This window comes from Culex pipiens, chromosome 2 (genome assembly GCF_016801865.2).
Source record: "Culex pipiens pallens isolate TS chromosome 2, TS_CPP_V2, whole genome shotgun sequence".
NCBI classification, from domain to species: Eukaryota; Metazoa; Arthropoda; class Insecta; order Diptera; family Culicidae; genus Culex; species Culex pipiens.
In genome coordinates, this window is record NC_068938.1 from 131097567 (window position 1) to 131241745 (window position 144179).

The window sequence follows — 144179 nt, forward strand, 5'->3', positions numbered from 1 at the left end:
CGCGAGAAGGAGATCGACGTAGCTGCCATCACGGAAACTCATCTGAAGCCCGGTGAAAAAGTTTATCTGCAAAACTACAAGATCGCGACGCAGCTCGATAGGACCACCTCTGGAGGAGGAGGTGTGCTTGTCGCTGTTCATCGTGATCTCAAGCCACGCCGGCTGCCACACTTCAAGCTGGACATCATTGAGGCCGTTGGGGTGGAAATTCCCACTTCGGTTGGCCCAGTACTCTTCATTGCTGCATACTGCCCACGTCAGGTGAATTCCAGAGATGGTTCAGCAGCAAAACTGAAGAGCGATATCCAGAAGCTGACACGGCGGAGCGCAAAGTACATCATCGCTAGTGACCTCAACGCGAAGCATGAAGTTTGGGGCAACAGCAGGAGGAATCGGAACGGAGTGATTCTGCACAACGATCTGCAAAACGGATACTACAACGTTGTGAGTCCGGATCGTCCAACGAGGGTGGCTCGGTCTGGGAATCACTCAATCATCGACTTCTTCATTACAAATATGGCTGAGAACGTGGCTCATCCTGAGGTGTTTGAAGAGTTGAGTTCTGATCACTATCCGGTGGTTGTGGAGGTTGGAGCTTCCGTTACTCCGCAGCGGCAACCAACCCGGAAAGATTACCACAACGTTGACTGGCAGCAGTTTCAGCAAGTGGTAGACAGCAACATCGACTATGATCAACATCCGGAAACTTCTGCTGATATTGATCGTTCGCTGGAGGTGATCCAGCAGGCTATCAACCAAGCAGAGGCTGCCAACGTTCGGGAGGTTCCTGTTAATTTTAAGGTAACTGATATTGACGTAGATACTAAACACTTGATTAGACTTAGGAATGTTTATAGGAGACAATATCAACGGACTGGGGACTATGACAAAAAGATTTCAGTGAACAATTTGAACAAAATCATACAAGACCGACTTGACAATATCAGAAATCAAGAATTTTCAAAACATGTAAGCCAACTTGGGAATTATTCAAAACCATTTTGGAAACTTTCAAAAGTTCTTAAAAACAAACCAAAGCCTATTCCTCCTCTTATTGTTGAGGATTGTCCTTTGATTACATCTGAGGAAAAGGCAAATGCACTTGGGCTTCATTTTGTTAGTTCTCATAATCTTGGCGCTTCCATGACCAGCCGTAAAGAAACATCAGTTGCCAATAGTATTTCAACAATTAATAACTCTACCTTTGAATTTCCAGCAGATTCCCATGTTTCTGGTGAGGAAGTCAAAGTTGCAGTAAAACAAATGAAAAATATGAAAGCTCCAGGCTTTGATAACATTTTTAATCTAGTGTTGAAAAAACAGAGTGATCAGTTCTTTCAACATCTAGCCAATATTTTCAATAAATGTTTGCAACTTGGTTACTTCCCCACCAATTGGAAACTGGGCAAAGTCATACCAATTTTGAAGCCTCAAAAAGATCCAACATCGCCAACAAGTTATCGTCCCATTAGTCTTTTGAGTAGTCTGTCCAAACTCTTTGAGAAGGTCATCTATTCAAGGCTTTTGGATTTTACCAACGATAATAATATAATTTTGAATGAACAGTTTGGCTTCCGAAAGGGACATAATACTGCTCATCAGCTTACGAGAGTAACTAAAATCATCAAGCAGAACAAGCTTGAGTCTAAATCAACTGCTATGGCTTTGTTGGATGTTGAGAAGGCTTTTGACAATGTTTGGCATGATGGTTTGATACATAAACTGTATTTATACGGTTTTCCAATGTATCTTATCAAAATTATCCAGCACTATCTTTCGGAGAGATCGTTCAAGGTTTTTCTGAATGGGATTGCTTCTGGATTATTCAACATTGATGCTGGGGTTCCCCAAGGAAGTATTCTTGGCCCACTTCTGTACAATATTTTTACATCTGATTTGCCTACTCTTCCTGGTAATGGTGTGTTGTCACTTTTTGCTGATGACACTGCCGTTATTTATAAGGGTAAAATAACCAGATATTTAGTTGGCCGTCTTCAGAAGGGTCTTGACGTTCTTTCCGAATACTTTGGCGACTGGAAAATTCGCATAAATGCAGCCAAAACTCAAACCATCATTTTTCCACTTTCCAAATCAGCCCGATTTGTCCCAAAGGATGATGTTTTGATTAAAATGAATGATGTTTCAATACCCTGGTCAAAGGAAGTTGTATATTTAGGTCTCATACTTGACTCGAAACTATTGTTTCGGCAGCATGTAGACAAAATATTGAACAAGTGTAGCATTCTCATCAGGTGTTTGTATCCTTTAATTAACAGAAAATCAAAGCTATCTTTGAAAAATAAGCTAGCAGTTTACAAACAAATAATTTACCCCGTTATTGAGTATGCAGTACCTGTTTGGGAGTGTTGCGCTAGAACTCATAAATTGAAGCTTCAGCGTGTCCAAAACAAAGTACTCAAAATGGTTTTGAATGTTCCTGGCTGGACAAGATCAAGTGAGGTTCATGAATTAGCAGAAGTAAAAATGTTGGATCAGAAGATTCAAGAAAAATGTTTGAAATTCAGGGAAAAATGTGCTATATCTGAATACCCCTTGATTCAAGGATTGGTTTAGTTTATGGTAAGTTTAAGTTAGTTTTAGGTTAGGTTATGTTTTCTTAACATTTTTTTTTCCTCCTCATTGTACCTAGTGTTACAAAAATGATAAATCATATACTTTCCAAGTTATAAAAATGAACAGTGTTTAAATCACGAAAAGCAAACTAAAGCTGAAGAGCCACAGCTGACCACTTATTATGTAAACCAAATGTAATTATTATAAGATTGATTCAATAAAGTATATTTAATTCAAAAAAAAAAAAAAAAAAACAGGAAATTTCAAACATGATTTTTAACATTTTTGATATACCCCCTAAAGAAATGACTTGAAATTGTGGAAAATTTTCTAAGTCATGATGGCACATTTTGGTATTAGTTTGGTATTAAAGTGTTTTATCAAATTCCTCTGAAACCATGGGAAATTTTTTAAAAAATTTGACGAGATAATTAATTTTGCGCTAAAATTACTTGAAACCCAAAAATGTTAAAGATGATTTAAAAAATTTGTGTGGTATACCCACAAATATTTTTTCAAAAACGTTGAAATTTTCCTAAGTCGGGATAACCAAATACTTTGAAAAACGAGTCAATCTGAAGATGATTGAATTTTGGTGAATTTCAATTCAGTTTCATTTTAATTACACTTATTTTTCAATCTTGTTATTTTTCAGAATCTTCAAGAACTTCAAGCACAGGCCGTTCATCAATGACAAATGCATTCGGTGTGGTGAAGAATATCACTAAGAACAACATGGAATCATCAGGTGAGTAGATTTGGCTGTTGCATATGAATAATTTCCGTTTTTTCACTAACTGCAACTGCAGCACTAAAAATGGTATGAAAATACCAAATTTTGGTATTACTTGTTCAAATACCAGCGACCATAATGTGCTCTTGGTTGCCCAGTAATAGATGGTAAAATACCATGAAATCATACCAAAATCATGTATGTGAAAGACCACAGAAATACCAAAATATGATTTTCCAAGGGCGCGGGAATACCTAAAAATAAAATCATGGCAATACCAAGTTTTGGTATTCAAGCAAATTTCAAAAATCCAGAAGACCTCAACTTAGTATTGAAATGGTTCTATTTTGTGGTATTATTTTACCTTTGGAATAACGTGGTTTGGTATTGTTGTGCCCTTCCACATACAAGACTTTGGTATGATTTCATGGTATTTTACCATCTATTACTGGGCAACCAAGGGCACATTTTGGTCGCTGTTATTTGCCCAAGTAATACCAAAATTTGGTATTCCCGTGTTATTTACCCCTGCTCGGGAAGAACTGATTTTCTAGCTTTTTGTAATGTGTTATTTTTCAAATTTTATTTCTGAGCAATGCTGTCCTCAACAAAGTTGTAGTTGGTTAAGAGGACAATTTAGAAATCTAGTCTTTAAATTAATCAAATAAGATGTTTTTACAAACAAAATATTCCCAAAATATAGATATTTTATTATTTTTTGACAAAATTCAGAGGCCCAAAAAAGAGAAACTTATGAGTCAAAGAGAAGTATGGAAAAACCAAATCATTTTCCATACTTCTCATTGGCACATAAGTTGCTCTTTGTTGAGTCCCTAGATTTCGTCAAAAATTTAAAAGGAATAAACTAGAGCGTCCAATTTCCCGGGGTTACAAAATTCCCGGGAAACGGGAAATTTTTAACAAATTCCCCGGGAAATCCCGGGAATTCCCGGGAAATTTGAAATTTATCGAAAATGGATCTGATCCTGGTTCTGATTATTATTTTGCAACAAAATTGTATAGAATTTTAATAGCAATGGTTAATAATGCAGAAAATATGCCTAGACCAAATCTTACCTGTTTGAGCTCATGAATAAATAGATAATCATTGAATTAGCATAAAAATCATCTTTTGCACTTGAAATATCATTTTTATGCAATCACAACTCAGAATTTTCAAATATTTGAAGCGAGTTTTTGAGGTTTGGTTTTTCATTGATTTTTTATGATGCAGCCTAATAAATGACTTCGGTTAAAAAAAAATAATAGCAAATAAATAGTTTAGAAGTTTCATATTTAAACCTCTTACGCTCTTGGTAGTTGTAGTGTTCTATAAATTTTCAACTTTAAACTATAATTTCTCGTACACTTTAAATCAAATTAATCTAATTCTTCTAGAACAAACCTGTTTGAGACATTTAATGATACCAATTCAATGTTCATCCAATTTGGTAATATTTAACAAAAACATAGAACTAAATTTTGATCTTTCAAGAAGAGGTACTTCTTTTACTTGGTATAAGGGAGCGTTCTTTTATTACGTAACGCAGTAGGGAGGGAGGGGGGGTCGGAGGCCGTGTTACGCTCCATACAAATTTTTTAAAATTTGTATGGACATTTTGTTACGAGGGGGGGGGAGGGGGTCTAAAAGTCTGATTTTTGGCGTTTCGTAATAAAAGAACGCTCCCTAACAACAATTTTCCTTCGAAAAACTTACCAAAATCAGAATATTTTTGAAAATTCCATAATATCGTAATTTTTGTTGCCCAAGATCAAGATCTTTTTACAGTTGTGATTGCTTAAGAAATTAATGTCATCTGAAACAAACCTTGAAATGATTTTTTTAGACGAACTTATAAGTTCAATAAGAAAAGTGAATTGTTCAATTCAATTTACTGTAATTAACTTATTGAACTAATCAGTGAGTTGAGTTCTTTTACTTTTTCTCTTTATTTCAAAATGTTTGGCAAAAAGTGGTGAACATGTATACTTCCGCTTAAATTTCGGGAATTCCCGGGAAATTTACAAATTTCCCGGGAAACGGGAAATATTTTTTCTCGGGAAATCCCGGGAATTCCCGGGATTTTTTTCCCGGGACGGGAAATTGGACGCTCTAGAATAAACATAATATATTTTTGGGAATTCATTTTCTGTTAAAAAAAATCTTATTTGGTTTTTTGTTAAGACTAAATTTCTGAATTGTTCTCTTAACTACCTACAACTTCGTTGACGACACCATATTGATCATGAAACCCATCTTTAAATAACTCTATTTACCTACAAATATCTATTTACATATCTGGAGTTTTTTTTTGAAAAGGTCCAATAAACCAAATTTCCAGTTTTTGCTTTTTGGGTGTTTTTGAAACCGCCTTGAGTCAGGGGTATTAAAAAACACCCAAAAAGCAAAAACTGAAAATTTGGTTTATTGGACCTTTTCAAAAAAAAACTCCAGATATACAGCCATTCCCCACGAAAACAGCATGGTCCGAAAAAAACGTTCTCCGATCGGGCTCAAAATTTTTCTGGGGGTTCCTTGGCCGAACTAATTAGACCCGTATTTTTTCGTTTGGCCATTAGGGTTGCGTATTTCAATTACGAAAATTTTGGTACCCTAACATGTGGCGTCTGCCTGTGTGGATCAATCGGACCGCGCACTGGACTCACAATCCAGAGGTCGCCGGTTCGAATCCCGGGGCGGACGCAAAAAAAATTCTAAGTGTAAATATAGGTATTCGGTGCCCTCTCCCCGTGCCCATACCTTCACACTTAGTAGACCCGGGAGGCGGAGTCTTGTCGCAAAAAGAACGATACACGCCTGTGGATCCGTTGACGAAACCGCAAGGTTTAAGAGGGCCACATTATAAGGTGTTGAAGTCGACTGCCGAAGTTTCCAATAATTGTTGTGGGGGCAGCGCTGGTTGCTGCTGTTTGGGATTGAAGGTGGTGTGGGTTTTTTCGGTGTTGGTGGGAACGGAGTTTTAGTGAAGGTAATGTTTGTTGTTTCAGTGTTTGTCATTTCCATTTTGGGAGCGTCGGCGACGCGTACGTTTTATTATAGTGCTCAGTTGGGTTTTGATTTTTTTCGGTTATCAGCAGATGGTTAGATATAAGTTCTTATATGAACATGGGTGGGTGTTGATTTTGGTTTGTTGTTGATCAGTGTCGTGGAAGTACGATATAAATATTTGATGACATAGGCTCTTTTGGGCACGAGTTGCGTCAAAACAGATTGTTTTAGTTTTCAAGTCTGGTCCGTTGTATCAAGTAATGTTATATGGTTAGGAAGATGTTTGAGACTTCTAAACTATTTGTTCTCAAGTTGGCGGGCTGATATTCTCCCATTTAGCTTATGCCTCTAGGCAGGGTTTCTGTGCGATTATATGGATGGTGTCGTCGACGGTTTTAGTAGTATTTGAATGTGTTATCGGTACCACCCTAACTTTATCGGCAGTAGGGTCACCTATTGGCCAAACATATAAATTTTGTACGGGTACTAGTGTTTAGTATCGGTCCCAAGGAAACCCCAGGGAATATTGTTTGTACGCCCGTTCGGTGTAACTTTGTGTGTCGAGTTCATGTTGGTTTTCGTGGGTTGGGATTGGCTGGTTTACTCACAATATTTTGATTTTCTAGAAAATTCACGAGTTCATAAAAATAATTAGAATTCAGCCTTAAAATAATTTAAAATAAAGAAATATTTGCAATCAAAGTAAATGTTTCGCTAGAATGCATCGTTTGTAAGTTATAGCCAACTGAGGAGTTATTTTAGATTCAACAAAAAATCTAAAGCATTGCACAGATTTTAAAGCCTTTCTGAATACAACCTGGCGCTGCATAGTTGGCCTGCGCTGCTTTTTCAAGACAATTTAAGTTTGGAAATTGTATATTTTTTATCTTAGAATTACTTTTGACTCTCAAGTCCACAATTGATTTTTCAAATTGGAAATGAAAGTGCTCAGAACATCACTTTTCTCAAAAACTAAATCCTGAATTGATACGGCCAAACAATTGCTGTTGACAAAATTGTTCATAGAAGACGTAGAATGCGAGATAAAACTGATGGTGTCTTGAACAAAGTTGCTTGATTGTTGGCTCGACTGGTCCTGCTGGCTCTCGCTGCCATGAGCGAACGTGGAAACCAGCGCGACGGTCGCTGTCCTCGGTTTGATCCAGAACCGTACAGACAGTTCTACGTCGAATAGTTCGTGAAAAACGTTAATTTTGAGCGCCTCTCCGAGGGACCTCCGGTGGACGAACAATACGTTTCGGGATACGCCATCCAGTTGCAATACACCAATGGAACCGGCAAGGATTGCTTTCTGCCGTTCGAGCTGGTCCGCAAATCGGCCAACATGTCCCGTGAGTCGAGCCGCTGGCAAAACATGACCGTGATCAACGCCCAGATCATCACGGTGGTCAACCAGGAGCACATGCTGGCGTTTTCTTGCGCCGAAGTTGGCCACAAAAAGTTGGAATACATCTGGATCTTGCGGAACCGGCGAGGTGATCGAATCGATTTGAAGCGTACCAAGCAACTGTTTGGACGCTGGTTGGACAACACAACGACAACAGCCGCGGGACTCATCAATTACCACGATCAGCTCCACTTTTGCCCAGATCGGTTCTAGGAGTTCATGACGTATATCTTCACCGGAGTTACGCTGTTCATCGCACTGATTGCGGCGATCGTACACTGCATGTACAAATGTAACTTTCGACAAGGTCAGGTGGATGCTAAAACTGATCGAAAACGGGGAAGTGAAAAGTGTCCGCTTAACATTGTTAGGAACACCATTGAGTCCGGAAGTTATCCGTAAACATGTGGATTATTCCCAAAAACCGTCAAACTTTTAGCGAAAATAACTTGGAGAATTTCCTTTATCCCCTGGAAAGCGAAGCATCGACACATTCCTTGCCACGTGATATGCGATGGAGATGGGAGTGATGAAGAATTATAAACTTTACAAACTAAAATCCTAAATAAATAAAAATCATTACATTCATACACATTATTTATTTCGAAATAGCCTTTTCATTTTCAAAAAGGAAAAGTATCTAGAAATGTAATGCATGGTATTTTTCATACCTTTTGGTTGATGCAAATACGAAAAGTCGTCTGACTTTTTGCCGACATTTTATCGAACTCACAACTTTCCCGATTGTGTGCCTTATGATAATTGAAAAAGAAAGTCTTAAGATGCACACAACAGTGCAACAGCTCCATTATTCTATTACAAATCCTAATCCTCATCGTAAACCTTCCAAACATAGTTCCCAACGTGCATCAGCCAGAAAAACAGCACAATAATCCACATGACCATGATCAGATGCGAAACGAGACTTTGTTCTTTGCTTGGCTTCAACACCTCTTCATACGATATCAAAACCGCTCCTCCACTCACAAGACTGTCCATTAGCACTGGCCTCCGGCAGTTTCCTTCCGGAACGGTTCGTCCAACCGTATTCCAAAGGTTAAACTGCAATTCGGTTCCGTTTTTGGCCGCCAGCACCACCGTTTGATTGACGACGGAAAGCAACTCCACGCTGAGGAACAGCAGCTTCGGAGCACAAGCTTGGGGAAGATTTTGGAGAGCAATCCGCGTTTGGGCCATTACGAGCATGTCCCCGGTAGTTGTTTTTAGCAGGGCGTACTCCTGGCAACATTCCGGTTGGGTGTAGTTGAGCAAGATCCAGCGACTCTCGAGCAGATAATTTGGCGGTACACTGTTTTCGGTGGTGTAATTGGCTGGCGCAAGATTTGGCTCGTAAAGCAAATGATTGATGCGAGACAGGTCCGGATATCCGGGAGAGAGGTTAATCATTGATGAATCAAAGTTCAACACAGTTGCTGAAGATAGATTGCAGTAAAGCAAGAATGTTAAGAGTACGAACATGGTTGCTTCTGTTCTAGTCAGGAACTGGTGCCATATAGAGGTGAAATTAGAATCACTTTTCGATAGTTTTGTCTTTCGAAATTCATGAGAGAATATCAAGTTAATGGATTTTCGAACCAATCAGTAACTGATTTTGTGTAACACATTAAATACAAGGCTATTCTAAATTTCGATCGAACCATACATTCCCAATGGAGCATCGGATTCGAGAGGTAGAAATGTCAGTTTTCCCATATGGAATACATTGTAGAAAAAAGCAAAAACTGCTCGAATGGAAGTGCTCCATTGATTTACATGAAATCAATCGAACGTAGCCTTGAGAGTATTTCTTGTAAGGTCTTATATTCCAGCTTGAACTAAAGGTGACCTCACCTAAATCAAACTTCAATGGAGCACTTCCATTCGAGCAGTTTTTGCTTTTTTCTACAATGTAAGAAAGAACTGTACTTTCTACCACACAGAAAAAAATAATGTAAATTTGGAAGCTTTAATTTTGGAAGGTTGAATATTACCTCTTTTATGATGTAATTTTACCTCAATTTAGACTGAAAAAGTGACATTACACCAGAAAAGTGGTAAAATTACATATTTTCAGAGGTAAAATTACACATTTTTTCTGACATAAAAGATGTACCCCTTCCCAGATGTAATATTACCATGATTTTTTTTTCTGTGCACTCGAATCCGGTACACCATTCCAACACATTTTTAATTTGGTCTTCGGACCCGTTTAGAATGTTGTGATTGTGGTACGATCGTCTGACATTCTACCGAAATTCCGATCACTTTCACCATGACAGCGTTCAAATGATAACTGTTAGTACATAGCACTGCACAAGAGAGAAAGAGAGAAAAAAGATGGAAAGAACATGCGGCTTTGTATGAGTTCTGACCTCGCTTTGCGTTCGTTTCAACATCACTGAAAGAATCCAACATAGTAATCTCAAGTGTTATTTCACGTGAGTGTCTCAAAAAATCAACACGATAAATTTACATGCTTTTCATTTGACCCACACATATTTTCAATACCAATTTGATGTGAAAATCATTGGAAATCAGCTGATCGTTAGCGGAAAACCATTCATCCTTTTTTCCAATGATGTTCACTTCAGATTCAAATAGAGCGAGTTGTGGCGCCACGGCAAATAATGTCCAGGGCATTCGTGGAAATACAATGTCCTATCCCAGAGGGTCCCGGAGTACCTAAAACCTTCTTAGCATGGTGCTCCCAACGAATACAACCAAATCTCGGAGCGTATGGTGGTGTGTCCCCACGCTTCTTCCTTCCCTGTCGATTCAGAATTGTGTTGTTGTTCGAACACTCAGTGCTCAAACTCAACCCAATTACGAGTCATCTCAGCGATACGGCTTTACGCAGTAGGCCTGGCCGCTTTAACGATTGTGGTGTCTCAATGCATTTGAATTAGAGATCCTTAATAGGGAGACTGGCCGAAGTGAATTTGACATACCCAAACAAACACGAGTTTGTTTGTTTTTTCTTTCATTTGAATAAGCATAAAAACACTCATTTTCGACCTCATAATGGATATTAAATTAATTTGTTAGGTACTCTTCGATTGTAAATTTAATTTTACATCTAAAAATAAATTATTTTTTTTCGAAAATAATGAATTTTTTGTTGAAAAATTGGCATCACTGACAGATGAATTTGGACCAACTTATGGCATAGCTCAAAAGATTCATGTTTTTGTTATCTTGAACTTCAAAAAATATTTTATTTCATTTAATTTATTTCGTTGTTTAAACATTACTTGTGTGGAGTTACTATCCTAAGCTGAGATGTGGACTACCTTTCAACAGCTGATTAATTCAAAGTTGGGAACAGAGTTTGCGGGTGGCTAATGAATCGAGTAAATCAGGCCTGCCCAACGTCCGGCCCGCGGGCCGGATCCGGCCCGTGAAGCCATTTCATCCGGCCCGCGACGGCTTTTCAAAATAGTTCTATGACCGGCCCTTAAGGCTGTTCATGAAATATTAAATAAATTAATTGATTGTCTGAAATTAACAAAATAAGCTTGAGATCAAATTTTATCATATTTATAAAACATTCTTCAAGTTTGAATTAAATTCTTATAATTTCTTTATTGATATTTATAAACTGAAAACTTGTCAATTTCGAAATTTTTTGAAATTTATGAAAAAACTTGGATTGTTGTCTAAGAATGTATAAAAAGACACTAAATTTAAACATTTTTCAGTTTTAACTGTGTTTTTTTTCAAATTGAAGTTGTTTTATATTTTCTATTTTTTAAATAAATATGTAAGCAAAAACTAATGTATTTTCCAGAACAACTTTTCAGTTTGAGAAAAGCTTTAAAATGCAAATTATTCATACTGAATATTAAAAAATGTCTCAAAATGAGTCAAGCAATTAGGGAGCAAAAAATATATTTTTAATAAGCTTTGAATTTCGAAGAATAGCGAAAAAAAAGATATTTAAAATGATTAAAAAAACACAAATTTAAAAAATGTTAAAAAAATATTAAATCATTAATTTTTTTACTTTTTTTAAATTTCTGTTTTTTTTTAATCATTAAAAAAATTATTTGAATAAAGGTGCACAACAACGCGAAAGTTTTTTTTTTGTAAAGGATATTCGAATCCAAGTTTCGTTTGAATAAATTTTACCATGTCTTATTTTTTTTTATAATGTAGTGTTTAGGAAATTAAACTAACAAAAATTGCACCGACTATAAAAATAAGAATGTATTTTTTAAATATTATATCAAGGTAATTGTACTATACAATTTTAAACAAACAAAAATTGAAATAAGTCAAATAAACACATTTTTGAAAGTTATCTTTGTTTTTCATTCTTTAAATCAAGATATATGAATCCTATTTGCAACACTAGTTCTTCTATTTATTTACTTTAAAAGAACCCAATCATAAAAAAACTTATTTTTTCAACTTTTATCAAATATTTGTTCCGGCCCGCCACTGTTTTAGAAAAACCAGATCTGGCCCGCAAGGCTAAAAGGTTGGGCACCCCTGTGAGTAAATCTACTGAAGGAAAAAAGTTACAAAATAACCTTTGAAATAGCTAATAGGTGGGGGATAGTTAGAGGAAAGGATGCGTTTCTTATTCTAGTGGCCGCAGAGGGTTGAACTTCAAAAAATAAGAATTTCGTTATTTCACGCAATAAATGTTTTCGTGTAGAAAGTCTAATTAAAAAAATAAATAAATGATGTAACTTTTTTTCTGAGAATTCCTAAGCATTACCTCCAACATTGCCGAAGCCACCAAATCGATCAACAAATCATGATACACAAATTCGAATACAAAATTATAACACTTTTGAGTAGACAACTGCCAAAATTCACATTCACACAAAATTTCATCTGAATCATAAAGTTAAACAAAAAATTGGCTCAATCTTTCGGAAATTGCTCTCGCAATCAAAAACTACTTATCAGAAATTTCGATAACGTGCCCTATTTTCCAGTTATAGCTACTGTAAAAAATGTTTTTACATGCGTGACTACATCACCAAAATAGTGTCGTATTTTTAAGTAACGAAAACACAGCAACTATGCGTCCAATTTTGAATGTCAAAATATCAATGTATCGTAATAAAATATAACAAAATTATTTTAATACTGTTTAAACAGCCCTAACATTTTGAAATGCCCAAAAATTGGCAACACTGCCAAATTAACTTTTACTAAAAATAGTGATAATGTTGCTAAATTATTTTTTTGGGTAAAAAAACGAGTAAAATTATCAAGAGTTTATTTTTTTCTGAGAAGTCCAAAGCAATACCTGCAAGATTGCCGAATATATTCCAAATTGATCAGAATTAACCAATCTCAAGACACAGATTTTTGAATATTTTAAAAGTCTTTTGTATCGACAGCTGCCAAAATTGTATGGAGAATTGAATGGCCTAATCAATGATGTAAAATGGCTTCTTTGATCAAAATGTGAGGATTAAATCAAAAAATTGCACTACTGTTTAGGTCGGAATGTATCAGAATTAATAACATAACGCTATTATTGATTGATGCACTACATATTGAAAAAATCATTCAGAAAGACATCAAAGTCAATGTTCAAAATCTGTTTACTGTAACTACTTTCCGCTGAATTCTTTCGTAAAGTGAACTCACGCTGATTGCCCTGATTACTCCCTCGAGGGACCACTTTTTTCACGCAACATAATTCCAGAGGAGAAGTTGTTCTCGATTGCCTAGAAGGCACCATGCCGTTGTCACGAGCAGTTGTCCTAGCAGTGCTCTTTACTAGTTTCACCGATGTTCAAAACCTGCCTCATGTGGAAAGATCCTACAATATCCGCTCGGAACTGGTTGGCGTTCCCCTTCGAATTGATGACCAATCCGACGCTCCCAGACTGGATTTGGGCACACAGCTTTGGCAGAGCTTCCAATTTAGCTGGGTTCTGATAAGAGTACACTTTACTACGGAGTGACACCAACTATTTGGTTCAATTCAAGTACGAAAATATTGATGTCATCAAATGTGAACCTCAGTTGGACACGTTTCAACTATTTTTTCTCGATGAAGATTCTTCTGGGAACGTCAAAGCGAAAAGTTACCTGCAATCCAACAACGGAACAATTTTCCTCCAAGAATGGAACCTGATTCGTGCAAATAGCAGCGTCGAGTCAACTTCACGAACCTCAACGAGCTGCCTGAACGATCACTTCCACCTGATGATCAGCCAGGAAGCGGTCGAAGAGTCGACTCCGATGGCAGGGGAGGAAACAAACCTGCCGGTAGTGTTGGTCGCGTCCAAGGACGGGAAGCACGGGCTGGAGAGTGCCGTTTCGGAGAACGAAAGTGATGGGCTGATTATGATCGTCATTCCGGTGACCTGCTGCTACTGGATTTATTTGGGCGTGTGCACGGTTTTCAGGAAAATGTGTGGAAAGTGTGCGAGATAAAATTTTGATTGCAAATTATTTCGAAAAAAATCCTACAGTTTAAAAAAAAAATGCTGGTCAATATGGAGTGTTGGTTCAATAAAATAATTCCGGAATCTATAACATATAACTCACTCTACATAAAATATGCTCTTGACTCAGGTTCGCCTAAACTTATATTCAGCAAATTGAGAACCATTTTCATTCCAATATACACTGAAGAAACAAAACCAAAGATTAGCTTAGCTTAGTTGACCGTACTCTAGCCGAGCATATAACTCGCAATAGCTAGGTTGGCGCTGATAAGGAAAATAAATGCGTCAGGAATGTGCCGAATGACACATTACCACTCATTTTTCCTTTTGGTCGACTCCTCACGATCAACGGGGGAAGTGGGGGAGGGATGTGATGATTGGATACCCTACACTGAAAGAAAGACACATAGCAATATCACATGTTTTACACATGAATCTGCCCCATACGACTTTGCATGTGAATGTAACGTGTAAATCACTTGAAAGAATCCATCGAGCGACCCTGCAAATCCAAATGCAAAACACGTGAATCTTAAGTGAAAGCTCACATGACATTGAAATGGTGTGCATTTGCATTCAAAATGATTTTGTAGTGTTAATTGAATGGTTTTCCAGCGATATCCATGTGTATTGAATATTGCATACGATTTTCTGTTAATTTCAAAAGATTTTTTATTACGATTAGAAATCAATTTTATTGAAAAAAAAAAAACTTTTTATTATATGCCCCCTTTGATATAAATACAAAATGTCGCACAAAATACAATCAGACTACAATATTTTTTACATTTTTCACTTCTACGTGTTCCTATCCAATAGTTGAACTAACAAAAAAAAAATCGGAGGCAACGGCATATTTGACTGCTAGCAGATGTCTGGGTGACGGAACAAGAATAGCTTCCGGTAACAGGAACCGGTTCTTGAAGTCGGCAAACTGCTTGACCTTGGAGGCCTCCATCGACTCAACCTTGATGATCTGGATCTGGAGTAGCCACGGACACGGGTATGGGAAGCAATGTCACCAAGCACCGCGTCACGGAACTGTCGACAGTTGCACATTTTTTCGTTCCGGAACGCAAATCATACTGCAACCAGATGCCGAAGTTGCCGGATCAATCGGCCAATACAGCGTCGGTCCGGGAAAACGATCAAATCCTTCACCGGGGTTGGATTTCCTGGAAATTCATTAACATTGTTAGTCTAAACGTACATATTTCAATATTCACTCTTCTTCTATTAAATACTTACCAAAAAAGTAAAAAAAACGCAATTTGGACTGTCTTCGTCCGTCGCCATCTTACGAATGAGTATTTTTTCATCAAACACCTTGAAATCCAATACATTTCAATCTCACGTGATTTCCATTTGGAAATCAAGGGAAAAGTCAAATGGGGCAAATCTGAGTGAAATTCTATTGAATCCAAAGTGAACAACACGCGATAAAAGAATGAAAAACATTTGGCTTGCAATCAGCTGATTTCTGATGATTATCATTTGAATGTCATATGAAAAACACATCTATGTCAAGGGAAAAGCATGGCAAATCATCGTGATGATTTTTCAGCCAGCTCACGTGAAAAAGCATATGAATTTGCTATGTCAGATTTTTTCAGTGTATAGAGATGCCTAAGGCTACCAACTTTTGCTGAGCAAAAATCCGTATCCGAGTTTTTTTTTATTGAAAAGGTCCTCTAACATGTGAAACACAACAGTTGATATCTCAAGATTTGTTAATTCAAATGTTCAAATGTTTTCACAAGTTTTAAAAGCCTTTGGAAATGGATAAATATATTTAGTAAGGAGTTTATAAAAGAACAATTCCAGATTTTTTTTAAAAGGTCCTATCAACATATAAAAGACAATAGTTCAAAAACTCTAGAATTATTGATAATCAAGTTTGAATTGAGGAAACCCCGGAAAGCTATCCCTATTTAAATCAAACTCTCAGAAAAAAAATCAGGAAAAATCAAAAAAGCAAAAAACCAAAGCAATCCACTTTTACGATCCCGGGTCTTTTGTGGTCTCTGTTGCAAGTTTCTGCTTATTTCTAGGCGCCCGAAGGTTTTGTGTGGTAAGTCACCCAAAACCTCTTTTACGCAAATCAAAAAAGCAATTCAATGATTAAAAAGTTGTTAAAATTCCGTACAAATCCGTATTATGCGTAAAATTCCCTACAAAAATTCCGGCCTGTTAAAAATCCGCAAAGAGGTTCGAAAATCCGTATGGTAAGGAAAAAATCCGTACAGTTGGTAGCCTTAGCAGATGCCTAAGATCTTAAACGACCTCCAACATATCCGGATTTGGAAGGGGAAAAGGATTGATGGGACACTTCACCGACGAATGAAGTAGTGGCATTGGTTGTAAATTTTACAATTTAATATAATTAAAATTGAAATGCAGTATAATAATAAGGACAAAACTAGAACGCTTTCACCAAATTCTGGGATCATCCAACCCGCTTCGTAAACTACGATGTAAACCCTCGCTTTCTTGGCATCACATGCGCTGCTTGATTTGGTCACCCCAGTCACGACTGCCGCCGTTTGGCCGCCGTCACCGTTGAACTGGTTTCCAGCTTCAGCAGCCACCTGGCCCTGATTTCCTACTGGGCTCCATCTTGAATTGCTTCTTCTTCGTTTGAGATACTTACACTTTTGACAATTTCTTCTTATGCAAAATCAATAAGCCAGAAATTTTCAAAAATACTTGACGGATCGAAAAATAAACGAAAGAAACAAAACCAAAGATTCAATAGAAAATGTAAATGTTAAACAAAATTAAATCATTTCGAAACTTTTACATAAGAATATGCCATGAGTTTTATTCAAAACTTTTATGACCTGTTTTCAACACATCTCTATAAGATTCTCTGTAGAGCAGCGATTCTAAACCTGTTAAAATTTATTACAAAGAGAAGGATATATATTGAATGCATCGTGTTACTCAAGAGATTTCAATTCGTCCAACATTCAAAAATTTGATTCCTTCGAAAATCTGATGACGCCATTCGATTCAGCATCCAATTTCCTTTAAAAATAACTGTAAAGTTTTGCTCTATATTTTTTTGTTTCTGAGATATGGACATTTGAAAAAAGAGGTCTTTGGAATTTTTTTATCAAAATCGCACAACTTTGAGGCGATGCCAAAAAAGAAAAAAAAGGAGACCAATCCACTTTAACGACCCCCGGGTCTTTTGTGGTCTCTGTTACAAGTTGCTGGTCATTTCTAAGCGTCAAAAGATTATGTGTGGTGAGTCACCCAAAACCTCTTTTACGCAAATTGTCCGACGTTTTACTTCCCCATCCGATAGAAGAAGGGGTAGTCCAATTTAGTTCAAAATCGGTATTCTTACATGTTTTGATAGTATCAATAGTTTCACAAAATTTAAGGATGATCAGGGAAAGTGCATTTCGAGTGATATGCCAGTTGGCGCGAAATTACCCTTATGAAAATCATGCCGTCATAATCATCCAAAATTGATTAAACAGGGTGGCTACTTAAATCGCATTTTCGAGTTCCTGACTTCTTTGGCTCCTCAAATAAAATAACAGAAATAATTTCTGTTAAAAAAAGTTCATCGAACGAAAAAAAAAACTGTTTAACAATATTGTGTTTGATCACCGGAAGTCAATTATAATTATTTGCTTACATTGGCAATTATCGACGAGAAATATCAAACTTACCTAGGACAGAATTCTTTAAAGAAGAGAGACAGAATTAAAGATTGCGACAACTGTTTTTTTTTTCAAACCTTTTGTCCAGTGCTGTTAAACGTTAATTAACGTTAACGCGTCCGTTAATCGTTAAAATTAACGTGAACGCGAACGGAGCCTACGTTGATTTTAACTTTAACGTCATCGGAGCACGTTAATTAACGTCGTTAATTAACGCGTTGATTAACGCGTTAATCCCCAACTTTGAGGGCCTGTATCTTCCAAACGGTAACATCTAGCGGGTTACTTCCAGTTGCATTTTACGGACATTAACTGTGACTATGAGTTCCCGGTGAGGTAATTTGCCCAAAGTGGCCAGCAGTTCCGGCAACCCGGAACATCCGTCACTTCTCCCGGTGCAACCGGTAACTGGTTCCGGAGTGGTCCGATCGGGTCAAAGAACACCGACATGATAATAGATGATTAATGCAGCTTCTTCACCTCCTTCCCCCTTATAACTGCCAGCGCACTGTCTGGATCTATCCACCATGTGGTTTGAAAAAAAACTGTTGTCGCGATCTTCAATTCTGTCTCTCCTCTTTCTGTCCAAGGTTAGTTTTATATTTCTCGCCGATAATTGCCAATATAAGCAAATAATTATTAATAAATTGTAAAAAAGAAACAATTTTCGACAATTTCAGTTAAAATAGAAAGTAAAAAAATATATTTAAAAAACTGAATAAAATATTTATAAAAATACTTGGAAAAGGGACCTACAATTTCGATTCAGAAAGAAAACTTAATCAATCGGTAGTTAAAAACAATACATAAATTTTCAAGGCATCGTCCTGTTTAACCCTCTAACGCCCAGAGCTGTTTGCTTATCGTAAAAATAGTAAATGGCTTAATTTTGGTACAATAATGCAGGAAATACTTTACTTTGACCCACAAACATCGAATTGGGGCAAAAAAGTAGAATTTGAAGTGGTGCACCAGAGTACCATCAGGAAGATGAGCAACTTTTTTTTAAACCACAAATCTCGTTTTCTTCAAATCTATTGGTTCATTTGTTTGAAAACGCGTCGAAATGTGTTAAAAACTACTTATTCTTTGTTGTAAAACCATATTTCTGAAGTATTAACTATAAATTCTAAAATCGCTGCATTTTCAGGTTTCTTTGATTGGCTCATTAAAAACCCACAAACAACCATTTTCATGAAAAATGAGGAAAATAATAAAACTATCGGTCTAATATCAATGTTTTGTCTTGTTTATGAATAGTCGAAACGTTTTTGTTTTGATAAAAATAAGCTTTTTCTGTAATTTAGAAAAAAAGTGCTCCTGAATAATTAGTTGCACGCAGTAAAATATTTTTTAGAATCAGCCTGTACGAGGTTTGATTCAACAAAATTTTTGCTGAATATAATCAACGCCGATTTAGCGTTGAAACAAACCTTGATTTTCTCAATACCACAAAAATCTTTTGTTGTTTTGAAAAAGTTGCTTTGACGTTTAGCGTTGATTCAACAAAAATCATGATTTTCAAATCAACAAAACAAATTTCATAAAATTTTGTGTTTGGTATTTTTTGCGGGCTTACAAAAACAGGTCTTATTTATTTCCCCAAAATTGGCCCATTTTTGTTTACATTTCATACTGTAACTTTGCTTGTGCTTAACAAAATTTGATGATATTTGGGGAGACGTTAGTATACATTCTACATGAACACCTGCAACTTAAAGCACCATGGAAAATTGTGTCAGTTCCGAGATATTTAAAGTTTTGATGCTCTAGAGTAACCATGGGCGGGAGAGGATTAATTGCCAAACATAAAGTTTTTGTCCTCGGTTTTATTTGAAAATACAAGGATGGCAAATAGTTGAAAGTAATCTAATTTTTCATTTCACTTCAATTGTTCATCAACAAACGTTTAAACATGATGAACGTTGTGTTCCTTAAAAAAATCAATAATGTAGAAATTCACGTAAAAAAATCTATCAACAGTCGACTCTCCGGTTGTCAATATTCCATCGACCATCGAAGAAAAGAATCATCATTTCACAGAACGATGCAAAATGAAGTCTCGATTGAATATTTGTTTTTCGTTATACTATGGGTGAGAACCATAGAAAAGTCCAGCAAACAAAAACAAATAAATGTCAAACATCCTTCAAAGCTTCGTTTTGCAAAGAAAAATGCCTGTGCATGCGATAAGAAAGTGAAATTATTGACAACCGGAATAGATTTTTAAAGCAAACAGAACCCAAGGGACCATCTTGGAAAAGATCCTTCAAGTTAGAGAAAATATTGACGAATGAAGAGAATCGAAGTATGCAGTTTGAAGACACTGAAGAATTCATCAGTAGATGAAAAATGTTGGGATTGAGAAGATTGAGAACCAGAGAGTTAATTTATTTTTTAAATTTTGTGGATTTCTTTATTTAATTCGCAAAATCAATATTGATTTATCATGTTATCAGTATTTTGAAATAATCATTTTTATCAATGATTTCAATAGAATTAAAGCTTTGCCTCCTCGATTATCCGAAGTTCGATTATCCGGGACTTCGGATAATCAAATCACCAACAAAACTTTTTTTTCATTTTTTTCTTTTTCTTGTTTTAAACATCAAATTCGAGTTCTGCGATTCCATTTTAGTCAAATTTCAATAGTTGATTGCCTATTAAATATTAAAAAGCATTTTTTCAATATTTCGTCACCGCCATATAGACCACCATCTTGGATTAAAAATTTCTAAATCACTTAAGGGGTTACATACATGTAAATTGGCAAAAATTACAGAGGTTGGTCTGAGCACACACTGAAACTTTTTTCAAAATCTGTTTTCAGGACATTAAAATATATATTTTTATCTATTAACAAAACAAATTTGAAGACATTTGGTTGTATCATTGCCGAGATATAGCTATTTGTAGTTAGCAGTTTCAAAAAACGGGTGCCACGATATCTCAACATTGCTTCGACCAAATCAGCTCAAAATTTTGGTGGAGACTCGTTAAACCGGTCCCGTGGGCATGACGAAGGCCGATTTTCAAAAAGTTTATTTAAAAAAAGATCTTAAAAAAGATAAAAATATTTTTCTGTTTTTCATATAATAATACGACCGTTTTTGATTTTGTATTTTTTGAAAATTCAAAATTTCTAAATCGGGCTTCGTCATGCACACGGGATATTTCTTGGGAGTCTTCACAAAAAAAAATCAGCCAATTTGGTCCATCCCATCTCGAGATATCGTGGCTTCATGAAACTTTCAGGAGTGATTGAAAATTATCTGTTAAGTGGATTCAATAAATTTTCTGTAATATGAAATTTTGTGTATTTCTACATGTATGTAACCCCTTAAGGGTTTTTAGGGGTCATACTAGTGCTCAACTCAACTCAAAATTTAGACAACGTTTTTATTTCTTGATTCGTTCAGGCTGGTACAAATATTTTTAAAAGTTTTTGTCATGGTTTCAAAATGGACCTCGTAGGTACACATAGTTTTGATACCAAACGGAATCATAATCAGCTTATGAGTTTAATTTGAGCTGAGATGGTTATACTTACCTTATTTTAACCTGATGCTCTGCCCCGGATCGCATAAATGTCCCATATGCATTTTCGTCGTTTTTGAGTTAATGATGCAGTATTGTTCAAAATCGTGTGGGACAAACTTGCCTTGCATTTATCTCAGCTTGCTGTGAGACATTTATGCGACCATGGGCAGCTGCTGGTCTTGGACATTAAGAATGCTACGTTCTATTTATTTTTCGGATCAATAACACCAACCAGTCAAGCTTAAATACGATATAATTTATTCATTCATTTAAAAAAGAAAAACTATAAGAAATGTACAAAAACTTTTACTTCTCCAATAGGTACAAACTCGTTTTGGACTTCACTTAACCGGCAGTGGTCTTTGCTCGCTCGAGAAGGTAAAACAAGGGTTTTTTTTTCGCTGGTGCAATTTCGAAACAAAGAAATTCTGTGTTTGCTTTCTTCTAACCGTTTGCAGAGGGCAATTCTCTCTCTAAGAAAGTGGGTCGATACACGCAAAAGGGATTACCGACGTGTGCGGGTTGGACTCGAGCGCATGACACACAGCACATTTCAAACTTAAAGCTCTGCTTAGTGTTTAATTAGCGGGGAGGGGTTTGCTTCCGCTTATCTACACGACACTTACGGCACCTTCTTCTTACATCATTAGAAAGTCCTCCAGGTCGGAGGTCGTGGTCCACGAAGAGGCGTCATCCTCGTCGTCGTTATTGTTGGCCCCGCCGTCGCTCTCCTCGGCATCATTTTCGTCGTTCTCCTGATCGTCCCCGTCCTGGTCCTGGTCATCATCGTCGTCGTCGTCATCGTCGTCGCTGGACGAGCCGCTCGAACCTGGTTGGAAAATATCATCTTCATCATCATCGAGTACATTGATACGCATGCCCCGTCTCCGCCGGCGTCGCTGGCCGCCGTTCTCTCCGCGAGCGCCGTGAAACACTGGAATGGGCAGAATGGAATGGAATGGATGCGGAAAGATTCTGTGTGCAAACGAAACCACCCATCGAGGAGGTGATCCAGAGGGGTCCTAGTTTGTTGTAATGGCAACAAAAAGAGAGAGAGAGCGAGAGAAAAAAGCCTAACACGCTCACAAAGCACACACGCACGTACGATCAAACGATAACTTAAAAAAAACCTTACTTAACCCACCTCAGTTATTCTTCAGATTTTGAGGTCCTAAACTGCCGTTGTACGCATTATTGTCCCGTGTCAGTTTTGGACGATTTTGACTTTATGACATTTTTAAAATACTTACTTTATGGCTGGACATCATTTTCATCTTCGTAAATATTACGATTCAGCATGGATTTTAATCGGAAAAATCGCTAAAAAATCACACTGCATCGATTTTCGACGCTCTATCGATTCATCTTGACAGAACTCGTCTATCTTTAACCCTTGAATTTTGAGAAAATAAATTCCGTGGAGATCGAGTGATGTTCGTGTGTGGTAAAATTTTGCCAAATTTTGTGTCGTTTCGTTCTCAGCTCCCCTGAATCCGATTTTGATTCTTCTGAATGCAAATGAAAGCTAGTGTACTGAACCTGGGCGAGTTGCTGCTCAAATTTTGAAATATCCATCTGTTTCCAAATGAAAATATGGTAAAAAAATCATTTTCATATCTCTGAGTGAAATTTTATGTCAAATTTTCAAAATATGTCAATAAATCGTTTAAATCAATAAAATGTTTAAAAGTGTTACTTTTCGAAAAAAGTGCTGAAAAGTTCAACTTTTCAGCACCCATTTGAATGCTGAAAAGTAGAACTTTTCAGCATTTATTTTGAAAAGTGTTGCTATTCGATTCTGTTAGTTTTGGTACAGAAAAGTAGGCTATTTCGTCGTTCAATAATGACAGGAAAAGTAAGTAGTTTAACGACGGAATTGCAAAAATTGCATTTTTCACCTCCCAAATTTTCATCGAGATTCATAATTTGGTTCTGGAGTTAGAGTCGTTTAATTAACCTACCATAAGAAAAAAAAATCCAGAAAAGGGTAAAAGCCCACCTGTTGACCTTCGCCAACATTTTTCGTTTCTAATTTTATCCGAAATTTCTTCCTACATTCATAGTACAGACCATGAGTGAGCATCTGAAACAAATTTGACATCATTCGGCAATCCCGAAAAAAATTTAGAACGATTTACTTTTTGCCTTTCTTACTAAAGACTACTTTATGGCTGGACATCATTTTCATCTTCGTAAATAAGACGATTCAGCATGAATTTTAATCGGAAAAATCGCTAAAAAAATCACACTGCATCGATTCTCGACGCCTTGTCGCCAAGTCGCCAAGTTGTCAAGTTGAGCTTCGAATACTGGCGCGAGAATGCTGGCGCATATATTTTGTGGCTCGAGATATACTCGTTTGTAGTAGCTTGTCTACCGATGTTTCCTACAACATGTCAGATATAGTAGCTTTTCGGTTTTTTTTTGCTCTGTCCGTTTTTGCATAACTGTACAATGTTTAAGCAAAAACTTTTGTGACATAGGACATTCATCCGTGTACAAACAATTTGTTTCCCGTGTGCTCCTAAAATCGCCTTTAAGTAGGCTTCATTTTGTCGTGATTTCCTTTATTTAACAGAGTTCATTGGTTCATTGGTGGCAGTGCGTGGCCGAATGGTTACGCTGCCCGCTTTGTAAGCGGATGATTCTGGGTTCGATTCCCATCTGCTGCAACCTTTCATCGGATGAGGAAGTAAAATGTCGGTCCCTGCCTTGGTTGTTAGGCCGTTAAGTCATTCCAGGTGTAGGAGTTGTCTCCATGCCATAAGTACAAATAACACACCAAACCAAGCCTACTACGGTGGAATCGCTGGCGGCGGTTGGACTCGCAATACAAAGGTCGTCAGTTAAAACACTGGGGTGGAAGGTTCCTTGGAGTAAAAGAGGTTTGGGTGCTCTCCCCATTCAAGCCTTCGGACTCCTAGGTTCGAGCAGAAACTTGCAATAGAGACCACAAAAGACCCGGGGGTCGTTAATGTGGATGGTTTTTTTTTTTTGGTTTTCAATAAGAGCTTTCGAAGCTTCTAAGCTTTATATCGTTTTCAATGTTTTCAATGTTCGCGACGCCAATGGTTATCTACCTAAGGTATTGCGATTGAGTGTGTAGTGGTGCGGTTATAAAAATAGCTATCTCTGACTCTCTCACTTTCGTAGATGCTGAATGGCATGCTTCCCACTGTGCGGTTAACTTGTTCCTCGGTTTTGCTTTGCGCCTGCTTTGTTCGGTTTTTGGGCTCGTACCAAAACTAGAAAACCAAAACCGCGGTGTGCGTCGTCACTGGCGCATGGGAAGCTTGCCATGCTTGTGTTTGTCATAAACGCTTGTTTCAATTTCAATTTCTTTTGGAAAACACATCATTAATAATACCTTGCTTTCATCATCAGATTTTTTTGTATCAAGTCGATGTTATGAATTGAAAGAAGTTAAATTCTTTAGTAAGAAAGGCTCCATCTCACCCCTGGTGGGATTAAATCGGGTTTTTAACATGATTTTTGCATCCATTAACCCCTCGATTTTTGTCGGTTTGTTTTGGTTTTTTGACGTTTGTCTGCTTTTTAACTGGGCTACAGCCCAATTAAAAAGCAGCCCTGTTAAACAACGCCCAGTTACCGAACAACTACTGTACTCTCGTACTTCGAAATCATGTAACTGACGAGGGTTACTTGGTCCAAGCGGGTCTTACAGGTCTTGAACCTGCCGATGTACTCGGAGAAAATGCGCCACCAGCTCAGCCTAACTGTAGAGCACCTCCCCGGCTTCCTCCTTCGAGGCACCACCATCGCGGGAGCCACTGCTTCCTTTGCTGCTTCTTGCGGATCAAGGGCGATCCTTCGGAACTGTGCCCGGCAGCAGAGGAAACTCCGTACCGGCGATTTCGGTTTCGACGCTTCGATTGATGGATTGATTGATAGTGCTTGCTATGATTTTCATTGGAGAAAGCTTTTTCAGCGTAGTGTATCCCTTGGGAAGACGATGATGTACGGAATTTCTTCCACGGTGGTTTGCTAGTTCTGCTTGATGCCATGCACTTCCAAAGCGTCCAGTCTCTTTTCCGCAGCTTTTTGACTTGCTCCGGATCCACATCCGGGAGACCGCGGAGAACGACCCGCTGCGATCGTCCACTTCGTCGTTGGTAGGTGTAGAATTACACTTTGTACTGCTTGAAGTGCACTTGCAACTTGCAAAAGTCTTCGACAGAGAAGCTGGTTACCTTGGTTCCAAACCGTGTAATCAACGATGTTATCTTCACAAGCCTGCTTTTGTTTACTTGCCGACTGGCCCGGTGGTGGAACCACCGGGGCGTCTCCTCCTCCTACTGAACTGGCATTGTTGTTGGTTTTGTTTTCCACTAGCGGGCTGAACTTGTTGTTGTTGAGCTGATTCTGCACCACTTTTCCTTGTACGACGACAGCTCCGGTGACCTCAGGGGACTTCTTCTCGCTTCCGATTTCCGGGGATGAGATGAAAATCATCCGTCTCGAAGGTCTCTTCCACCTTCGTCCGTCAAACAACTCGAGGCACGCAACGATGACCGTGACCCACTGAGAAATGTAACGACCCGATTACTCTGATGGTTGAGTAAAATCGGTCTTACAAAGGCCTATCGGGGCGCTAAATTTCTCAGCGGGGAGTGTCTTTCTCCAACTATACGATCTGAAACACACTTCAATAATTCTTCATTGATGACTCCTTTCGCACTTTTTCTAGAAGACAACATTTCTTTTACAGTTCATTTAGCTCTTCAATTATTTCGCAATTCATATTTTCATTATAGTTAATCTATAATTTTGCATTCAAAAAAAAACAACAAATAAACCACCACCGAGTTAGAGCACTGGTTTTGAAATATATTACACTCTAAAGCATCGTAACAAGACGTTATCAGTTAGACCCGCTCGAACAATGATTGAAAAAATAAAAATTCATCAGTCTTCGAATAGTCTTAACATTTGTCGGAACATTCGCACGGCGGTTCGACCTACAAGCAAAAGAAAGAGAGAAGAAACTGTCGTCCGTCCAAAAGCAAAAACAAACAGTCAATTACACACACATACAAACAGACACAATCACACGCAAGATGAATCATGAAAAGAAGCAGCTCTAGCCACACTCACCGACAGACTCCGTCTCCGACATCGAGTTGTCCTCGGAGTTTTCCATCTCTTCCTCCTCCTCCTCGGCGTCGTCCTCGGTGTTCTTCTTCCTGCCGACGCTGTAGATCCGCACCACCGACTCCTGCACCGAGTTGAACCCGCCCTGGTTCTCGACGATCGCAATCTGCGACCCGTACCCGTTGATGGCCAGATCGTAAATGTTCCGCTTCACGTCCACCGTCGAAATGCTCGAGTAGTCGTACCCGTCCAGCACCTTGAAGCTCGACTCGAAGAACACATTGTCCGAGTGGGGTTCGGTTTCCACCTCCGGACAGATCCCATAGATGACGTTCTGCTGGGAGAACTTGACCTGGCACTGGTCGAGCGCGGAAACCGTCCGCAGCAGGTGGAATGTCCGCAGGTCCCACACCTCCGTGTTGGACACGATCTCCAGCCCGTTCGGGTGGAACACGCCGGAAATGGTTTGGTTGAGTTTGTCAAACTTGTGAATCTCCTTGCCGGAGGACACGTCCCACAGGACGCCGTCCGACAGGATCAGCTCGTCCGACGGGCAGAACGTGGCCCGGTTCTTGGTGTACTGGTTGTAGATGTTCGGCACCAGCGACAGAATCTTCTGACCCGTGTTGATGTCGTAGATTGAGGCGACCTGCGAAATACACACGAAAAAAACTTCTTAGCATCCCAGCTCGGCAGGCACGTCGTCGCCAAGCACACTCACCTCCCCGGTCGTCGCCAGCACCTTGTCCTGCCGCACGTTTGGAAACTCCATGTACTCCTCCTCGTCCCACTGCAGCTTCTGCGTGAAACGTGCATTCTCAATGTTCCACAGCGCAGACATGGGGGATCGCCACGCGCACGACGTCAGCAGCAGCCGCCCGTCCTTGCTGCACTTGATCGAGTTGACGTACGACTCGTGGCAGGAGTAGCTGAACTCTTCGTTGCTGTCGCTCAGGTTGAAGATCTTGACCTCGCCGCTGTGCGAGCCGGTGATCAGCTTGGTGGCGCAGGGCTGCGAACGTGTAGATGAGAAATGGTGTTTAATTAGGGGTTTGCTTAGAGATTTGATTTTAGCGGCCTGGATTTCGACATGTTCAGGGTTGCGAGAAAACTTGTTTTAATGATTGATGAGTAAAAATCGACGTATTTCCGTGAAAGAGACTTTTCTCTCCGAAAAGGAACGGCTGTTGGTCTATAGTGTTACACAGAGAGAACAGTCCTCAAAGAGGATTGAGGTTTTGCAGCGCGACTGTGTTTCAAATGTAGGTGGCGCCAAAATGAGGTTACTTGCCAAAAATCGTATTCCTTTCTGCTGGATTGAAGAACAAAATCGCTTATTTCTCATGATTCCCTGCATCAATCTTAATGAAACTAGTTACAAAAGACAAGAAAAAAAATTTGCTTTAAAATGATGAACATCAGTTTTTGGACGCGCAAAAATTTATGAACTTTTTCTTCAAAAAACATGTTTTGGAACACAAAAAATTAGTTTAAACAGTTATATAGTTGATAACAGATGTGTTAACGTATATTCAACAATTTTCATTGATTTTTGACAGACTTTCTTGTCAAATAGTCCAAATTACTATCTTTTTCTAAATTTCCAGTTTTCTCATAGAAAAATCAAACAAATATTTGAAAGTTGTACACCAAATTGTTGCAAATAATTTTTGTTATCCGAATCCGGCATAAGTTTTATAAAAATGTTGATTTTGAAGCTGAAAACACATTTTTTTCAATAAAACATAGGTTTACGCTATTTGTTCATAGGTGACGACATGTGCATTTTAGCTTTGCTGCAAATTCTCTATGTCGATCTGAGGAAGTTGAAATATTGAATCTGGAGAATTGGAAAAATAAAAAAAGGTTTTTAAGGTTAATATGTTCAAAAAAAACAAATAAACTAGAAAGTTTATAGAGGATTTGCAGCAAAGCTCAAAGACACATGTCGCCACCTATGAACAAATAGCGTAAACCTATGATTTTTTGAAAAAAAATTGTTTTTTCCTTCATAATCAACATTTTTATAAAACTTATGCAGGATTCGGTTGAGAAAAAATATTTCCAACAATTTGGTGTATAACTTTCCAACATTTGTTTGATTTTTCTATGAGAAAACTGTATATTTAGAAAAAGATAGTAATTTGGACTGTTTGGCAAGAAAGTCTGTCAAAAATCAATGAAAATTGTTGGATATATGTCACCACATCTGTTATCAACTATATAACTGTTTATTTCATTTATATATACGGGGAAACTAATTTTTTCGTGTTCCAAAACATGTTTTTAATAGAAAAAGTTCACAAATTTTTGCGCGCCAAAAAATTGATGTTCATTATTTTAAAGCAAAAAATTTTTCTCGTCTTTTGCAACCAGTTTCATTAAGATTGATGCAGGGAATCATGAGAAAAAAGCGATTTTGTTCTTCAATTCGGCAGAAAGAAATACGATTTTTGGCAAGTAACCTCATTTTGGCGCCACCTACATTTGAACACAGTCGCGCTGCAAAACCTCAATAAATAATATAAAAAATCTAAAATTTAGATATTTTGGAAATTTTATAATTTCGAGATCCAAAAATTAGACAGTTCAAAAATTTATAACTGGTTGTTTTTATAAATTGAAAATTTGAGAGCTCAAAAATCATAGAATATTTTTGAATATTAAAAAAAACTCAAAAAATACACAAATTAAAATATGAAAATTTCTAATAATTGGAGCTTTAAAATTTTAAAGTAAATTAAAATATTCAAAAAAATCCAACAATTAGAAAACATTAACATTGATTTAAATAATATTGGAAAATACAAAAAATAGAAGCAAAAAAACTAAAAAATATTTTTTTTAATATTTTTCTAAGTTTAAATTTAAAATGAACAAAATCATCAAAATGAAAAAAAAAACAGAAAAATAATAGAATTTTAAATATTTTGATGATTTATTTTTTAGGTTTTGATTTTTTGAATCCTCATTTTTTTCTAATTTTATATATTTTGGAAATGTTTTTACTCATAAACTTACCAATCATGATTTTTTTTAAACTTTTGAACTATTTAGAATTAACCTTGACTTAAATTTTGTAAATTTATATTTTTTGAGGTTTCCAGAGTTAAAAAATTTAAAGACCAAAAAAAAGTCAAAATTTAAAAAATGGAGATTTTTAAGTTTCAAATATCCAAAAATTAATTTTTTTTAAGTGTTGGATTTATTAAATAATATATAAGACTAAAAACAATAAAAAATCAGAAATTGAGAATGTTTTTTTGAGAAACGTAAATTTAAAATTTAAATCTCCAAAATTCAAAAAAGGAAAAAATTAAAAAGGTTAAGAATAAGTTCATTTTTTGTAAATCAAAGTAATTTCAGCCTGAAAAATTTAATTGTTTTTAATTTTTTGAAATACATATCAGAATTAGAATTTCAAATTCATAAACGCCAAGATACGAAAAATGTAATTTCTTAAATTGCAAAAATTATATTCAAACATCTAAAAATACCTTGAAAAAAAATGTTTACTGTAGAATGGAGAAGTTTCCAAAATAAATGAATAAACTTCGAAATATAAATTGAAAATATAAGACACAAAAATTTCAAAATATTCTAAAAATGCAAAAAAAAATAAAATCGAAAACACTAAAATCAAAAAAAAAACTTGTAGATTTAAAAATTAAAAAGTTTTTTGATATGATAATTTTAAAATTCTGAAGTTTTAACTAAACTACAAACTTTTCACTTTTTGCTTTTTGAGAAACTCCGTAATTTAAGAATTTTAAAATTCAATCATTAGAAAAATATGATTTAGTAATTGAATACCGAATTCTAAAATTCCTAATCAACTATTCAAAAACACAGAATCACAAAAATATATTTTATTTATTTTTCTAATCTAATGGTAAATGGTAGTGTTAATAAATTTCAAAATGTTAAATTTTAAAATTGCATTAATTAAAAAAACAGAGATTTTCTAATTTCTAGTAGGGGAGTGTGGGGTAATTTGGACACCCTAAGGAAATTGCTCTGTCACGGGCTGTATGGATATTTTAAAGGAATGTGGATGACACCAGAGGATAAAAGAGACCATATTTGATGGAAAAATGTCATTTATATCGATAAATTTTGATGAAAACCCCATTTTTATCGCAAAAATTAAAAGGTGTCCAAATTACCCCCACATTTTTGTGTGGGGGTAATATGAACACCCCTATGGGGTAATTTGGACATGCCTTGTGGGGTAATTTGGACATGCCTTGTGGGGTAATATGGACATACCTTGTGGGGTAATATGAACACCTTTTGAGGGGTAATTTGGACACATGTTGAAGAATAAGTTTAACATTAGATTTTTTGAGCATGTTTTTTATCCTTCAACCTGGTTTTGTAATTGCTTTATATTTTGAAGTGTTGTTTTGCTCACAATATTTCATCAAAGGTTTAAATAATGATTTTGTGATAGAACTATAATTCAATAGGAAGATAACAAATAATTCAGTGTAGTATACATAATTTAATCATTAATACTGAAATGATTTAAACATTTATTTTGGATTAGGCACAAGTATAGTTTTTAGTGATTAAGGTATCGTTTATGTTTATATAAATCAATCTTTATACAGAATTTATTAGCCCGAAAAAACATTTTTTTTTTTTAATTTTACATTCTGTAGCCCTTCAAATTTAAATATTATTGTAAACCAGCATAGAAATTAGAAATGTCAAAGAAATTAATTAAAAGCAATTAACATTAGAGTCTTGTTGAACGCCAAATGTACAGTAATCAGATTTTCATCAATTCGAATATTGGAATAAATTTATCTAAATTAAAAAATATGGGTTTTGTGAAAGTTCTCATTGCTTACATTCCGTTTTGATTGTTTTGACATATTAAATCCCTCTAAATTTATCTAAATCGCTTTAAAAACTCATCCAACCATGAAAGTTACTTTTTTGTTGCCTGACAGGTAGACTTTCAGGTATGTCCAAATTACCCCACAAGCCATGTCCAAATTACCCCCATAGCATGTTCTATCATAAATTGCAATTTTTGATGATAAAAATGGATAAAATGCACAATTTTTATACGTACATATCTCAGGCATCGTCCAAGCAACCCCCTTAAACATAAAATGTCCATGTCCATGTGTTTTTTTGCCATATAACCCCTGCAAAACCTTATTTCCTAGCCTTCAAATATTAGAATTTAAGGCAGTGCCAACCGACCTTTGGAAACTTTTACATATTACACCAAAACTACTTAACCTATTCCAACTTTTTTGGTTTGTCCATACTAGTAGGCCATTACTAGTACTAGCCTTATCACTTAAATTGCCGTTTTCACTTTATATCCGAAGAAAACGTGATTTTTAAAGGGGTGTCCAAATTACCCCCCCTGTCCATATTACCCCAAACTCCCCTATACTTTTTAATCTTTTTGTTGAGATAAAAAATCCATGGCTCCCATTTTTGGAATGTAGCGAATTTAGATTTTTTTTTTTTGAATGATTTTTTTTTGTCGAAATTTACACATTTTGAAATTTTGAGAGCCAGTGATTACAGACTGATTGTAAACTGAATTTCAAAATTGAAAATAATAATAATTTCGTTGGTCCAAAAATCAAAAAGTTTGTCAAATTCTAATTATTCTAATTCCAATACTAATGTAAGGCTACCAACTCTTGCTGAGCAAAAATCCGTACGATATGACAGCATGGTGTAACAAAAACTGTCAAAGAATTATTTATATAAATGAAATTAAATACATTTGAGAAATTTGAGAAACTGTGTCGTTTTGACAGCTAACAAATTTCACAAAATACTATCAGAGTGCACTTGCACTTGCAAGTTTAAAAGTATTCATAAAATAAACCGTGATTTGAATCAAAACATTATGTTCTTTATTTTTTTTTAGTTTAAAAGTTTACGAAATGTAAAGTTTGCTTTAACGAATAATACCGTTCTCAGTGTTTTCACGAACACATCTAAAAAAAAATATTGAAAAGGTCCTATAACATGTGAAACAAAACAGTTTATAGGACCTTTTTTTTTTGTTGCCCAATGGGCATTGGGTTAAGTTCACTGCGACCACCTGAGAAGGCTATCTTTTGTGATGTACCCTGGTTACTGTCCATACTACAAATTACTCGTATCCATTGGATCGGAAGACGAGGGGTTATTTTGCAGACATGGTTTATCCCAATTCGGCGCAATACAGTCGATGAACTGTATGACTGATAGGACCTTTAAAAAACTCTAGATTTGTTAATTCAAATGTTCAAAGGTTTTCACAAGTTTTAGATGGCCTTTGGATCTTTTAATTGATAAATATATTTAGTAAAGAATTTCTAAAAGAACAATTCGAGATTTTTTTTAAAAGGTCCTATCAACATATGAAAGACAACACCTTTAAAAAAAACCTTAGATTTATTGATAATCAAGTTTGAATTGAGGAAACCCAGAAAACTCTCCCTTTTTAAATCAAACTTACAGTAAAATAAAAATAAAAATGTCTAGTTAGCAAAAGCTTTGATCAAATAAAAAAAAGCAATTCAATGTTTAAAAAGTTGTTAAAATTCCGTACAAATCCATATTATGCGAAAAATTCCCTACAAAAATTCCGTCCTGTTAAAAATCCGCGAAGAGGGTCGGAAATCCGTATGGTAAGGAAACAATCCGTAAAGTTGGTAACCTTACTAATAAGCATTATGAAAACATGTAAAAAATTTAAAATTTTAGAATAAGAAAATCTGATAGGTAATTTTAAGATTTGGGAATTTTCTGTAATTCTGTATAATATACGGAATACACGGGATACAAGATTCATGCTGTCCCATGTTGCATGTTTGAGTGTAGACCTACGGAAAACTTTGCCAATTTTAAGATTTTGAAATTTTATTACAAAATAAGAAAAAAATAAAAACGCGCAGTTTTGAAATTATTTTTTATGAAGCATAAAAAAAAGCAAAAACACACACAACTCACCGTAAAATCGCAACACGTAAAGAAAAACTCCGAATCCTGTGGCCTCAGCACCCTCGACGCCGAAAAGTTCGAATGCACCAGTCTCCGGTCGAACCTCCTCGAACTATACCCGGCGTGCCGCTTGAAGAACCGCGCCGCAAAGTTCTGACTCATCCCCGAAGCCCGGTTCGGCCTCGGATCCGGACACTTGTGCGGCACAAACAGGTCAAACTGCGGACACGTCGACATCGGATGCTTGCAGAGGGCGTGCTGGTTGGTGAGGTACTCGGTAATGATCGTGTCCAGGGTGACGGCGAGGGGTTCCGGACCGGGGGGTTTGGACGAGGTTGAGGCGGGGACGAGGAAGGAGGCCGTGTCGACGGTGGCGGAAATTTGCTTCTGGAGGGACCGACTTGCTGAGGCGGAGCAGGACGAGGCGAAGGGGGTTGTGTTGGTGGCGGATGAGGAACTTGGACCGCCGGCGCTGACGCTTCCGGCGTTGGTCTTCTTGATCAGGCGGATCGGAGTGAAGGGTTCGGTTGGGGTTGGTTCTTGGGGTGGTTCCGTTGAGGGCGTTTCCGTAGATGGTGTTGTTCCTGAGGCGGATTCTATACTGGCCGCGGCCAGGGCCGCTTGTAGGTTTGCTTGGGCCGTGGAGTGATTGAAGGTAGCTTCGGTTGTTTTGCTTCGAATTCGGGATCGCTGGATGATGGAGGCATTTGGCGATCGGAACGTAAACGGAGAGTGGTGAAGATTTCTGGCCAGGCTGGCGACCTGCTGGTGTTGCTGCTGAATCGGCGTAGGTATCGTAATCCCCGTTTCCTTCACCAACGTCGAAGCCGTCTCGCTCAACCCCCGGGCCACCAAGTGCTGGTGGATCAGCTGGTACAGCTGCTGCTCGTTGAACTGAATCTTAGTTTGGGCGACCACATTTGCCTTGTGAATGTCCGCCAGCGAGGTGTCCATCTGGTTGCTAAAGTTTTTCGTCTTCCCCGACACCCGCTCCATCAACTCCAGCGCGTACTTCTGGAACTGAACGTGCTCGGCTCGCTTCTCCTGCAGAATCGGATCCCGCATCAAACTCTGCAGCTGCCCATTAACAAACAGTGGCAACTTCCCGATGATCTGCTGCACCGTCTCCGACCTCGCCAACCCCGCCAACGCCCTACACGCCATCCCCCGGATACAATCCGCGTCCGTAATCGGCGTCTTGACGCACATCAGCGACAGCAGCACAATAATCCCGTTGTTCGAACGCACACTCTCCCAAACCTTCTGCAGCAGTTCCTCCGAGTTCTTGTTCGGCATCCGCTTCTTCGCCGAGCCAAACCGCGCCAACGACCCGCTTGGCCTGTGCAGCGGCGCACAAACCGTGTGCACCAGCACTGCCAGCGCAGACTTCTGCACCTCGGCGTCCGCCACAATTTCACCCTCGGCCGCTCCCAGTACGATGTTGATGCCCGCAGCGGAACCCTCCTCCGGGAACTCGATCCGCTCGCAGAACACGGCGTGCACCCGGGGGATTACGCACGCAATGTTGAGCACGTCCAGCGCCGCCCGCACCGTCTCGCCGCTGCAAGAACTAAGTTGCGATTAGTGGAAAGGGCTAAATAAAATTGCGGGGTGGCTACTTTTTTCAATTTATGAACAAAGGATTTTTGTATTATATTGTAAGAAATAATGCTGGCACGTCGTCGGAAACAAATCATAAATCTTCTTAAAAATCGTGAGATCGATTCAGAGGACTAATGAACATCTCAAAGATTCTCCCCATTCAAAATTAATAAATTTGATAAGTCGCACGAATAGTTTGGCAAATACGGTTCCGGAATTTTGAAATTTGATTTTTTTAATTTCAGTATTTAAAAAAATGCATTCTAGGATTTAAAATTTTCTTCGATTTCTTCAATAATTTAAAAAAAATCTCGATATTCTATAATTTATTAAATTTTCTCAAAATCAGATTTTTTTTTAATTTTGATTTTTCAATCTTCTGAATTTAACCCCTTCCCGCCCAGAGCGAAATCAAGATATTTTACGTTTTCCTTGCCAGACTTGACCAAATTGGATAAAATTTGAATAGAAGAAAAAATCAACTCGCGACAAAATTTTGAGGCTAGGAATTTTGACAGGTATGATTTTCATAAAGTATTCGCCTCCTTTTCTCTCCCACAGAAAACCTTGGAACGAGGTAGCTGTCAAACTTGGCCAAAATGTTAAAGTCACTCACAAAATGAACTTTGAGTGATTTGAGTTCATCTCTGACGTCACGATTTTCTCTTCTATAGAGGAGAAAAATAACTCGCGACAAAAAATTTTTATAAGAGGAGAAAATCGTGACGTCAGAAATGAACTCAAATCACTCAAAGTTCATTTTGTGAGTGACTTTAACATTTTGGCCTAGTTTGACAGCTACCTCGTTCCCAGGTTTTCTGTGGGAGAGAAAAGGAGGCGAATACTTTATGAAAATCATACCTGTCAAAATTCCTAGCCTCAAAATTTTGTCGCGAGTTGCTTTCCTCCTCTATTGCTTTTAATTTTTTGAATTTCTGTGATTTCTTTATTTCCTTGAGTTTTTTTTTTAATTTTCAGAAATTTCATAATTTTTTTTAATTTCTTGAATTTTTTGAATTAAGCAATTATTTAGAATTTCTGTAATTTCTAAAAAAAATATATATATTATGGAATTTCTTAAATTTCTAGTTTTTTTCTAATCTTGCATTTGTTGGATTTCATAGATTTCTTGATTATTTTTAATTACTCAAAATTCCCTAACCCAATTCCTGATTAAATATTAAATAAAATATATGTCTCTGGCATTTTATGAATTTATTGATTTTATTCTAATTTGCTGCTTTTATTTTTAAATTTCTTAAATATCTTGAATTCTTGAAAATTCTTATTCTTTTTTTATTATTTCAGAATTTTTTAGTTTCATAATCTTTTTGTGATTTCCTAAATTTCTTAAATTTATTTTCTTAATTTTTTTAATTTCTTGATTTTTTGAAATACTTTTAACATTCCAACGCCCAAGGCTCTAAAAAAGTTGGAACGGTAACTTCAACTCAATGGTTCTCGGGCATAACTCAACCAATCAAGATGATTCTTCTTTTCAGTGATTTGTTAGGATGTCTAAATTTCGGGTGAGTTTTCAAAAAGCCGTAAGAGCCACCGTGACCTCTGACACTATTTTAAGTTTTTGTCGAAAATGAGACAACATTTCATTTTTTTTTTTTTAAGTTTGGGGCACTTGAAGAGCGTGTAGATGAACAATCTCGAGCATTTCTGATATTGGTTTTTCGTAAGTAGGTCGAATAACGATGCAAAAAGGACTTTGTATACCAATGGCTCTTACGGCTTTTTGAAAACTAATTCGAGAGATGATTCTAGAACTTTGCAGAACCTAATTTGATCAAATCTGTATTTTTTGCGATCAAAAACATCGTTCCAACTTTTTTTTCGAGTGTAAAAAAAAATTCGCCAAAAATTCCGCGCAGGCAGTTGTTTTAAAAAAGGTGGAACGATGTTTTCGCTCGCAGAAATTAAAGATTTGTTTAAATCTAGTTCTGCAAAATTTCAGGATCATCTAGACATTCTTACAAATCACTGGAAACAAGAATCGCTCCGATTGGTTGAGTAAGGGTGGATTTTCATAACTCCAGAATTCATGTTCTTGAATTCTTGTTACCGGTTCAACTTTAACATAAATTATTTTTCAGTCATTTTCCGTTTATTTTTGATGAAGCAACTCGGAAAAATGCTTGCTTACTTGAAACAAAGTGATTCACATACTTTTTTCATAAATTCGTAATGAAATCTTTGAAAAATTTGATGTTGAAAATTCGAAGTGAGTCAATTCTTGTCGTACAAGAATTCAATTCTTGTCGAGCAAGAATCAGTTTATAGCAAACAAAAATTCGTGCTATAAATCGATTTGACAGATGTTTGTGTACATTTTGTCATTCGATTCGTTTTGTTTCAAAATATTGTGGAAGCCTAATTACGGCGTCCCTTCCTGGCCAGTTCTGGTCCACAGACAAAGTAAGTTCCTTTCACTGCGCGTCGGATGGTCGGATCGAATCGCGTAGGACATCACTTCCATACGGCGATTCACCCGGCTGTTTTCCATCTTTTGTTCGACGGTCAGTTTTTGGCGATCTTTCCTTTTTTGGACGCCGTTTCAGTACTCGTGAAGAGCGTCCGGATAGTCGACGAAGGCCGCGGTAGATGCGGAGTGCTTGGGCTGGTCGACCAAGAATTGGGTCGTTTGTCGATTCCGAGGGGTCAAGCGAGTTCGAAGCTTCCATCGGGTTTGAAATTTTTTCGTCTTTTTGGTCCAGATCAGTGGTTTGACTCCGCCGGTTATTTGGGAAACAAACTGGGTGGAAGTGACGATTTGGGGTTCGACTCGGAAGGTGAGCAGTGCCCGGTGGAAAGATTGTCGCTCGGAAGGACGGTTACACGAGGATGGTCTCCCCGATTATTTCGACATCGGATGGCAGAGTTTCATCTGTCTTGACCACCGGAATAAAGTTTTTTGTTTTTGCTGCCGCCATCCAGGACATAGTCCGCTGTCCGCAGGTTCTTAGTCGGAGTCGGTCGATAAAAGGTAGAGTGGCCAAGATTATCCAACTCCGACCACAAGCTGGTCCAAACAAAGCAAAATCATGACAAAGTCAGTGGATTTTTGTTTTGAGACCTGCCCCTTGAGACCCTATTTCGGAACTTTTGTAAAATTTAGTAACATTATTTATTTTCAAGAATATTTCATCAAAGTGAGGCCTATTTTCCAACATTTTCTGAGTTTGTGTTTGTTTTTTCACCAGCTGGTCTTGACAGGAGCATGACATTGCTCAGCAGTTTTCACAAAAGACGCAACGCGTTTTGGCTGCGTTGCTATAAAATTGCATACAATGTTGCACCGGTTCGGAACCGGTTTGACAAGAATTCAGCAGCAAGAAACAAGAATTCTGGAGTTATGAAAATGGACCCTAATGCCCGAGAATCAGTGAGTTGAAGTTACCGTTCCACCTTTTTTGAGAGGCTTGGGCGTCCGTGTAAGTTGGACATGCGTTGGGCGTTCCAGTGTTAATTGTTTGATTTTCTTAAAACTATTGATTCTTCAAATTCTTAAAATTATTTAATCCCATAAAATTATTTTATTAATTATTAATTTGATTCTTTAATTTCCTAAAATTCTTGATTTCCTTGAATTTTTTTTATTCTTTGGTTTTTTTAGCTACTTGAATTTCTTGAATTTCTGTAAATTCTTATTTTGTTAAATCTTCCGAATTTCTTGAATTTCTGTAAATTCTTATTTTGTTAAATCTTCCGAATTTCTAGAACTTTATAAATTTCATTATTCATTGTTTTAAGTTTTTACATAAATTTCTAGATTTTATAGTATCCCATAATCTTTAAATTCTAGATATTCTTAAAATTCGCAAAAAATAATATTTTAATTTTTTAATGTTTATTAATTTCTTAAAATTACTTGACTTCTTAAAATATGTAAAATTCATTCATTTCTTCTTAAAACACGTAAAATTCATTAATTGCTTTAAATTCTTAATTTTCTTGAATTTCTTGATTTTTTTTAAATTTCTGTGATTTTTGTAGCTTTATAAATTTCTTTCATTTGTCATTATTTTTATCTTTAACATGATTTTTGTGGATTTTTAGAGTATCCTAAATTTCTGTAATTTCTTAAATATCTTGAATTTCTTATATTTTTATTTCTTGGAATATTCAAACATATTGAACTTATTAAATTTCTTAAATTTGTTTAATTTCTTGAATTTCCTGATTTCCTGAATTTCTGATCTGAACTTAAATTTTTCTGAATTTTTTTATTTTCTGTAATGTTATTAATTTATTAATTCACCAATTGTTAAAATTTCTAGCTTTTTTATTGTTTTGATTAAAATGCCAAAAATGTTAAAATTATTGAATTTGAATTTATTAAATTTCTGTAATGCCTTCATTGCTTGAACATTTTTTTTTTTTTTGGGGTGATCCAGCCGCACATCGTTGATGTCGAAACCTCTAAACTGGGCCCTCGTCCTGTCACGTCCGTCAGTAGTCTTGTCGTACATTACAACTAGAACCAGATCTGCCAATGAATTAGTACACTTCGACCAAATAAACACTGACGCTGTATGGATCTGACTCTAGAATAAATGCACAGTTGTGTGTTATTCATAAGTCCAAAATGTTCAATTATTCATATAAGTCCAAATATTCATTTGCGGATAACTACCTAACTTGAATTGAATACAAGATTTAAAGCAACCTATCCGAAAGCTACTCTTATCTCAAATCCTCGACATTTTAATTACTAACCAAAAAAAACGTTTCTTTTAAAACCTGTCTGGCTTCTTTTAAAAAACAAAAAAAAAATAACAGTTGATATTTTACAAGTCGTGAATTGAAAAAGAGACGACCATTTGTTCGTCAGAATTCCAGTAGATCCTCGATTCGCAACAATGGTCGATACAATCATAATCCGACAACCGTTAGTTCAACAGATCAACGAATTTAGTCCGATATCATTTCACTATTGATTGATCGAGACTCTATGGAAATTTTGACAAATCAGAATGGTGTTTATGCTACTTGAATGAAAATCACCGATTCTGATAGAATTTCTAAATTAACTGTTACTAATTTTGTCCCTAAATAACTAAAGGCAAAGTATAAAAAGTTGATATTTATAGTTAAAATCCTAAATTCTACAAACACTATTTTTTTAAACCCGCATCCTAACCTGACACCCACATTAAGATAGGGAAAAATCACATATGTAGCGGTTCATTGTACAAATGTGATATTTCCACTATCAGAGAACCTCCTTGTCTCGATGACAGCTTACCGGCCATCGATTAAGCCCTGAGACTACGCCAAAGTGGGTTCTCGCAGCATGAAGTGGTGTCCATGTGTAAAAATGGAAGCTTCAGCAATATACTGAACACTTCGATTTTAATTCCACATCGAATCAAATCATGCTCTTTGCCAAACAAGCATCAAACCTATGACACTCATTATGACAAAGCCCAGGGCCTTCATTGCTTGAACATTTTGAATTTCTTTTATTTAATCAAATTCGAAATGGTAAAAATTCTTTAATTCCCTAAATTTTTAGGAGTTTTTGAATTTCTTTTATTTTTTTTTTGATTTCCTAAGTTTTTTAATTTATTTATTTTTAAATCTAAAAATTATTTCATTTATTGAATTTAAATGTTTTTTTTTATTTATTTCTTGATCTTTAATATTTTTTAATTTATTCATTCCTTTTCTATTTCTTAAGTTTAAAAAATAAGGTCCCATTATCATATGAAACACAATAGCTTAAAGGCCCTTTAAAATAATCTAGATTTCTGTTATTTTTAAGAGTATTTTAATTTTTTTTATTGTTGTGCTGATTTTTTTAACTTTATGATTTTTTATAAATTTGTTATATTTGCCTGAAAAATTATTTTTCCGCACCTTTTTAGAATTTTAATTGTTTTTTTTTTATTTTTACTTTATAAAACTCTTGATTTTTTTGTGTTTCAGTTTTTTTAAATTTCTTATTATTTATAAAATTTCTTGTTATTTTTTGTTTTTTAGAATTATTGATTTTTTTTAATTGTTTGCCATCCATAAACCACGTGCACAAATTTTTTTTAGAGTAGTACAAAAAGTCACCTGGGAACCTTTGTAATACATGTATCCATTTTTATGAAATTCTGGGCCATCCCAAATGTCCTGGAATGCAGACATTAGAAAATACCGCTGTAATGGTACAAATTTAGGGACACTCAAGTGCCAGTACATTCCATGTTCCGAGTTTTCATGCTAAGCGTCGTTCCTAAAAATTGCAAACCGCAAAACCGAGTAGCCACCCCGCACCCCACCATCAACTCACCGTCCACTGTAGTTCCACTCGTACGCCAGCGCGATGATCCTCAACAGCAAATTCACCCCGCCCAAGTCCAAAAACTCATCCACCGGTGACCAGCGCGCCTTCATCGGCAACAGCTCCTGCAGCGTCTTGATCTGATCGCTAATCACCTCGGGCGAGTTCTTCACCGACTTGAACACCGGTCCCGCCAACGTCCCCGTGGGGCACTGCTGGCGCGTAACCTGACTGTACTTGTAGTAGAGATGGTTCTCAAAGTACTTTTTGAGCGCGACGCAGACGTGCCGGACGACCTGCCGGGCAGCGCACTCTTCATCGTCGTTCAGGTTGTAATCGTCGTTTGGGAGCAGGATCGGGAGCACGGAGATGACGTTGTAGAGCTTGCGGAGGCCGTCCTGCTTGTCGAACTCGTCCATCATGGTTTTGAACTGGCAGCTGAGCCCGAAGAACATGGTGGCGTGGCAGCGACCGGAGTCGTGGGCACAACCGAGCAGCCAGAGGGCGTACGTTACGAGTTCGGTGATGATTTTCTGGGGCATCAGGCAGATTCGCTCCATGGCGTCTTCGCAGTACGCGAGGTAGTAGAACGCGATGGAGACTCCGGTTGCGGCGAGGCTGGGGCGTGGGACTTTGAGGAGGCGTTCGAGGCCGCCGTTGGCGATGAACTCGAGGGAGAACTTTTTGTGGCAGAGCAGGGAGGCCAGGTATTTCAGGGCTTCGAACGCTAGGCAGGTGTCTCGGGCTTCGAGGTTTTCAATGTAGCGGAAGATGAGGGCCATCGCGTTGTGCTCGAAGACGTGCGGGAGGAACTCCTGGTACTCGCCCATTGGGGTGAGGTATCGCAGGATCAACATCTGACTTGTGGCGATCGTGGCCGGGAAGATCGGGATCATGTTCCTGTGGGTGGCGCGGTTATCCTGCGTAGTTTGACTGTTTTCGTTCTGGAACAGCGTGTTCAAGTTTGCCGTGGGAGATGCGCCGTTGGACGGCGCTGCCGCCGCCGTTGTCTCGCTCGAGCTGGACGGTCCCAAATGCGCGAAAGGTCGCTTCTCTTCCCCCTCCTCGTCCTCCATCGGCGGCGCTTCCTCCTTAATCTCCCCGGAAGACTTTTGCGAAATGAGCGTGGCCTCTCCCTGGAACATCCGATGAAAAGCCGTACTACTCACGCCCTCCCCAGCTTCCGCCAACCTGTCTCGATTCCTGTGCGCCAGCTGGAGCACGTGCAACCGCCGCAGCATGATCGGCAACAGCCGGATGTTCTGCTCCCGGAAGCTAACGGCAATCTCCTGCACCTCCATCGCCGCGCCCAGCAGTCCCGTCGCGTAACTCTGCAACGGTTCCGGACTCGACTCGGCCCACCCGTACAACCGGCTGATCAGGTGGTCAAACTCCGCCTGGAACACCGCCGACGTCTCCAGCCCCGGCATGATGACCAGGATCAACCGACAGGCGGCGATGTTCAGCGGTTGCGAGCACTGCTGGATGTTTTGGCGGGTGAAGAAGTTGTCGCGCAGGTAGTCGTTCACCAGCCGGGTCATAAAGTGGTCCTTCCGGAAGAGGGTTTTCAGCATGCGACCCAGCTCGCTGTTGGGGTCCGTCCGGGAGGGGTGCCGCTCGTCGAACGGGTCCGGATCCTTGCGCATGTACACCTCGGTTTCCTCCTCGAAGATTTCCGCTAACCTGGAAGTTGGGAGAAGAGCGTTTTATTAGCTTTGAGTGATTTCAGTGAACTCATCCGTGATGTATTTTGCAGCTCTGAAAAGGACAGTTTGGTTCAAAGTTGTGTTCCGCAGTGCGCTAAAGACGTAAGGCGATTTTCTTTTCATTTTTTTGGTGGGGCTGTTGTACTTGAATTTTCACGAATTAATAAGGTATTACATTCTAAGGCTTCCGGTGGCCGCTTCAAGAATATGCAAAAACTCTAACATTTTCCAAGAAATTTAAAGATATGAGGATCTTATCGTGACTCATTTTTCCAGGTCCAAACACCGAAAAGGACCTAATAAAAAGAATCTTTGGAATTTTATAATTTCTGTATTTAAAAAAAAATAATTTTGAAATTTTGAATGTCAAATTTAAAATTTTACCATTTATTTATTTTTTTATTTTTGAAAAATCGTTAAACCATCTGTCAAAATGAACAAAAATTTACCGAATTTGCGGTTGTACGATGAACAAAAATGAACTTCATTACCGAATTTCGGTATGTCTTTAACGCATTCAGTAATTTTCGGTTTACCGAACAAGTGTGTAGAAGTTAAAAACCAAATTAAAATTGATGGTACGTTCGTTTGAGCGCTAGTTCCAAACCAAGTGCCGCACTCAGAGCTGTCAAAGTTTGAAGAAACTCGCGCTAGTTCCGCACGAGTTTTGCTGCCATCTTGGAACTGAAACTCTAGTGCCGCACTCGATATTTTTTTCAGTTTCATGCGAGTTCCATGCACACTAACAAATGACGTTCGTTTGAACCAAAACTGGCACCGACGAGTGCGGCACTCAGTGCCGCACCGGATTTTCAAACGAACGTACCATTTTACCATTTTAGAATGTCAGAAATTAATAACCTAAAAATTGATTTTTTCTTTTTGAACTCTGGAATTATAATTTATAAACAAAAAATTTAAATATTAAGAATTGTAGAATTTTCAAATTTTTAAATTAGAATTGCTGAATTTAAAAATTTAAAAATTTCTAAATTTAATATTTGAAATTCTAGAATTTCAGCATTTTAAAATTAAACAAATTCAGAATTTTAAAATTTAAAAACTAGGGGAAATTCTCGTATGTTTGGCAGGTTAAGCACTCGCTCCTAACTCCATCAAATTTGCTGATTTTCAGAATTTAAACAACTAATTTTGCAAAACTTTTGATAGAAACTTGCTTGCTCACTTCTTATTGAGCTATTTATCGCTCGATTTCAGTTGAAAACGCTTTTAATTAGCTTTAATTGAATGTCAAAGTTTTGACCTGCCAACATTGGAGGCACGCTGAAATCAGATGCTGTTCCTCTATTTTTAAGTTTTGAAATTTTAGAAAAAAATAATTTATGTTTTTCATATTTCAAATTTTAAAATTTCAGAATTGCTAGATCTTAGAATTTTAAAGATTTATAATTTTGTATGCTTTAGATATTAAGAAGTTTTAGAATTTTAAAACCTTTTAAAACTAGGGGAACAGCATCTAATTCCATCGTGCCTCTAATGTTGGCATAACAGCTCTTTGACGTTCAATTACAGCTCATAAAAAGCGTTTTCAACAGAAATCGAGTGATAAAAATAGGAAGTGAGCAAGCATGTTTCTAAAACAGTGAAAATCAGCAAATTGGATGGAATTAGGAGCTTAACCTGCCAAACATACAAGAGTTTCTCCTACAGATTAAAAATAAAATATTTTAAAAAAAATCTGAAGATTTTAAAATTCTGAAATTTTAAAATTCAGGATTATTTTTTAGTAAATTCTGAAGTTTTAAAGTTATTTTTTTATACTTATGTTTTTAAATTCTGTATTGTAAAATTCTTACATTCTAAAATTCTTATATCATAAATTCTTAAATTTAGAATTTAAGAAATTTAAAAGTTTGTAATGATATAGTTCTAATATTTAACACTTTTTAGATTTTAAGAAGCATGAAAGCAATGAGAAAATTCAAATAAATTTTCTGAATTGTAAAAATTCATAAGTTTGGAACCATAAAATTTAAGAGTTAAGGAATTTTTAAATTTAAAAATCTTAAAATTTCTGAATCTTAAAATTTTAGAATTGAATTTCATAGTTTGAGATTTTAGATATTTTATAAATTAGGAATTTGAATATCTAAACTTTTTGAAAAATTATATATTTTTTTTGTAATCTTGGAATTTCAGAATTTAAAATTTTTGCTTCCCAGAAATTTTTATTTTTTTTTGGAATATTGAAATTTTAAAGATTTTTAGAAGCTAATCTTAATTTTTTTAAAATTCTTGAATTTTATTTAAAAAAAATAAATCTAGAGTTCAAAAATTTTACTTAGAAGACCTCAAAATTCTTCTTAATTCCTTAGTTTCTAAGAATCAAAAATTTTAAAATTCATAAATTTTATTTGATTTTTTTTAAATTAAAAAAAATTAAAAGCTTCTGAAAATCTTAAGTTCTAAAACTCTAACATTCCAAACGTTTAAGTTTATATATAAATCCTTATTAAGTTTTTTTAGAGTGGATTTTTTAAAAGTAAAATTCAAGAATTTTTAAATACATTTTTTTTAATTTTTGAATTTTAAAATATATATTTAAAATTTTGTAGTTTTAAAATTTTAAAATTCTAGGCTTCTAAAAATCTTAAAAATTTCAATATTCTAGAACCTCAATTTTTTTTAAAGCTAAAATTTTTAAATTTTGAAATTCTAAGATCACAAAAAATTTAATACAATTTTTCAATTCTTCAAATTGAAGAATTTTATAAATTCAATTAGAAAATTAAATAAATAGGAGATAATTTTAAGAAAATACATTCAATTTTTCTATTTCCGAATTTTAAAATTTAAAACTTTCAAAATGATGGAATTCCAGATTTTTTAAATTTTACAGTTTAATTGTTTTAGAATTTTAAAATGTTAAAGTTTAAATTATAAAATAATGTTTTTTTTTTTTTTTTTTAGAATATTTATAAGAATTTTGGAATCATTTTTTTTTATTTGAAGAAAACCGGAATTTAAAAATGATTGAATTTTATAATTCTAAATTATTAGAATAGATGATTTTTTAAATTTCAAAATAAATTTATTATATATCCAAAGATAGTGATAGTAGTAATCGTAATAGTTATTTTATTTGGCAATAATATCTTGTTAGTTTGACTTTTTATCAGGGCAAGGATGTATCGGAATTTTAAAAAAATAAGTGTAATTTTTTGCGTTACAACAGATTGCTCCTTATTGTTATTTCCTTCGTAGAAGTGGAGAAGCCCTAATCTAGAGTCGTTCCAAGAGGTAATCTTTACCTTGAAATTCTTCTCCACCAAATCTAATCAAAACGAGGAAACCAAAAATTTCGAGCAACGTGTGACGTTCGCGTGCGCGTTTGTTCTTGTTTTATCATGTCTGTGCAAGCAAACGCAAATGGAAACGAAAAGTTTTCCCAAAATAGACTAATAACATGATGCTCAATTTCACCACTTCACTTACCGCGTCACAACCGGTTCCGGATCATAGCCGGGTACGCTGTGCCGCTCTTCCCACACCTGGAAGATTTTGGCCAAGTCGCGTCCTCGGAGCACTTCCGCCTGGTCCAGCGGGGAAGCCATCCTGAGTGTGGTGTATGTCCTACAATCAAAACAAACCACGTTAAATGACTTTTCGGCAATCCGGACAACTTTCACGAACCTTTCACTTCTTGCACTGACAGCTGCTACCAGTAGATCAACAAAATCTACGCACTTTTACGCATAACAAAACGTCCAAAACCTCCGGACGAAAGTGACACCTCTTCTCCCGCGAGAGAGCGAGTCCTTAACCTCAACTTCTAGCAACTCTTCGTGTTCTTCTTCGGAACACCCCGCCGAAAAAGAAGAAAAGTTGCTACGAACTTTGCTCGCACTTTTCCCCCACAACCGACCAACACCCGATTCCGTAAATGCCTGCAATCGAGGCCCGACCCGCGGAAGTGGCGCCGGAACGATGGACCGGATCGCGAACGGATTGTTTTCGGGGACTTTTTTGCGTTTTAAAACTGCGAAACGCGAGCAACACGCACACGCGATGGAAAATGATTAGGAGCCTGCTTTCACCTCGCGCGACCAGTTTTGACAGGAGCTGTCATCCGCGAAGCGAGAGAACGTTTTCCAGAATGAACCCCTTCGTCGATTTGCTTGCAGGCGCGTGTGGATGAACCACTTTTGCGGTGTAGCGGAAGTGTTGCCAGTTTGATCGGTTCTGAAGTTTTGAAAAACCAAGTTCTGCATGATTTAGCACTTTCCCAGTCACGACGTTCTAGCAGGATTCTAACAGAGTTCTTACAGAGCTGGATATTCTTACAGCATTCTAGCAGAAATGTTCCACCGTTCTAGCAGGATTCTGACAGAACCAGCTCTGCTAGAATATTTCGTGACTGGGTTAAGCCTGATCTACATCGGGAAAAACTGCTGCGATCCTACCTAGGATCCTACGCTGCGCCGCGATGACAGATGTGATAGTGTGGTTTCGGAAATAAATCGAATTTTCGCGGCTACTTATCTGACACTACGCTCCGCAGACTGATCAACTCTCATGCTGTGTGCAACGAGAAGTTGTGTTGAACGCATCAAGGTTAAACTCACTGATAAAACATTCTGAGCTTAACATTTCAAAAGGGGCACATAACTTTTGTAAACAATAGTGTATCCCTTTCACTCGAATGACAGTTTGCATAAGGTGTGAGAGGGATACACTCTTGTTTACAAAAGTTTTGTGCCCTAATGAAATCGAAAGCACGATTTTGTCGCTCTGGCACCAAACCGAAACGAGCGATTTCCACTCTCGACGCACTTTTTCTCTCCGCATTTTTTGTCTAACTAAATAGTATCATTGCTTGCGTTTTGCCGTCGTAGGTTTAAGTACGGTACGCTGATCGGAAGGAACGCGGTCAAGAAATGTTGAGTGTTCTTTTCGTGATCCCCCCCCCCTCCCCCCCCCCAAGAAATGTTGACAGTTCGGTATGAGTGCGATAGACGGTGTGCGCGCTTGAGGTTCTTTCGAGGAAAAAAATAAAAAAATTTAAAATATTCAAAAGTTAAAATTAAATAGATTAAAAATGTTTATTCAAAAACTTTTAACAACAATTATAAACAAAATTAAGAAATCAATAATTGAACATTTCTTTAAAACAAACAGAAAATTAGAAACTCTTAAATTTTAAAACTAGAAAAACTATAATAAAAAAAAATGTAATTATGCAATAAGGAAATTAAAAAATTAGGAAATTAGGAAATCAGGGAATTAGGAAATTTGGAAATTATGATATTAGCAAATTTTGAAATTAGGAGACTAGGAAATTAGGAAGTAAGGAAGTTAGGAAATTAAATTAGGAAATTAGGATATTAGGAAGTGAGGAAGTTTGGAAGTTAAACAAATGGGAAATTAGAATATCAGGAAACTAGGAAATTAGGAAATAAAGAAATTAGGAAATTAGGAAACTAAGAAATTAGGAAATTAGGAAATTAGGAAATTAGGAAAACAGGAAATCAGGAAATTAGGAAGTTAGGAAATTAGGAAGTTAGGAAATTAGGAAGTTAGGAAATTAGGAAATTAGGAAACTAGGAAATCAGGAAATTAGGAAGTAAAGAAATTAGGAAATTAGGAAATTAGGAAATAAGGAAATAAGAAAATAAAGATGTTCGGAAATTAGGAAATTCGGAAATTAGTAAGTCAGGAAATTTGGAAATTATTGAATAAGGCTGGTACAAATTGAGTACAAATGTTTAATTTATTTTCTTGAATTCTTAAATTCTTAAATTATTAAATTCTTAAATTCTTAAATTTTTGAATTCTTAAATTTTTAAATTCTTAAATTCTCAAATTCTTAAATTCTTAAATTCTTAAATTCTTAAATTCTTAAATTCTTAAATTCTTAAATTCTTAAATTCTTAAATTCTTAAATTCTTAAATTCTTAAATTCTTAAATTCTTAAATTCTTAAATTCTTAAATTCTTAAATTCTTAAATTCTTAAATTCTTAAATTCTTAAATTCTTAAATTCTTAAATTCTTAAATTCTTAAATTCTTAAATTCTTAAATTCTTAAATTCTTAAATTCTTAAATTCTTAAATTCTTAAATTCTTAAATTCTTAAATTCTTAAATTCTTAAATTCTTAAATTCTTAAATTCTTAAATTCTTAAATTCTTAAATTCTTAAATTCTTAAATTCTTAAATTCTTAAATTCTTAAATTCTTAAATTCTTAAATTCTTAAATTCTTAAATTCTTAAATTCTTAAATTCTTAAATTCTTAAATTCTTAAATTCTTAAATTCTTAAATTCTTCAATTCTTAAATTCTTAAATTCTTAAATTCTTAAATTCTTAAATTCTTAAATTCTTAAATTCTTAAATTCTTAAATTCTTAAATTCTTAAATTCTTAAATTCTTAAATTCTTAAATTCTTCAATTCTTCAATTCTTCAATTCTTCAATTCTTCAATTCTTCAATTCTTCAATTCTTCAATTCTTCAATTCTTCAATTCTTCAATTCTTCAATTCTTCAATTCTTCAATTCTTCAATTCTTCAATTCTTCAATTCTTCAATTCTTCAATACTTCAATTCTTCAATTCTTCAATTCTTAAATTCTTAAATTCTTAAATTCTTAAATTCTTAAATTCTTAAATTCTTCAATTCTTCAATTCTTCAATTCTTCAATTCTTCAATTCTTCAATTCTTCAATTCTTCAATTCTTCAATTCTTCAATTCTTCAATTCTTCAATTCTTCAATTCTTCAATTCTTCAATTCTTCAATTCTTCAATTCTTCAATTCTTCAATTCTTCAATTCTTCAATTCTTAAATTCTTCAATTCTTCAATTCTTCAATTCTTCAATTCTTCAATTCTTCAATTCTTTAATTCTTCAATTCTTCAATTCTTCAATTCTTCAATTCTTCAATTCTTCAATTCTTCAATTCTTAAATAGCATAGCATAGCATTGGTGTCTACCCGTAGCTGCTACTTCGTTATTGACCAGGACCCCCAAACATTGCTCCGTGGACCACAGATGAAAAGTAGGAACCAATCATCACCCCTTCGCAATTTTCAAAGGTCCCTATCGTGCTGATCAATACCGACGCCGGCCACGACCAGTGGTAAGACACGGGGAAGTGGATGGGAATGTTAGCCGATACTTGAGTGATGGGACCGCCAAATCGACTGCGTCTCCGACAAAGTATCACATGAGTTTTGAGGGGTTAGTAAGATGGGTATGAGGTCAGGATTCACTGTGGTAGGTGATGCGACCATGAGCAATTTGTTTATCGGTTGAAATTTTAAAAATCTTAGGCAGCCGGCTGCGGAAAGATACCTATCTAGGGATTTAAATATAGTATTAATTCGACCGCGATTCTCCAGAAATTCTCCGTCGGCGTGCCTTCCGATCAACGGTGATGTAGGAAGGGCTTCATTCATTAAAGTTATTTAATATCATAAGCCTTAAAACATATCCGTCGACGTGCCTTTCGATCCTCGATGATATGGAAAAACTTAATCCAGCAATACGACTTGCTTGTCTCAAAAAACAAAAATCGGATCGTTTCTATCGAAAACTATATAAAGAGAACAAAAATAAAATTCATCGGCCAACGAACACGCGAACAAAAAATAAATGAAAAAAGAAGAAGAAGAAATCCAATCACCCCATGTACAAAAAAGCGACACAAAAGAGACGGAAAATAACACGAAAAAACAGGACTGAGCGTCCACACAGGCACCGCACTACTGATGCCATTATTTAATTATAATGACCAATCACCCCATGCACTCGAACAGCGACACAAAAGAGACGGAAAATAACACGAAAAAACAGGACTGAGCGTCCACACAGGCACCGCACTACTGATGCCATTATTTAATTATAATGACCAATCACCCCATGCACTCGAACAGCGACATAAAAGAGACGGAAAATAACACGAAAAAACAGGACTGAGCGTCCACACAGGCACCGCACTACTGATGCCATTATTTAATAATAATGACCAATCACCCCATGCACTCGAACAGCGACATAAAAGAGACGGAAAATAACACGAAAAAACAGGACTGAGCGTCCACACAGGCACCGCACTACTGATGCCATTATTTAATAATAATGACCAATCACCCCATGCACTCGAACAGCGACATAAAAGAGACGGAAAATAACACGAAAAAACAGGACTGAGCGTCCACACAGGCACCGCACTACTGATGCCATTATTTAATTATAATGACCAATCACCCCATGCACTCGAACAGCGACACAAAAGAGACGGAAAATAACACGAAAAAAACAGGACTGAGCGTCCACACAGGCACCGCACTACTGATGCCATTATTTAATTATAATGACCAATCACCCCATGCACTCGAACAGCGACACAAAAGAGACGGAAAATAACACGAAAAAACAGGACTGAGCGTCCACACAGGCACCGCACTACTGATGCCATTATTTAATTATAATGACCAATCACCCCATGCACTCGAACAGCGACACAAAAGAGACGGAAAATAACACGAAAAAACAGGACTGAGCGTCCACACAGGCACCGCACTACTGATGCCATTATTTAATTATAATGACCAATCACCCCATGCACTCGAACAGCGACACAAAAGAGACGGAAAATAACACGAAAAAACAGGACTGAGCGTCCACACAGGCACCGCACTACTGATGCCATTATTTAATTATAATGACCAATCACCCCATGCACTCGAACAGCGACATAAAAGAGACGGAAAATAACACGAAAAAACAGGACTGAGCGTCCACACAGGCACCGCACTACTGATGCCATTATTTAATTATAATGACCAATCACCCCATGCACTCGAACAGCGACACAAAAGAGACGGAAAATAACACGAAAAAAACAGGACTGAGCGTCCACACAGGCACCGCACTACTGATGCCATTATTTAATTATAATGACCAATCACCCCATGCACTCGAACAGCGACACAAAAGAGACGGAAAATAACACGAAAAAACAGGACTGAGCGTCCACACAGGCACCGCACTACTGATGCCATTATTTAATTATAATGACCAATCACCCCATGCACTCGAACAGCGACACAAAAGAGACGGAAAATAACACGAAAAAACAGGACTGAGCGTCCACACAGGCACCGCACTACTGATGCCATTATTTAATAATAATGACCAATCACCCCATGCACTCGAACAGCGACATAAAAGAGACGGAAAATAACACGAAAAAACAGGACTGAGCGTCCACACAGGCACCGCACTACTGATGCCATTATTTAATTATAATGACCAATCACCCCATGCACTCGAACAGCGACACAAAAGAGACGGAAAATAACACGAAAAAAACAGGACTGAGCGTCCACACAGGCACCGCACTACTGATGCCATTATTTAATTATAATGACCAATCACCCCATGCACTCGAACAGCGACACAAAAGAGACGGAAAATAACACGAAAAAACAGGACTGAGCGTCCACACAGGCACCGCACTACTGATGCCATTATTTAATTATCTCTTCAATTCTTCAATTCTTAAATTCTTAAATTCTCAAATTCTGAAATACCTAAATTCTTTAATTTTCATGCTAGATTTTTGTAATTTTCGAAGAAATAGAGGTTGCGATTGCTATAATTTCGAGGCTTTCGTAAATTTGTATTTACAAATTTCTATATTTTCGATTTTTAAAACTTTTGAAATTTCGATTTGTTTATTCGTTCCGAATTTTAAAATTTTTGAGCTATTGAATTTATAAAAACTTTAATATTAAAATTATTTTTCAATTCTGCATATCTTTAATTTTTAATTTCCAAATTTCAGATTTTTGTTGAAATTTTCTTTATTATTTTTCAAAAATTTTTTTTAGAAATTTCTGAAATGTTTGTTTTTGAATTTGTTGTTTGGTTGGATTTCAAAATTTCAGATTATTATTGTATTTTCAGTAAGAACATAGATATTTGTATGATTATTTTCAAGTTTTATTTCACTCTGATTTACTTCATTTTGGTCCCGCGAGTGTGGATCTATCGGACAGCGCAGGGGACTCGTAATACAGAGTACTGGTTGGTATAGCAATAAATCGTTGGTGACACGATGGCCGACATCTATAAAGACATTTTTTTTACTCCATTTCGACCAAAAAACTAAATCTGTCCTTTTAATTTCAATACTTTGCATTTTGAGATTCGGCGAGAATTTTAAATATTATTATATCCAATACAAAATCATTTAAAACGTTTGTAATTATCAGTCGCAATCAAAAATGAAAATTACAATTCTTTGATTTTTTCATTAAAACATATTACAAACGTCAAACGCAATTTTTCCGTATCTGTTACTTTTCAGCTGCGTACCGCTTAAGAAAAATCTTTTCGTGACCCTTTCCTTGACCGTTTCTTGGGCGTTTTTTTATATGGAGTTTTGCGTTCCTTCCGATCAGCATACCAGCCTTTAGATGATGTTCTCCGTTTCTCCAAGTTAAAATAGTACATATTTTATTTTTATTCTATATTAAATAAACAAAAAAAGTTGTACTCATTCATCGACATACATTTTGTCAATCAAAACAAGATGGAGGATAGGATAGGATGATAACAAATCAGCTCTAAAACAACTGCTGTAGTAATAACTGATATGCAGCAGTTTTAATGCTGCTGCTAGCAACACTGCTGCATTTTTCCCCATTTTACTGGCAACACTGTTGAGGAGTGAAGGAGAGAGAACGAAATAAACAAATATAAAAATATCTCGCTCGCTCATTCCTTCAACCAGTACGACCAAAACAAACCAGCGGAGAAAACGGGTATCAGTCGATGGCTGAGATTCATCGTAGGTTGTTTATGCTTCCGATGTTTTGATTCTTTGAGAAGAATATTAATGACTTGTTGAACAACATCTTCGTTCAAAACCTGTATTTTTTGGGTGTTTGTGAGCACCTTTTCTTTGTGGAAAACTAAATGATCTCTTCTAAAGGATAGATTTTTGCAGGTTGCATTTTCTCGGCCACTAAGGTGACAACTGGCTTTGAAGTATTTTTTTCTCTTTCGATTCCCGGCGGTACTGGAGGAATCTGCCGTCTTCGATGCCCACCTCAGTAAATTCCCAATTTGTACTAGCAATTGTTGGTGTCAAACGAGCTATGCTAAACCATCTCCACATTGGCCGTGCGGGATCAGGCTCAAAAACTTGCACTCATCAGCGGCAACATCTCCTGGCATCGAATCTTCGACATCTTAATTTCAAACAAAAAATCGGCTCCTCCCCAGTGGTTCAGCTTCGTCGGTAACGCATACGAAAATAGATCGGAAGAGGGGGAGATGAAAGAGAGGGAGAGAGCAACATTTTTGCTTCTCCCAATTTTTTGACGTTTTGGGCAGGGTTGGATCAACAACAGTAGAGGCCAGCTGGAAATCAGAAATATAAAGTCCAAAACCGGTTGCATATCAGCTGTAAAAGCGCATTTAGTGCAGATGTCAAAACAACTTAGCTGTAGCCCACAGCTGGTAAAGCGCTTGTAGTGCTGCAATCTGACTTGTTTTAGTGTTGTTTGGTTACTTGGGATGTGTACTGATCGAGTAATACCGAATTAGGCTTGACAGAAAAAGGCGGAGAGAAAAAGCGCGGCGAGAGTGGAAATCGCTCAGTTCGAGAGCGACAATACTACAGCAGTTGTTTTAGAGCTGTTTTGTTATCACTGATTAGCTGTAGAATGCTGACAAACAGCACATTTATGATTTCTTTTAGTGCTGAATGGTTACTTGGGTAGTTTTAGCTGAAAATTTAATTTATTTATCATCTTTGCAGACTTCAGGGTTTCTTACTAACCATTATTGAACCATTGTTTCTGGAGCAACATTTGAAAGGGGCGGTACGACATTGCTCTTACGGCCTTTCATTACACGCGTTTAAATGGGACCAAAGGCCGCAAGAGCAATGTCGTACCGCCCCTTTCAAATGTTGCTCCAGGTTTCACGAATTGAGACATGGAAGACATTACTTATCTTTAACATGGGGTGAATAGGGACAGCTGTTTTAGGCAGACCCTACCAAAAAAGTGCACTGATCTCGGCACTGATTTCAAATACACCAAGAACTGCTATCACAATTTCAGCTGAAGTCCCGATGACCCCCGTTGGGAAAATGGGTGGTACAAAATAGAACAACAAGTCTTTTTACTTTGAGTTTACGATTGCTCAGAACTTCAACAAAATTAATGTGCCTTTCCCCTTGTAAAAATCTCGATTTTTTCAAATGCGGTGTAGCCGATTTCGACCAAAGAGTAGAATCCCACTCGAAGAATGAACTGTCAGTCCAACTGTCAAAGTTAATTATTTACGCGAAAATTTTCACTCATATCAACAGAAATTTGTATCAAATTTGCGAAAATTCCGTTTTTTATTCGGAAAATTGTACAAAATACCGTTTTATACCAACTAGTTGTGTTCACTAATTTATTAATCTACTAAAAACCTGAAAATGGCCGAGGTAAGTCGCCTAATTGCGCCTTAAAATCGTCAAACTCAAAATAACTGTAACTCACTTTCACTCTTTGTCCTTCAGCAACCTCCAGCGCAGGACGACCGTCGGCTTTGGCTGGGCAACCTGGACAGTCGCATTACCGAGTAAGTTGCTTTTCTTCGTCTCCCTTATCAAATCTTCTCGAAGAGGAATATTAACCGCCTTTTCCCGCTTTTTTCGTTCCGCCCCAATCGGTACCAACTATTGAAAATTGCGCAAAAATGCGGCAAAATTGAGAAGTTCGACATGCTGTTCCACCGGTCCGGACCGATGGCCGGCTATCCGCGGGGGTACGCCTTCGTGACGTACGACCGGCAGCAGGACTCGGAACGGGCGCTGGAGATGCTGAACGGCAAGCAGATCGGGGACAAACACATGGTGGTGCGCTGGGCCAAGAACGTCAACCGGGACGAGATGGAGCGGGCGAAGCCAAAGATACAGATTCCGGCGCTGGCTGGGGGCTCGAAGGCGGGCGCCGGGGGACCTGTGAGTCAGCAGACCAAGATTCAAGCGTTGGAGGCGAAGCTGAAGATGATGGAGAGCAGGTCGGACGATCTGATCATCAATAAGAGCGTGGTGGGGGAGAGGCCGATCATCGAGCGATATCAGTATAATAAGAACGCGCCGAACCAGCAGCAGCAGCGGTCGGATTCGATGAAGCATCGGCATCATGGGCCGGGTCGGGGAGGGTCGCGTCCTGGACCGTACAAGTCGACGCGGTTCAAGTAGTGAGCGCGGGGGGAGTTTCTTTCCGGCGGTTTTATACAACTTTTCAAGATCTGCGTGTGTGACGACTTTTTTTACTCTGAGACAAACTTAAGGTTGCTGGAAATACAAACTACTCTCAAGCAACGTGAACTAAAACGAATTTTTTAACTCTCTCAATCAATCTAGAACGGAAAAGAACTTCTACTCCTTCTGGAACTTGTACTTGCCACGCATGTGCTGCGGCACCGGAACGACTCCCGGACAGGGCAGCTGGCCGGGCACCTCGCAGATGCAGTGCTTGGCGCAACCGATGCCAAAGTTGGCCGGGTTGTCCTGCTTTTCCGCGAGCTTTGATTCCGCCTTGAGGGTTTCGCTGTGGAAAAAGAAAATTGTTTAGTTGTAACTGATAATGTTGTGTCTGTTGAATGCATACAAAGATTTCCCCACGACCTGTATCAGGTGCTGCATGATCTCGTCACGGTTTTTGCTGTCGACATCGATGAGAATCTGCTTGCCATTCTCTACAAAAGTAACAATATTCAAAACTTTACATTTATCTCAGTTACTGAAAGAAACCCTTACCATAATAGCACCGAATAAACGGCGACGGGGTCATGTTCTTGAACGTCACAACCTGCACATTCGGATTTTTGTACTGAATCTGGGGAATGTTCCAAAACACAAAGTCCCTGCAAGAAGCAAGATTCGGAATTGAGTTACGTAACAAACCGGGTGGGTCTCTCGTGGGCCACCATTGATCTGGGAACCAACCTCGCGCCCTCGTGGTGATCGCCGTACGTGTTGTAGTTTACGCTAAAGACTTTGATCTTCTCCTTGAGCGCCAACCGGCCCGCGGTCAGATACTGGATGGACCGGCGAACCGGGGCTTTTCCCTTCATGAACGGCATTTTTGGTTGAGGTTTTGTAACAGAAACAAAAGCTATCCGGCAGAAATTGACCCCGATTGGGAGGAAAACTTTGTCGCCAACTTTTCAAAATAGTTTGGTAGGTTAAAGTATCAAAAAAATGGATTAAACAGCGATTTATAGGTTTTAAATGTACGATTTCAAAAAAAAACTTGTGCGTAAGAGCACGTTTGTTGATGTTTTGAGCTGTTTCATCGATTTTTGATTTGTTGACAGTGGATGAACTTGTCGATGAAACTCTAATATTTGACGCAACGGGGCTTGTCAAACGTTACACCGCAATTTATCATCATTCGACCTGTTAAGCCAACTCCTCTCTGTTCTTCGAGAGAAACGTCACTTTTGAAAGTTTGTTTTTGATTGGATTTGAAGTCGCTTGGTGAATTAAATTTTCTCGGTTTCGGAGCTAATTTTTACCAAATTTCCTGTGAAATGGATAGTGAAGTAAGATTTTTGCATATTTAATCAATTTTCTAAAGTTTTCAACGTATCAAATCAGAACTTCATCTTGAGGGCTCTGTCTGCGGTGTCAATCCAATATTTTGTACCATCGCAAGCTTTCTGGCGTGACTGTTTTTAGGCACTTGAATCTCACGTCTCAAGCACCCAGTTACGACCTAAGAGGGTCACGACGTTCTAGCAGAGTTCTTAAGCTGAGAACAAGATTATTCTGAGCTTTACAGAGGTGGATATTCTTACAGCATTCTAGCAGAAATGTTCCACTGTTCTAGCCGGATTTCGGCAGAACCCAGTCACGAAATATTCTAGCAGAGCTGGTTCTGCCAGAATCCTGCTAGAACGGTTGAACATTTTTGCTAGAATGCTGTAAGAATATCCAGCTCTGTGAGAACTCTGCTAGAATCCTGCTAGAACGTCGTGACTGGGAACCAGCTCTGCTTCTATGAGGAATGCCATATAAATTCACTTGAATAATGGCCAAAAAATGTCACTACATTTTCTCGGAAATTACTGAACGAATTCCGACACTTCCGGTCGCGTTTGATCCGTCTGAGCTTCTAGTGAACCCTATTGAAAATCTTCCCCGTAGCCCATTCCTGGCAAAAGAAATTTGCGGAAAACGATTTGCAAACCTTCATTCAAAACGGAGAAAATTTTCCAACATTGCATAATTTTTGGAAAAAAATATAATCTGACTCCTGGCCTCGCTCCTGGCTGAAACGTAACGGACATCTTTTGAAATTTGCCAAAGTCACAGACACTTCAGAAAAAAAATTTGCTTATTCAGCTCATTATTTTGATTTAGCCTTTATATTTTTTAAAAATGATTTTTTTTTCAAATTCAAACATTCGTTATGAATTTCGTATCATTTCTATATAAACATTTTTGCGTTGGAAACTATTTACTTTTCCTGACATTCTCGAGCAACGAAACGGCCTACTTTTCCCTCACCAAAAATAATAGAATGGAAATTAAAACCTTTAAAAACCAGGGCAGAAAAGTTCTACTTTTCGGCACTGAAATGAGTGCTGAAAAAAAAGTTGAACTTTTCGACACTATTATCGAAAAGCATCATTTTTATTTTTTATTTTTTTGGTTTATGAAGCACATTATGAGCTCATGGATGTTTGACATAAGAAGAAACCAATGTAAAAATGTGAAATGTCTAAATGAAAAAACTTAGATTGATGTCTAAAAATGTACAGAAAGACATGTTTTTGCCATGTTTCCTTTTTAATTTTGAAATTTTTGACATTGATTTTTTTAATCGAATGTTAATTTATCTAGTGGTCAGCATTTAACTGATTTTTTTCAAGGAAAATTCAGTTTTATATGATTTTATGCACAGCAAAATGATTGAAAAGACAATTTTTTTTAAACAATTTTGCAAATTGTAAAAACTCAAAATTTCTAGGATTTTTTTTTGCAATATTTTCTTTATGTTTTCAAAACGTCAAAAAAGTTTTTCAATGTTGGATTTTATTCGACATTTAAGTATTCCGAAACTGAAAATCAAGCTTTATCTATGGTAAGTAAGGTCAAGAGCAACATTTGAAAAAAATAAACAGTTGTTCGGAGCGGACTGTATTTTTATTGCACTTAAACTTCCGGCGGACTTGGGGAACCAGTTCGGGAGGGTCGGAAATTTCGCAAACAAGCAAAAACACTAGAAGTTTCTCTTAATAATCTATTTTACTAAACTAATTTAAAGAATTCTAGCTGTTTCTTCCGACGATCGCGACGAGGTGACTTTACGTCCGACCGGTTCGGCTGCTTGCGATGAACTTGTCTCGACGCGCTCACTTCTGCTCGCTGCTCTTCGTTGCGCGCCAAATCCTCTCGCATCACCTTCGTCGTGCATCGTTTGGTCTCCCTCTCTCTCATGTCGTTGTCGAGCCGTCGTCAACGGCGCGTTGTTGCCAGCTTTGACACGCTTGATTTCTCGCGCAGCTCGTTGCGCGCGCTCTCTTTGTTGTTGGCAACGACGCCAGCTGGGTTGCCACTTTCTTTCTCGTTTGGTCGCAGCAAGCGCAGTGCTGCCAAATCAAAACCAAAAATTTCTTCGAGCTGACAGATTCAGGCTCGAACATCCTCCACCCGCGGAAAACTGCAAGTGTTCTCCAAGCGATCCAGATCTCGGACTTCTGCCGTCCAGTGTTGGTCGGAGTTCCGATCGCCGTTCGTTGACCAGATCCAGGCAAGTTCCGATCAATTACTTCGGGGGGCTTTCGGTTCCGCAACCTGATGCGGACCTGTTTCATCTTGTTTCCAAAAATGCTTAGCTTCATGTCGTACTTACAGGTCCTGTTGCGTAGCAGTCGCTGGGGCTGCCTTTCAGATTCCTCGTACTGAATGACTCGAGAGATGATCTTCAGTACCTCCTGTTGCAAGCCGATTGTCGGAAACCGGCATCTTTTTCTGTTTCCACCTGGACCATCTCCAGCGGCTCCAAATGTCCTCTTCGTCAGTGGGTCGGCGCACACCGACCGCTGGTGTGGGTGGGTTCTTCCAGAGCCACTCTTCGTCTTCTTCATAATCACTGGTGCTGCAGTTGCTCGATGCTTTGAACGCTCATCAAACCTCAGCTGTGTGCCAACTGCAGCAGCCTTGTGCGGCGTACTTGTACGCGCCGCCGTCAAGAGCGTTGATTGCAGCCGGGCGCTGCACCTTGTCTCTCCTCCTTGGAAACGCTCGGCTTGGAAAGCCAGCGTTATCTTCGATGTTTGTAGCATCGCCTGGAACAGCAGGTAAAACCTTCCTTGTGTTGTTTGATCACTCACTAAACTTGTTTCCTTGTAGGTTTCACCAACTTCTCGTGCGCAGGCTTCGGTGTGCTGCTCCAAGTTGGGTCGATCCTCAAACTCCGTGCCTTGAATCAGGACCGCTTCTTCGTGTGCTGCGCCACTTCCAATCGTGCCGTCCAAGACCTGGCTGAAGCTCGTCTCGCGCAGAGCCACCAAGTTGACTCTGACGGCGAGTTGAACTCCAGCAGGAATCGCCATGGTGTTGGAACGTGACTGCTCTTCGATGTCAGCCAACTCGTTCGCGTGGTGTCTGTCCAGTTCATGTTGTGTAGTTATTAATAAACAACTGCAGGGGTGTGGGCTGCAGGGTTTATTCCGAGAGTCCGCGACGGCTGACAGCGCGTCGGGCGCTAGTTGTCCTTGTCCAGAGGAGCTGGCTTCTGGCGTCACTGGACTCGTGTCGGCTTGTTGTAGAGCAACAGGTTGCTCCACCTTCGTTTGTTTTGTCGGTTGCTTTGGGTTTCTCCGGTACTCGGCGTGCAGCAGGGTGTGGTGCCGCTCCTCGCACGTCGCGCACGCTCCGGTGGACACACACTGCGCCGAGGTATGTCCCGTCCGGAGGCAATTGAAGCAGAGTTGCTTCTCCTTTGTCTTGATCAGCCGCTGGGGGGCTGTCATCGCTAGGAACTGCGGACACTTCCAGCTCTTGTGCTGGCCTAGTCCGCACACGTCGCACGTCTGTGCCGGCTCTCTTCCGGCGGTCATGGCCATTTGCTGCTGACCCGGGTTGTCCGTTACGGTTTGTCCGGGTGGCTCCTTGGCAGGTTGTGACGTGTCCTCCACGTCAGCTATCTTGTTCGTCTCGATGACCTTGGGCTGCTCAGCCTTGGCGTTCTCGGACCGTTCACCATGCTGGATGGTAAACTCCGGTTGATCACTGTCCAGCAGCTCTTCCAGCTGCTTCCAGGAACTCTTCGGGGTTTCGTCGATGGCCATCACGTTGGTGCATCCGACGATCTTTGTGGTTGTTAGGTTCGTTTTCTCGTCCAGTCGTTGTGTTACACTAAGCGTGTACGCGTTTCTCCTTCGTGTGGACTGGCTCACTTCAAGCAACCCTGCTTCGATGACCGTTAGGACCTCCGTGTGCAGGTCATCGAAGGCGTCGTAAAGCTCATCATGCTCGTCCCGTGAGGTTGACGGAACCATGCCAAGGATTTGCCCGTACGCCGTGTGGTACGCGTCGTACGCGGCTTCTACCTCCGTCTGGTACGTCTTCAACGCTGCCCATGTGAGCGTCGTGGCATCTCTCAAGCTGTCAAGAATAGATACGAGCTTACCTTGAGCCAGCTCACGCTGGTGGACGACTTCGTGGAACCGCTCCATCTCATTTTCACTTGCTGCTCCTCTGGGGATCACGCAGTGCTCTTTGTGACCGGGCTTCTTGCCGATCTTACTCCGGTGTCTTATTCGGTGTGGCTGCCTTCTCCGAGTTCTTCAGCTTCTTTGGTGGCTTCCTCGGGCGAAGCACTTTGACCACCGATGCTACAGTGGCAGGGCACTGAGCTCGGAACGGCTGCTGGAACCGTTCGCCTTCACTTTGGGGTTCTTCTACCCGCTTACTTGCACTCTGCGCCGATCTTCCGGAACCACTTTCCAAAACGTTCTGCGCACCTTTTCCGGAACCACTTCTTCGCGTTTTCTTCCGGAACCAGTTTCGCGAAAGCCTTCTCACTTCGAGCGTCTTCACTTCCGGACCAAGTTCGCAGAAGGTATTCGCTCCTCTTCTCGGTGTTCACTTCCAGGACCACTTCCCGAAAGCTCCTTCCTTCTCTGCCTGCAACTTCCGCTTCTTCTTCTCTGGAGTCGTCGCGTCCTTGCTCAGCGCCGCTCCCGGGAGTTGCTGCAGGCACCTTAGGGCAGTTTCCGGCACAAGAGGAACACCAACGATCGGACCCAGTGTCCGAACCAAGCACGGAAACAGCCAAGTCTGTAATCGCGGTACTTGGGGGAACTTTGTGTCCTCTTGGCCCGAACATCACTTCTCGATTCTTCTGTCCGGAATTACTTCCGGCTTGAGAAGATTCTGGACGCATACAAGATGGCGTCGCTTAGCACTTTTTCACTCTTTCTTCGGACGCATTCTGGACGTTTCCAAAATGGCGTCGCACTTTTGCGCTGGGCACTTTTTTCCAAAATGGCGTCTTTTTTCACAGGCTCATTTTTTCAGCCAAGATGGCGTCCTTTTCCACTTTCTTCGCGGCGTCTTTTTCCACTCTGGGCCTTGTGCCCACTTGCCGCGATAAAAACGACCCTCCGCCTTGCACTGTCTCCACACTCCCGGTTCACCAGATCTGGCTCGTTTGGACCATGTTCGGAGCGGACTGTATTTTTATTGCACTTAAACTTCCGGCGGACTTGGGGAACCAGTTCGGGAGGGTCGGAAATTTCGCAAACAAGCAAAAACACTAGAAGTTTCTCTTAATAATCTATTTTACTAAACTAATTTAAAGAATTCTAGCTGTTTCTTCCGACGATCGCGACGAGGTGACTTTACGTCCGACCGGTTCGGCTGCTTGCGATGAACTTGTCTCGACGCGCTCACTTCTGCTCGCTGCTCTTCGTTGCGCGCCAAATCCTCTCGCATCACCTTCGTCGTGCATCGTTTGGTCTCCCTCTCTCTCATGTCGTTGTCGAGCCGTCGTCAACGGCGCGTTGTTGCCAGCTTTGACACGCTTGATTTCTCGCGCAGCTCGTTGCGCGCGCTCTCTTTGTTGTTGGCAACGACGCCAGCTGGGTTGCCACTTTCTTTCTCGTTTGGTCGCAGCAAGCGCAGTGCTGCCAAATCAAAACCAAAAATTTCTTCGAGCTGACAGATTCAGGCTCGAACAATAGTTTAAATTACTTATGTAGGTCGATGCAATTTTTTATCGATGGGTGGTAAAACAATAAAAAAGTATAAACAATTGAAATTTCGAGCCATGTTTTCAACATTTTCATGGAAAAAATGTTTTAAAATGCATAAAATGCAATGCAAATGCATGCAGAACAGGTGTATTGTCCAGTTGTTTTGCCATCATTGTTTTCCAAAATATTTAAATATTTACGAAAATTTGATTTTTGCGAAAAAAAAATTGCGCTGCTGTACATTGGAATTTCATAAAACTTCAAAACATTTTTAAACAAGCCACATGCTTAAATAAGTTTCTTAAATAAGCTTTCTCGAAAGTTAGATTGTTAGAAAAAGATTGTTCAATGTTTATAATGTTACCAGGAGCTATTACGAAGGTAATCAAACAACAACGGAACCTCAAATCAATTTAGAGGTTTGGTGGTGGAAGTGTTAAATTAAAATCCACTTGGGGGCAGAATAGACCACCCTTTTCCTGCCTTATAAAAACAATCAAAAGTTATGAAATTTTGGTTAAATGGATTATGTCGCTCCTGGTAGATTCACAAATCACGTTTAATGCGACATTAGTTGATTTTTTAGTTGTTTTTATGCTTATTTGTAAAAATAGTGTTTGAGCATATTAAAACTATTTTCAAAAATGTTTGTTTTGGTAAGTGACTTTTTTCATAAAAGTGGCCTAACTTCATGGAAACTATGTTAGAAAGGTCCCTTTAATCATTTATCATCTCCCTTCAAAGTTTAATTAGACAAAATGGCTTGTTTTCTAAAATGGCCCATTCTGCCCCGCAGGGTGGCCCATTCTGCCCCGCACCCTGGAAAAGTAGTCGAAAAACATTTTTTTTAAATTGCCTAAAAAATAGTTTTAAGCAAAAAATTTTCATCAACCAAGTATACAACACTGAAGGGAACATCCCAAAGCATAAGCCTACTACACTGAATTCATAAAATTGTATGTTTTTCTATGGTTTTTGGAGCATTTTACTTAGGCGGGCCATTCTGCCTCCCCCTGCCCCTATCAATGCAGAAAAATGCATTTAAGATTGTTTTCAGTTGATTAGACTTCTATTTTGAAGTTTTTTGTATTTTTTTGCCCCTCGATTTTTTAGACCAATTTTGAAGGGGGGCAACATAAATTTTGGAAAATATTTGCAACGGCCTAAATGAATTTAGTTAAACAATTAAAAATATTTAAAAAAAAATCCATTGCCGAACTCAAGTTAGAATCTGTTTCCAAATATTCAATTATGTGACAAAAGGAAATAGAATCATAATTCACAGCTGGAAATTAGGCTCTATTTTTAAATTAGTGTTTCATTAACTTTACCTCTTGTTTGATGAACAAAAATTAATAGCGATCATTTGATTCATAAAAATATTATGAAAATCGGTGTAAAAGACTCCAATATTCAGAAAGATTTTGAATGTCTTAAACAGCTTTTCCATACTCAAATATATTGAAATAGTGAAAAGAACCTTAAATTTAATGTAAGTTACTAAAACAGAAAAAAGTGAATTCATTTTGAAAATTGTACAAAATATTACAAAATTATTCAAGAGTTAACAAATAATTTTCAAACAAGTATGCTCAGAATTCCCGACTTTTCCCGACTTCTTGACAAAAAATCATAAATTCCCGACTTTTTCCCGATTTTTGGCGAACTTAAGCGAATTCCCGACTTTTTCCCGACTTGAGTGGCCACCCTGGAATTTTTCATAAACTTTGAAATTCAAGGAATAACGAATTGAAAACTATTCAATGTATATTTCTCTACACTGTTTAAATGTTTGTATTTATAGAATAAATTTAAAATATTTGAGCAAAGGTGCACAACAACGCTAAAAGTTTTTTTAAAAGAAGATTTGCATCCAAATTTCGGTTTAATTAATTTGATCATGCCTCATTATTTATTTTTTATCGTGGTGATTATTGCATTCGATCGTAATATTACGATCGTAATTTCTCGACTCACGATCGAGATTTCTCGATAGTAAGATTACGACTTACCATCGACAAATCTCGATCTACCATCGACAAATTACGACTTACCATCGAGAAATTACGATCGTAATTTTACTGTTGAGAAATCTCGATCGTGGATCGAGAAATTACGATCTTAATTTGTAATACCATTTTTTTGGATATTTTTTTAAATATTTTTTTGTTCAAACGGATTTTTTTAAAAATATTCTGAGTTCAATATTTTTAATGTAAAAAAATAACAAAATTAAAAAATCAAAAAAAAAATCAAAAGCTTCATAAATTTCAAAAATTCGCAATTCGCAATTTTCAGTGTAAGAACGGGCCTTGACCGATCTTATGCACCAGGTTCCCGACGAACACGCACTGCCCTTACACCTACATCTCACCCTTGCTCTGAGTCAGTACGAGCAGCACGCTAGAACACGCTTTGAGTGTTCGTGCCAGGCATGCACACCTTCTTTTCCGGTTACGCATTTTAACTCGGCCGGGAGTGGTACATTACGTAGGGTTTGATGTAAGTATAAGCGCCTAACCATTTATAGTGCGCCTATCAACTTTCATTAAAGCAAAAACTGTTTTATTTTTAGTTTGAATTCAAAAACTTATTGTTATTTACTGTGTATTGTTTTCTCCTGAAATCTTTCCTAGTTTTGAGTCGTGTTTATATGTTGCTATTTCTTTTGTCGCGGTGTTTTGTTACAATATTTTGGTCCTAAGCATTTTAGAAAAGTTTTTCTTTAATCATTCCATAAATTGAGTAAGGGCTCGAACCTCACTTGCTTAAGAAAAAGGTGAAGTTTCAAAACAATGGACAGTGAAGGAAATATACTATGTAAAGAATCAATAGTGAAAGAAAGATAGTAATTTATGAAGTAGATAAAGAAATTAACGATAGTTAATCATCAATTGGTAAAATAGAGTGGAAAAGCGTTGAGAAATAAGAGAATCAAATAAGTAAAATCGAAATCAAATGGAGGATAGTAAACAGAAGCCGTTTTAGAAAATCAGTGAAACAAAATAAACAGAAGATAGCTGTTAGCTGAAATGGAAAGAAGAGAAACCCCGTTCTGCGATGCTCAGGTACATCCACACTGCGAATCAAAACAATACCGTCTACAATCACAAATTACTTCCCTTTCCCACATTGACGCGCCCCTTTCTTCTAGCCGTCTCCACTCTGACCCTCGCTGGTCAAAGGTTTACGAGTCGTTTCCACAGGCCACCAGCTAGGTTACACCTTGCCATCATGATGACTAAACCAAGCCAACGTGGAGGTAAGAAAATAGGACACTTGCAAGGAACCAGAGCCATGCTGTTTTGTCCAAACAGCACTACGGATGTAGTTGGGCTCCTTCCGGGATGTTCCTCGCCTGGGTGTCAACCGACGAGTATAATCACCACATGCGCCGCCGAGCGGTAAGGATTGGCGCATATGATGTGATATTAAAGTAATTTAAAGATCAAAGTTTATCTCTAACAACTATATTATGTTTCTAAATAATTAATGACATCGATGTTACCACTACCGCGGCCTAGCACTTAATAATCAATCAATTCCCTGGTAAGACTCAATGTCCCCAGGGGAAACCCAAAAGCCCACATCAGCAAAGCTGGCCGTGTGTTGCAAAAACTGCACCGCCGCACTAAAATAAAATTGAAAATTTTAAATTTTTTAAAATTTAAAAAAAAATTAAATTTTTGAAAATCATGAATTTTTAAATGTTTTGAAAACGAGCTTCGAACCCATATCGAGATTTTCTCGATCGTCAGTCGTAATTTGTCAATGGTAGATCGAGAAATTACGATCGAATGATCTCAATCTACTATCGACAAATTACGACTTACCATCGACAAATTACGATCGTAATATTATGATCGAGAAATCTCGATCGTGAGTCGAGAAATTACGATCGAAATATTACGATCGAATGCAATAATCACCACGTATATTTTTGTGTTAAGGAAATAAAACTTTAAGAATTTTGCAATGACTAATTAAATTTCAAAGTTTCAAAAAAGTTAATGATATCAGAGTATTTAATTAAATTTAATATAATTAAATACAGGTTCGATCCCCTGTCCTTTGGAATGGTAAGCAAAATCGCTAACCACTAGGCCATGACGACTTGGTGAACTTGGACTGGAATTAGAAATACTGTTTCAGAGAGCGAGTTGTGGCGCTATAACCACGGCAACTAGTATCCAGGGCATTTGTGGAAATACAATGTCCCATCCCAGAGGGTCCCGGAGTACCAAACCTTCTTAGCATGGTGCTCCCAACGAATACAACCAAAAATCTCGGAGTGTATGGTGAAGTGTCCCCACGCTTCTTCCTTCCCTGTCGATTCAGAATTGTGTTGTTGTTCGAACACTCAGTGCTCAAACTCAACCCAATTACGAGTCATCTCTGCGATACGGCTTTACGCAGTAGGCCTGGCCGCTTTAACGCTTGTGATGTTTCAATGCATTCTAATGCAAAGGCGCACTACAAATGTTAATAAATGACAAGAAGAGTGCTATTCGTCATCTAACCTAAGGCACTCTCCAGGATCCCTTCGAAAGATTGGCTGCGCTAGGGTCTGACTAGATTAGATTAGATTAGAACCTAGGGCTCCAAAGCCTTGAATGAAAGAGGTGACCACAAACTGACAATTCTAAATAAAATAATCCAATTTTTTTCAGCCTCCATCCGACGGCTACCTCATCGATCTGATCGACGATACCTGGTGGGTGTTTTGTGCTTGTTTCACCTCGTTTGCTTGTTTCACGTCTTTTGCTTGTTCCACCTCAGGCTCACCGACGAACTGCCCAACGACCAGATTATGGTTCCCTCGGAGAAGCTGCCCGACCCCGAGGCGGACAACGGCGACTCGCACCTCACCCTGTCCGAGCAGGAGCAAAAGTGGACCGACCTGGCGCTGTCCTCGCTGGCGCCGGAACTGTCCGTCTCCGAGCAGCTCAATTTGAATGGCGTTTAGGAAGATGGAATGTTTTTTTCTTTCAAGCATTTCAAGCCGGTGAGACAGATTTGAGAATTAGTATTAGTATTTATACGATTCGTATGTAATTAATAAACGTTACACTTGATTTGCAGCCAAAAAGCAACTCCTCTAGCCACAGACACTCTCTCTCTACTTCTTCTCTTTCTCCTCCTTCTTGTCGTCCTTTTTCTTATCCTTGTCCTCCTTCTCGCCGTCCTTTCCCTCCTTCTTCTTGTCCTTTCCGTCGTCGCCCTTTTTGCCCTCTTCCGCGTCCCGATTCGTGAGCTTGTTGTTGATCAGGTTGTGCAACGCGATGATGGACCGCACCAGCGAGGCCAGATAAACCACCAACATCTGGTCGTTCGTCTTCACGTACAGCGTGTCGGTAAAGTTCTCCTGGGCAATGTCCGGCAGCAGGTTCAGGATGTCCTGCAGCTGGTACACGATCTGGTGGTTCACCGGCAGCTGCCCGTTGCCGACCTTCAGCAGGTAGTTCTTGATTTCGCGCAGCTGTGAGTTCAGTCCCTTCAGCCCGAGCAGCTGGTTGGTGATCTTCTGCGACAAACTTCCGACCGTCGTGTCCTTAATGTCCCGCAGCAGGTGCTCCACGCCCACCTCTTCCGCTTCCTCCGCGCCAATCTCGCTCGGTACGTGCTCAAAGGTCTTGGACGTGGGACTGCCGTCGTCATGCACCTCCTCCACCGCGATGTACGCCTCCGTCGGCAGACCCAGATCCTTCGGCTTGGCGTCGATTATGACGAGCACCGAGTTGGGGCAGTAGCGCCGGATCAGCTCGTTGATGGCGATGTCGTTCTGGCACAGCTTCGGGCCCGTGTGGTACCAGCCGACGACGCGCTCGCGGGCGTTCACCTTCTTGAACATGCCGTACATGTTTTCCAGGTAGTCGTGGTCCAGGAACCACACCGATTTGTCCTTGTCGTCCTCGTCGAACGGAACTGCAATGAGAAATTTTCGTTTCAAACTTTTTCTGCTCGGGGTTATCACCCAACTTCCCCACAGCAAGCTCAACACCGCTGGGCACTTGATGCATTTTTAGCCCTCGTTTCAACAAACATTACAACCTTCCAAAACCAACCCCAACAACCTACCGGCAAAGCTGTTCGACACGTCCAGCACGCCCTTGGCCCTCCAGCAGCCGAGCAGCACTCCGACGACGCGCTTCTGGTTCCCGATCTTGCCCATCCGGTTAAAGTGGTCCACCACGCTCAGCAGCACCAGCGGGTGCACAATCACCTTGGTGACGCTCGTTTCCGACGGCATCCTGGTTGCGGGTTAGTTTCCTCGGTCGGTCGGAACAGGTTCTCACAGATTCCGGCGGGGTTTTGGCCTCAAATTCGTGCGGACAATGCAACTTTTTCGGCGACTCACGAGCAATGACAAAACAACTTTTTGGGACGTCACTTTGCGATCTTTTGGTTTCGTGCGGTTGGTAGCGGTACACTCTGAGCCGAAGTAACACACATTTATGTGTTATTTTTACTCATGTTTCATCAGAATCATATTAAACTGAGCTTTCAAATTAGTTGAAATCGAGGTTGAAATTAATTTTTTTAAATCAATAAGCAAATTTAATTCTGGAGTTTTTTTTTTTTGAAAAGGTCGAATAAACAAAATTTACAGTTTTTGCTTTTTGGGTGTTTTTAATACCCCTGACTCAAGGGGGTTTTAAAACAACCAAAAAGCAAAAACTGAAAATTTGATTTACACTCAAACCCCGATGGTTTGACACCAACTGTTGTCAAACGAACGGGGTCACTTTTTAGTTTGACACCCCTTTTACACGGAGTTCACACACACTACCAAACGTTTGTTTTGATAGTGTGCGTGAGCGCCGTGTAAAAAGTGACAGTTCGCCACTTTTTAGTTTGACTTTGACCAACCAACGGGGTACAAACTAAAAAAGTGTCAAACGAAAAAGTGACCAACCACCGGGGGTTGAGTGTATTGTTTATTATGATTGGAAAATTTGATTTATTTTTTAAAAAAACTCCAGAATTGGGTCCTAAAATGAAGCTTAGATTGCTGATATTATTCTTTACAACGATAAAGCTTATTTTTCTGAGTAAAATAACCCTTTGTACGACCACAATAAGTTTAAAATGGATTTTAAAATCAATTTTGAAAAATTAACCTCGCGGTCCTTCTTGACAGAAAAGGTCCTACTTGACAGCTCGTTCCAAGGGGACCATAGTTGATCCATCGAAAAAATGTTGTCTTGTCAATTACTTTTTTTGCATAAAAATAAAAAAAAAGTGATCAGAAATGGTTTTTAATCGTGTTTTTTACCGTTGTACATAAAAATTTACATAGGGTTTTAGTACCCAATTGTCATTTGAAAAAAAAAAATCAAATTCGTGAAGACTTCTATCATTGCCATGATTTTTCGTTCAAAGATATAAAATTTGCGCCCCTATCAATATTTTGACAAAATTCCTTCTACAAGTTGTTTAGAATAGTGCACTACACATGCTGATATCTTTCACTCAAAAAAATATTCACGTTGAAGCTACGTGAAAAGCTATGTGATATTTTTCCACTAAAGTTTTCACGTAACTTCTACGAGGCGGCCCTAGTAGAAACGGAATTTGCTTGGCCAGATCATTTCACGTCGTTTCTACGTGCTTCACACGTAAAAGCTAAATGAATCAATTGATGATTTCTACATGTTTGTTGTAGTAAACATTAAAAGAACCTTCTTGTACTAATATGGTCTAATTTCAGATATTTTTTTTATCAGAAAGAAAAAAAAACAAGCAATGCAGATCTAATTCAAATTTAAATCATAGTTTTATTCAATTTTCCTTTGCTAACATGGTAAAAAATGGCCCAGTCTCTCATGAAACCGAGCAGGAAGACGTTCGTGCGTAGCTTTCTGTTTCCGCTGCACTTTGTGGCCGCACGGGAACCCGTTTCAAAGTCGTTGTCGTTAGTTGCGGTACTTCTGTCCGTGCCACGTTAAGGTGGCTGCACATCACCAGGGGGGGTTCTTTGTGAGCAACTAGGCAAAGTTTCCGATCAAGTTGGGTTCTCGGATGGTTGGCCAGTATGGCGTGGCCAGAAAGATGTTAAAGATGATTGGGGCGACCACGTTCAGCTCTCAAATTCCTTGCACGGGTTCGTTGATCTTGCCGGATACAGCTTGTTGCTTCGAACAACTTTGGCGAGGGTACCACACTGGCCAAGGCAGACGATAAGATGGCCGCAAATGAACATCACACTCTTCCGGAGCACCCCGGCAAGTGTCCGCAATGTCCGTGACATGTTCGGTTGCGTCGATCACCACGACCAACCGCTTATATTAGAACTGGCCAGAATCCAAGTGGCCACCGGTAAAAGTGTGCTGCTTCCAGAGTTCGGCCGCTGCAAAAAATAAATAAATAATTATTTATAAATAAAATCATTCAAACTTAATTTAACTTACCTTCTATTCTATTTTTGATAAAATTTTGCGAGAACAAGTTCGGCAGCCAGTCTTCGCCGGACGCCATCAATTTTCATACTAAAATAATCACGTAGAAATTTCGACGAATGGTGCATTCGAGTTCCGTTGAAGTTACATTTCAAAACACATACAAATTACAAGGAAAACCCTAGTGGAAAAATACCATAAGGCTTTTCACGTAACATCAACGTGAAAACATTTTTTTGCCAGTACACTTTCACATTATTTTTACGTGTGTCACGTAAAACGAGCCTAGCGAGGGGAAAATCGGGGTTACGTGATTTTTCAGGTAGCATCAACGTGTAGATTATTTTGGTAACGACGAATTTGGTAACGATTATCCCATTCCTTGCAAAGTTATGGAAATCGTCATAAATCAATGATTGCCAACTAGGACGTTAATGATTGTATCACAAAATTAGGTATATAAATTTTGAAACACATTTGATTTAGACCAAAAACTCTTTCAGTGGCTTCAAGAAGGTAACAACCGGTACATGCTGATTCATTTTGGTGCAGAAATTCGTTAAATTTAATGAGATACAGAGCATTTCCAGAATTTTTTTTTAAAAAGGACCAATAAACTATTGTCTTTCATATGTTTATAGGACCTAAAAAAACGTTACTTAATCCACCTTAAGGTGGTTGATGCCTTCCTCGCATTCATGTTGTATTTTAGGTGGTATTTACGAATTAATTTAAAAGTTTTTTTTTATTTTTTTTTCATTTTTTTTTAATTATTGATTTTACTTGAACAGCAATTTTCAATTCTTTTTTTACCAACTCTTCAATATAAAGGTGAAAAGTCTCATGAGTTATATATTTCAGTAAAAAGTTCGTGTAAATCTTTGTCGAGACAAAATGATGCAGCAACATAATTAATACAGATTTTTTCCAGAAGAGACGCAGACACTGCTTAAGCAATGTGGCAACCGGGCGATACGCATGCAAGGGAATGTGGCTGCAAATCCCCTGCGTGGTCAAAAAGTCAAAAAAGCAAAAAGACCCGGCCTTTGAGGTTAGGCAAAAATCACCCTTTTTTGTAGCTACAAAAAAACTTGTTCTTGGCATAACTTTAAAAGTTCTTCACTAAACAGAATAAAATTTAATAGGGTCTTAGGGGACTCCAAAACGAACAAAATAAGGCGGATCTGGCCAAAATCGGTTCAGCCAATTCTGAGATAATCGTGTGGAAAAAAAATCAAGTCTACACACATCCCCACAGACATTTGTTCAGAATTTGATTCTGAGTCGATAGGTATACGTGAAGGTATATCTAGGAGTCGTATTTAAGAAGTTCATTTTTCGAGTGATTTTATAGCCTTGCCTCAGTGAGGTGAGGAAGGCAAAAACCCCTAGATTTTAGAGTGATGATCAATTCTCTTCGAAAATGATCAACGGCTTCACCTTAACAAATTAAAGTTGAAATCAACTGAAAGCCGTTTTCCAAATTTGGGTTTAATCAAACCTGACTGATTTCATATAAGAGTGTAACTGCGGTGTAATCCAGGAGCTGTCATATTTGTTTATGTTTTGGTTTCAATATTTTGCATGAAATCTTTTGCTGCTTAGCAAATTTTTAATTTTAATCCTAAAATCTTGTGAAAAGATTGTTAAAACTAAGTATAGTTACATGTTTTAGTAAAGTGTTGTAATAAGAATTTCAACAAAATCTAAAATGACGCTTGATTCTTACGACAAACTGCTTGGCACCGTCCTGCAAGAGTACAAAATTCTTACAGAATAGTAAGTTTCTCGGAACCAATTTTGTATTTAGTTGAAATTTGGTAATTTTATTCCTTCTTTCAGCAAGCGACTGCAAAGTGAAGATCTCGGAGGAATCTACGTTATTCCGTCGCATGAGAACAGCTTCGGTAAGAATGGATACTCCTTCCCAGGGAATTTCAACTTCTGATTCCCAACAATCTTCTGTATCTCATTCCAGTTTGGTTCGGAGTGCTCTTTGTGCGGAGTGGTCCGTACAAAAACGGGGTGTTCAGATTTACGCTTACGTTGCCGGATAAATTTCCCAACGATTCGGCGGTGCCGGTAAGTTTGATCAATCATTTTTACATTTTTCTTTCTTTGTCAATTATCGCAGTATCTTTGAGAGTTTTTCCTTATTGAGCAGTAGCAAAAAGTTATTGGGGTTTAAAAATATTTTTTTTAACAGTAATTTGCAAAAGCTATGAACAAGGGTCAAACCAATCCCGGTCCTTTATGCTATATTTTGAAGTTAATCTAAAACTGATGTTACTTGAGCAGGGAAACGTTAGCAGGGAAAATTTTAGTTCTCGTATTGGCCACCAGATGGCGTCATTGAAATCCAATTTCCCTGCTCACTTCACATCGTCAGCAGGGAAAAAAATTGTGAAGACAGCAGGGAAAGTGAAATTTCCCTGCTAACGTAAATAGGATTTTTTAAACTATAATTTTTATCGTAAATGCAATCTTTTCAACAATATATTTGCTTTGATGTATTTAAATTAGTTTTTTTTACGTATTTCAATGCCTTCGAATCTGAACAAATATTTTCCCTGCTAACGTATCAGTTACTGAGCCAGAAGAAAATTCATAGTCATGGATCACAAAAATCGGCGTTTTCAAACCAAAATAATAATTTAAGTGTAAAATATTTTCAAATCATTCCTGTTCTTCAAGTGTTCAGCAGTGAATTCTTTCATTGGGGCGTGGCTTATTATTGTGATGAGCATTTTCCTTGCTAACTTCACAGTAACCAAGCTTTTTGTTTTTTTTTTATACAGGGTAAGGTCATGTAGAACTATTTAAAAAATAAATGAGTAGGTATCTATTTAATTTAACACTAGCACATTTTACTACCTTTTCATAAAAGTACGATTGTAATGTAAACTCAAATGAATATTTTGTTTGAAATAACAATATCACATCTTTTCTGGTTGGATAACTCTTAAAGATTTGGATTTCCTTGCAAATATTTCTTTACCATTAACCGCTTGGTATTAGAATTTTATTTTAAAACAATTAAATTTCTATTTTTTCCAAATTTATATTTTTTTCAGACAGATGTCCCAGAATCAATTTTTTAAGTGAAGTTGAAGTCCCAGACAAATCAAAAATGTTTTCCCTGCTTACGTAACAGTTTACTGAGTTAAGTGTTACTTCAGCAGGGAAAACGTAGGCCACGTCCCGCAAACGACCCACAACGTCGTCAGCAGGGCAAATAGTTGTGAAGACCGCAGATTTATGTTTTTTTACAGGGCCATGTATGGTGGCAAGGCTTTCACCTCATATGCGGTAGTTTGAGAGTTCAATTGCATTTGATATTTTTTCCCGAACTTATATGGACACCTTAGGGAAACTGGGGTCAATCGGGACACATGGGGCGAAATGGGACAGCAGTATTTTGATTTTTCTGGTTGGATTCGGTTATAACAGAGTCAGGCCAACAAAATGTGTACATCCATATCCAAATTTAAAAGCTTTAAGTGCTCTAAAAACTGCTGTCCCTATTCAGACTGTAGTCTCGATTCACCCCAGATTACGGTAGTAGTTTAACATGAACATGAATCATTTTATCATTAGTTAAGTAATAACATTGCCACTGAACCGCATTGCAGGCCAAGTGCGAATGATGCTGATGATACCTCTTCAGTTGACGCTCAGGCGAGGAACATCCTGGAAGGAGCGTCACTGACTACGTCCGTAGTCCTGTTAGATCATTTTTGATCAGAACAGTATAGCTCTGGTTCCTTGCAAGTGTCCTATTTTCTTACCTCCACGTTGGCTTGGTTTTCATGATGACCTAGCTGGTGGCCTGTGGAAACGGCTCGTAAACCTTTGACCACCGCGGGTCAGACTCGAGACGGCTAAAAGAAAGGGGCGCGACAATGTGGGAAAGGGAAGTAATTTGTGATTGTAGACGGTATTGTTTTGATTCGCAGTATGTTGAGTCAACTGCTGTGGATGTACCTAAAACATCGCACAACGGGGTTTCTCTTCTCTTCATTCTCAGCTACCACCTATCTCCTATTTTTATTTTGCTCTTCTGATTCCCAATTCTTCACTGATTCTTCTATTTAATATCCAACATTTGATTTAAATTTTACTAACTTTTGATTCTCCTATTTCTCAAAGCTTTTCTACTCTTCTCTATCAATTGATACTGCTGTAACAAACTTTGTTTTGTTTTTTTTTCCTTAAAAATCTACTTTTCCTTAATGTACTAGTAATATCAAGTCTATTTATCATTCGCCTAATCTTTTTTGATTTTATTGCGAATTTATTTATTTGAATAATTCTTTATCTGTCCTATAAATTATCATTACTATAATCTAAGCTTGTTTTGTATCTCTTTTTATTAACTATTGTCTAATTTTACATCTAATACATCTAGCTTCTCATTTTTATTCTTCTAAATACGCTCATCATTCTCTTACTATTGATACTTGATTTTTATAAAATAAATTCTCTTTTACTAACAATTGTTTTCAATCTTCACCCTTTTTTTTCAAACAAGTGAGGTTTGAGCCCTTACTCAATTTATGGAATGGTTAAAGGATTAACACAAATATTACTATTGTATTTTTGGTAAACTTTTATAACATGCTTAGGACCAAAAATTGTAACAAAACACCGCGACAAAAGAAATAGCAACATATAAACACAACTCAACACTAGGAAAGATTTCAGGAGAATACAAAACACAGTAAATAACAATAAGTTTTTGAATTCAAACTAAAAATAAAACAGTTTTTGCTTTAATGAAAGTTGATAGGCACACTATAAATGGTTAGGCGCTTATACTTACATCAAACCCTACTTAATGTACCACCCCCGGCCGAGTTAAAATGCGTAACCGGAAAAGAAGGTGTGCATGCCTGGCACGAACACTCAAAGCGTGTTCTAGCGTGCTGCTCGTACTGACTCAGAGCAAGGGTGAGATGTAGGTGTAAGGGCAGTGCGTGTTCGTCGGGAACCTAGTGCATAAGATCGGTCAAGGCCCGTTCTTACACTGAAAATTGCGAATTGCGAACATTGCCACTGAACCGCATTGTAAATATCGCCTTGATACTCTTGAAGGCTGTTCCTCTCATGAACTAGGAAAAACCTTTTTCTGTTTTTGTAATTTCAAGAAAATATTATTTTGTAAGCAACATATCACAACGTTGTGGGGGCGTGGCCTAAGCTTTCCCTGCTGAAGTAACACTTGGCCCAGCAAACTGTTACGTTAGCAGGGAAAACATTTTTGATTTGTTTGGGACTTCAGTTTGAAAAAAAAAAATCAATCAATTCTGGAACGCGTAAGCAGGGTGATTTTGTCCGTGACTTCAGTTAAAAGAATCAATTATGAGACACGAATTTAACTTTAGCAAAAAAATAATTGATTTTCAAATAATTCAAATGGATGTCACTAGGAGTTTTGGCCTTAATGTTCCATAGTTTTTGTAAAATTGCTCTAAAAAACATTCTAATATCAAGCGATTAATAGTAAAGAAATATTTTGGAGGAACTCCAAATCTCTAAGAATTTACCTAGGGGAAATTCTCGTATCTTTGGCAGGTTAAGCACTCGCTCCTAACTCCATCCAATTTGCTGATTTTCACTATTTAAACAACTAATTTTGCAAAACTTTTGATAGAAACTTGCTTGCTCACTTCTTATTGAGCTATTTATCACTCGATTTCTGTTGAAATCGCTTTTAATGAGCTTTAATTGAATGTCAAAGTTCTGACCTGCCAACATTAGAGGCACGCTGGAATTAGATGCTGTTCCCCTACTATTTACGAAACGATTTTAAAAAAAATATTTTCGCTGCTTACGCGGTAATTATTTGAACAATTTCCTGCTGATTTGATCAAATCAGTATTTTTTGTATATTTCAATGCAATTTAATCTCAGTTTTTTTTAACTGGCCCGCGAGCCGGATTGATTTTCGACTTAAAAATGAAGATAAAAATGACTAGTATGTGTATTATTTCAAACTTTTATCAAAGTTATGTTCGCTGGTCACATGAGAATCGATTCCATCAAACAAATCATGAAAATGTTGGCAATTGTTAATTAGACGATCAAAAATGTAAAAATTGAGCAAAAAGGGTTGGTCAGGCCTGATTTAGCTAATGGAGGAGTAGCTTTATTATCGGAGGTATATTTTTAATGCTAAATAACGTAACAGTTACTGAGCCAGAAATAAACTTAAATGTCAGAAGAAGCTAGTGTAAAATTAAATACAAACTACTAATTTATTTTTTAAATAGTTCTACATAGACCTTAGCTTGTATAAAAAAAACAAAAAGCTTGGTAACTGTGACAAAAAAAAAACTGTGAAGTTAGCAAGGAAAATGCTCATCACAATAATAAGCCACGCCCCAATTATAAAATTCACTGCTGAACACTTGAAGAACAGGAATGATTTGAAAATATTTTACACCAACATATTTGAGTACCTTTGTATAAAAGTTTGAATGTAAATTTAAACTTAAATTATTATTTTGGTTTGAAAACGCCGATTTTTGTGATCCATGACTATGAATTTTCTTCTGGCTCAGTAACTGATACGTTAGCAGGGAAAATATTTGTTCAGATTCGAAGGCATTGAAATTAGAGAGCCTAGAGCTTATAATAAGCTCCAGGCTCTCTAATTGAAATACGTAAAAAAACTAATTTAAATACATCAAAGAAAATATATTGTTGAAAATATTGCATTTACGATAAAAATTATAGTTTAAAAATCCTATTTACGTTAGCAGGGAAATTTCACTTTCCCTGCTGTCTTCACAATTTTTTTCCCTGCTGACGATGTGAAGTGAGCAGGGAAATTGGATTTCAATGACGCCATCTGGTGGCCAATACGAGAACTAAAATTTTCCCTGCTAACGTTTCCCTGCTGAAGTAATATCAGTAATCTAAAGACCTTTTAAAAGCGGCAAAGGGAATTGGATTTTATCAACATTTACGAAAATACACTCAACCCCCGGTGGTTGGTCACTTTTTCGTTTGACACTTTTTTAGTTTGTACCCCGTTGGTTGGTCAAAGTCAAAATAAAAAGTGACGAACTGTCACTTGTTACACGGCGCTCACGCACACTATCAAAACAAACGTTTGGTAGTGTGTGTGAACTCCGTGTAAAAGGGGTGTCAAACGAAAACGTGACCCCGTTCGTTTGACAACAGTTGGTGTCAAACCATCGGGGTTTGAGTGTACTGGAAATTTTAAAATTTTTAATGTATGTTGGATCTCAAACTTATAACTCTTAATTTTTTTAAGAGGGGCCATGACAGGGCATCTAACATATTTTGCACTTAGATCCTTTCGCCTCAGGTTTCTAGCTGACCTAGGGTGGATGATACCCCAACGTGGTATGAACCACAAAAAATCAAGTAATTTGTGATTGTAGATGGTATTGTTTTGATTCGCAGCATTTTGAGTCAACTGTTGTGGAAGTACCAGAAGTACCAGAAACATCGCAGAACATCTCCTTTCCACTTTCAGTTACCATATATCCTCTGTTTTTTTTTGTTTTACTGCTCTTCTAATACGGCTTCTGTTTCCATCATTTTATTTTGATTTCCCACTCTATTTTTCCAATCAATACTGTATTAAAAAAATGTGTGTTTTCCTAAACAAATAATTTCCTTCAATGTGGCATCGATGTCAAATCTTGTTTATCATTTTCCTATTCTTTGTTGATTAACTTCTTCATTTATTTATTTATTTGAATATTGTTGCATCTGTCCTATAAGCTGTCATTTATATTTTTTTGATCTACTCCATCGCGTTTCTACTTTTATTCTTCAACATACAATTACTATTTGTCTTTTACTGTTTATTCTTTATATAATATATAGTTTGTACACTCAAACCCCGATGGTTTGACACCAACTCTTGTCAAACGAACGGGGTCACTTTTTAGTTTGACACCCCATTTACACGGAGTTCACACACACTACCAAACGTTTGTTTTGATAGTGTGCGTGAGCGCCGTATAAAAAGTGACAGTTCGTCAGTTTGACTTTGACCATCCAAACTAAAAAAGTGTCAAACGGAAAAGTGACCAACCACAGTCCAGACCGATTATCCGAATCCTCGATTATCCGAAGTTCCTTCGGATAATCAAATTTATTTTTTCGTATTTTTTCAAATTCGAACTCTGCGACCCCATTTTAGTCAATTTTTTTCAACATTTCATCACTGCCATCTTGGATTCAAAAATTCTAAATCATTTTGAAGTAGTTTAGGGGTCATACATAAGATCTACAATCAAAGATACGACAACGTGAACGGTGATTCGATTTTTCAAAGCTTTGATTATCTGAAGTGAAATTTTGCCAAGGCCTTCCGATAATCGAGTCTGGACTGTACTACACAGAAAAAGAAATGATGGTAATATTCATCAGGAAATGGTGAAAGATTTTGTGGCTAAAAAAATGATTAATTTTACCCCAGAAAATGATGAATTTTCATCAGTTTTTTGATGAATATTCATCAGGTTCACATTTTTACACATTTTTTATGTAATATTACTCAAAAAAGAGCTAATATTCAACCTACCAAATTTTCAACATTCCAAAATTCAACTTTTTTTTTCTGTGTACACAGAAAAAGAAATTATGGTAATATTCATCAGCAAATGCTGAAAGGTTTTTTGGCAAAAAAATGTGTAAGCTTACATCAAAAATGATGAATTTTCATCAGTTTCTGGTGAATATTCATCAGGATCACATTTTGACACATTTTTAAAATAATATTACTTAAAAAAGACACAGCAAAAAAAAGTTGAATTTTGGAATGTTGAAAATTTGGTTGGTTGAATATTACTCATTTTTTGAGTGATATTAATCAAAAATTGTGTAAAAATGTGAACCTGATGAATATTCATCAGAAACTGATGAAAATTCACCAATTCCTGATGTAATATTACACATTTTTTTCGCCACAAAATCTGTCACCATTTCCTGATGAATATTACCATAATTTTTTTTTCTGCGGAGGTAATATTGAACATGCCAAATTTTGAACATTCCAAAATTCAACTTTTTTTGCTGTGTATAATCTGTTCAGAAACTCATGCCGAACATTTTGCTTCAAAAAGCTCATGAAAACATGATTTCTATAACAAACACTTAAAAAATCAAAAAACCAACAAAAACAAGCAATGCAATGAATATAAAATTTACTAATTACTTAGTAAAAAAGTTATATAACTCTGAAAATTCTATACAAAACTTATCTAAACTTAATTTAGCAAACTGTAATTTCAACTACACAGAAAAAATGAGGGGAAATATTCATCAGGAAGTGGTGACAGATTTTGTGTAAAAAATGTGTAATTTTACATCAGGAATTGGTGAATATTCATAAGTTTCTGATGAATTTTCATTATAGGTTCACATTTTTACACATTTTTAAAGTAAATTTAATCATAAAAATAGATAATATTCAACCAACCAAAATTTCAACCTTCCAAAATTAAACTTTTTTTTTCTGTGGAAGTGTCAATATACTACACAGAAAAAAAAAATATGGTAATATTCATCAGGAAATGGTGACAGATATTGTGGCAAAAAAAAGATAAATTTTACCTTAGAAAATGATGAATTTTCATCAGAAAATTATGAAATTAACCTCAAATAATGGTGAAATTTACCTAAAAACATGATGAAATTTACCGCAAAAATGTTGAATTTTAAGAAAGAATGTGTATTATTGCATTAAAAAATGTGTAATTTGTGGCTCAGAAAGTGGAAGGATAGGTATTGAACTGTCATCCATTTCAGAGAACGTAAATAAAACATTTGATGGTCTATCTACAATCACTTAACTTAGAAAATTTCACTTAGCTTAGGAGTTTGAATCAATGGAAATGAATCTGATCTTCTACAATGAAAAGGAATAAAATTAGAAACTTGACGTATGGTTTGGAAAATTTCAAAATCTACGGTAAGTTGACGTTTCCATATCAAAGGTAAACAAACAACTGCATAGCAACGTATATCAGCCCAGCAAATTTTCTAAGTTGATTGTGGATGACGGCCGTAAGTTGTGTACATTTTCTAAGTTTTACTTTACTTAACTATTCTAAGCTAAGTGATTGTAGATAGGCCATGATTCAAACGAATATTTTTTTCATGACTTTCAGGGTACTTTGTGCTTGATCACTCTAAGAACTCGGGTTGTTTTTTTTAAAGCAAATATTACTTTAAGATTAGAAGGAACGCCAGTTCTTGGACAACTTTTGTTCAACTTAAATAAATGTCTGAACAACACCCGGACTATTCTTCCAAAACAGTCCGGAAGAAGCACTAAAACAAACTCACCAAAACAAACCACGACGGTGACACGAAATCTGCGACGATTCCTGGACGTAAACACCTGGACACACTGGCACCTTCCTCCAGACCGATCCGGAAGAAGCACCAAAACAAACTCACCAAAACACACAACGACGACTGAACAGAATCTGCAACGATTGTTTGACGCACGAGCGACCAAAACTCCGACGATTGAATCACGATCCGACAGGCTTCTGCCAATCACTTTTCCTAACGTTGCGTTTGACAGTTGTCAAAGTCCTTGGGTCAAAAGATGATTGAATATTGTACCTAAATTTGATGAATATTACTCAAGTATACGAGTAGCAAAAATAATGTTGAATATTCATCAAAAATTAAGTAATATTACACATTTTTTGTGTAAAACCTGTTTGACAAAAAAAAAATCGTTATTCAACAATTATAGAGGTAAAATTCATCATTCTATTTTTCAACATTCTGTTTTCAACCTTCCATTTTTACATTATTTTTTGCTGTGCACAGAAAAAAAAAATGATGGTAATATTCATCAGGAAATGGTGACAGATTTTGTGGCAAAATAAATGATAAATTTTACCCCAGAAAATGATGAATTTTCATCACTTTTTGATGAATATTCATCAGGTTCACATTTTTACACATTTTTTATGTAATATTACACAAATAAAGAGGTAATATTCAACCTACCAAATTTTCAACATTCCAAAATTCATTTTTTTTCTGTGTAGTATAAACAGTCAGTTTTAAGAGAATGCATGCAAATTATGTCTTTTCTAACAATTTTGCATCAGAATTTGAAACTTAAAATGACTTGTTGTGCTTCGAACCCCGGACACTGATAAAAGCTGATTCGAAATCCGGACACTCGTTTTTGCTAATGAATCGCACAAATTTGAACTGAAATGTTAGTGAATGGCATTCTTTAGGTCTCAAATAAGCTGTTAACATCAAAACAATCTATATTTTATGTAAAAATTCGCTAGAATTTAAGGAAATCAAAACCATAAATTTATGCTTTGCCTTCCCGGTGCTTCGGACGCCTATGAAATATTTCACGTGAAATGTTTCGCATTTTTTAGTAATCTTATAATTTTATTTTATTTAATTGTTTTGACATTAACTACAGCGTTCAAACAAACTTGAAATGAAAGTTGATGTTAGAATTCATCAAATAACACCGTTTTGACATTCATAATGCGAACTTATATCCAAATTATTGATAAAACAAGATTAGGTGTCCGGGTTTCGAAGCGTCCGGGAATTCGAATCATGACGTTATTGAGGACATGGAGTAGATGTCAAGAAATTTTAAGAAAGTTGAAGGCGAGATCGTATTTTTTTAAATTATGGATGGAAGTTGTTTATGGAGTCGATGCGGTTGTATCCATCCAGAAGCTATCTTTATTGTTTGATTCCGTTTGAAAACCTGGTTTAGTGAAAATCTTCTCTGTTTAATGGATCAGCTTCGCTAGAATTAGCGATGTTTTTTTCGCTGGACCAGGAAGAGCTCCAGGAATCAGCCAGGGAATTTGGAGCCTAACATTTCAAAAGGGCACATAACTTTTGTAAACAATAGTGTATCCCTTTCACTCAAATGACAGTTTACATAAGGTGTGAAAGGGACACACTCTTAGTTAAAAAAGTTATGTGCCCTTTAGAAATGGCAAGCACAATTTATCTGCGACATCGCAGAATGAAACTCTCGCGCAGTGCCTCGTCACCAGTAAAAAAGAAAAATCTCTTCTAACCGGTCGAAACGCGACCATTTTCCATAAAAATGTCTCAAACTAGACAAAGTAAAACACATACTACTGATTATAAAACAGCTCATTTGCCAGTAAGAAAAAAAGTCATGCTTGTGCTTGAACAGCCTCCTATAGAGGAGAAAATCGTGACGTCAGAAATGAACTCAAATCATTCAAAGTTAATTTTGTGAGTGACTTTAACATTTTGGCCTAGTTTGACAGCTACATTGTCCCCAGTTTTTTGTGGGAGAGAAAAGGAGGCAAATACTTTATGAAAGTCATAACTGCCAAAATTCGTAGCCTCAAAATTTTGTCGCGAGTTGCTTTCCTCCTCTATTTTGTAGATGTAAACAAAGTGGGATCATTCGAAAATCACGTTACGCATTCTCTCTTTTCATCACCCAGTCTACTACCATAAAATTGCTAAATGAACATTTTGGAAACGATATTACACCGTTTTGGTGGTCGATAAAATTGATTTTTCGTTGAAATTTCGTACCAACCTGTAATTACGTCGTAGGAAAATCCGTAGGCATCCGAACCGGTCCACGTTTGACAAGTCATCTATGTCATCGGAAAGGGCATACAATTTCCGATCTTTTGATACCCGAACATCTAGGTTTTCTACACTCAAAGCGTGTTCTAGCGTGTTGCTCGTACTGACTCAGAGCAAGGGTGAGATGTAGGTGTAAGGACAGGCCAAGGCCCGTTCTTACACTGAAAATTGGGTCCTAAAATGAAGCTTAGATTGCTGATATTATTGTTTACAGCGATAAAGCTTATTTTTCTGAGTACAATGACCCTTTGTACGAGCACAAAGAGTTCAAAATGGATTTTTAAATCAATTTTGAAAAATTAACCTCGCGGTCCTTCTTGACAGAAAAGCTCCTACTTGACAGCTCGTTCCAAGGGGACCATAGTTGATCCATCGGAAAAATGTTGTCTTGTCAAAAAAAAAAATTGAATTAAAATGAAAAAAAGTGATCAGAAATGGTTTTTTATCGTGTTTTTTACCGTTGTACATAAAAATTGACATAGGGCTTTAGTACCCAATTACAAATAGGAATTGGTAACTTAACTACTCTGAATAACTAAACAACTATGGCCAACACAATTAATTTACAAATGTAATACGGTATTGTTTCGACGTCTCTGAACAACCGACATTTTTTTTACCACACCGCCAGACCGTCGTCTTCCAGAGCGAAACCTTCCACCCGCTGGTGTGCCCGTACAACGGCACGCTCGAACTGTCCGAGGCGTTCGCCAAGTGGAAATCGGGCGAGAACCATCTGTGGCAGGTGCTCAAGTTCATCCAGTACGTGTTCGCCCACTTTGAGGAGTACATGGCGGTGGCGGAACTGACGGCCAACAACGTGGCCCACGAACTCTTCCAGCAGAGCCGGGCGGACTTTTTGCAGCGGGTCGAGGAGTGCGTGCGGCAGAGTCAGGCCAAGGTGTACGACCCGGCACCGGTTCAGGACCGGAACTACATTGTGTTCGAGCAGTTTGACGGGGCTGTGCATGGGCCGGTGCTGGAATCGATGAAGCAGGGCCGGGTGAATGAGGTCGGCACGACGCCACCCTCGTCGGGGCTTTCGTGGGTTAAGGAGGGCGTGTTTCAGCCGTTGAGCAAGCAGGGTTAAGTTGGGGTATTTTTTGGGATAAAGGTAGAACCCCGGTGGTTTGACAGTTTTTTTTACTTCATTCTGATGAAAAGAGGTCAAGTCAATTTATTGATAATATTCTTAACTTTTTGGCCTAATTTATACTAGTTTGCTCAACATCGATCCATTTTTAGTTGCGTCGGTTCGACACGCATAAATTACGCAAATTTTGTATGGGGTTGAAGATATCGGTGGATGCTCTGAGAGGATTTGTAGTGTTTGTGAGCGCATTGTTAAAAATTACCCTTTTCAGTTAAAAACTGTCAAACGACTGGGTTTCTTTCGGTAGAATAAAACAACGAGTTAGTTATTGTCGAAGGGATGGCGTTAAATAACCTTGAATGTGCAAATATTTATTACAAGCTAAACCTAATGAAGTAAGTTTTTCTTTGTGGGATGAGCAAATGGCAATAATATTCGTTTGTAATTAAATTCTAATTTTGGTCACACATGCGCCATCTGGCGCCAGAGTATCCTAACCGCATGTTTACTCTCGGTAGAACCCAAAAGAAAGTCCCTTTTGACGTCTCCCTTCCTACATTCCGTTGACCCGACTGTACTTTCCGGTTTTCAACTTTTTCGCCCGACGCATACTGATGATCCGACGGACAATGTCCAGCAGGGCGATTCCGACGACGGAAAAGAACAAGATGGCGGCACCGATGGCCACATTACGGAACTCCGGGTAGACCTGGTTCAGCTCGCGGTCGTTGATGTGGATGTGCAGATTTTCGGTTTTCGTCACCAGCTGGTCGTTGTACTTGTGGTCCGTGTGGGGTTTGTTGGGTGACAGGGTCGGAACGCCCGGGAGCAGCTGAGATTCGTCGTACAGGCTGGTGACCACGCCGTACTCCGGGTGGGTCTCCGTCAGTGACGTTTCGATCGACTGGAAGTGATGACAGACGTTAAAAATCTCTTACAAATTTCATGATTTTGATGGAATCTTACCGCTCCCTCGATGGACGCTAGCGACTTGGCCCAGCTGTAACCCTCCTCGTCGGTGTACACGGTGACCAGCTTGCCGCGGAACTCCCGGTAGGCGCGATCCTCGCTGCCCACGACCGTTACGTTGATGACCGTGTGGGGGCTCATGTAGCGGACGGCGTTGATGGTCTGCAGATGGGTTGCGAAAAGGAGAAACGGTAAGCGTTACTAACATTCTACTCTCTGACAAGGTAGGCGTCGTTATTGACCAAAATGTAAAAAAGAGTAAAAGTGGTATAAAAAGTGTCAGTACATCACTGTCACTTTAATAACGTGACATCAATTGTTTTGCTTCCGACTCCCTTGTATTTTTCCACCCAATTTTATCTTCGTTACCCATCAATCACGACAAGAAATTTCACAAAACGGTTCCGAGTAGGTCAGTGGAAGGGGTTGACGTCGTTTGACTTCTTTTTTGTTGCTGTTATCTTATCTATAACCAGCATTTCGATCCGCAAATAATGACTGCAGTAAAAGTATGAAGAAAACGAAACCGATAAAAAAAAACTCTTCCATGATTTGTGTGTGACACTCACATGGCGCAAACTGGATCATCGGGCGATGCGAAATACTTGACGCGTGACGTCGTTTCTTTTTCTACCTGATTATGTGTTATCAATGAAGTGAAGTGGGGTTGGTAATTGTATGTATTTCAAGGTTGGGGCTACTTTTGTTAAGTTTATCAATTCAAATAGTGTCTATTTTAAGAGCTTTGATATCAAATCTAAAAACAGCGACCCCAAATTAGCCAATTCAGCCCATTATTCAGAAAATTATTCTTCCTTTTAATCTACAAGGACTTCGCCGCCCTGAGCTCCTAAGTGTATGAAAGTATGGCACGGAGCGACGGTGCCGAATACCCATATTTACACAAAGAATTTTAGAGCGCCCGCCGCGGGATTCGAACCGGCGACCTCTAGATTGAGAGTCCAGTGCGCGGTCCGATTGATCCACACTAAATTAATTACGTAATTTCCAATATATATTTTTTTACAATTGTTTCCCTTGAACTTTCTGTGAGCATGGGTGAATTACTTTAGATATAGCTTGATTTTAGTTATTGGAAAACTTAAATATCGAATGAAATTCAATCGTTGTTCTCTATTTTCCTTTTGAAAACATAAAAAAATATTGAAAACATAAAAAATATTTAAATTTAAGCTATTGCAAATATGTTTACAGAATTTCGCATAAAATAAGTGGTAAAACATGGTAACTATCCAAACTGAATTTTTAATTGAGAAAAAATTAAAACCGTTTAATACTGACAACTATTTAAATCTACATTGATTAAAAATCCAGTATAAAAATTTACAAAATTCCTTGGAAAGAATGGAATTTTGTAAAATAATTTTTAACCAATTGAACAAAATTAATAAAAGTTTTGATTTAACCAAAATTGTTATAATTCATTTAGATATTTTTTCGATGGCTGATATAATTTTTTTTATAAAGAGTTTTTTTATTTCAAATAATTTTTGCCTTCCTCACTTTACTGAGGAAAGGCTATAAAATCACTCGAAAAACGAAATTCTTAATTTGACCTCCTAGACCCACCTTCATGTGTACTTATCGTCTCAGAATCATATTCTGAGCAAATGTCTGTGTGTGTGGTGGGATGTTGATCAAAAAAATTTGCACTGGATTATCTCTACACTGGCTGAACCGATTTAGACCGTATTGGTCTCATTCGATCCGTCTTGGGGTCCCATAAGTCGCTATTGAAAATTATAAAGTTTAGTAAAGTACTACAAAAGTTATGCTAAAAAAACAATTCCAACAAAAGTCCGGAAGATTGTAAAAAGGGTGGTTTTTGTAAGAAACCCAGTCATGTTATACATTTTGAGAAAGGTATTCGAAAGACCTTTCTAACGAGTCCAATAGTTTGAAGATCGACAACCCTATCAAAAGTTATGTGCACTTGAGTGTTATTTATGCACTTTTTAGAGGCCGGATCTCATATATTTCGATGAAAACGTTGTCCGTATCTATCATGCGACATGTCGATGGATAGGTGATCAAAAGACCTTTCCAAAAAGATCAAAAGATTGAAGATCTGACAACCCTATCAAAAGTTATGTGCACTTAAGTGTTATTTATGCACTTTTTAGAGGCCAGATCTCATATATTTCGATGAAAACGTTGTCCGGATCTATCATACGACCTGTCGATGGATAGGTGACCAAAAGACTTTTCCAACGAGTTCAAAAGATTGAAGATCTGACAATCCTATCAAAAGTTATAAGCACTTAAGTGTTATTTATGCACTTCTTAGAGGCTAGATCTCATATATGTCGATGAAAACGTTGTCCGGATCTATCATGCAACCTGTCGATGGATAGGTGATCAAAAGACCTTTCCAACGATTGCAGATCTGACAACCCTATCAAAAGTTATAAGCACATAAGTGCCCTGAATTATGCAGATCTGACTAACCAATCTGATGATATGAAAAATGAATCAAGTTGATAGAACACTGAAAAGTCCGCCCTTTTGTATCTATTTTGGATAGCATTACCCTCTGAATGTGAGGAAGGCACCAACCACCTAAGGGTGGATTAAGTAACGTTTTTAGATAAGAAATGCCCAATTATTTGAGTTTCTGGAAAAGTCAGAAAAAAATCGAGAAAATGAAAAAGGGATTTGGGTCGTCACCCTGCGTGTTCTAATTTCTACTAAAACCCTCAATCAGCAATCGATGATATCTTGGAAACAATTGACCATGTTTTTTATGTTAAAAAGTTAAACTTGTGTATAATTATCTGATTTTTTTAAAAGAAATATGTTCCAATTTTTTAAATTACGACTGACATTTTTGTAGCGCCAAATAATTGATGATTCAAGCTTGGATTTAATCCCTTTTAAAATGAAAGTCGTGTTTTAAATCTGAAAAAATATGTCAAGAAGTTCAGAAAATTTCACACAAGTTTCATTAGTTACTGCACCATTATTATTTTAATACAAGTCTCCCTCCATACAATTTATGTACTGGTCATACAATTAGAAAATCTGTATTTTGAAAAAAAAAATGATAAAAAAATTCTGTAAAAATTGATAAACAAATAATTAAAAAAAAACTATTGTGAAATTTTAAGTTTTTTGAAATAAAAATATTTTTTTTTCTAATTCTAAAAATTCTCCGATAAAGTATCATGTTAGTTTTGAAGGGGTTCCTGATCCTAATGCTTAGTAAGTTCTTAGATTCTTCTTGAATGCTTTTGAATTCGTTTCACCAGCAAGCTTTTTGCGGCAAATTATTGAAGTCAATAACATATTTCATCATTTTTTCGCCTGATGGGTATTCAATCTATAAGCTCCTTTTGATTCACTCAATCAAATTAAAATTAAGATACTAAGAATAATTTCAATCTTGTTATGTCTAGACTATCCCAAACCTATTCTGTATTTATTTGATCGCAAAATTGAGCGGACAAGTAACACCTTTTCCAAATCTGCTAATTCCCTCAGTTGATTCGGGAACTTTGAACCCCCGCTTGTGACGAAATTCCCACGTCAGCTGTTGTTGTTGTTGTCCTCGTTGAAAGAAATCCGACCAGCAGCGATGTCAACAAGCTCTTGTTGGTTAGAAACACGTCGTATCTTGGCAATTCCAAAAACCCAATTGTTGACCCAAAATCGTCACCAGCGATCGTGCCACGTGCTAATTGATGGCACCCCCAAAGCCTCAAGCAAGGTGCTATCAATCTTGTCACACTTGGGTACTTTTTTTTATTGACCTGTCGATTGCACCGGTTTTGATCAAACGTCGAGTCAGCTCCACCCGAGATATTTCACCACCCACAATAGAATTAGCACTCGCGTGCTACATTTGTGACAGCCGGTGATTATGATAAGAAGTGACGAACGCGCCGCGCAAACATCCTCCGGCGAAATTGGCCAATTATTATTGTTTTTGCGAAGCAATTTTGTTAGTTTGAAAATTAATCTTCACGTAAAAACAAACATTTTAAAATAACATCTTTGTTTATCACAATGAAGATCTGGCAACCCTGCCAAAAGTTATGGGCGAACTTACCTTAAAAGACCTGCCGTAGTACGTTTCACCGGAAATGGATTTGTAGGCCAGCGTTTTGCCCCGGAAAACGGCCAACGGAAGGCCAGTCATGACGGTGGCCGGAAGTTGGTACTCGATGCGGGTATCCTCCAGGTAGGAAATGTCCTGATCGATGTACTTGTAGGTGGCGTCCCGATTCTTGAGGGTTGCGTACGCGAGAATGGGAGAACCCAGCCGGGTCGTGTTGGTCCACTTTTTGTACATCATGTCGCGCAGCTCGTACCGTTCGGGGTATTTTTCGCCCAGGATGACCGTGGAGGTTGGCTGTAAGGAATGGAGGAAAATCAATGATTTGAGGAACCATTTTTTTATGAAAATTATGACTAAAAATTACACTTTCGCTCAAAGGCTGCCATTAACACGAAAACTATTATTTCTCCAAATTTCTTTCGTCATTTCGTAGAGCATGAATTGGGCTACAATGTCCTTTCATTAGATTTGACCAAATTTTAGAATACACCCAGAATCCAGAGCTGTCTCATTGTTCCCCTCTCTTTTCAGCCATGGGTAACAATAAGATACTTTGATTTTTCTTCATTAACACTTGTGACACCAACGGGGTCAAAACTTACACGAAGCACCAAGGGGGTCAAAAAAGTTGGAAATGCAACTTCAACCGGCTGTATCTTGGCAAAAACTCAATCGATTAGGATGATTCTTGTTGCATTCGATCCGGAAGAATGTCAAGAATCACCTCCAACAAGGTAGATCCAAAACAGATGCGTCTACCTTAAGTTATAATAAAAAAGGCATTTCCAACTTTTTTGATCCCGTTGGGGCTACAAGTGTTAAACTGTTCAAAATCCATGGCAATCTTCCAAAACATGAAGTTTAAGTGTTTTTTTTGCACATTTATCGAGTCTTAAATTTGTTTAAAGGGGGAACAAAAAACCCATCATTTTAAAGGTGGAACAGGACAGTTCATCAACCATGTTTATTCGCCATATTTGATGATGGCACGTTACACCTTAACCAAAGATATAAAGTTATTTATTATAAATGAAAGGTTTTCAAAAATACTGTTTTTTGATTTTAATTAAAAACGTTACCGTAAAACGGGGTGACTTTGATAGCCAGGGTTTGAGATTTTTTCGCAAAATGAAGAGTACAAATAAAAAACATACGGAATTGTATGGAATCATACTGACCGGGGCAGAGAAAGGTTCAAGGTACTCCTAGAAGAAGTTTTCATTAAATTTTGAAAAGTATAAAAATTAGTTTACTATAATTAAGAAAACGTTGATAAATACCATTATTTTCATATTCTCAAAGTGTCATGATTTTCTCAATGAACATGATTTTAAATCGGAAAAAACGGAATGCATTTTCGGATTCTTCGGGTCAACGAAGTTAGTAAATCATAAAAATTGTATGTTTTAGAAACATAATTAAATAAAATTTCCAAATTTGAAGGCATTTTCAGTAAAACTAATTTTATACAAAATGTGAAAACTTTTGACTTGTGCTTCGAATTCAGTTTAAAATGCAATATTAACGGTACACATCAACCATAGCTTTTGAACCCAGATTTCTGTTACAGACATTTTAGTATCTTCAATACTACGGGAACTATCGATATAATTATTTATTCATCCCCTAAATTACTGTCTTCGTAGTTATTTACAACAAAGTTTTACTATTTTTACTATCAGATTCTTACAGGATTGGGTCCGTAAGTTTGACAATTTCGGAATAATAAGACAACCACTTCCTTGGTTGCTGTGCACCCTTAATTGATAATTGTATAACCAAAACTATTTTTTAACAAATTTCAGGCAAAATTCTGACTTTTTAGCAATTTTACTTAAAATTTATAAGCATTTTGTTAAAAAGATTATAAACTTGGTTAACTAAATATAAACTTGATTTTTTTGTGTTAAAACTATATCAGCCACCTTAGCGATGGTACATTTGCCGTAAAAATAAAATTTGAACACCTTTAACCTGATTTTTCAAAAATTTGACTTTCAAAGTCACCCCGGTATTTAAAATAAGAACTTTCAATGCAACTATTTTTTTAAACACTATTGAAAAATCGTTTTTTTTTTCTTTTGTGTGGCCCACCCTAATAGTACATGTTTAAAGAATAATTGTCTTGAGAAAACCCTTAACAGTTGGAAAATATTCCAAAAATAAATGAAAATCCTATCAATGTCCCCCGCTTTTTTCTCATTCAAAACAATATTAGATTGTATGTACAGAATTGTTTTAACCAGAAAATCAATTTTTAATTTCTTTTTTAAACAATCTGACAACTAATAAAATATCACTGAGCATTTAGCTCATAACTTCTGATAGGGGTACCAGATCTGCGATGTTTTATGCTCATTTGGATGTTTTAGGTCTTTCAATTGTCCAACTAATAACGGGTTGGATAATTTGATATTAAACAATGAAAAAATTGTAAAATTTTCTGATCTCTTTGGAAAAAAAATATTTTGCAAATTTTAAAATCGAGGCTACTGTTTCAAAAGGGCCTAAAAATAAAAAAAAATGCGGAATTACAAGGAACACTTGTCTTTTTTGCATTCAAAGTAATGCAAACCAAAGCACAAAATAATTGTTTTTGCTTAGAATGAAAGTTGCACAAGTTTACTTGTCAAGACTCGAAGTTTCATGCAAAACTTGGTTTTCCAAAATAACAAGGTTTTGCCAATACCTTAAAAATAGAATTTTGTTTTTTTTTTCGTTTTCAAAAAATAAATAAATTAAATTTGTAAGGGTCAGATTATCTATTATTTGTTATGTACTTTCATTATATTTCAGAGTCTATTTTTTTTGCTTAGGCTGTCTTTGATTTTTGCTAAAATGTTGAATACAAGCCTTTGATCCTAATCTAATCTAATCTAATCAGACCCTAGCGCTGCCAATCTTTCGAAGGGATCCTGGAGAGTGCCTTAGGTTAGATGACGCCTAGCACTCTTCTTGTCATTTATTAACATTTGTAGTGCTCCATTGCACCGGAATGCGTTGAAACATCACAAGCGTTAAAGCGGCCAGGCCTACTGCGTAAAGCCGTATCGCAGAGATGATTCGTAATTGGGTTGAGTTTGAGCACTAAGTGTTCGAACAACAACACAATTCTGAATCGACAGGGGAAGAAGAAGCGTGGGGCACACCACCATACGCTCCGAGATTTTGGTAGTATTCGTAGGGAGCACCATGCTAAGAAGGTTTGGTACTCCGGGACCCTCTGGGATGGGACATTAGGGTGTAATATGGTTGTATGGAAAAAAAAATAAAATTGTCCAAATTTATTGAGCACAGCACTTTTTTAGTTGCTTTTGGGGTCCTAAACAACTCCCCAAAGTTTGGGACCGATTGGTTTAGTGCCCTAAAAAAAGATACAGCATGTTCAAAACTCGTCTAAAACGTGTTTTTTGCTCGAAAATCACGTTTTAGACGAGTTTTGAGGAAGCTATATCTTCTTTCAAGAGCAAGTTAGCACCAAACTCTCTTCGGCAAAGTTGTTGAGCACATTCCAGAGCATCCGAATATGAGTCCAGTTTTGACACAGCATGAAACGTGGATTTGGTAAATATCAAAATGCAAAAAAAAAAAAATGTTCCATGCAAATTTATATGGAAAATTGAATCGCTTTGCGCAAAGTGAGGACTAAACCAATCGGTCCCAAACTTTGGGGAGTTGTTTAGGACCCCGAAAGGAACTGAAAAAGTGCTGTGCTGGAAAATCGATTTTGATATTACACCCTAATGGGACATTATGTTTCCACGAATACCCTGGACACTATTTGCCGTGGTTATAGCGCCACAACTCGTTCTATTGAATACAAGCCTTCATAAAAAAACAATAGTTTTTTTGTTTGCAAAAAAGTTTTTTTTCTGGCTTCACGAATTTAGACATTTATTTCGTTATTTACAAAAATAAATTAAAATGATAAACCTTGAACAATTGTAAGCAAAGAAGGTTTTTCAATTTTGTTGCATTGCAGTATTTCAGCACTGTTATCTATATTTTGGATTTTATCGGAGGAACAGATATCGATAAAGCTTTAAATAAAATAATCATTATTTGTGTCGCAATGTTAAATTGCATGTGTAATGTTGAACCAAATTATGATTACACACAACCATGGAAATTTGATAAGAAAAAAAAAAAACACTACTCAACCCGAAATTCCCACCACGCATGACTCACCGCAACTCCATGCTCGTTTGTGCAATTCCCACTGACGACATCGTACGCACAATATCCGGCAAACTCTTCCGCCGCGGCCGCCCTGCCCACGTACTTCACCGCGGTGTCCAGCTCGGGCGCGTTGGCAAAGTTCTCCGCCGTAACCCACAGCAGCAAACTCCCGTGGACGCCTTCCTTGCAGATGTGCGCCAAGGTACGATCGATGTGATCCACACTGAACGACTTGACCGTCACGGACATCAACGGCGAACCGCTGTCGCAAATTTCCGCCAGGAACGTCTGCAAGAAGAAGCCAAGTCCAAATTACAACTCGGTCACATTTCGACAAGATAACGATTTCCGCTGTCTTCAGCGATTGATTGACGAAGTCCCTCACCTTGACGTCCACTTCCTGTTGACTTCCTTCGAATACACTACCACCGAGAACGACACTTCCGGACAGCGCAAGAACCGCCGCGACCAGCGCGAACATCCTGTACTGAGATCCCATTTTTGAACAACTGCTCGACGCTAAACTCCTGCCACAACTGACTGAATCCGCTCCAGGCGAATATCCGAACTCGACTGGTTCGATCGATGGATTCGCACAGCCCGATAAACTAATAACTGATAAGCTGCTGCGGCTGCGGCTGTCGAATTCTGACGTGTGGCACATGTTCATTACCTTCTGGTAGGTAGTATTCCGTCCAAGAGGAATCCGCATCGATTACACATCGGTGGGAAACTTATCTGTGCGGAACTCCAGCCAGCAAGCGCGAGGCTGATTGTGCGGATTGTAAAGTCCGCGCGCGCGCGATTGAGTTTGTTGCATGCGGGCAGGGTGGCTACTTAAAATGGCCGTTGCACTCGATGGACTGCAGGAAAGAAGTCACGCATAGACGCAGAGAAGACTACTCGACGATGTGCCTTCCAAGTTATCGTATTATGAAAAGGACTTTTGGTGATTTGAAATGTCACTTGCCAATATGGGTCATTCCACCTCAAACTTACACAGCTTACGGAACCAAAGTTTTCGGATCAAGATCAAATTTAATGGGGCTGTTGATACCATCAAATCAAGCACGAATCTTGATTTTAGTGCAAGTCGGACCACTTCGATTTTCAAACTGCAATTACTCTGAAACCGCAAGCCGTACAAAGTCGAGCAAGGAATCATTTTAAAGAAATTTGGACGTAGAATTAATGGGTGTAGCGTATTTTCCAATAATCAATTTTTGTCAGTGTTTGTTGTGCCAATGAAAACTTTATTGTTAATTTTCACGTTGATCGCCAATTTTAATTAAAGGTTTGACCTCACCATCGCTTTCCTAAAAAAAATACATAGGTTTTCCAGGGGTGTACCCCATTTGGCATAATGGACATTTGGCATAACGGGTTTTCAAGAAGGACGTTTGGCATAATGGACGTTTGGCATAATTGGTCCAAGACATCAGGGACGTTTGGCATAATGGACATTTGGCATAATGGACGTTTGGCATAACTCGTTCAAAAACCATCAAGGACGTTTGGTATAATGGACGTTTGGCATAATGGACGTTTGGCATAATGGACGTTTGGCATAATGGACGTTTGGCATAACTCGTTCAAAAACCGTCAAGGACGTTTGGCATAATGGACATTTGGCATAATGGACGTTTGACATAATTTTTGCTAGATTTTTTGTTTTGTTGAATTAGTATTTATTTTTTTGAAAGAATAATAATTAATAGCTTTTTTTCCCATTTCCTTAACAGATAATTTTACTTTAAAAGATGATTTTTTTTTCAAGAAATCAAGTATCTATTTTCATTCAATAGATGTAATTCTTAATAAAGCTTTAAATGCATTTTTTCATAAATTTATTTTAAAAAAAAATAGGGAGTGTATATAATATTAAGATTTTTCTCCTTTTTAAATACATTGCAGGTAATTTTTTGTATTATTTTTTTCCTTCTTTTATTTTAAAATCAACTAACAAAGAGATGTAAGTTTTGCCAGTCTTTAAATATTGTGCAAAAGAGATTTTATACTATTTTCCCTTTCCCTCCTTTTTTAAATTCAACCTGAACAATGTATGTTTGTTTTGCTCTTCTTTGAAGAAATGCAATTGATATTTTTAAAGCAATTTTCTCTTCTTTTATTTTAAAACTAAAAGAAGATAAAATCTCAAAAAAAAATGTGTAGATTTTGCTTTTTTCAATATTTTGCAATTATTGTTTTTTTATGCAATTTTCCCTTCTTTAATATTCAACCTTAATAAGGGATGTACATTTTTCTTTCTTTAAATATTTGGCAAATGAGTTGTTATGAAATTTTCTCTTCTTTTATTTTAAATTTAAATTCAACTTTTAGAAGGGAAAATCTCTCAAAAAAATACGCTTTGAGTATTTGACAATTGAGTTTGTTTATGAATTTTTCCCTTCTTTTATACACAGAAAAAAAAGTTGAATTTTGGAATGTTGAAAATTTGGTAGGTTGAATATTACCTCTTAATTTGTGTAATATTACATAAAAAAATGTGTAAAAATGTGAACCTGATGAATATTCATCAAAAACTGATGAAAATTCATCATTTTCTGGGGTAAAATTTATCATTTATTTTGCCACAAAATCTGTCACCATTTCCTGATGAATATTACCATCATTTTTTTTTCTGTGTATAAAATTCAACTTATAGAAGGAAAAATCTCTTTAAAGATTCACATTTGGCCACTCTTCAAATGTTTGACAACCGCATTATTTTTATGTTTTTCAACTACCTCTATTCAAAAAAATAATTTAATCAGCATTTTTTTTTTGTGCAATTTTCCCTTCTTCCAGATTAGTTTTTAAAAAATATAAAAAGGGAAAATTGCATAAACAACTTTATTGTGTGGCCAAGGCAGTTTAGTTATTGAGTTATTCTATTAAAGGTCCCTGGTTCAATTCCCGTAGACAACACTTTTTGTTTTGAAGGATGAACTTTTTCTTGAAATGGACTCGAGGGCATAATTCTCTCGGTCAACTGTGTTCTCTGTATCTGTAAATCTTAGCACTACTCTCGTGTCGGACAAGTGCTGCCCAGTTCTGGGTGTTCTTTAGATTGAATTCGAAAAAAAGAAGGGAATAATGTGAATTTATTTAGAGATTTTTCCTTCTTCAAGTTAAATTATGATCAAAAGAAGGGAAAATTGCATTATAACAGCTCAATTGTCGAAGATTGCAAGAGGTTTTTTCATCTTTAAGTTGAATTTCATATAAAAGAAGGGAAAATTTTGTTCAAAAAATATTATTGCTAATTATATTGAAAGGGGAAAAATGTAAAGCTAACAAGAGATATGTCCTTCTTTAAACTAAATTTTCAATAAAAATATTAAAATTTCATTAAAAAAAAATATTGTGAATTATTCAAAAAGAAAACAATTTACTATTGGGGAAAAATATAGAGATACCTAATTTTTCGAAAAAAATAATCTCTCAAAGTTACATAAAAAAGGTAAATAAACAAAACATTTTCAGCCGTGAAAATGAGAAATACTTATAAAATAAAACAAAAATAAAATCAAGCAATAATTATGCCCAACGTCCTTGATGGTTTTTGAACGAGTTATGCCAAACGTCCATTATGCCAAATGTCCATTATGCCAAACGTCCCTGATGTCTTGGACCAATTATGCCAAACGTCCATTATGCCAAACGTCCTCCTTGAAAACCCGTTATGCCAAATGTCCATTAGGCCAAATGGGGTACACCCGTTTTCCAGTTTTGTTCAATGTTTTACGTCCAATTTTGATTCACTTGACATGACATCTACAGATAAAAAACGTTTAAGCAACAAACAAACCATCACAGAAAATAATCTAATCTAATCTAACCCTAGTACAGCCAGTCTTTCGAGGACATCCTGGAGAATGCCTTAGGTTGATTGACGCCTAGCATCTTCTTGTCATTATCATCATTTGCAGTGCGCCATTGCATTAACATGCATTGAAACATCACAAACGTCGAATCGGCCAGGCCAACTGCGTAATGTTAACCGCAAAGATGATTCGTTGAATTGGATTGAGTTTGAGCACGAGTGTTCAAACAGCAATACATTTCTAAATCTACAGGGGAGGAAGAAACGTGGGGATATAAAAAATAAATATTCAAAAAAAGAACTCCTATAACTCTGCTTCAAAGACGTTGAAGATTGGGCCAGTTACATTCAATTGGCATCTTTAAATGAAAAAAATGATTTTTATTCGAAAAATTTATAACACTGTCCAATGAGTTATGACCATCTTGTGTCATATTTTGCCACCTAAAAACACCTATTTTTTGCGAAATTTCTATCTCGTGTGAAAAGTCGAAAAAATTGGTATTTTGTTTAGATTATTTAAAATATTTTTTCTAACAATTCCGAAGCAAGAATTACCACTTCGCCGAAGACACCAACTCGATCAAAAAATAGATTTTGCTGGGTTTGTTCTAGAGGTCGTATCGAGGTGGTTCGATTTGGGTGAATCTTTCAGCGTTTGTTTGTCTATATATGAGATTAATTCGTGCCAAATATGAGCCCTCTACGACAAAAACGGGCTATGAAGTTTGAGGTCCAAAAAACATAAAAGAAAATCTTAAAATTACTCGCATTTCCGTAAAATTTCATCAATTCAAACTTTTTTTATTTGCATTCGAAAGGTATTTTGAAGCACTTTAAGATGCGTTTCGATATCTTTTTGCAACAGGCTTAAACATCCATACTGCTATTGGTCAAAAGTTAGGGATTTCCATGAACAATAAGCCTTTTTGGCCAAATTCCACGTAAGTTTGAAGTGTTGGTGTTGTGAATTTGATAGAAAAAAACTGCCAATTAGGGGAACTACACACCAAAAAAATATTAATATTACATTCAACGTGATCATGATTTTAACGCAAATTAAAATCATGTAATCAAAAAAATTGATGTAATATTATGACTGTTTTGACGTAGCTTCCCAAACTTATAGTAAATATAACGAAGATCAATTTTACATTAAAGAAGACGTAAGATTCAATTATTTACTACCCAATTTTCAGTCAATTATGATGCACATAGCTAGAGCGTGTTTTTTGATGTAATTTTGTGTTACATTTAACCGAACTCCACGTGGAAACGTTTTGCAGTGTAGATACTCATCACAAACGTCAGCCATGTTTGAAGTTGCGCAAAATATTGTTGTCACGGCAGCTTTAATTTTAATCTTGTTATAACTGTCCGCAATCAGCAAAAAATGTAGAAAAATTACAACAAAATATCCTGAGGAGGTAAGTTTTATCTACATGCCATCAAATTTAATGTACACCAACATATTTTTTGTTTGTTTTTTTTTCATTTTAGTTTGGGAAATAACCTTGATGGATCTCGGCACGGATACTGTCCGGATTGAAGCTGCTGGAGCTTTGGAACAATTATCAACCCGGAACCACTCTCCGGTCCAAGATACAGCTGTCAAAAGGTGCTCTGTGTTCCGGGAAATGGCTTCCCGGGAGGTCTACTTGTCGTCAGCAGCCCCTGTTGGAAGGGACACAGGTGAGGAGAGTTCGACCGGAAAATGTGAGGTGGACAGGACCGAATTCCTTAGCACGGATCCAGTTGCGGATCAGGACCGGAATCCTCCAGTTCTGCGGTCAACACAGGTGCGCGAAACCAAAGATGATCATTTCCTCGGAATTGGATGGAAGAATCGAATAAAAAATGTAGTGAAAGGGAGCAGACCAAAAAAAGAAAAAAAAAATGATAGTGAATTAAAAGTGACAAGAAAAAAAAGTGATATTGTGATAGATAAGTGCAAATAAAGAAAAAAATGTATGAAAACTTTAGACGTGTCGTTTTTATTGACATAGGACTATTTATCCCAATAAGAATGATCCGAAAATCCAACAAGAAAGTATCCAACAAAATTGCGTCTGCTGTAATTTTACATTTAATAAGCCTGTCGGTTGGGGCATGTAATTTTAAAATCTGATGTAATTTTATGTCTTATTTGACGCTCCAGTTATGTGCATCAAATGAGACGGAATATTACACGATTTTTTCGAAGTGTGTGTAGACCAACAAGACAGCAATTTTTGGGCTTAATTTTGACATATTCGAAATCCTCTGGAAATTTTGGTGTTTTAGGCTGTTGCGAAAAGATATGCATTAGGATTTTGAAAATATCAATTTTTTAACAGTAATTTGCAAAACCTATGAGAAAAGTCACGGTTCTCGCAAATGTGAGCAATTTTTAGTTTTTTTTAAATTTTTTAGCATTAGCAGTAAAGGTCGCACAATTCCGGATGGCTGCACAACGCTTATCTTGCTGTTTAACTGTAATTAAACGTATGATAGCACTAGACTCTCATCCGGTTATAATATTCCAATACGGGAGTTACCATGTTTTCATCTTTAGATGAGTGTGTAATACAATCCAGTAAGATAAGGGGCTCCTGGCCGGTACCTGGCTAAACTCGGAGATGGGAAGGTATGTTAGTAAACATCTATCTAGAATGCGCAGAGATCTCTACGTCACCTAGTGGTATAGATGTTTGTAGAGAGGTTTTGGACTTAATGTTTGTAAATTGATGTTAGTAAATTGATAAAACTTCTTCAGGAGTTTGGAAGAGTACTTGAAGAGAGTTTTATCCTACCGCGGTCCAAACTGCTATGCTGTAGCTATCTTGAAGAGCTCTTGTAGAACTCCTGGAAAAAAAAGGTTACTTTGGGTAAAGAATTTAGCTGTTCTGGTTTGAGTTGACACCTCGTCGAGAACACATGTGATTTCAGTTCGACTTGGCGATTAGTAGCGCAGCGGCTGTTGTCGCGCGAGCAGAGATAAGGCTACGGCAAAACTTTTTTCTTTATTTTGGATTTAGATTTTGCAACAAGCAACACCTAGCTATTTGAATTGGGTTTGATCAGTGGAGGTGCGCGAGGCCGATCAGCACCTTACCTTCAGGCTGCAGCTCTATCAATCTGTTGGTCCGCTAATTAGATAACTTCAGTTGGTGACCATGTCTGCTTTGTGACGTAGCGTTCTGGATTGGCTGATTTGCGGGGCTACTTAATTTAGATTTGTCGATTGGTTGATAATTGGTTTTACCAACAATAATTATTACGGGAGGCAAACAAGGAATCTGAGAATGTATTCACATTGCATGTTTCTCACTTAGAAATCATAAAACGTTTTTCGAAGGACACGATTGTCATCATTATTTTAGTTATCGGTATAGTTTACGGCCTTCGAATTGGTCTTTTTAGTATAGTAATACAAACACTTAAGTTCTAATAAAAGTTAAGTTATTGTAATAGTTATTGTTAATTTTGTCTTTTCTTGCTTTGAAAAGAGTCAACAAAAGAGCTAAATCGGTAATCGGATTATCTCCACTCGTTGGCATACAATTTACATCAACCTTCATCAAATATGCTATCATTTGCAGGTGGATGGTTTTACAGAAACATAAGAATCTTGATTTTTTATACATAACACATTTTGACATTGAAAATTAGATCAATACATTTTAAGATATCTTCGAAAAAATGAATAATAGCTAAAGGAGTTACACTGAGAAAAACTATTTTTTCAAAATTGTTGCTAAAAAGGGGGAATTTTGTGTCAATTAAAACAATTAAAAAAACGAATTATAACACCGAACACACAATTTTTGCGCAGGTTCAACTCGAGAGGTAGCATGAACTTTGGGGTCCCCAGAAACACGTGCACCTTGAATTTAAAAAAAATAGACAAGGCCGAATGGTTTTTATGCAATGTTTGTACGGAGAATTGTGGCGGTTCGTCGTTGTTGCATACAACCAAAAATTGCATGCAATATGTGGGAGTAGCGAACAGCACTATTTCTTCATACAAACTTTGGAGAAAAACCATTCGGCCCTGTTTCAATATTTTTGAAAAAATAAAAATACAGGTGTTTCTGGGACCCCATGCTTCCCCTCGACTTGAGCCTGCGCAGTGTTTTTTTTTTCAATTTTTGCCTAATGGTTAAGCGATCTGCCTTTCAAGCAGACGATCAGGGATCGAATCCCGCCCGGTCACCTCGCCACCGATTTTTCGGTGGTAACCAGAACCCCCTGCTCCCTCTGGGAGCAACAGATACACGGTAATTAATTACCACACACACACACTCATGCCACTCCCCCCACTACAACAACTAGCGGTGGGTGAGTGGGGAATGGACGGGAAGATGACCAACCAACCACACCACAACGCGTGAAGGAAGGAAGGAAGACTCTTCCAACAAGACCCACAGGAGATCATCAACATCCATCAAGACGAAGAACAATAGATCTCGGATCTATAAATAGACGCACGGCTCCGTGATGGCAAGGCCGATTGAGCCAGTTAGGGTATAGGTTAAGATAGAGGACAAAGAATAAAAAAAAAGGTCAGTGTAATCGAAGGGGGTCAAATTTTTTCAGTGAACCCTGCTCGTATCGTTTTATTGTAAAATACCAGAATAGATTTAAATTGCCATTTTTTTCCTTCCAAATTTACCGCCAAAAGTCCAATAATTTAATAAGTTGTCCTATCTTCGGAACATACTGAACCACCCTCGTTGAGCGGGACGTTTACTATCATCCACACGATTTTCCAGTTCGTAACGAATGTAATTCTCTCGATTTGCTAGTAGCTTTGCGTAGAAGTTATCTAAAAGCGTAATGTTTGTAATAAACATATTTATGGAACTTGACTTTTGTACTAACCTCTCAACTCCTTGAACGTCCCAGCCTTCCCTCCGTACTCTGCCGGCAGGCATTCCTGCGGTACGAACGGAAACAGCGATTCCTTGTGCTGATGCAGGTGGACCATTTCGTACAGCTCTCGTTTCATGAGGGGTTTCACCAGGGTCATAACCTTGTCCACAAACGGCACAATGTTGACCATGTGCATCCCTTTGAGACGAATCGGTGCCGCCTCCTGGATAAAGGTCATGTAGTTCTTCGTGGGAAACAGAGACAACCGTTTCATGTGACCCAAACTGACCCCGGTCATGTCGTTGATGGTGACGTGACCCTTGGCCATTCCGTCCTCCTTGAGAAATTGCTGCATGCAGATTGAGAAACTGGCAAAAGTTACAAAAATTAGTATTGATACTTTGAACAAAACAAAATCTGGTCTCACAATCTCAGCAGGTTCTTCTGGGAAAAGTGGCTCGGATCGGTGTCTGCCAGCCGGAATATGACCACCTTGTAGCCCTCGGGGGTGGCCTGCGGCAGGGGAGTGAAGTCCGCGATGGCCATCGCGTTCTGCAGCTCGTCGCAGAGCAGGTCCGGATTGCTAAACAGGTCCCGGAAGCGCGTTCGCATCGTGTAAAAGTTCTCGATGGTCACCTTGGTTTCCTCCACATCGTAATAGTTGGAGTGCAGGAATCGGAGCACGTCGATGTCTGTTTGGGATGGATGTTTTCAATTAGTAATTTAGAAATTGTAAAAAAAAACCATTAATCCCTTAAGAAAATATAGATAGTACTGTAGATTTTTAGCTTTCTGAAAGCGGTTTGCAGTAGTTGAGCTGTTGATACCAAAATACATCCAGCGTCCTACGAATGAAACGAAAGAGTGATCAAGACCCAGGAAACAATTTAAGCACGTCCGTGAGGGATCTATTTTGTACAGAACATTCAAATTTACGTAGCTTAACCACGCCAATATAACTAAATACGCGGTAGGGTACTACCCTGGTCGTTCGCTGTGAGTGTTCGATTGCCGGCACTCTGTTGAAGGTTCGGCTATGGGTAGTATGCTTATTAATTTTGCGACATCTCATACCCTTAATGTCGTGACGGTTGAACAAGGGCGTCTGTGTGATGTGTCCCTACACCTGTTACAAATTTCCGTTGCTTTGGGGGGTTGGGAAATTTCTTTTGATATAAGCACTGGTATTTGTAACAACAAAATTCGTACAAAAAAACATATGTACGTGGGTGTACAGATTACTGAACATAAGATGACGATTTGTTTGATCAAGCGTACACCTGTGAACTGGACCAAGCCGCCGGCGGGTATGAGAATTATTCATTCATTCATTCATTCAACATTCAAATTTACGTAGCTTGGTTTCGCAAATTGGTACCAGACTTAATTTAGAGACATTTGCCATATTTTAGGTGTTTTGAAAATTTGTTTTGTTTCAATTTTGAGGGTGTCAATACCTTACCGCTAACTTCTGGAAGATGAGGTTGAGTAGTGAGCCATGTTTTGATAGTTTCGATGTCCTTCTGTTCTTCCGAGTCCATTTTTAAATTTTATTTTATTAGCTGCCAGACCTGAAAAAAGATGACATTGGTAATATTAGAAATAACACAAACTCTACGCTCGCCACGATTGTTAAAAATGGGGCTTCCTGAACAAGCTCTAATCGACAGAGTTACATTTCAGTTCAATGTAAGTACTGAGAACGGAATCGACGTAACACCTTATAATCAGGCCTCTTAAATCTTGCAATTTCGTCAACGGATTCACAGGTGTGTATCGTTCTTTTTGCGACTAGACTCCGCATCCCGGGTCTCCTAAGTGTGAAGGTATGGCATAGGGAGAGGGTACCGAATACGTATATTTACATTTGGATTTACACATGTACTGACCAAAGCTTTTTTCGGGTATAAATGCTACGAAATCATTAAAAAAAACCAAGGGCCTCCATTGAATTTCTCTGGCGTATAATGATTCCATGGAGGCGCCTGGCTCCTTGGAAAGGAACCGTGGCATTTATACTCAATCTAGACAGCTATGAACTAAAATGTAATTCTGGCAATTATATAGTTTCAAGGTTCACATTTTTTCAAGAACTTGGAACATGGAAAAAACTTTCATAATGAGTCGTGTAATTTAGTTTTGGTATAATATGTAAAAGTTTCCAAAGGCCGGTTGGCACTGTCTTAAGTTAGGCAAAAAAAAATGTAGTCGAGTTTTTAAAGCGATTCAGATAAATTTAGAGGGATTTAAAATGTCAAAACACTCAAAAAGGAATGTGAGCAATGAAAACTTTCACAAAACCCACATTTTTTTAAATTTAGATAAATTTATTTCAATATTCGAATTGATGAAAATCTGATTACTGCACATTTGGAGTTCAACTAAACTCTAATGTAGTTTTTTTTTAAATTAATTTCATTGACATTTCTAGTTTCTATATGCTGGTTTAAACTAAACTTCAAATTTAAAGGGCTACGGAATGTAAAATAAAAAAAAAATAGTTTTTCAGGTTAATTAGTTCAATATAAATATTGGTTTCGATAAATCTAAACGAAACCTTAATCACTATAAACTATACTTGTGCTTATCCAGAATCAATGTTTAAATCATTTCAGAATGAATGATTAAATTATGTATACTACACTGAACTATTTGTTATCTTCCTATTGAATTATAATTCTATCACAAAATCATTATTTAAACCTTTGATGAAATATTGAGAGCAAAAAAACACTTAAAAAATAAAAAGCAATTACAAAACCAGGTTGAAGGATATAAAACATGCTCAAAAAATCAAATGTTAAACTTATTCTTCATCGTGTGTCCAAATTATCTCAAAAAAAGTGTCCATATTACCCCACAAGGCATGTCCAGATTACCCCATAGGGGTGTTCATATTACCCCCATACAAAAATTTGGGGGTAATTTGGACACCTTTTAATTTTTGCGATAAAAATGGGTTTTTCATCAAAATTTATCAAAATAAATGACATTTTTCCATAAAATATGGTCTCTATTATCCTCTGGTGTCATCCTAGAGTCAGAGTCAAACAGCTTAGAACACCATACGCGGTGCCCGTGCTGTATCAAGAAGGTTGTTCCATGTTGCTCGGTTCTGGGCTGCAGCTCGCCAGTCTCCTAGGTTGCAGATCTTTCTTAGGTCCGCCTCGATCTGATTACCCCATCGTGCACGCTGCGCTCCTGCTCTTCGGCCAGTGCCGCCATCCGGTCGCGCGCGGTCAAAGAGCATCCTGACAGGATGGTCTTCGTCCATCCTCGCGACATGGCCGGCCCACCTGAGCCTCCCGATTCTCGCCAGGGTGACGATGGTCGGTTCTCCCAGCAGCGCGTGCAGTTCGTGGTTCATGCGCCTTCGCCACTCGTTCTGAGCTGTACGTACTCCACCGTAGATCGTTCGCAGCACCTTCCGTTCGAAAACTCCAAGGGCTCGTTCGTCCTCTTGCCGCAGCGTCCAGGTCTCGTGGCCATAGAGGGCAACCGGTCTAATCAGTGTCTTGTACAGGGTCAGCTTCGTGGCGCGTTGCACTCGATCAGATGTCAAGGTTTTCCGTAATCCAAAGTAGGCGCGATTCGCGGAGTGGATACGAGTCCGGATCTCTAAGCTGGTGTCGTTGTCGGCCGTTACCAGCGATCCCAAGTACACGAATTCGCTCACCTCCTCCAGCACATCGCCATCCACAGCTAGAGGGGTGAGTCTTGGGGGGTCAACGTCCTTTGAGCACCTCCCTTTCATGTACTTTGTTTTCGTCGTATTCATGGCCAATCCAATTCGTCCTGCTTGCGTCTTTAAGGCGGTGTAAACCCTTTTCACCGTCTCTAGGTCTCTCGCTATAATATCAATGTCGTCCGCATAAGCAAGAAGTTGGACTGTCCTGTTGCAAATCGTGCCTCTCGTGTCTATACCCGCTCTTCGCACAACTCCCTCAAGCCCGATGTTGAACAGCGCATTGGATAAGCCGTCACCTTGTCGTAACCCTTGATGCGATTGGAAGGGGTCCGCTAGCTCCCCTGCCACTCGCACGTGACACATCACACGATCCAAGGTAGCCTTGATCAGCCGAGTCAGTTTGTCCGGAAATCCGTTCTCGTGCATGATCTGCCATAGCTGTTCGCGGTCGACTGTATCGTACGCTGCCTTGAAATCGATGAAGATGTGATGTGTGGGCACGTTGTACTCACGGCATTTCTCGAGGATCTGCCGGAGCGAGAAAATTTGGTCCGTGGTGGCCCGAGCGCCAGTAAACCCCGCTTGATAGGGGCCCACGAACCTCCGTGCGTACGGTGTCAGCAGACGGCAGAGGATCTGGGAGAGGATTTTATAGGCCGCGTTGATAAGCGTGATGCCGCGGTAGTTGCCGCAGTCCAGCTTATCGCCCTTTTTGTAGATGGGGCACACGACACCATCCACCCATTCTGCTGGTAGTTTCTCCTCCCTCCAGATCTTAGAAATCACCAAGTGGATCGCCCTCGTCAACTGCTCTCCTCCATATTTGAAGAGCTCACCGGGTAACCGATCTTTACCGGCGGCCCTGTTGTTCTTCAGCTGCCTGATCTCCTTCTTCACCGTCTCCAGATCAGGTGCCGGGAACTGTTCGTCAGCAGCGGGCGGTCCAAGTTGGGCTTCAAAGCCGTCTCCATGCGCTACATCGCCGTTGAGGTGCTCGTTGAAGAACTGCTGCCACCTGTTCAACACCTCGCCTTTGTCCATAAGAAGGTTTCCCTCGGCGTCCCGACAAGTGTTGGCTTGCGGCGCATAGCCTTTGCGGGACCGGTTAACTTTCTCGTAGAACTTACGCGTCTCGTTCTGCCGGAACAGCTGCTCCATTTCGGCGCGATCGCGATCTTCCAGCTGGCGCTTCTTGAGCTTGAAGACCGTTCTCTGCTGTTTCAGCGCTTGTTTGTATCTGGCCACGTTCTCATCAGTTGCAGCTCTCAGCTTCACCGCATAAGCTGCTTTCTTCTCGTCAAGTAGCCGCTGGCACTCCTCGTCGAACCAGCGCTGCTTTCCAACTCGGACCGTACTACCTAGCGCGGCTTCAGCGGCACTGCCGATGGCCGAGCATATTCTGCTCCATCCATCGTTGAGCGAGGCAGCGCCGAGTTCCTCCTCCGTTGGCAGGTTCGCTTCCAGCTGCTGCACGTAGTGCTGAGCCGCAGCCGTGTCCTGCAGCCGCTCGGTGTTGAACGGCGGTGGGAGCCGGCTCCGTCGTCGGTGATACGTCGTCGACAGTTTTGAGTGCATGCTTGCACCCACCAGGTAGTGGTCCGAGTGGATGTCCGCACCGCGGTACGTGCGGATGTTCCGTATGTCCGAGAAAAATCGGCAGTCGATGAGGACGTGGTCGATTTGTGTTTTTGTTCGTTGGTTAGGCGATGTCCAGGTGACTTTGTGGATGTCTTTCCGGGGGAAGAATGTGCTCCGTACCACCATACCGCGGGAGGCTGCGAAGTTGATGCACCGCTGGCCGTTGTCGTTCGTGACGGTGTGCAGGCTGTTCGGCCCGATCACCGGCTTGTACATCTCCTCCCTTCCTATACGGGCGTTCATATCTCCGATGACGATCTTGACGTCCCTCTGCGGGCAGCTGTCGAACTTCTGCTCCAGCTTCGCGTAGAACGCTTCCTTCTCGGCATCGGATGATTCCTCGTGTGGGCAATGTACGTTGAAGATGTGATAGTTGAAGAAACGGCCCTTAATCCTCAATCTACACATCCGGTCGTCGATCGGCTCCCAATCTATCACACGACTCCGCATCTTGCCCAACACTATGAAGCCGGTTCCCAGCTTGTTTTCGGCTCCGCCGCTCTGGTACATGGTGAGCTCCAAAGCATCATCCTCCCACATCTTCGCTCCCTTCCAGCACATCTCTTGCAGCGCTACAACATCGAAGTTGCGGGGTTTGAGCTCGTTCAACAGAGCGTACTCATACCCATCGAAACGTAGCGATCTGCAGTTCCATGTTCCGAGTTTCCAATCGGTGTCCTTTTCGTGCCTAGGTCTATGCCGTTTGTTCCGGATCCTTATTCCTTCTTGATTGTTCGTAATACTTGAATTTTCGGTATGCAGCCGGATTGGGGCTGCGATACCTAGTCTCGGGGTGGGGCTGCCACCTTGAAGCTACCGAGACCCAGCTCCGGTTTTCTCTCGACACCGTAACGGGGGCCTTTCTCTCGAGGCCTAACGGTATAGCTACACCCTCCGAAGAGGATGGAGCCCCCCTTCCCTGTCAGCATACTACCATAGTTCCCACCGGGGTTGGTTACCCGATCTCTCCAATGGTTACTAGTATCCCGGCTAGCGCCGCGGGGAGGCCAGGGTATCGGAGTTACTGGACAAGAGGCTAATGGACCACTTGGTGGGTCTATTTTATTCCTGCGGTACTCGAAGTACCTATGGTACGCCATGTCCAGTCGTTCGCCAACCATCCACATTCCTTTAAAATATCCATACAGCCCGTGGCAGAGCAATTTCCTTAGGGTGTCCAAATTATCCCACACTTCCCTATTATTTGCTTGGCACTTTCCTCGAAAACAAGGTTTCTATCGTTAATAGCAATCGACTATTGACGCTTTGAACAACAACCCTTGACACTTATTATATCTTGAAATGAACGATCTGCAGTATGTATACCTCTTCGTACAAAACTAGCTGATTTTATTAACACGCTGTACGTTTAGCTAAAAACATTTTTGAATTTTAATCTGTGTTCAATAGTAAAATTTTGTTATAAATCATTTGGTTGATTGTTATTTGGGTGATGAGTAAAAAAACATACTGACGTTTACCGTTTACAAAAAATACTAAAAAAAACTAGACTCAGGTTGGTGTGCACCGTTAACTGAAAATTTCCACAAAAATGATTGGTATACCAGACATACATTTGAAGTCTATAATCTACGCTGGGAATGATTTTGACACGTTCAATAAACGTCCAGTACACACAAAGTGTTACTATAAACTAACTTTCGACAAGCACAGCAAGCAATCCGGAGAAGATCAGATGAAAATTAAGTATCATCCCATCCATAACTCCGGCTTGACACTGTTAAAAAATAGTTGTCAAAGATCGATAATTCATATTTTTGATTATAGAATGTTTGTTTATTATTTATTTTCTATTATCTGTTATTAACTCGTGTCATAATCAATAACTTTTTTTTCATGGAAACATTTTCCTGATTTTTATAACTGTGTTTGCATGTACGTAAACAGTACATTCGCGTATGTGATTCTTTTTTTTTTAGCATGACAAGACATAAATTGGTCACTGATTCATCATGTGTTTGAAATCACGCACATAGTTTATTTTATGTTGGTATTGAATGCTGATCTTTTTCTTTATTTTATTTTTTTTGCAACAAAAAATATAACAATGTAAACTTTGCGCACGGCTGAGGAGCTCCAAAACTGTGCATGAACTTACTTCAGGAAGGTTATTAAAATCTTTAAAAAACTTGTTAGTGTAGAAATTGAAACTTGATTGGTTACTAGATATTAAAACATGTATTCTTAACAAAAAAAAAAACATTAGCAATCTTCAATCGAGAAATTTCTAATCTTTGATTTTATTTCGATTAAATATTTAGTTTTAACTTTCAATAGTTTTTACATTGTAATTGTATTTTTGGGTATTTCTCCGCCAAGTAACGCAGCCGTTGCCCCGACCTCTCTTCGATTTGCGTGAAACTTTGTCCTATGGGGTAAATTTTGTCCCTGATCACGAATCCGAGGTCCATTTTTTTGTTATGTTTTTCAATAATTTACAGCCTGAAAAGGTGATGCGGTGGAAATTCGGTGTTGAAAGGACTTTTATGGAAAATTGGACGCTCAATTTGATGGCGTAGGGGAACAGCATCTAATTAAATCGTGCCTCTAATGTTGCCATATCAGCACTTTGACGTATAATTACAGCTCCAAAAAATCGCTTTCAACTGAAATCGAGTGATTAATAGCTCAATAGGAAGTGAGCACGCTTGTTTCTATACATGGTTTTGCAAAATAAGTTGTTTAAATAGTAAAAAACAGAAATTAGGAGTTAGGAGCGAGTGTTTAATCTGCCAAACATACAAGCATTTTCCCTACTCAAAATTCCGAAAAAAAACAATTTTTTCATCGACAAAACACTAAAAAATTTAAAAGCTCTGCCTTTTTTCGTTACTCAACTGTTCAAAAAATCTGGAACATGTCATTATAAGGGAAATTTAATGAACTTTTCAAACCTGTATTAAACCATAAGAGTCATTTTTTCATCTAGAAAAAAAATCATTTTAAAATTTACTGTTTTTTTTCTAACTTTCCTTTTTAGAGTGTAACAATGTTCAAAGGTAGCTGACTGAAATTTAAAAAGTGTCCCGTAGTTTATGAATGACCCCCTCTTATATTTAAATGTAACGGAATTTGAAAATTCTATGTTATCTGGAAGGAAGGGACCATCCATAAACCACGTGGACACTTTCGGGGGGGGGGGGGGTATGGCGATTGTCCACGCTCTATACAAAAAAGTTTGACAAATGTCCACGAGGGGGAGGGGGGGTCTGGATTTACAAAAAAAGTGTCCACGTGGTTTGTGGATGGTCCCGAACTTGAAAACCTTATTTTCCTTCTTGCTTTTTTAAGACGACAAAGTTTTTACGTTTATTTTCTAATTTTTGAAAATTGAAACAAATATTATTTACCAATAAATTTGTTCAATTTTTTTTGCATTATTTTTTTTTATTTATCAACATTTATTCGAAATCAACTCAAACTCACCTAATTGCTTTACGACATCATTGCATAATCTGACACCTACAATCTACTGCTCTCGTTTTCAATTAGTGAAACGTGTGTTTACCTTCTTAAGAAGGCGTCGTCGTCCCTTCGGAAGCCACGACCATGTCCGCGTCTTAACTTTTGAGGACCGACGACACACTCTGGCCTCAAGTACCAAGTACATGGTGCAACCGCACTTACTCCTTCTATTGCCAGCAGAGGCACTCGATATCTCAATCAACAAACCAATTGTCGGCGGCAATCAGTAGCCCATTTGGGAGCCTCAGTAGCACAATGATGATTGTTTGTAAAAGTGAATCGGGAATGAATTTCTCTTAACAAGAGAGTTTACTATAAATTTAATAAATAATTAACATAGGACACAACACGTGATTTGAGATTGTGGATTTTATAATTATAATAGTTGTATTATGAATTGATTATAATATCAATGCAAATGGAAATGATAACGATAAGATTACATTGCTCAAAACACTAGCAGTGCTGATAAGATTAGTTTATCGGTCGCCAGTCACAGCAAATTAAGATTGTCATAGTGATGAGCATAAAAAAATCAGAAAATATTTTACCAATTTCAATTTTGACACATTGCCATGGTCGACAATACCGACAAGTTTAAAAACGCTTTCAAAATTACTCACTGATATGAAGTCCAGTGTCAATTGCTGGATCAATTCAATCCCTTATCTTTTTTTTGCAATTCGCAAACACTTGATACTTGAACAGTTAGAGTTTGTTCTGTGATTGAACGTAGAATCTGGGTCAATGCAAAACTGAAATTAGCATGATTTTTTTTTTTTCATATTTTTGTAAATTCGTTCCATGTCTGAACAACTGTGCGTCTCCATCATAATACTTTAAATCGAATGAGTCAGAGGGAACGCATGGTTTATTATTATTTAAATATTTGAAAAAGTGTTTGAAAAATAAATGAAAATTTGTGTCCCTATTTGCATATCTTACCTGAATTTATAAATTGTTATCCGATTGATAAAAGTAACGAGGCAAACTTTTCACCAAAAACCGAACACGAGAACTAACCTTCAAATGCGTCTGATCGGTGCACGCCGCATTTCAATACTGATTAATAACGAAACTTATCTACCTTTTTTCGGAATGAAATGGGCTATCAGCTGATTTATAAACCTGCCTATAATCGGTTATTTAGAGTGCAATTTCGGATTTTTGGTATTCTTCCACCCCGTTAGACGGGCGTGAACAGGTGCTTGAACGGACAGTGATGGGTTTGATAAGAGTGACAAATCTGGGATTTGTATTGCTTATGGAACTTGAATAAGGGGTTTTGTTTGAAGAATTATCGTAATTGCACCCATTTTAGATTTTTTTTTCAGTATTTTAATTAAGCAACGTACTGTTACTTGTTTTCAATTGCTGTGAACTCGTTATTTTCATTGACGTAATTGGCATATGGGTCATTTCACCTGAAGTGTGCAAGAAAAAATGCAAATTTGAAAATTACCATCTCCGATTCTGCTCAAATTTGGCAGAGCTGTTGAGACTATCAAAACATGCAAAAATCCCGAATTTCATCCAAATCGGTCCACCCCCTCCATTTTTGTACCCTCCCAAAAAATCGACTTTTTGGCGATTTTTGAGCGAAACCCCTATCTTCAAACGACGATAACTCAGGAACCACGAATCTTAGAGGGTCGGTCGGTTGTGATCAAAATTTAGATTAAAATATGTTTTCTACCTGTATTGCGCAATTGAAAACTTTAAATGTCCGTATCTCAAAACAGCCCTATTTATTTTTTGAATTTGACCTCACCATCGTATTCCCCGTCCGATTTTACATAAGAATCACTTATCGACAGAAAGGAATATGTTTCGTTCCAGAGAATATCGAAGTTATTAGTTTTTGAGATTACCTACATTAGCTTCATTCGCCGCATATGCTAGAAGCACTCAGAAGCGCTGTTCAATAACTGCTACCTGGTTATTTATTGAATTAAGATTTCATCCCAAATAATCATTAGCAAAATAGGCAAATATTAAATGTACACCACTGTAGGAAACTGCTGTATAATCTTAAATTAAAAAATAGTATACAGTGAATTTGTGTGCTAGCCCAATGGATAGTCCAAGAATGGAATTCCCACAGAGCTAGCAGGAAATTGCAATTGATCTTGTAAGTAACACTTAAGAAAAAGTGTACGATACATTATCGTGTTAAAAATTATGAATTAACATGACATGTTAAAACATGTTAAAAATTATGAATTAACATGAATAAAACTCTCGTGAAGCATGATTAAGGAGGAGGATTTCTGGAAAGTATAAAACTGAAAAATGTTAGTAAATCACAAAGATTAATCTGATTTATTATGTGATTAAGATCTAATTCAGTTGTGTTGACTTCGACACCGTCCGAATAATAATCTTTTTTTTTGTTTGTCAATCATTTAGAAATCTTGAAAGACGATAAAGCTGCTGTCCACATGTAACAGAATTGAAAAAAATCATCAGTAATTATTCATCAGCACGACTTAGTGCTTCTAGCAGAGGCGGCGAGTGTAGCTAATTTAGGTAATATCAAATACTCAAAACTTTAAAATTCGATATCTCTGGAACGAAACATATTCCTTTCTGTCGATAAGTGATTCTTATGTAAAATCGGACGGGGAATACGATGGTGAGGTCAAATTAAAAAAAAAAATAAATAGGGCTGTTTTGAGATACGGCCATTTAAAGTTTTCAATTGCGCAATACAGGTAAAAAACATATTTTAATCTAAATGTTGATCACAGAAATGGATTCTACGTCCAATTTCCTTCAAAATTGAGTCTAAGACCGACCCTCTAAGATGTGTGGTTCCTGAGTAATCGCCGTTTGAAGACAGGGGTTTCGCTCAAAAATCGCCAAAAAGTCGATTTTTTGGGAGGGTACAAAAATGGAGGGGGTGGTCCGATTTGGATGAAATTCGGGATTTTTGCATGTTTTGATAGTCTCAACAGCTCTGCCAAATTTGGGCAGAATCGGAGATGGTAATTTTCAAGTGCTGTTCCGCTTCAGATGGAATGACCCATATGTCAGTCAACTTTTGACCAAATGTCACCAAATTTGAATTTGGAGCTGTTGAAAAAATATACTTTAATCACCTTAAAAGAGGACACCGACCAACTAAATTTCTGCGTAGGCACAACTCGAGGAGAAGCATGAAGTTTGAGGTCCCAGAAACACGTGCACTTTGAATTTTTCAAAAATATTCATTATATTCCAATTTCCATTTCAAACTTTTCTTAGAAATTGATTATACTAGAAATGTTAAAATAATTAAACATACACACTAAAAAATAATGATTATTACACTTAACGGAATTTACTATTCGACGTAAAATAAAATGATGTGAATTTACATTACATTAGACACAAAATGTCAAATTTGCTATTGAAAATGTGAAGCACAACTTTTGATGTGATAATAAATCTATTTTGACCTAATTTTACATTATATTTGATGCACATAACTGGAGCGTGTTTTAAGATGTAACGTTACATCAAATATAATGTAATACCACGTGTTTATTTCTTACACTCCTGAAGTTGAAACGTCAAATAGCTGTTGATGTTTGGCAACGAGATTTTTTTTCCGCGGGGGGACCGCAATAATTCTTGGAATCTACTACAACAAGGCCTGGATGGCACAATTAAAACGCTGACAGAGGTAAGTTTTGATGTTCGCGGTCGGATCCCAACGTAAAGTGCATATTTTTTGTTACTTTTTGTTGCAGTTCAGGTTGCAGTTGTAAATTTTTATCCGGGAGAGCAGCCGCGGAGTTGCTGCCGGGGAAACCAAACATTCGATGTTCCAAGCTGCCAACTCAAAACGGCTGGTGCTTCAAGAAAGTGACCCAGAATACAGAATATTCAGAAGGTAGCAAAAATTGAAGTAGTGAGATGGTTGTGAGCCACAACTTGTGGCGGAATCCGATTGAAGGTGGTGAAAGGAACAAGCAGAGGAGAGGAAGTCAGTGTTTAGGAAGAAGCAGTGTTTATGTGCAAATTGTTAAATTGGGGACTAGATAAATGTGAAAGTGTAAATAACAGTGATAACTCAATAAAATCATTCAAAACAACCAAATTTTGTTTTATTCCTGAAACTATCTAAAAAAAGGTTTAGCAGCAAACGTCTATCGATACATGTAAAATTACACTGTCATGGCTAGTTTTTAATATCGTGTAATTTTACAATCTGATTTATTTTTACGTCTTTTTTAACGCTCCAGTTATGTGCATCAAATAAGACGGAATATTACACGACTTTTTCTTAGTGTGTATAAATTGGAAAAAATTTCTTGAGAAATCTTTGAATTCTCTTTTCATATTTTTTAAATATTTTTTTCTATTCCTAGGTAAAAAAAATATTTACAGAATCAGGAAATGCAGTTCACTTTCCGATTCAAGTTAATTTCGATGAAAAATTTATGACACCATGAGAGTATAAAAATGTTTATTCATAAGTTTTAGAAATTTACAATGATACTTGTTTTGCTACGTAACCTTACTAAGGGTCAATTTGGTATAATCAATTCAATTCGCAAACTTGTAGGAAATTGGTGAAAAGGAGGAGGAGGTTTCCATGTAAAATTATCATTCAAACCCAAAATATGTCCAATAATCGATTTGTTGACATTTTGGCTCAATTCTGAGGCCAGATTCAGATTCAGCGGGCAAAATTGCACGGGAAAACATATATTTGGACAATTTTCGAATTTTGTTAGGGGGGTGGTATATATATGGTTTTCCCTTGAAAATTAGACTTTTTCAAACAAAGATATCTCATGTTTAAAGAAAAATACCCCTGAGATTTTTTCAGCGTTTGTAGTGCTAGATCTCCTCTTTCAAGTGCAACCTAGTACTTAAAATTTGGCTTGCGCCTATTCGAGATATTTAAGTTTTAAATTTGCATCTTTTTTACCTTAAAATGGCTGTAATTTTTGACCCTTAAGTAAAAAATTGCATGTCAAAAAATTTAAATGTTCGATTTTTAAAGCTCTAAAAGTGCTCCCAATATCACTTTTCTCTAAAAGTTAACCCTGAATTGCCACGCTCAAAAAACTGATTTTTGAAAGTTTGCTCAGATGGTTTCTATAAATTTGGTCATAGAAGGCGTAGATTACGAGATAAAATTTTGGTGTCTTCGACAAAGTTGCTTGAATTGGCCAGCCTTTTTAGAAGACATACAAATTCCCAAAAATATTCCTGAAAAGTTAGATTTTTAAAATCACCCTTATCGTGAACCACCCTAATTTTGAATCAAATCAAAAGTTGCCCCTTTCGATTTGCAACAACTCTTCTGAAGACACCAAAGCTCCAAAACGTCACCATTTTTCGGAAAATCCATTTTCCACTTAATTTTGCGATCTGGATTATTCTATAGATAAATGAGTCCAAAAACATTTAAAAAAAAAAATAATTGAATGTTATTCAATAAGCGTGGTCGGGGCAAAATGCACTGCTGTGAGAACAGCGGTGTCATCTAGTGGTGACTAAGTTTACCCGTCGTTACGCTTTTGCAAATGGTTGCCACCGGTAAACTTGAAAAAAGGGTAGAAGGTTACTTCAAAAAGGGTATGTTTACCTTGCGTTAACAGATAAAGGGTAGAACCCTTTTTGAGACTTTCTTCTGATTTTTTGTGTAGACAATAAAATCATAATTTGTAAATCGGGAGCAGTCGTGGAAAGACGAAGTTCCGCCATCTATTGACAAGTTTCACCACTAAAAATTGGCAACACTGTTGCTATCCGGCTTTCTGACAGGCCACCATATTTGTGGCTGCGTCCTGCAGTGTCATGCGCGTACACTCGACGCACTCACACACCCTCGGCAAATGGATGCATACCACCACACAACCGTGGGGCAACCCCTTGGTTTGCTTATGCTTATGGTCTGGTCTCTCCCGTCCGTACATATACATGACGACGACGACGACTACGGTCTGGCCATTCAGCTGAGAATCGAACTGGTTCAGTCTTTTTCTAGAAGCACGAATGAAAAGTAGCTTTTCGAAGCGGATCCCGTGTCGTTCGATAGTCTGAATTTCGTACCAGCGGCTATCGACCCGAGAGTCGGCCCATTCGATAGTGCGTCCGCAGCGCGTTCGAAAGATTCTTATTAGAGCGCCGGGAGTGGCCGGGAAGGTCCCCAAATCCCGCTGGAAAGTTTCGACCAGGTCGACTTCACCCTGGTCGGGACTGCGCGATATCGCTCTTGCAGCCAAGTCAGCCATTGTTTAAAGTCTCTCCGTCTTTTTTTTCATCCTTCACTTTCTTACACAAGCGCGCAACCCCCCTCGTCGGAGAGTGTCAGTGTCAGTCAGTCAGTCAGCAGTGGAGCGTGTGTTTGTCTGTGTGCGTTGGTGTGAAGGAGGAGGGCGCCTTCATAGTGTTGTGCACAGCACGGCATTGCAAAATCTCTGAGCAAAGCGCTCGCGTGTAGTGGTGACAGCTTGGTTGCGTCAGTGGCGGTGTGTGAGTGCAGCCCGCAGCAAGTGTGCAGCCAGTTTTGGTCAAAGCAACCGAATTGGCAAGCCCCTCGACACGGTTGTGTTATGTATTGCACCTGAAGGAGAGCAGCGCAAGTCTCTAAAAATCACCTGTGTGTATTAGGAAACATCAGCGAAGAAGGGAGAAGAAGAAGGAAACCAAAACATAGCTTTGTGCAAATCACCTGTCAGTGCGTCGTCGTCATCAAGCCGTCAAATCCGTCAAGTGCAGTCAGCAGGGTTGCCAGCACCGTAATATGTGACGTTGGCGATACCTACCGATAGTGTGTTTTCATTTGTTTTTGAAGCAAATCTCGAGGAAGACAACAGTGTGTTTAATCTTGGAAAAGAAATTCGTTGCTATGCATAGTTAACGAAGGCTTGCGAAATTTGTGTTATCGTCTGAGTTATTTTTTTGTGCGTTGTTTTGGCGAAAGTGTTTACACGGAGTTCGGTTCGGGGTGATAAGAGTTTCAAAGCCCTGAAACACAAAGCCAAGCCGCGCGCGCAGTGAATATATCTCGTCGGATTCGGAGACAAGGAAGTCGAGTGATTGAACCCTCTACCCTGATGTATTTGTGTCGGGAAGGATTAGCTTCGGTATTTTGTAGGTAAGTGCAACGGCTTTCGGGGCTTTATGTGATTAAGTGTATTTTTGATTTGAAAATTGAGTCATAGAATCGCTATCTTTTGGCAGAAAGATTGAAGGATTCTCTAGGATTGAGCATTCATCAGTGTGTATGTGGGTTAAGGCTTCAGGCAGTCTACATTGGATTTGTTAAACACATTGATTAACTCAGATTTACTACATCCAATAAGAATGCAACGAAAAACAAAACAAATCAACGGGCAGTGTTCCCATATTTTCTATTTCTTTTACTTATTTTTTTTGGTTTTTTTAGGTGATGTTTCTTGTATTTATTCAATGATGAATCATTGAATGTTGTTGAAAAGGTCTATTATAATTTAAATCAATTTCATATTAAAACATTAGAAATACTTTTTAAATATATAAACTATAAAATTGATGTAAAAATTTCGAGCGTAAAAAAAAACACGATTCATTAATTTATTTTACAATAAAAATCGAAAAATTACTTTCTGATATACAAACATTTGAAAATTAAGTGATGCTTGGGGGACATAACTTGAAAATTAATGTTTGTGTTATGTTTAAGATCATTGCACTTTCTTCAAAAATAAAATGATGATTTTTTGTCTCCTAAGAAATATAACATAATTGAATAACAAAATGGATTTTGGGATTTGAACTTTTTGTGATGAAAATATAATTTAAGCAATGGGTAATTTTTCTCAGATTGTAGCTTTTTTTCTGAATAGTCCTCAACAATACCCATAGCTTTGCCGAAGACACCAACTCGATGAGTTGATTTCTTCCAGGGATACAGATTTTCGATTATTTACATACCATTTTTTGGTAACTCGACGTAATTTTTATGTTGCCAAACAGGATGTTCAACAGGGAAATCTTAAAAAAATATAAATATTAGTAATGAGTTTTTGCCTTCCTCACTTTACTGAGGAAAGGCTATAAAATCACTCGAAAAATGAACTTCTTAATTCGACCTCGTAGACCCACCTTCACATATACCTATCGACTCAGAATCAAATTCTGAGCAAATGTCTGTGTGGATGTGTGCAGGTGGGTGGACAAAAAAATTGTCACTCGATTATCTCCGGACTGGATGAACGGATTTTGACCGTATTAGTCTCATTCGATCCGTCTTGGGGTCCCATAAGTCTCTATTTAAAATCAGCAAGTTTAGTTAAGTACTTCAAAAGTTATGCTAAAAAAACAATTTTGGCGTATGTCCGGAAGATTGTAAAAAGGGTGGTTTTTGCAAGAAACCCTATCATGTTATACATTTTCAGAAAGGTATTAAAAAGACCTTTCCAATGAGCCCAAAACATTGAAGATCTGACAACCCTATCAAAAGTTATTAGCACTTAAGTGATATTTATACACTTTTTGGAGGCCGGATCTCAGATATTTCAGTAAAAATGATGTCCGGGTCCATCATGCGTCCCATCGTTAGTTAGATAATTGAAAGACCTTTCAAATGAGCCTAAAACATCAAGGATCTGACAATCCTATCAAAAGTTATTAGCATTATTATTTATGCACTTTTTGGAGGCCGGATCTCAGATATTTCAGTAAAAATGATGTCCGGGTCCTTCATGCGTCCCATCGTTAGTTAGATGATTGAAAGACCTTTCAAATGAGCCTAAGACATCAAGGATCTGACAATCCTATCAAAATGTATTAGCACTTAAGTGTTATTTATACACTTTTTGGAGGCCGGATCTCAAATATTTCAGTAAAAATTATGTCCGGGTCCATCATGCGACCCATCGTTAGTTAGATAATTGAAAGACCTTTTAAATGAGCCTAAAACATCAAGGATCTAGGTTATTGGCAATTAAGTGTTATTTATATACTTTCTGGAGGCCGGATCTGAGATATTGTGATAAAAATATTGTCTGAATCTTCCATGTGAACTTTCGTTGGATAGGTTTTTTTTTATCAGACCATGCCGATGAGCCAGAAAAATTGAAGGTCTGCGAAACCTATCAAAAGAAATCAGTAATAAAATTGATTTGTTAAACATGTTAAGGGAATGTTGCTATTTTTACTGAATGTATTGACTTTATGAATATGAGGAAGGCACCAACCACCTAAAGGTGGATTAAGTATCGTTTTTTTCTTGAAACTGATTTTTTCAAGATTTCTCTGTTTGACAACATAAAAATTCCGTCGAGTTAGAAGGAAATAGATGAATCTTTGACTTAAAAAAAATTGATTTGTGATAAAAGATATTATTTACATTGATTTTTTTTCTAATTAATTTATGTTTTGAAAGTATAAGAAGACCAAAAATATCAAATTAATTCAGATGTTGCCAAAAACGGGAATAGAAATTGAAATCCCATTGGAAAGTTTTAGTGAAATAAAAAACTACAAAAAATAGATTGTCATGAAATCAACAGATTTCTTGGAGATTCGCTTTAAAGTTTCACGTCTTTTCCAATATGTGGTCTAACATCTTTTTAAAAAAGTTACTCATTTGACTAAAAACTATAAAAAATAAAATAAAAATAGCACATAATGTATTCAAAAACTTCGAATGTTGTTTGTATATACAAAAATTTTAGTTAATGTGTCGTGTTATTTCGAATAATCAAAGCACATTTTATAATATGAAGGTATATAAAAAACCTTTAGAAAATATTCATCGGAACAAATCTGTTGCTCTAGCTGTTGAAATACACAGCAAAAAAAAGTTTAAATTTGGAAGGTGTAATTTTAGAAAGTTGAATATTACCTCTCTTATCCCGAGCATGGGTAAATAACAAGGGAAATGCGTAATAATACCTTTCTCTGGTATCAATACCAAATTTTGGTATTCCTGGACCCTTTAAAATTTGTCTTGAGGATTATGCAAGAGCAAAATGTGGTATCATACCAATTTAAGGTATTGTTTTGATATTGAAAAATTGCAGAATTTGTCAATAGTCGAACACCACATATTGGTATTCTTTTGGTATTACAGTATTTTATCAAATTCCTCTGAAACTATGGGAAAATTTTGACCAATTTTGACAAAATAATTAATTTTGCACTAAAATGATGTCTCAAAGCGAATGCTTTCATTGAAAACCGGAAATTTCAAACTTGATTTTAAACATTTTTGATATACCCCCTAAAGAAATGACTTGAAATTGTGGAAAATTTTTTAAGTCAGGATGGCACATTTTGGTATTATTTTGGTATTAAAGTGTTTTATCAAATTCTTCTGAAACTATGGGAAAATTTTGACCAATTTTGACAAAATAATTAATTTTGCACTAAAATGATGTCTCAAAGCGAATGCTTTCATTAAAAACCGGAAATTTCGAACCTGATTTTAAAATTTTTTGATATACCCCCTACAGAAATGACTTGAAATTGTGGAAAATTTTTTAAGTCAGGATGGCACATTTTGGTATTATTTTGGTATTGAAAGGTTTGATCAATTTTCTCTGAAACTTTGGGATTTTTATTTACCAATTTGGACAAGATAATACATTTTGCGCTAAAATGACTTGAAAAAAAAACCAAATTCTTTGAAAAACGAGTCAATCGAAAGATTATTGAATTTTGGTGAATTTCAATCCAGTTTTATTTTAATAACACTTATTTTTCAATCTTGTTATTTTTCAGAATCTTCAAGAAATTCATGCACATTCCGTTCATCAATGACAAATGCATTCGGTGTGGTGAAGAATATCACTAAGAACAACATGGAATCATCAGGTGAGTAGATTTGGCTGTTGCATATGGATCATTTCCGTTTTTTCACTAACTGCAACTGCTGCACTAAAAATGGTATGAAAATACCAAATTTTGGTATTACTTGTGCAAATATCAGCGACCAAAATGTGATCTTGGTTGCCCAGTAATAGATGGTAAAATACCATCAAATCATACCAAAATCATGTATGTGCAAAACCACAGGAATACCAAAATCTGATTTTCAAGGGCGCGGGAATACCGAGCAATGTTCAAAAATCTAGAAGACCTCAACTTGGTATTGAAATGGTTTTATGTTGTGGTATTATTTTACCTTTGGAATATCATGGTTTGGTATTGTTGTGCCCTTCCACATACTAGACTTTGGTATGATTTCATGGTATTTTACCATCTATTACTGGGCAACCAATGGCACATTTTGGTCGCTGTTATTTGCCCAAGTAATACCAAAATTTGGTATTCCCGTGTTATTTACCCCTGCTCGGGATGATGTAATTTTACCTCAATTTTGTACTGAAAATGCAACATTACACCAGAATAGTGGTAAAGTTACATATTTTCAGAGGTAAAATTACACATTTTTCTGACATAAAAGATGTACCCCTTTCCAAATGTAATATTACATTGATTTTTTTTTCTGTGAATCCCAAGAAAAAAATCCAAAATTTTTGCCTTCAAATCTGGAGCAACACTGGAAAATGGCGGATATGCATTTTGACAGTTTAAATTGTTTTGTTACTTTTCACAAAATTCATATTGTAAAACAGTCCCCAAGTGATATGGATGTTCTGATTTCCTCTATTGACTTTTATCATTGCTTACACAGCAAAAAATACGATGGCAAAATCGCATACAAAAGCATGCACATTACCTTCATCAAAATAAACACTTAATATTGCACACTGTATGTAAATTTTTTTACAAACACAAAAAAAAAGTTGCAACCGACGGGATTCAAACCCAGCACCAACCGTAAGGACTGGCGCCTTAGCCCGCTCGGCCATTATACCGATGAAAAACTGTAAGGATAAACGCATATACGAGCTTGACATTTCAGTCAAGTAGGTTTCCCATACTGGTGGGCTACATGTTTCAGGGTGTAATATTACAAGGAATTTCATAAAAAAAATGCAAAGTTTATTTTACATTCAGGCCTTTTACACGCAGCTGGATTACTACTTTTCTTGCTGTGTAGAAAATGGTTGTGTCATAGAGTTTTTGAAAAATTGTTTTCCTGTACTTGTAAGGATAAGAGTGTACCTTTCCGATGAGTTATTTATCGTCACATAATTAGGTTTTAACACGGATGTTACAAATTTGAATGATTTTTTAGAACTATTTTATTGTTTGTCGTTGGATATGTATTTGGATAATCTATAATCTGTAATCAGTAGTGTTGGATGTTATTGAAAACATTTAAGATAATTACGTGTAAACCTTATTGATAAAAGTTGAATTTTTGGAAGACATTCTGAAACTCTGGACACACTGCCAAGAGATATTGATACATTTAGAATAAAAAGTTTTTAAAAATCAACGACAAGGATGGTGAAAAATATATTTTTCAAACTTCTGTGTTCTTTTGGTTAAGCTAAAAAATTAATTATTTGAGACAAATTTTATATTTTTCTTCCTAGAATTCTTTTCCGGAACTGACACTAAAGTCGCACAATGACACTGATTAAGAGACAAGAACGGGGAAAATTCCACTAAAACCGGAAAACGTCACATTCAGATCCCTTTACGTTTCAGATCCACATTCACAAAATTACGAAGCATGCGCACTCGGAGAAAGTTGCACTGGAAATATTTTTGCCGTATCTTTCCATCGCATCTTTGAACACATCTGATTTCTGGGGGGTTAGAAATACTACGTTGTGGAATTTTTTGCGTGACATCAGATGATTAGGCTGGTTGTGTTAATTTCTTCTTTGTTTAGCTTTTAAATAACGAATGAAATCAATTTAGAAATTCGGTCTTCTTTGTTCCACTTGACCAACTAAGTTCATACTTCATAGTTACTTAGTAACCGAGAAAAAAGACCACCTCAATTCCCTCGCAAAAACCACCGTTTTGTCGCGGCTGGTCTATAATTTGCCCCTCAATGACGAACAGATCAGCCACCGTGGAGCCGCCGCCGCCGCCGTTACGGTCAGGCAGCTTCCCCGAGACGAGGCCGGGGGACAACGCAGCGGAGTTGCAGCAGGTCTGCGGAAGCATTGTGTGCGAAGCGTAAACTTGCTTGCAAAAATTTCCAGTCGTTTCCGTGCTCACGGTGAGGCGGCTCGGTGACAAGTGATCTCACTCACACACATGTGCCGAAGCTGGGTGAGCTGGACGTGATAATAAAGTGTCAATTAGCGGACTTTTAAAGCTTGTATCGGACCCGCTACTTGAAATTTTCGCTCTGAAAAGTTTTCGCAAAACGCCTGCTTTGACGTTTCTTATAAAATCAAAACATCAGACCTGCTTGACCCAAAACAGGTCACCTTACCCTATCAAATACCACTTTAGCACATGGCCTTGAGCCACACCACGTTGGCTGGTGACGATGACGATTACGTTTCGGTACGTCGTTGGTAGTTGTTCCGCTATTTGGCGTCGAGCGCCGAAGCGTTGCCCAGATGATGCTGCTGTTGTTGTCGTCGCAAAAGTCAGAGATATGACGTCGGATGACGATTTGCAGATGTTGGGTAGTGACTAGGAAAGAAGCGTTGAGGTGATAATGAAACGATCCGTTTTTCATAAACGTACCATGAAATTTGAACACTTTGTTCGTGGTTCCCAATTTCATGAACGCGTGTTCACGATTTTGGGAACTCTTTTTTCTCCGTGTAGGTTTCGCATACTGATGGGCGGGCTACATATTTCAGGGTGTAAAATCACATAAAATTGCATAAAATAATGCAATGTTTATTTTACACCCAGGCCTTTTACTTTTTTAACCTGTGTGCTAAAGCTCGCCATTTTGGAGTAAAAGTCACATCTCAGGTGACCAAATCAGTCCAGCTGACTGACACTCTGAATGATCTACACGCGCCTCAACCCAACCCACGTGATCAGAAGGGTACCCTTCCCATTAGTTAGCAATCACTGTCACTAATCAACATTGCTGACATTCCATCACAGGTAACTGTTGTTAATTGGATGGGGCACTTGTTGACAGTTTTGATATTTGTTTCATTTTTTTAATGAAACGAAACTATTGGCACTACGCCCCCCGGGGCATGGCCTTCCTCTAACGTGGGATTTCTGCTCCAGCGCCTCTGACGAGACAGGAGAAACCGGGACCGACGTTTTACTTCACCATCCGATAGAAGCTCAGTGGATAAGGCGGGAATCGAACCCGCGTCTCATAGCATCATCGGGATCGGCAGCCGAAGCCGCTACCCCTGCGCCACGAGACCCACTGCGATTTTTTTAATGCCTTATTTGATTCGAGTTTGATTCAGTTATAATTCTGACACAAAGAATTCGCTCAATGATGAACGATTCCTACCTGATCCAACTCGATCCGGTTACAGCGGATGCTAATTTGTCGGCACCACCACAGCCGTTTGTATCAATTAGTGTCACCCCATGCTCGACTTGCAAGTGTCGCAATATCAGCTTCTTTCTGGACGCTTCACTGGGTTTGATCAGTTTTGCAATTAATTCGCACACTCTCTGCCAAGATTGGCCGCGCTGACAGATGAGTCCCGTTGACGCGTGGTCAACTGACGTCGCACCGTGTTGTTTTGATGAAAAACTCATTCGCGAAATTTGACGCGAGATAAGGCGACATGGTAAACAGACGTCACTTTTTTTTTAAATTAAGGTGCGCAGACAATCAATTGGGTTACTCAGATACAAGAAAGTTGTTGGTCAAGTGCGGCTAATTTCGCACGTACGTCATTTGATAACAGGTTTGTTGATTTGTTTTGAAGATAGCTGTTTATGATCATGGTCCACTAGGGTGTAATATCGAACAACAACAACAATCTAAGTCACTCGAAGTCGTCACTCTCACGCTGTAAAAGTCCAAATCCCAAATTTCAGTCAGATTGAACTCGCTCGCATCGCCATCGGAGAAATGTTTCATCATTGCTCAAGAATCTCTCGCCAGCTTCCTTAACGAAACGAAGAAAAAAGATCTTGCGCGTATTTGTTTGCTTTCGTCAGCTATTTCTAGCACCGCGGCACGGGGAGTACCACGATACGCTACAGACTGGTCAGAGTTGAGGCGTGGATTTGGCCGTAAATAAATCTACGCCACCCAGCAGTGCTCGTAGAGGAGCGGTATTGCATAATTTCGGACCGTGTCGGACCTGCCGCCAGAAATGTGTTTTAAAGCGTTCCCGCGGGGGGGGGGGACCGATGGGTACAGTATGACCCCGTTGGGTTGACAAGTTCTACTCCGACAAAGATAAGCTGCAATGGTGCCAAACCATCGAGCTTTCACTGTAGTACCAGCTTGACGAAGCGAAACCAAATCTCTCGACAAAACAACAGTCGAAGTTGGCGGTGGACCGTGGTGGCGTATGTCGATGGCAAATGTCACACGAGGACATCAGCCGGGGCAGCCAAGCTATACCCGATTTCGCTCGTAACGTGGGGCAAACGAACGAACGAGTTTGTTTTAATTATAACGTAGCAGAATTAGATATATCAGCATTCGGGGACGGGTAGGAAGAGTTCACGAAGATCGAGCAAGTTTGTTGTGTTGAGATAGGACAGAGCTCAATCTTGGCGAAGAGCTTGGCTTATGGACTTTCATGTGCAGCGAGTTGATTTAGCTAGTGAAATTTAGTTTGAATTTGTTGATCGTTTTTCAATCGCAGGTTCCTTTCTAAAAAAAGTTTTCCAATTATGAAAATCCAACATGAAATCTTTTTCTTTAAAAGGACCTAAGAATCAAATGTAAACATTCAGCGCACCCGCTCATGACGTAAAGCGTGAGCTGGATACTCTGAATGTTTACTAAATAAATCATTGTGTGCATTTTGAGAGCATTATGCTCTCGGTGTCACTATAGATTTCTAAATCCGCTTCGAGACCTTTTTACACTCGACCGACCGACCGATGTATGTGTGTGTGATAATTACCTTCATCAGGGGTGACATTGGGTCTGGGGGTGAGATTAGGTCATACAAATTTCAGCATTTTTGTATGACCCAATCTCATCCCCAGACCCAATGTCACCCCTGATGACGGTATCAAGTTTAAAAGTAATGCCATTTGTACCAAATACTGTCGATCTAATCACTTACTGAATAACACATTCAAAAGAGGGGCTTCTACCAAGGATGGGAGGATAGGTTGGGCACGTCTCCGACTTAAGCTTCTGAAGATTTAGTGATACCGACTCCGACACCGGTTTCTTAAAACTTTTGACTGCGACCAAGGGTCCTGATTGCTCTGAAAATACTCGTTTACTCGCGATCACAAATCGAACGTGATGAAAAACTGACGGAGTATAGGCAAAGAAATTCACGAAGTATTTGTTTCGCTGTGTGAAGCGATTGACCAAGGCGCTGGCAGCTAGCGGGTCATGTTCACTCGCGAATGGTTGCGCGCTCCAGTCGGCAAAGATTCGTTTGGCGATGAGTGGGTGAATTCTGATCTTTGAAACGAATATCAGAACCCTTGACTGCAAGATCGACTCTTCCTTCTCAGTATTGACTCTAACGACTCCGATTTCGACTCCGTTTCCGATTTCATAGACCTTGTAAATGTAAAACTCACTAAATTTGGAAGAATGCGAGCTAAAAATCACAACACTTATTCCTGGCATGGTTTAGATTTTGACGATTTTTTTTAAAGATGATCGTGTTATTAATTCTCGCTTACTTTTTCAAAAGGTCCTATCTACATAGGAAATCATTGGTTGTTTTGAAAAAGTAATCTAAAATTTAAACATTATGTTATTTTATATTTATAATTAAAACTGTAGAGCAATTCTCTCAGATTTCGGTAATTCGATTTTTTTGTATTTTTTAATCAGGCTAAAAAAGCTTTTTTGCATCATTAGTTTGTACATATAATATTGAATGTTTGAAATGTTAGTCTTGATTTAAAAAAATGAAAATATAGTTTTCGAAAAAGATCGGAAAATTTCACAAATGTTTCATATTATAACTTTTTAAATCGGACCATCATTCGCCAAGCTTCCGTGGCCGTGAGGTTACGGGTTTCGCCTTGTAAGCGGAAGGGGATGGGTTCGATCCGTCTGGCTCGGCAAAGTCAGATCCCTTCAAAGAGTAAATCTGCTCACTGGGAATACTGACCGGTAGGAGATGGGTTTCGACTAACGGCGTCCAATCCAGAGGTCGTGAGTTCGATTCTCGTACCGGGATGATGAATTTTAGTTTCTGAGATATCGACGTCCTGTTTTTAAACCTTTGCATGGCAATATCTTAGCAACTAAAGGTCGTATCAACAAAGTTCTAAAATGTAAAATATAAAGAATATTCTCAGCTTTTCAAAAATATTTCTTTTAAACGCGGGCAATCATGTACACTAATTAACTAAAAAATGAAAAACTGCAACTATTTTTAAATAGTTACCTAAAAATGGCTATAAAATGAAAACGGTGCACTTTATCAAAATTTCACTGAAGTACTTTTTGATTGCATATTTGATTTTACATCGAAAAATGAAGTTAAAAAATTTTGGCGAACAATATTTCAATTTTTAGAAAAAAAATCAGTATTGATTCAAATATTCATAACTCGTTCAAAGATTTTTTGCACAAGCTGGATATTGATGTCCCCTAAAACTTATGAAAAAATAGTGTTTTTTTTTTGCAAATCAAGTTTTAATGACAAAAAGTTAAATTAAAAATCATCATTTTTTTACCGTGTATTATTTTTTTTCAGTGTAGCCCATATCAATTCCTGCAACTTTGCCGAAGACACCAAATCGATCAAAAAATACCTTCAAAAGGTACAGATTTTTGAATTTTCATACATCATTTTTGTATGGACAGCTACCAAATTTGTATGGAAAACTATATGGACAAACTAATGATGCAAAATGGCTTCATTGAACATACCAGAAGCACCATAAAAGATTCAGCCGGATTAAAAAATACAAAAAATTAAAAAAAGATCGATTTCGTAGAGAACTGCTCTGTAGTTGTAAATTGATGTAGGTATTTCTCAAAAGATTTACGTCAGATGGTTTGTGATTTTAAAACATATTTGTTGTAGCGTTTATGAAAACTACACGGGTAGAAATCCTGTATGCAAATCCGGTAACCCTGGGTTGTAAAATTCGACAACATGGAAATGTTTTCAAAATCGTCAACATTTTCCTCGATTTCGCTGCAAATGTTTTCAAAATCGATAACATTGTTGTTCAAAATCAAGCGATCGAACACAAATTTAAGTGGAAAGCCAAACTATGCTTTCACACATTCAATTTAAAGGTTGAACACAAAAAAAACTCTGAGTATAAGCTTTTCTTAGTTTATCCTATCACTTAACAGCTATGTGCTAGGTTTAACTGATTTTGTTCTGTAATTTTTTCAAGCATTTGAACAGTTGACTGCTATTTTTGACTACAAATTCACATGATGAAAAATTGATAAATCACTCCAGAAAGTAGCTACAACAACACCAGTGTGGAGCCAGTCTGTCTGGAGGCAGTGGTCTTCGAGTTTTTTTTCCTATCTATTTTTGTTTATTTATTTCTCTTTCTACACAACACGCCCAATAGCGAAAGAGTACTCGCGGGTTAATCTTTCGTAAGTGTGGGTTGATATTGTTGGCTTTTTCTTGCTCAAAATCCATATTTGTTCAAAAAGTTTTGCCATATTATGAACTTGTGTCTGATACTTTTTAGAAACAGTTCAGAAATATACTACACCCAAATAGAGAACCCTTGTCATTCAATAAGACATCCATGTCCTGACATTGATTGCCAGCTATTCTGCCATCCAATGATTTTTAAAATCAAGGCAATTGAGTTAAGAAAGAGAATTCGTTCCGTTTGGGTCTACTCTAAAATACTAATCTTATCGTGATAATCGACGATAAAACCGACGCGTCGATAAAACCCTGGGACAATCACAGAAAGGTTGTCCAAACATAGAAGTCTCCGAAATTAACTCTTTGTTTTCAACATGAAATGTGATAAAGAGTGTTTTCATATGAGTTTTTGACACGCATTCTTTCAGCTCAGCTTTGAACTAAGCGCAAAATTTAGGTATCACACTGCGGAACCAAACAAACGGTAACATGACGTGCCCCCCTGTGCACCATAAATCAACTGTTGGCGCGATATTATTATGTTTCGCGGAGCCTCCGACCCCCATGTCATTGTTGGGTGTTGGCACCGAGCCCAGGCCCAGGAATATGAAGCCTCTCCGTTCGTTTGTTTGACCTTCTCTGCGCACATGGCATGTGGTTTGCAAGCTCAAGTTGAGGGGCTTTGTCCATGGTCAAACAGTGTGTCCGATGGTCACGGGCAATTTTTTGGTTGTTTCCTTTTTTGCTCGGGCTTGCCCGTGAACTCCCGGGAGGCAGGTTGAAGGATGAATCCCTGGTTTGCCAATTCCGAGTTCGAGCATCGATTCCAATATGTAGTAGCATGACTGAAAGTAATAACGGGTTTGCTGGTTTTCCAATCGAAATTGCTCCCGGTTTACTGTGAACCTTGAACTCGCCAAATAGCAATATTATGCGGACAACAAAGGGATGTTCCATTTTTGTGATGTATGGAAAATTGCGTTCTTCACATAGTACAAAGTCCTGTGCGGTTATCATCATCATACCCAGGAGTGAACGGGTCGTTCTTTCATTTCAGGGGCACGAGCACTGCTATCTGTCTCTCTCTCTCTCTTTCAATGATTATGTTGAATTACTTGGTGGCGTGTAGTTTGTTGCCTCGGTGCTACTGGCCTGGTGTCTCCGTTTTTAATTGCATTATTTTGAGAGATAAGATTATGGAGGTTCGTTTTTTTTGTCGCGACATCATGGTCATCAGGCGCCAGACGTTGTCGTATAATTCTTTTATGTATGAAGTTGATTTGAAATTACGCAATTGTGTTATCTGTTCCGATTGGGATTGTTCCAGAGTGGACGTGGAGATTGCCAATTTATTTTTATTTTTTGTTTAAAGTTAGGAAGAACATCTGATGCAACCTAAAAGTAACATTTTCGACAGAAAATGTAAAAACAGATTTTCTAACAAATGTCAGCCATCTGCTTTCTCTAAATTATATATTCAATTGAATATTAAATATAGTCAAGCTTTTTGATACTTCAATACAATAAAAGTTGAATAAAAAATATTCGTGAGTGTTGTGATGAAATTAGATTTCACAGAAAAAATGTCAGCTCTCGCTCCAAACTCCATCCAATTTGCTGATTTTCACTATTTAAACAACTAATTTTATAAAACTTTTGATAGAAACATGCCTAATCACTTCTTATTGAGCTATATATGGATTATATTAGGTAAGTCTAATTTTCCGGGCAAATTTTACAGGATTTTTCCTCAGGGTTGTTAGGCTGGAATAAAACTGGATAGGAAAATGCGTTTTAAACTAAAATTGTTTTTCAAATTATAACATGCAGTTAAATCTTATTTTCGTGCTAATTATATTTTGTGAACTAATAAACGCGCCTCAGCTTATGCAATAAATATAATTTGGTGACTAATTTTGCTTAATAATGTGTTCTTTAGAGTTTATATAAATATTTCAACTTCATAACAGTTCAGTTACTTTCAAAAATTTGCAAAAATTCTAAAAATGCAAAAAATGTTTTGTTTGTCTCCTTTTCTTGACAATTTTGAAGGGTGGAGGGGGGATTTAACTTGGAATAAAATTTGTATTGTAAAATTCTAAATTATTTTGAATTTTTAATCATCTTAAATTATTATTAAATATTTGATAATTCACAATGCTTAAATTTTGTTTTGTAAATTTGAAAAAAAAAATAAAATTATTTAAAATTAAACTTCAATATTTCTATGAAAATTCAAGTGCACTCAGCTGAAACCAAATTAAAATGCATTACTTTGCGTTTAGAATTGAACCTTTTCGGGATTATTGAACCTTTTCGGGATTATCGAAAATCATTAGAATTTTTTATGTACAATACCGTAAAAAATGATCAACAGATTATTGGTAAATTCTTACATTTTTGAAAATTTGTACCAGCCTAAAAATAAAAAAAAACAACCTTCAAAGTAATCTTTGTTTTGCAAAGCATTAGGCTGGTACAAATTTTAATTAAAGTTTTTGTCGCCCCAACCCCCCCCCCCCCCGCCTTTCAAAATTGGCCCGAAAAAAAAGGGGGCAAAAAATATTTTTTTCAAATAACCTAAAATTTTTAATGGAAATTTAAGTGCAATCAGTTGAAATCAATTTGAAATGCATTCCCTTGCGTTTAGAATCATTTTCAGCATGTTTGGGTTAATTAAAAAAAAATAAACTTTTGAAAATTTTCGATCGCTAGTTTCGCAAAAAGTTTTTTTTTTCGTTGGAATTTTTGTTTTCGTCAAATCTTACATTTTATGAAAACTAATGATTGCAAAACAACTGAACTAGTGTAAAATGCATTTTAATTCCTTTTGCATTCAAATGTTGAGACTATGGCTTGTTATTTCAATTTTTATATTTTTTTATTTTTTTGCCCCCACAGCCCCCCTTTCCCGGCCAGAGCCGAGGGACAAAAACATTGAAAAATATTTGCATTGGCCTTAATGTTTCTTGTTTTATGCATAAAATAATAGTTCTGGTTCATGTTTGAAAATCTAAGTGTATTTTACTTTTGGAAACTTAATATTTAATTATTTAAATAGTATGCACTAATGCAACAGCTATCACAACAAAAACAAATGTTTGAAATATTGCTTCTCCTCAAAAGTATTTCTGGGAAATGGAAACTTGATTATTTTATTTAAAAAAAGAATCTAAAAATTAAAAACACTACAAAACGATTGCTAACTGGTTACAAAAGGTTTCTTAGTCTTTGTTTACATTTCTGTGAAAATCGGCTGAAGGCAAAATTTGACAAAAATAATTGAAAAAAAAAATTGAATATGAATTTTGAAAGCCTATTTTTGATGAATTGCTGAAATTTCAAACATTGAACATTCTCTTACAAAATTTTGGCAATATCTTCAGCATGTATTTCACAGCCACCTCCAGAATCAGCTGAGAGTTGGCTGAGAGCGCGCGTGGCGCGTCCATCTTGCCCCGTCTGTTGATTGTAGGTATAAAGGTGGTGTAATGTAGGTGTAAACAATCCGAGCTAGCCAGTCAGCCTGCCCTGGCCTTATCAGCACCGTTGAATTATGGCCAGTTGTTTTCCTACTTTTGCTGATTATTGTCAAACAAAAACCCGCTGATTTGGAGTAGTTATTTGCTTGTTTTATTTTTGCACCTATTGCCATTTCTGGGTCAAATATTACGGGGTTCACAGTCACAGTCATATTGCGAGCTCAATTTGGTGAGTGGGAAGTGTGTGTTCTGCACGTGTTTTTGACACGTGCCCAATGTCACACAGAAGGTATTAGCGGAATTGTGGAATTAGTTGCGAGGTGCGATGTTATAAATAGAAGACTGCAAACAGTAAGCACTTGGGCGGGTTCGCGCGTGCCCTCGTAACGACAGTGTTTTGAAAATAGTTTAAGTTAATGATTTGTAAAAAAATTAATTTAAATCATCAATTGTTATAACTACATATTCTCTGATATATTCTAGAAGAATTGAGTTCTCTCAAGCCAAATTTAGTACTTCCCAGCGGAGTGCAATGGCCAAAATGCACTTGCTCGTGGCAGGTCATTCAACCGGCGACATGTTTGAACCGGGCCGTCAACATATTTCTCTCGTCGGGTTCCCGGATCGCGGGCCGAGCGCCATGTTTGTCAGAATTGCCATCACCACCATCATCTTCTTCGATTCGAAATTACCTTCTCGTTGAAGACAAATGGGGGCAGACTGACGGATTTGACCTATTTTCCGTCATTTTAACCCTTGGCTTGTACAAATCTGTGAAGTGTTGTTGTCTCAAAAAGGCGTAACTACTAAAGCAAACCAACTATGTTACATATTTTAAAACAATATTGTTGAATGATCTTTTCTGCTGATAAGCCAAGGGATGCCGCGCTGATCATTGGCAAACTTGCCAATTGATGGCCGCTCCGTACTGGCTGAGTGAGCAGATCGAACCCGTTGTTTGCGGTTTTTACGGGTAATTATCGTGACTGTCGACCCCGCGATACTCGGTTTCGTCGTTGACGTTGTCATAGAGATTGGTCCCATCTTCATTGACAATCTCTCGTTGCTGATGGTATAGGTTTCAACGTGATACTATCGTCATATTAGTTTTAATTAGCTTCACATTTGGTTAAATTAATGGAAGTGCTTAAAACGATAAAAAATGTTATAGAGAATCAAACTAGAAGCAACCAAATTATTGAAGTTTTACTGTATCATTTTCGTTAGTGATATGTCAAGCTGAATATGAAACCTACCAACAAAGTATAAAATTAATCACGATTACTGTTTACGATCATTGATCGCACCGTAAAGCGTATCAGTGTGAGTGCTTAATGTGTACAATTAAGCACACAATCACATGTTTGATCCGGTTTGGCTCGACCGTGTCGTTACCATTGAAGAAACATATGATTTGTGGAGGTGTAGCGAAAAATTAAAAAGAAGTAGAAACAACGATAAAGAGTGTTGAGATGGTGTGTGTGTGGGAGTGAGTGGTTGTGGTGTAAAAATGATAAATAAACTGTCGGACGAGTGAGTTACATACTAATTGACTGTTAAAATCCGCTCACATGGCTCATGAATGTGGGTGTGAGGAACTAAAGGAAGGAAATACACAATGAGTTTGTGCAATGTCCGCTATTTTTGAAGAGTGCGAGCCTCTCCTCCTTCGTGCGACATTTTAGTAAAATTAAAATTGAATAAGTCAATTCCTGAATATCGGAAGATCGATCTCTCAAATACATTCGCAAGCAAAACGGTGCTGTCATATTTTGCAGACGACCAATGTTTGGAAGCAATTTGAAAATGATAATATCTTAAGATGATTCATGAAATTTTTTTAAATGATTGATGCTCTTTTGAGAGTTTAGGAGAGATACACGAAAAAAAAATCAATTCTCGAAATCGTGAATTAAATTCATGAATGCTAGAACCACGTCTCACTATCATCGGCAAGAAAAAATTGCCAGTCTATGAATTTCCATCGCGGACTGATACTTTTCTTATTATCTGATAAAATAATATTTGAAAAAAAAAGTTTTTTGTTCGACAGTGTTAGGATTATTTACTATGCTTTGCTTGAACACGAGCAAACAGTTAGTAATCAAGACAAATGAATGTTAAATTAGTAGAAAGCATTGAACAAAATTGAAGAAACACAATCCTTACCAAAGGAATTTTACTGAATAGTCAGGAAAAATTGGTACATGTCGTGAAAATCAAAAAATCTACACAGAAAAAAAATCATGGTAATATTGCATCTGGGAAGGGGTACATCTTTTATGTCAGAAAAAAGGTGTAATTTTACTTCTGGAAATGTGTAAATTTACCACTTTTCTGGTGTAATGCCACTTTTTCCGTCTAAATTGAGGTAAAATTACATCATAAAGAGGTTGAATACCTTCCAAAATTACAGCTTCCAAATTTACATTATTTTTTACTGTGTAAATAAATATTTTCTCTTCCGGGCAATATCGGTAAAATAAAAATTTATTCTTGGATTTTTGAGATTTTTGGAAGAATGTGAATCGTGAATTTGAAATTCTGAAATTATATTTTTCAAAGCGATAAGAAAATTTCAAACAGGGTTCATTTTTTGGCTTTGAAAATTGGATCAATGTTTCCAAGATTATGGATTACTGGGAAGTTCTTGAAAATAACAATTTATCCTACACCTAAAACTGAGAATAGTGGTACCATTCACGGACACAGAGAGCACAGCTCGAGATGGGCGAGAGAATTATTCCCTCGAGATTCATTTGCAAAAAAAAAGTTCACCCGTCAAAACAAAGGTGTCAACTACGGGAATCGAACCAGAGACCTTTGACAGGCTAACCCACGACTTAACTGGTTCGGCCACCAAATCTTGGTGACTAAGGAGTGGTCAGATGTCGATGGATGACACATGTTGGAGATTTATTGTATCAATTAACGAAAGAACACATTTTTTATGATGGTGTGAGTTGGTAGAATTCTCGGATTAGTTTTCAAAAGGACGTAAGAGCCAATGGCAAACGAAGGCCTTTTTGCATCGGTACTTGACCTAATTACGAGAAACCAGCTTCAAAAATGCTTCAAATTGTTCATCTACACGTCCTTAAAGTGCCCCACATTAAAAACAAATGAAATATTGTTTCAATTTGTAGAAAAACGAAAATGAGTGTCGGAGGTCACGGTGGCTCTTACGGCTTTTTGAAAACTCACCCGAGAATTATTCTTTCGTTTTTGGCCTTGAGCTCTCAATAAATTTTGAGCGAACGATTCTCTTGACTCTGAATTTTTAGTATGAGCAATTCCAGCTCAAATCAGGATTTTTTCTGGTACTTTTGTACCCGACCCTCTCCGATTTCAATGAAACTTTGTAGACATGTCATCCTAGGCTTATATAAGCCATTTTTGTGTATATGGAGCCAAAAGTACTCGAAAATAACATTTGAGAAGGGCGTAAGGGTTTTAAATATTTTTGTATTTTGTAATTTAAAAATTACTGTATCTCAACGGTCGTATCAAAAAGTGGTCAAAGACAAACTTGTAGGAAATTGGCCCTTACATCCAATTGAAATGCTGTCAAAGACAAACTTATGGGAAATTGGACGAGCTTTCCGGTAAAAATATTTAAGAGACTGAAAAACCAAGTCTGTCACATAAAAATTGCCAAAAACCACAAAAAAAAACACGTTTTTTCAACATTTTTATTATTAAAACCGCTGTATCTTCCCAAGGATTGGACATAGCACCATGGTCAATATGGAGACTTTTATGTAAAATTGTCTGGAGAATCGATTGCCATTACCGGTTTTTAAAAATTTTGACGTTTAGACCACTTTTCAAAAAAACTGTTTTAGTAAATGATTTTTGTATTTTTTTAGGAGAGACATACCATCCTGCATTTTTCGTCAGTCTTTTGGTAACATTTTAGGCTATTTCCTCAAAAAATTTGAACGAAAAAATCGTGACATCACCTTTAAATTTAAGTTTTAGACTTAAAAATCAAAAAATCTCATAGATGTGGCGTGTATTTTTGTTTCAGTGAATTTTTTTTCAGAAAGCCCGTCCAATTTCCTATAAGTTTGTCTTTAACCACTTTTTGATATGACGCAACGGCTTCGAGATACAGTAATTTTTAAATTACAAAATACAAAAATATTTAAAACCCTTACGCCCTTCTCAAATGTTATTTTCGAGTACTTTTGGCTCCATATACACAAAAATGGCTTATATAGGCCTAGGGTTACATGTCTACAAAGTTTCATTGAAATCGGAAAGGGTCGGGTACAAAAGTATCAGAAAAAATCCTGATTTGAGCTGGAATTGCTCTATACTCTTCATTCTTTGAAAGGCTTTATCTCAGTTACCAAAGGGCGTATCGACAATGTATAAAATGAAAACTGTAGCTATTTTTTTCAGAGATGTTTTTTTCCCTAAGGTTTGGTTATAATTCGAAACGATGCACTTAACCAAAGTTACACAAAAGTACTCTTCGATTGCTAATACAATTTTACATTCAAATATGAAGAGAGGATTCCACGAATGTGTTGAATTACTACAAATAAATCAAAATAAAAAAAATCCAAACATGAATTTTGAAAAATACGGTATTTCACTGAACTTTTCGTAAATTAGGAAAAAATCTATTTAGAATTCTTGTCCCTCAGCCTCAAGCAAAACTATCAAAATTTTGTTGCAAAAAGTATCACAAAATGCTCTAAGAGAAAGTGTGGCAAGACAAGCATATGGGGCAAGCCGCAAGAGGTACAATTGCTCGTGTTTTTTTAAATGGTCGAATAACCCAAATTTCCAGTTTTTGCTTTTTGGGTGTTTTTGAAACCGCCTTGAGTCAGGGGTATTAAAAAACTCCCAAAAAGCAAAAACTGAAAATTCGGTTTATTGAACCTTTTCAAAAAAACTCCAGAATTGTTCCTTTTGCCCCAAAAATACAAAAATAAACTTTGTACATACAATGTATTTAAAATAGTTTGCAATTAATTGTACAAGTTTTTTGAATGATTTTTTTATTAGTTATTATTTCTTTGTTCCTTGATTTTTTGGGGAATTTTTGAAGGCGAATGAAGGCGAGGAGAATGTGCAATGTTCTTACTATTAAAAAAACATGGCTTGGTCGAAATCGTCGAAAATAAAAAGATCCTTCATCCTAGAATGCGGATTCCTTTGGGAATTGATTCCAATTGAAGTTTCGTAATTTATACCGAAATGTGTAACTTTCTTTACTGCAGATTTTATCATTTAATTTCTTGCTGAGTCTGAATCGAGCTAAATGATTTAAAAAATGCTGTTAGGACATCATTCGTCCGAATTTCAACAATTAATCCAAAAGTCAAACGCTACCCAATGCAATTCTGTTTGTTTGAATCATTAATGCAAACTGCGACAACGCCAACCGAAGCTAACTCACGACAGACTGCACTATTCTGCATCGTGCATCGCGGAAATTTCCACTGCATTTTCTAAACTTGGGTATAAAATCTGCAGCTGTGCATCGGCGCAGCCGTGCAATTCGCCACTTGAAAGTTTCGTCAAGAGAGGGCAAACACTTGTGTGATACCACCGTCGTCGTCGCCGTCAGAAAGACAAAAGAAATTTCAAAATAATTAAATGACAGAGGAAACTTGAGCGCTATTTGGGAAATCGAAAGAAAAAATGTGTGTTGAAAATCGCGGGGAAAAAGTTTAACAAGATAGATTAAAACTGCTTGAGGTTTTTTTTTTCATGTCGCACGTCAAAAGTAACAGCTGCTTAAATTGTTCCCAAAGAGGCGTAACGGCAAAATAAAGCAAGCAAAACAGATTAAACGACACCACCACCTTAACGAGAATCTTGGCCACAGCGACAAATTGGGCGTGGGAACTGTCAGTTCACCCAACGCAAAAGCATGTGCATCATCGTAATACGAGGCGAGTCAACACGGTGAAAACTCGACGGTTTGACAGCGATGTTGTTAAGTCTTTTTGTGTCTTTCAGTCTTATTGTGTGGTAAACAAACAGCTGTCAATATTAAAAAGCCGCCTGTTACAAAATGCAGACCGACTGATTGCTAAACATCGAGCAGTTTAAAGTTGAAGTCTGCCCAACAAGAAATTTTTTTTTTTAATTGATGTAAAATGAAATCATATATTTTTTTAAAACATTGTTCTAAAAAATAAAAAATAAAATTGAATAGAACCTTTTGAAAGACCCGACTGTTTTTTGTAATTTTTTGGCTAGAAAATTTGTTTTGATTTCCGTTTGAATGTGTTTGTCGATATGAAATGTTGTCAAACTATCAACGATCCACTGTAGCCAGGATTGTTTGCCAAGAAAAAAAAAACCTAAATCATTAGCCCGCCAAAAGTTCAAAGTGGCACTTTTCGTCACAATCTTTGGCACTCTTTCGTGCGGCGCCCGCTCTGCCACCTGTTGGTGGCCGACGTCGACGATTGTTTTTGTTTGTGGACGTCACAATTTTTAAAGTTTGCAATTTAAAACGGTTTCGGTCTAGTGCAAGGGTGAGGTCCAAGTCCTTGAAGCCGTACACGAGAAGCCACACTGTAAGAGCTGACTGTTGTGGTTACAAAGCATGGCACGACACGACACCAGAGAGTAGCAGCAGCACTCTTATATAACAGCATTAAAACTTTAAAATCCGTCACGCCATTGCGAAGGGGATTTTCGCCACACAAAGTTATTTTGTAACACGATAAAAATTGTTGTAAAATGCTTGGAAAAAACTTGTTTTTATTGTAATTTCATCGGTTGATCCAATTTAGAAAATTAATTAATAATTTAAACTATTCGTTGACGTGCCCTCCGAGCTGCGATGCCATGCGAAGGACTATTTAGCCAAATAATTTGTTGAATCATTTAAAGTTTTTGCTGAGTTCTGTGCAATCTGAGGAAATTCTTTCAAAATTGTTCTCAACTAACAGTAGACGTGCCTTCCGAGTTGCAATGCCAACAAAAAGGACTTATTCAGCCAAATGAACTGCTAAAAATTTCAAACTTTTCACTGTGCGCAATTCCGTGCAATCTGAGAAGGATCGTTCATGCGAAAGCTGCTGCACAATTTATGCCAGTGCAATGCGGTATGCAGCAGCTCCTCCAGAGTGGATGTGGGAAGAAAATTGTGAAAACTTTACCACAAAGTGGGGACAGGGGGGTCCTGCATTACGACACAGGGAAAATAATGATACCGATTTTCCCAACTCTTTCAACTCCCGGCTCTCGTGTGAGCGACGTCACTTATCCACACGCGAAACGCGCGCGCCCATACTAATGTGCGAAACGCCACCAGGAAACGGCTTGCGTCAGGAAAATGTGCCATTTTTCAAAGCGTTAGGAAGGGGTTGGGAGCGGGGAGGGTAGCTTAGAAGGTCAAGTTCGTGTTGTTTTTCCCATGACCATGTAAGAGCGCCAGGCCCCCCCTTTTAGTTGAGCGTTGCAGATAAAGGAGGGAAGTAGCACTTCTATATGGTATCTCCTTCGACTAGGACCAGTAAGCATAAAGAGGGGTTTCTTCAATTGAAAACAAAAAGGTTTATCTGTATCATAGTCTAACCATGTTAAATTTAATGTGCGAATTAAAACATTTCACTTTGAATAAACATCAATTAACATCAGAATTGATACATTGATGATGATTTTTAAAACATTTTTTTCTCCACTTACCTAGTACGAAGATTTGAAAATTCAGGTAAACAATGAATTTATGTTACAAATGTTGTTTTGGTAATTTGAGCTGGATGCTGAAGCGTGTCAACATTAACTAATTACTAACTGCGTCTCAAAAAAGCGTTTAGCTACGCTAGGCTGAAAGTAGAATGATTGACAGAAGGACAACATCAGATCGCCATTATGCATTTTGTAGAGCAAGCAGGAAGCAGGAAAAAAGACAGTTGACAAACATTGCAATGTTTGTTTTGCTTCACGAATCAGTTAGAAATTTGTTTTTGTTTTTTAAATTGAGTATTTGAAATATCGAAGGTATTTTTACTTGTCTTCTTTTGTTAGGTTTTTCATTAGATAATTTTATAATTGTTACGCATTTTAGGCATTGATGTAACTTAAAAATTGAATTGAATTTAAAGAAACTTTCGTTTTTTTGTTGTGCAAACGAGAAGCACACAATTTAAAAAATTTTGAACTACCTTAATTTATGAGTAAGCTCTTCAAAAATTCAAAAAAAATTAACTGTGTACCTCTGCAAAATTTTGATTGGCCAGCGTTTAAAAAAAAACAAGGAAAAAATAATGTTATTTTCGATCTTCATTTTTAGTCAGTGTTATTTATAAATAAATTTCATTTTTCAAATTCATTTATTTTTTTAAGAAATTTCACCATTTTTTTGGGCATTGGAAATCCGATCAAAACTTTTCAAGATAAAGATCATTTCTATTTTTTATTCTTTTAAAGGACATTTTATTCATTGAAGATCAGATCGAGAATGTCAAAAATATAAAATTATAAATGATTTTCCAAGTACTTGAAAATATATTTAAAAACGTAAGTTTAAAGAAAACCTAGATGTATGAGTATCAAAAGATTGGAAATTTTATGCCCTTTCCGATTCCACATAGGTTGACTTGTGAATCGTGGACCGGTTCGGATGCCGGCGGATTTTCCTACGACGTAATTCCGGGTTGGTACGAAATTCCAACGAAAAATCTATTCTATCGATACAAATACCCCCAAAACGGTGTTATACCCACTCCAAAATGTTTATTTTGCAATTCTATGGTAATATATTGACATTTATTTGAATTAAAAGTTTGCAAAATTAAGTTTAGATAAGTTTTATATAGAATTTCCAGAGTTATATAAACTTTTATACTAAGTAGTTAGTAAACTTTATATTCAATCCAAATTATTTTTTTAATCAGTCAAGGATGCCTATTTGGAGTTGGGAGACTGGATTTATGGTGATTTGTCAACAAATAACATTATTTATGTTAATTTTTCGAAAGGTGTACAAACTTTTTTTGCACCTTTTTTATTTTCGTAATAGTATTTGTTATATAACTTTTTAAAGAAATCATCTTTTCATGAGTTTTTTGTAGCAAAATGTTTGGCATGAGCTTCTGAACAAAACGTAGTACTAGGTTCCTGTCAAACTTTAAATTTTTTACATGTTTCATCACAAAATGTGCATAGTGCCCAAGGGGTGTAAATACTTTTTATACATACTGTATTTATGCACTTTTTGGAGGCCGGATCTCAGATATTTTGATGGAAACGTTGTCCGGATCTCTCATGCGACCTATCGTAGGATGAGTATTTAAAAGACCTTACTAACGCGTCCAAAACATTGAAGATCTGACAACCATATCAAAAGTTATATGCAATTAAGTGTTATTTACGCACTTATTGCATTTCGAATAGCACCCTTTAAATGTGAGGAAGGCGCCAACCACTTAAGGGTGGATTAAGTAACGTATTGCAGTCCCCCATTGCATTAAATTGCATTGAAACATCACAAATGTTAAAGTAAAGTTCACCGCAAAGATGATTCGTTGAATTGCATTGAGTTTGAGCACGAGTGTTCAAACAACAATACATTTCTGAATCTACAGGGGAGGAAGAAACGTGGGGATCCCCCGCTCACGTTCCTGTTTTTTTAAAGCAATGAATCGTTGGGAGCGCCATGCTAAGAAGTTTTGGTGCTCCGGGACCCTCGAGGATGGGAAATTGGATAAACTCTCAGAAAAAAAAACGAATATGTTTGTTGGAAGATATGTTTTTCTAAAATGTTTTGGAAGTTTATAATTAGGCTTAGTGATTTTTCACGCTCAAAAATTGCAAATTTCACGAGGACCTCAATTTCAAAACACAAAATTTCAAGCAAATTTCGCGGAACGTGAAAAATGTTAAAATAACTCTGAAAATCCTATGTTTAAATCACAGAAACTACTTTTTATGCTTCATTATTTATTATTCTTCAATAAACAAAAAAATCACGTAACGTGACACAAAAAAATCTCCTAATTTTCAAAAAAGTTTCCACCTGGTTTATATATTTGGAAACAAAATGTAGAGCACGCGTACACTCATTTACTGAACTGCTTTTTAA

General features: G+C 37.6%; 8 protein-coding genes across 14 annotated transcripts; 3 read left to right on the forward strand and 5 right to left on the reverse strand.

Moving 5' to 3' along the window:
* Positions 1-21593: 21593 nt before the first annotated feature.
* Positions 21594-47096, reverse strand: LOC120415271 (protein mahjong). 5 transcript variants are annotated; one of them, XM_039576739.2, is made up of 7 exons: positions 46682-47093; positions 46484-46621; positions 41331-43004; positions 33446-35006; positions 27192-27482; positions 26474-27119; positions 21594-22187 (listed from the first exon to the last, which is right to left on the reverse strand). In XM_039576739.2, the coding sequence occupies exons 2-7, from the start codon at positions 46600-46602 to the stop codon at positions 21997-21999; spliced, it is 4482 nt and encodes a 1493-aa protein (XP_039432673.1). In that variant the 5' UTR covers positions 46603-46621; positions 46682-47093; the 3' UTR covers positions 21594-21996. The 5 variants fall into 5 exon arrangements, with proteins under 5 accessions (XP_039432673.1, XP_039432669.1, XP_039432670.1 ...); XM_039576735.2 differs by having other exon boundaries at positions 21594-22292; XM_039576736.2 differs by having other exon boundaries at positions 21594-22292; positions 33446-34997; positions 46682-47092.
* An 8231-nt stretch (positions 47097-55327) lies between these two features.
* On the forward strand, positions 55328-56380 carry LOC120415302 (probable RNA-binding protein 18). 2 transcript variants are annotated; one of them, XM_039576776.2, is made up of 3 exons: positions 55328-55495; positions 55571-55632; positions 55766-56380. In XM_039576776.2, exon 3 carries the CDS (start codon positions 55775-55777, stop codon positions 56255-56257), a length of 483 nt encoding a protein of 160 aa, XP_039432710.1. In that variant the 5' UTR covers positions 55328-55495; positions 55571-55632; positions 55766-55774; the 3' UTR covers positions 56258-56380. The 2 variants fall into 2 exon arrangements, with proteins under 2 accessions (XP_039432710.1, XP_039432709.1); XM_039576775.2 differs by having other exon boundaries at positions 55769-56380.
* LOC120415304 (probable 28S ribosomal protein S25, mitochondrial) lies at positions 56309-57339 on the reverse strand. Its single transcript, XM_039576777.2, has 4 exons — positions 57008-57339; positions 56819-56925; positions 56670-56757; positions 56309-56609 (listed from the first exon to the last, which is right to left on the reverse strand). The coding sequence occupies exons 1-4, from the start codon at positions 57142-57144 to the stop codon at positions 56438-56440; spliced, it is 504 nt and encodes a 167-aa protein (XP_039432711.1). The 5' UTR covers positions 57145-57339; the 3' UTR covers positions 56309-56437.
* Positions 57340-57491: 152 nt separating this feature from the next.
* On the forward strand, positions 57492-68367 carry LOC120415305 (anaphase-promoting complex subunit 13). The gene is made up of 3 exons (XM_039576778.2): positions 57492-57606; positions 67941-67984; positions 68050-68367. The coding sequence occupies exons 1-3, from the start codon at positions 57595-57597 to the stop codon at positions 68234-68236; spliced, it is 243 nt and encodes an 80-aa protein (XP_039432712.1). The 5' UTR covers positions 57492-57594; the 3' UTR covers positions 68237-68367.
* On the reverse strand, positions 68286-69671 carry LOC120415301 (26S proteasome non-ATPase regulatory subunit 7). Its single transcript, XM_039576773.2, has 2 exons — positions 69349-69671; positions 68286-69195 (listed from the first exon to the last, which is right to left on the reverse strand). Exons 1-2 carry the CDS (start codon positions 69518-69520, stop codon positions 68390-68392), a joined length of 978 nt encoding a protein of 325 aa, XP_039432707.1. The 5' UTR covers positions 69521-69671; the 3' UTR covers positions 68286-68389.
* A 3552-nt stretch (positions 69672-73223) lies between these two features.
* Positions 73224-85886, forward strand: LOC120415315 (protein crossbronx homolog). The gene is made up of 4 exons (XM_039576797.2): positions 73224-73448; positions 73512-73576; positions 73648-73751; positions 84928-85886. The coding sequence occupies exons 1-4, from the start codon at positions 73381-73383 to the stop codon at positions 85384-85386; spliced, it is 696 nt and encodes a 231-aa protein (XP_039432731.1). The 5' UTR covers positions 73224-73380; the 3' UTR covers positions 85387-85886.
* LOC120415314 (enolase-binding protein-like) lies at positions 85711-95222 on the reverse strand. The gene is made up of 5 exons (XM_039576796.2): positions 95001-95222; positions 94625-94903; positions 90428-90730; positions 86356-86520; positions 85711-86293 (listed from the first exon to the last, which is right to left on the reverse strand). The coding sequence occupies exons 1-5, from the start codon at positions 95112-95114 to the stop codon at positions 85943-85945; spliced, it is 1212 nt and encodes a 403-aa protein (XP_039432730.1). The 5' UTR covers positions 95115-95222; the 3' UTR covers positions 85711-85942.
* Positions 95223-102983: 7761 nt separating this feature from the next.
* LOC120415341 (alpha-tocopherol transfer protein-like) lies at positions 102984-113252 on the reverse strand. 2 transcript variants are annotated; one of them, XM_039576830.2, is made up of 5 exons: positions 113053-113252; positions 104758-104866; positions 103723-103987; positions 103305-103663; positions 102984-103248 (listed from the first exon to the last, which is right to left on the reverse strand). In XM_039576830.2, the coding sequence occupies exons 2-5, from the start codon at positions 104834-104836 to the stop codon at positions 103127-103129; spliced, it is 825 nt and encodes a 274-aa protein (XP_039432764.1). In that variant the 5' UTR covers positions 104837-104866; positions 113053-113252; the 3' UTR covers positions 102984-103126. The 2 variants fall into 2 exon arrangements, with proteins under 2 accessions (XP_039432764.1, XP_052564427.1); XM_052708467.1 differs by lacking the exon at positions 113053-113252 and adding an exon at positions 110196-110278.
* Positions 113253-144179: the final 30927 nt, after the last annotated feature.

Bases quoted from the DNA above. Each gene is read 5' to 3' on its own strand.
- LOC120415301 (XM_039576773.2), bottom strand. From the start codon at position 69,520: ATGCCGTCGGAAACGAGCGTCACCAAGGTGATTGTGCACCCGCTGGTG. The intron at 69,196-69,348 runs GTAGGTTGTTGG...TTCTCATTGCAG, and splicing joins CGTGTCGAACAGCTTTGCCG to TTCCGTTCGACGAGGACGAC.
- LOC120415305 (XM_039576778.2), top strand. The intron at 67,985-68,049 runs GTGGGTGTTTTG...GTTCCACCTCAG, and splicing joins GATCTGATCGACGATACCTG to GCTCACCGACGAACTGCCCA.
- LOC120415341 (XM_039576830.2), bottom strand. From the start codon at position 104,836: ATGGACTCGGAAGAACAGAAGGACATCGAAACTATCAAAACATGGCTC. The intron at 103,988-104,757 runs GTAAGGTATTGA...CATCCCAAACAG, and splicing joins TCATCTTCCAGAAGTTAGCG to ACATCGACGTGCTCCGATTC. The intron at 103,249-103,304 runs GTTAGTACAAAA...TTACGCTTTTAG, and splicing joins GACGTTCAAGGAGTTGAGAG to ATAACTTCTACGCAAAGCTA.
- LOC120415314 (XM_039576796.2), bottom strand. From the start codon at position 95,114: ATGGGATCTCAGTACAGGATGTTCGCGCTGGTCGCGGCGGTTCTTGCG. The intron at 94,904-95,000 runs GTGAGGGACTTC...TTCTTCTTGCAG, and splicing joins AACAGGAAGTGGACGTCAAG to ACGTTCCTGGCGGAAATTTG. The intron at 90,731-94,624 runs GTGAGTCATGCG...CATTCCTTACAG, and splicing joins CAAACGAGCATGGAGTTGCG to CCAACCTCCACGGTCATCCT.
- LOC120415302 (XM_039576776.2), top strand. From the start codon at position 55,775: ATGCTGTTCCACCGGTCCGGACCGATGGCCGGCTATCCGCGGGGGTAC.
- LOC120415271 (XM_039576735.2), bottom strand. From the start codon at position 46,602: ATGGCTTCCCCGCTGGACCAGGCGGAAGTGCTCCGAGGACGCGACTTG. The intron at 43,005-46,483 runs GTAAGTGAAGTG...CCCAACTTCCAG, and splicing joins CCGGAACCGGTTGTGACGCG to GTTAGCGGAAATCTTCGAGG. The intron at 27,120-27,191 runs GTGAGTGTGCTT...TGTATTTCGCAG, and splicing joins TGCTGGCGACGACCGGGGAG to GTCGCCTCAATCTACGACAT.
- LOC120415304 (XM_039576777.2), bottom strand. From the start codon at position 57,144: ATGCCGTTCATGAAGGGAAAAGCCCCGGTTCGCCGGTCCATCCAGTAT. The intron at 56,758-56,818 runs GTAAGGGTTTCT...TTACTTTTGTAG, and splicing joins GTTTATTCGGTGCTATTATG to AGAATGGCAAGCAGATTCTC. The intron at 56,610-56,669 runs GTATGCATTCAA...CTTTTTCCACAG, and splicing joins CAGGTCGTGGGGAAATCTTT to CGAAACCCTCAAGGCGGAAT.
- LOC120415315 (XM_039576797.2), top strand. From the start codon at position 73,381: ATGACGCTTGATTCTTACGACAAACTGCTTGGCACCGTCCTGCAAGAG. The intron at 73,449-73,511 runs GTAAGTTTCTCG...TCCTTCTTTCAG, and splicing joins TACAAAATTCTTACAGAATA to CAAGCGACTGCAAAGTGAAG. The intron at 73,577-73,647 runs GTAAGAATGGAT...ATCTCATTCCAG, and splicing joins GTCGCATGAGAACAGCTTCG to TTTGGTTCGGAGTGCTCTTT.